At 47.4% G+C, this 144,179-nt stretch overlaps 1 protein-coding gene across 2 annotated transcripts; it reads left to right on the forward strand.

Annotated features, from left to right (window-relative positions):
- The first annotated feature begins 415 nt into the window (after nucleotides 1-415).
- TSSC4 (tumor suppressing subtransferable candidate 4) lies at nucleotides 416-95,331 on the forward strand. Of its 2 annotated transcripts, XM_085644946.1 has the most exons (5): nucleotides 516-552; nucleotides 12,779-13,012; nucleotides 34,260-34,365; nucleotides 75,388-75,460; nucleotides 93,928-95,331. In XM_085644946.1, exon 5 carries the CDS (start codon nucleotides 93,996-93,998, stop codon nucleotides 94,989-94,991), a length of 996 nt encoding a protein of 331 aa, XP_085501072.1. In that variant the 5' UTR covers nucleotides 516-552; nucleotides 12,779-13,012; nucleotides 34,260-34,365; nucleotides 75,388-75,460; nucleotides 93,928-93,995; the 3' UTR covers nucleotides 94,992-95,331. The 2 variants fall into 2 exon arrangements, with proteins under 2 accessions (XP_085501071.1, XP_085501072.1); XM_085644945.1 differs by lacking the exon at nucleotides 12,779-13,012 and having other exon boundaries at nucleotides 416-552.
- Nucleotides 95,332-144,179: the final 48,848 nt, after the last annotated feature.

Raw genomic sequence — 144,179 nt, forward strand, 5'->3', positions numbered from 1 at the left:
CGGTGGGTGATAATGTGCTGCATAGCTAAACACTTGTAAGGTCCCAAAGGCGAGACCTATTGGCTACGCCAATGCTTGTTTATAATCGCTACTGTATATGTAACTTGTTAGTGTGTAAATGTCATCATGTGTACCTTGTGTGACTTACTTGGTATATTGTAAAGAGCTCTGATACCTTTGGGTTAAGTTCGCGCTTTAAAAAACTGCATTAAATAAAAAGTGGCAGCTCCGGCCGTTAGACCAAACCGCTGGACATACAAATATGTGAAACGTAAATCCATACAACGCATGTTGATCTCCTCGACCCTGGGTGTTGCGTTGGATGATAGACGTCACGAACCTCCGCCTTCTACGGCAAGGGAGTAGCGGAAAGCGGTTATACAGTCCGCTTTCTGTATCTTACACTCCAGAGTCAGGAAATGGCCGGCTATCCCGGAAGCGTTTCTGAACCCTGCAGAGACTACACCTCCCATGATTCCGTTTTTTTTGTGTGACGTCAACGATGCCCGGGAAATGAAACTGGGTTCAAGATGGAGGCGTTTTGATGATAAGGTGAGGTGTGCTGGAGATAGAGTTCGTAGAGTTGTAGCATGCACTTTCTTTTCGCGGAACTAAGAACTGCGTCTGTATCTTAACACTTCGTTCAGGTCGCGGGAAGAGAGCATTTTGTGAATCTAGAAGATTGACATTCCGTTTGTGTCGTTAGTGTAATCTACTGAGAAGCACCTTTGGTTAGAAGAAGCTGTGTCCATCTTATTCAACTGCCGGTGTTGGTGGCTTAAAGCACAATTTATTTATTTTTATGTATTTTTATAAAGCGCGGACTGTCAGAGGCTGTACAATAGAACCAGTTAATTTACATGAGAGAAATGTTACAAAATAGAACGTTACAAAAATAGAAGGACACAGTATCAAACACAGCAGGCAAGGGGTGGTAGGGAAAACATAGAAGGCAAGAACGCCATATCAAGCACGGCGATTTACAATGACTAACCCCCCCCCCCCCACACACACACACACACACCTCTCCTACGCTGCTGGGGGGGGGGGAATGTTTGCGGCACGCATGGCCCTTTGAACCTGTCGGTGCTCCAGTAGGACGGGGTAAAGACAAAGGGATTGCTCAGTCACCACCCTCTGCTGTCTTTTAAAGATTGAGTCAGGTTTGTGTCAAAATGCACATGGTGGCCTTTGGAGGAAGTCGAGGAAAAATGTTACCCCCTGCAGAGGATGGCCCTCTTCCAATGGGGCACTCCTCGATTAAGGGGAGGATTCGAAGAACCAAGATGCGGCGATAAACCTGGTCCTAGTAGCCCGTAGAGATCGGAAGGATGTCCCAAACAGCCCCGTATGCACGGCGGTCCCTTAGGGAATGCTTCAGGGGTCAGAGAACCGGCGGGTATGTGGACTCGGGTAATCAGTATCTGCGGGCCTGACATAGAATTCCCTTGTAGACTCATCTAAAGCTATTTCGTTTCCATCTAAATATCAAATTGCATCATTATGAAGCATGAGCTATTGATATGCTATCAACATATAACAAAAACATTGTTATACTGAGCATACATGTAACGAAATTGCAAACATTATGCATTGTAAAATATGTCTAAATGATAATGAGCGCACAAAGAAATGTAAATTGTGAGTGGCCTCAAAAGCAGATATAAGTCAAGGCATATAAAACACTGGATTGATGATGCAGGAATTCTAGTCAATATATGTATATATAATTACAGCTTATTATATTTGAATAGATCTTAATGCGGGTTGATAAATGATCAAGGCAATAAATAGCCTTGATCCTAACTCAACTAAGCACTTTGGTAAAATAATAAGACTGCTACATGGGGCCCCGCAGCCTCAACTGATCATTATTCTCATGTTTAACTGAGTTTTTTTTCACACTTATGACATCATGCATGCATGACATTTGCTCGATCCTGAGGGCCGATGGGATGTCACCTATGTGGCCTTTAAGTGGTACATTACACTTCAGGCCCTCAAGTGACCTTTACACCCCTCTCCTCGCGGACATAGTATACAACTTTTCTTTGCCAAAAGTAGAATAAAGGTAGGCTGCAGTGGATTCACTGAGCTCTCAAGTGTTGAGCAGTAGATCCCTTGGACTTTCTGATAACGGGGAGAGAAAATATTTAATTTGTGTCAGTGATAACGAGTAATGGGCACCTGCTCTACATGTTTGGGTACCAGGACTTATTTTTCATCTCAGGCTTTGACTTGGAGCCGGAGATAGAAAGATAGAAAAGTAGGAAAGAAAAGGAATATAGGAAAACTTTGACAACTGGGGAAAGCTTAAAAGTCTAAAGTAAAATCAAAACTAGGCAGCTTTGGTTTTCTGTTGTCACCATTCGTCAGAACAGGCAGCCTCCTAAGAAAAAAACATTCAGCCCATGCACTTATTGTTTGTACAAATTTAGCCCTGGCCAAGAACTGGTGGCTCATATGGGGAGAATGATGTGTCATTACATGAAATATGTATAAATGATTTCCTCAGTGGTTCCACTAGGAAACACAGCTGTGTAGCGAGTATGTACAGGTAAGTTATGAAGGATAGACCTGTGTCTAGCCTAGAGATTATATAGAAATTCAATTTATATATAACACTCCTGGGCTGTATTATGGCTGCCTTCGTACATCACAGAGTTCTAATAAAAGACTAGGGGGTAAATGTACTACCCTTTAATTCGCATAAAAGCTGTTGCACCAACTTTTTGCAAATTAAATCAGACCTTTGTACCAATATGTTGGTTCGCAAAATCAGCATTTGAAGTGGGTCGCAAATTGATTTGCCTTATCAATATTTATTTATTAAGCTTTATATAGCTTTATATAGCGCGAGCATGATCTTTGCGGGTATTGGAGTGCTTTACAAAAATCAAGGTGACACGCATACAAATAACAACCTAATCAAGGTGGGATAGGGCATGGGAGAATCCCCTAGAGAGAAAACAGGTTCCAGGTAGACAACAACCCATTGAACAGCATAAGATCAGCATATTCAGGACGTAGGTCGCAAATTGTAGCTCATTCCGTTTGGATGCCGATACAGGTATAGTGGCTTGCTGGGGACAGCAGACCACTAGGACTGAGATCACATTTAAATAAAGTACCTTTTTTAGGTCTCGCCTGGAGTTAGCAGCGCGCATGCGAGGTCCTTTTGGAATCATTACAGATTCCAAAGCGTACACGCGGACGGACAGAAGATGTGCACACGCGGCGTGGGATTACACGTCACATCTCTGCACAATGCGCGCATGGCGCACTTTCACTTGTTTTGCTAATTGCAATTATATTTGCTATCTCCTTGTCACCGGCTCTCTTGCGGTGTCATTGCCCGATACTGACCTAACAAGCTTTGAAAATGCAATAGGTCTCGCCTTTAATTAAGTCAAAGCCATTTGCTTTGCTAATTGCTATACAATACCATTAGCAAAGCAAATGGCTTTAACTTAATCAAAGGCGAGACCTATTGCATTTTTAATGCTTGTTTTTTCAATGCAGCCCGTTTTCCTTAAAGGAAATGCATTTGCATTTAAAAATTCAAAAAAATAGTTATTAAAAAAAAAAGTTTGTTTAGGAGTTGCCAGTGGTCCCCGGGACTACTGCCCACCCTCCAGGCAAACTTTAATTTGCATTCACAAAGGGGTTGGGGTTCACCTGGGGACCCCTTCCCTTTGCAAGCGGGTTACCACTTCTTTTGAGGAGTGAGTGACCTATCAGAAATTTGCATCTGAAATTGCATTCACAACCCATTCTTACGCAGCATTAAGAATCAAAATTTGGAAAGTATGCCCCAAACACGCCCATTCCAAATTTCTAAACCCATTTTGAAAATCTGTAATCAGGTCCCACTCGCAAAAGGGGTTAAGTACATTTGGAAAAGCCATTTGTCAGTCATAACCCCTGTGATTTAGCAAATAATTTAGTGAGTGCTAAAACACTTTGTACATCTGACCTGAGAATGTTCACCTTGCTCACAGTATATGCTTGCAGTGGAAAAAATGCTGTTGGAGAGGACTGCTTTTTGGTCCTATGAAATTGTTTCTTATCTCTGTTACTGCAAGTTTCTGGAATACTGGAATCGCTGGAAACATTCCTTTCCATTTGTTTGTATTACGCTTTTAAATTGTTCCCAGTCTATGAAATGTGAGTAGTGCACAACAGTTTTCAGTATGTTTTAAAACAACTCTCATTTTTCTGTTTGAATTACAATTAACTTTGAATGAGGTTGTTGACCCCTTCGCTGCTAGGCCTTTTCCCCATGTGCTAAGCCTTTTTCTGGCTATTTGGGGCAGTTTGCGCTAAGGCCCTAGTAGCTTTTGACTATATAAGGTATCCGTGCCAAATTTGCGTCCATTTCTTCCAACATCATGGGGATTTTAAAGGTACCCAGGATTTGTTGATTCCCCTGAGGGGACCCAAAAATTAGCCAAAATATAGCCACATTTTTTTGTTGTTGAAAAATGGGAAAAAAGGGCTACAGATGAAAGCATCTGTTTTGTTACCTGCAATTGGTATCAACAAAGGGGTTGTGGTGCTGAAATCACCATCTTCCCCACTTTTAGAGATAAGCAGACTTTTGCCAGAAAACCAAACATTTTTACAGTTTTGGCATTTTACTGGGACAAAGCCTATTTTTGCTATTTTTTGTGCTTTTAACCTCCTTCCAGGTAGGGGTAAAAATGGGTATGAAAGCAATGATGGATCCTGGAAAGCTATACATTTCTGAAAAGTAGACAACATTTTGAATTCAGCAAGGGGTCATTTGTGTAGCTCCTTCAAGGTTTTCTTTATAGAAACTTACAGTTGAAAATAGAAAAAATTGAATATGAGTAAAATAAAAAACCCAGCCATTTGTGCCGTTTTCACCTATAACTTCTATTAAGTATAACAGATGTTTGAAAGCAATATACCGTTACATCCACTGGACTCTTATAGTTGTGGGGATATATAGGACTTGTATGTTTACCAAGAACCCGAGGAACCCAGAGCCAATAACTGAGCAGCCTCTTGCAATGTTTTTTTATTGTGTACCGGGTATATAGCAATTAATTTGGGAAAATATAAACAGGGAAAAATCGGTATGACGCCTACGTATTTCTGAAATGGGAACCAAATATAGTGTTTAGAAACAGTAGCTATTTGCAGATCTCCGAAATTGTGAGTACCCATACTAGCATGTGAATTATAAGACATTTTTCAAAGTGACTTATTTTTTACACATCGTCTTACGTTTGGAAGGCAGGAATGCATTGAATGTCAATAGGTAATAACAGTTGCTCTACAATTCTGAGTTACCCAAAGTAACTCACTTGTGTGGGTAGATGTAGTGCCCGCGACAGGAAACGTCCCAAAACGCAACATGGACACACCAAATTTTTACAGTGAAAACTGACCCTTAGTGCCTAGCTGTAGATTTTGAACCCTAGCTCTACCGGCACCTAGGGAAACCTAGCAAACCTATACATTATTGAAAACTAGGCACCCAGGGGAATCCAGGAAGGGGTGACTTGTCTGGCTGTCACCAGGTCCTGTTACCCAGAGTCCCTTCAACCTCAAACTTTATAAAAAAAAACATATTTTCCTCACATTTCTGTGGTGGAAAATTCTGGAATCTACTTGAATCCACAAAATTCCACCCACCCCGCATTCCCCAAAGTCTTCAGAGAAAAATGATTCCTGACTTATGTGGGTAGGCCTAGTGCCCGCGACAGGAAACGGCCCAAAACTCAACGTGGGGAAACCACATTTTCACAGTGAAAACTGACCCTTTTTTTGCAAAGTGCCTAGCTGTAGATTTTGAACCCTAGCTCTGCCGACACCTAGGAAAGCTAGCAAACCTCTACATTTTTGAAAACTAGACACCCAGGGGAATACAGGATGGGATGACCTGTCTGGCTCGCACCAGGTTCTGTTACCCAGAATCCATTGCAAAGCTGAAACTTTGTAAAAAAAAAAAAAACCACACAAAAAAACAAGCATTGGCATAGCTAACAGGTCTCGCCTTTGGGATCTTATAAGTGTTTAGCCATGCAACAGTTGATGTTGTTGCATCAAGGATATTGTGCTGGATACCTAAACACTTATAAGGTCCCAAAGGCGAAACCTATTGGCTATGCCAATGCTTGTATTTCTTGTAGGGGTGGAGAGGGTGTAGAAGGGGAAGGCGCAGTCGCTGTTTCACAAATTAAACAACAAGACGCTTAGAAGAGCACCCCACCCCCCCTTGCAGAGGTCTTCTCCGGTGGGGACAGACATTTGCCCGAACTCTTACATTGGATCTAGGGCTGGTATTGACAGCTGCCGATTAGAGGGGGACGCGGGGGTACGCAAGCGTAATTTTCCTACTTCCACCCCGAAGCCAGGAGCGGAGATGAGGCATGCGGATAAATGAAATTCATATCGGTGGTTGTTGTTTTGTTGATGCAGACTAAGAAGTGCCTTGAGGTGGAGGGGGGGGTTCGTGGGTGCGGGTTCAGGCGGGGTGCTCAACGGAAGCATACCTCTCCGTATACTGATCTGCATATTCCACGGGCTTCCCTTCGCCAGGGGTCCCATGATTTGACATAAAATATCATGGCAGAGTAAAATCAATGGGTGTTTGCACCTCAAGGCGAGCGTGTCTTGGCCCCCCGACCAGGGGTGAAGGGGTGTGCCATTTCCGGGGCTCCCGTTGCCTCAGTCCTTGCTCAGGAGAGAGGGGTTCTATACCTCGGGAGATCACTCAAAGCGCTGTATGTCGCAAGTTCAGGGGTGTGGGGGGGTGTGTGCATGTGAGTGTGTTGGATCTGTGTGCAGGCAGTGAGTGTGTTGGGTCTGTGTGCGGGCAGTGAGTGAGTTGGGTCTGTGTGCTGGCAGTTAGTGTGTTGGGTCAGTGTGAGGGCAGTGAGTGTGTTGGATCTGTGTACGCCCAGTGAGTGTGTTGGTCCTGAATACGTCAGAATTATCAGGTATGTGTAAGCAATGTTAGAAAGCACAATCTGCCGCCCATGCCGCTTCAGGGTGCCTTATAGCGCCATCTCCAGATGTTATTGATTTGACTCAATATATTTCCGCAACTGATGGAAAGATGAAGGGGGCCTAAGCTTAGCATGTGACTGTTGGCATGCTGGGAGGGACTGTACTATCAGACAATTCGAGTCAAGTTTTACCAACCAACTATGTATTGTTATCCTTTATTTCTAGAGCCTTTCACAATAGAGAGGGCCTCTTGGCGCACTCGCACAGAAACTTCAAAATATGACCCCGTACGAAAGAAGGTTTATAGTGTTTCAACATAAGATTCGAGGGATCACAGTCCGATCCGATGTGTTTTTACTTTAATACCCCCCCATACCCGAAGAATCGGAGCAGAATGTGTTTTATTCCGACAGGCCTCACTCACCTTAAATCCATCGGAAATCGATATATGTAGTGATATTGTGTCCTGTGATATTAATGCCAGTCAGTCAACAGCTTTATTTCGATTGTTACATCATAAAAGCGACAGATAAAAAAAGCACAATCGTTTAAAATTATGTATCTAAAAACAAGGAAAACAAATACAGGTTTTTATGCAAAAAAGGAAAAGCGAGTTATCAAACAAATAAACAATTAAAAGTCATCAATTAAACAGTGATTAACAGCCGTTTTGCCCTGATTGACCAAACCCATGACAGAAATCTCGAGAGGCTAAAAACTTACAAGGGCCGGGTATCTGATGTTAAAATTCAAAGTGCCACAGATGAATGCCTAGTGCCCAAGGCCCTACACACGGGCTTAAGACACGTTTGCCTTGGGCTAACATAGGCCGGGCACGCAAAAAGAAAATGTTCAATTGTCTCTTTGGGTGTGATACAGGAGGGACAAGATGCAACTGTCTGGTAGGGTGGTTTCCAGCAAGATGTTAGGGCACGCACAGGGAGGGACCCCACTCTAAATCTAAAATAAAGGGCCCGATCATATGGCTTCCAGACCAAATCCAGGTAGAGCTCCAAACAGGGTGAGTCCTTATGCACTAAAAATTCTTCTGTGAGCCTACCATGAGAAGGATCCGTGGAAATTCTGCTTCTAACCCAATTCCAATATAAGGTTTTCAAGGCTGCTTTCGGAGGGGAAGACCTGTTTATCCAAGCTTCACTAAGGCCTAGTTTGCCAAGCATAGACTTGACATCAGTAAGCCATCTGATCTTACACCAGCCTACCATCGACATCACCTCTGCTAGGCCTTTAGCATACTTGGCGAGTTCGGGGACGCGCCATAGCCTAGCCCATAAAAGCAGTGGACGCAGTTTTGCTACGTCACTAATTTGCTGGCAACCAAGGTCCAAAAAGAGGGGTAGCGTGGGTGTACTCTGCGGGAGAGACATAATACATTTTAAAAACTTATTCTCAGACCTAGTTAGGACGCTGATGTTAGAGGTACCCCAAAGTTCAGCGCCATACAAAGCGGAACTAGCTCCCTTTGCCCTGTAGATATCCAGAACAGGGGCAATGGGCTTGGTTGAAGAGGATCTCTGCTCTCTAGCAAGTGCCCCTATAACCCTTTTATGGTTAAGAGACATTTTTAATGAATGAGGGGTCCACTGCATAGAATCTGTAATACGGATCCCTAGATAGTCAAAAACAGTGACCCTTTCCAGAGGGATTTTACTAAGAACAGGGGGTCGGCCTAATTTTTTTGGGGGGTTTAATACCAGGTACTTAGTTTTATTTGTATTTATTACTAGGCCCCGTTGGTCACAGAAGGTCTGAAAGTTGTTTAAAAGTCTCTGTAGACCCGCCGAGCTTTTTGAGATTAGAAGCGTATCATCGGCAAAGAGAAGGGTGGGAATTCTCTCCCCTGCCAATGATGGTGCGTCCGAAGGTTGTTTGTGTAGATGGTCCACAACCCCATTCACATAAAGTGAAAAAAGGGTTGGAGCCAGGACACAGCCCTGACGCACCCCTTTTGCCACTGGGATCCTGCTAGTTTTCTGGCCATCGGTACGCCAACGTACCTGCGCATAATTGCCATCATGCAGGCGCACTAAGATGGAAAGGATGTTTAGTGGAATCCCCATTTCAGCTAACACGCCCCATAACTGTTCTCTGGGCACAAGGTCGAAGGCAGTCTTCAGGTCGATGAATGCCAAATAAAGACTGCCTCCGTCTATCACTACCACCTTCCAATATAGTAGTAGGAGCCTGAAGGCCTGCTCTATCGTGCCCGTTCCAGCCCTGAAACCAGCCTGATAGTCCGACAGAATCTCTCCGTCCTTGATCCATTGGAGGATTCTTTCTAGGAGCACCTTTCCCACAACCTTCTGGGTTGAATCCAATAAACTTATTGGTCGGTAGTTGGCAGGGTCGTCCCTCCGGCCTTTCTTAAAGATAGGGACAACCTCTGCCCCCTTCCAAGAGTCGGGAATGGCTGCTCCTTTGTCGATTGCACTAATCAGAAGGTGAATAAGCTTCCCCCACCTCTGCAGGTTTGAACACAGCAGATCCCCGGAACTCCGTCGGGTCCTGCTGCTTTCTGTGGCACAATACACCTCATTGCGTGTTCTACTTCTTTAATTGTAAATGGGGAAACCATTTCATTTCTCGTGGGTACTAAGGGTCCGTAGGATGCGGGGGGGGCAAATGCCTCTTGAAGATTCGAATACAAGTTAGTGAAATGTTCGAACCAGGCCTGACCAGTTATGTTGCACGTTATAAGGTTACTATCGGGTCTGTTCCTTTCCCTAATAGTATTCCAAAAACGGGCTGCATCCCGCCCAGTGCTTGCTTCTCTTTTTTTTTAAATTCCTCATACAGCAATGTAGTGTATCTGGAGTTATCGGGAACCCAATTCTCTATTTTCTAGACCATCCCATTTCTCCATTCGTTGGAGAAGTACCTTCTGTAGAGTTTTTAGAGTAGGGTCCCCTTTCTTCCGTAACACTTCCAAAACTTTTCCATGTGCGATGGGGGAGCTGACCACTCTGATCACTCACACAAGCATTATGCTTGTGGTTTTATTGCCATTGCCATTGCATAATCATTGGAATTAAATGGGTCAAAGCTTAATTGTAACATAAAATTACTGAATTAGATTGCGAATTGAGAGGCTTCCCATATTTCCCAGTACTTATACCTTTTACTGGGCCTCCCTCTCCTATCCCATTTATTTATTTTGTTAATTGAGGCCACCCATTCCAGATGTGTGGGCGGGACTGGTCTTATCCACTTTAAACAGAGCTCCCTTCGTGCAAGTAAAATCATTATAAACAGAAGATTCTCTTCCTTCTTAGTTAACATTATTAGCAAATCCTGTCTTCTGACCCCAAAAATAACAAGATCTATACTTACTTTCACTGGTCTTCTTAATACCAAATCTATGGTTTTACTCACTTCCTGCCAGAAGCCTTCAATATGAGGACATTGCCAAAACATGTGCACATCATCTGCTCTCGGAAGAGCACATTTAGGGCATGCCTTCGCAACGGATCCACCAAAGTTAGAAAGTCGCTTCGGCGTCCAGTATGCTCTATGGGAAGTAAAGAGATGATTTCTCTTTAAGGCGGCAGATTTCACAATTGACCAGCATTTGTTCATTGATACTTGCCACAAGTCTTGGAGATCCAGCGCCGGCAGGTCTTTCCCCCAGATCTCATCGGGAATCAGAAACTCGTCCTCTCCTGCTTTTACCAGTGCCCAGTACCATGTTGCTATTTCTTTTTTTTTTGGGCGGATTTCTTATCATGATTGTTTCCATGGTCCTATTTCCGGAAAATTTCTCCTTCACTGTTTTCGCCCAGCTGGTGAGCTGATAATATTTGAATTTTGATGGGGCTGTACTTGAGTTCAGGAGCAGAGTTTCCCAGTCTATTATACTGTTACCGACCAATAACTGGCCCCATACTTGGAAACCTGAAGATTTAAGAGGTATAGCCAAACTGTCTCTGAGGCATTCCGGTGTTCCTGGTGAATCCCAAATGGGCGCAAACTCACTATAGTATGGAATATTTAGAGTGCACCTGATTTGATACCAAAGCTTAGCTGCTGCTCTCAAAGTCTTCAACTTCACTTTTTTGAAGTATTTTGGGTGTCCAAATTTGAATAAAAAATGGCCAGTATTTTTAGTCATTACTTTAAGATGTTCCGGGTACAAATCATAATTGTTTAGAAGAACCCTCATGCTCTTGAATTGAAAGGCTCTGTAATATTCCACTAGGTCTGGGCTGGCAATTCCTCCTTCTGCTTTTCTTCTCCGTAATTTTCTCCAGGCAATGCGTGTACTTTTTGCCATCCAAATAAAACTCGCTAATTCCCCTTGTATTTTTTTTTTAACGTTTCTCTCTTAAATTCCAATGGGATTGCGCTAAATAGAAATGTGTATTTTGGGAGGATGGACATCTTAATTATATTAGATCTGCCTAGGAAGGTTAGAGGGAGACCCCCCCATGCTTTCAATAACTTTTTAACGTCAGCTGTAACTCTATCCAAATTTATCTCAGGTATCTTGTTTAGGATTTTAATCGGATCTATTCCCAAATATTTAATCTTCTCCCTGGTGTATGTGTTGTCTACCTGGGAGTTCCAACTCATTAACTCAGGTTTGGATTGGTTAGTTTGGTAACCTGAAACCCTCCCAAAGTTTATTAAGGTGTCATATATTGCCTGAACCGAACCTATATAGTTACTCGTGAAAATCATCACATCGTCTGCATATAAGGCTATTTTTTTTCCCAAGTCTGAAATTTGAAAGGTGTTATTTCAGGGTGGACTCTGAGCCTATTTGCCAGAGGCTCGATATATAAATTAAAAAGAAGGGGAGACAAGGGACATCCCTGACGGGTCCCTCTAAATATGGGGATGTTTTCTGTTAAATTCCCATTAATTAGGACCTTAGCTTTTGGTGCACGATACATTTCTTTGATTGCTCCCTGGAAATTTTCTCCCAGGTTATATTTTGCTAAAGTAGCATTCAAGAAAGCCCAATTAACTCTATCGAATGCTTTTGGCCGCATCCAATGTTATTATTGTCAGGGGGATCTTTTCGCTTATAGCTATATCTATTGATCCGATAAGCTCCTGTGTAAGATCTTGTAAATGTCTACCCCTTATAAACCCTTTCTGATCTTCTTTTATCAGTTTTCCTGCAAACCTGCCGAGCCTCTTTGCTAATATTTGTGTATAGATCTTATAGTCACAATTGAGTAAACTTATAGGGCGGTAGGATTCACATTTAACTGGATTTTTACCGGGTTTCAACAGGATGCATATCGTAGCTTCATTCCAAGAGTCAGGGAGTCTCCCCTTCTCCAAGTAAATTGTGTTTAACAAAATTGTGAGCGGGGGAGCTATAACCTCCCTAAGTTTACTATATAGTTCATTAGGGAGGGCATCTGGACCTGCTGATTTACCTCTCTTCAGACCCTTTATTACTTCTTCTACTTCCTCTTTAGTGAATGGGGCATTCAGATCTTCTGGGGGAAGATGGCGGCCGGCTAGGATGCCAGGTCGGGAGCTCCGAGAGAACTGCCCTATGTGAGATCAACGAACAGGCTATATTTTCCCGTCTCTTTGCTGCGGAAGAAGATGTCTTGACACCGGGTGAAGTACACGAAAATCCAAAATATACTAACAGTTACGAGACCCCCCGCGTGCAGTAGACGCACGATATGAAATATGTAAAGGCTCCGGATACAACATGCCACCGGAGGGATTAAATATACCCGCAGAAACCTACAGAGTCAGAAGATCGCAAAACAGGTGCCTGATTTTTCTTACACTGAACACTTTGTCTCGGCAGGTGAGGCAGGAGAAACGGGAGGAGAAGAAGTTTCCCCCTTCTACGAGTGTGTGGAGCGCTGCACAAAAAGCTCGCAAAGCCGTTCGGCGAGCTGCGTGCAGAGTGTCCTTTCCGTTCCGAGGCAGCGGGGGCAGTGACAGAACATTCCCAACAGCGGAAGGCAAGGCAGTGGACGGCAAGGCAGGGTGTGAGTCATACTCAACCGGGAGGCGGCTGTGGCGCTCTACTAACAAGGTCAGACAATATCTGTGCAAAGGAGGATTTTCAAAACCAAACCCAGTACTAGTGGACCTGTGGGACTTGTGCCCTAAGCAGAATACGGACCAGGAGAGTTGGGTTACTGTGCAAAATATCCCAGAAATAAAAGTGTTTTGCTCGCTCACTAGTGTAATAAGGGAGATTTTCTGGACCCCAAGTGAGGGCGAAGAGATAAGCACAACCAATTCTCTTAAATCGGTCAGAGCATCGCTCTGGATGTTAAACCCAGGTGCTACTGAAAGCAAAAGAAGTGAGGGAGAGGGGCTAAATTGCCTGTGATTTGCAAATACTGGAGGGCCAAGTGTACCTACTCAATTACAAGAGACACAATCTAAGACACAAGCCAAGGGAGTAATAACAAACATTGAGCATGAGAAAAGCAGGTCTACCTATTGTTTAAGAAATAGAGACTTTTTCCAAAACGCAACTCCAGTGGACCCTAAACAACACATTGCCCCTCGCAGCACGAAGAGAAACTCAAAAAAACAGGTTAAGCTGGACTCTAGTAGTTTCTACACGAAAGGGAGGATTCGAAAAGAATCAGGGAGTAGTTGAAATGCGGCACTCCCACCCCCCCCCCCCCCCCCACCCCCCGTGTGACCCCCTCCCTTAGATCCTTCTTTAACATCCAAGAACAAAGCCGAAAGAGCGTGGTAAAAGGGACCAACTCCACGAAAATTGTGACAACTTCCCTGGCTTGCGTCCCTGCACTAACCGAGTCCCATACCAAATCTGTCATATCATCAGCCCCTTTAATGATGTCTGAGGTAATCTCTGACCCTATCACCTCGGCTATGCCAGCTCAGCCTAAATTAACAGTGGACTCTCAGCTGACTCCGGCAGACGATCAATTGAATCCACATCAGAGTGAGATTAGAATCCCGGGGAACCAAACACAAATCTTGACCTTAGGGTTAAGTCCAACAGACCAGTCCCTTGAGAAGATGCTGGAGGAAATGAGGGCAAAATTTGCAATATCAGAGATAAATCAGGGAAAAATTCGTGAGGTATGTGAGGCCCTAGACACTAAGATGATTGCATTGAATGATCGGGTTACTGAAGTTGAAGCAGCAGTTGAGGGACTATCCAAAAAAGTAGAACAAAATGAAAAAGACATCAGGGTTCTAAAAGAGAGGGAAAAAAGTACGAGTGAAAAACTGGAATCTTTGGAAAATCAGGCGAGAAAAAACAACATACGAATATTAAATGTCCCTGAAGGAAAAGAAGGGGTAGATGTCAAGAAATTTATAGTTCAACTATTTGAGGAGCAATTCCCTTGGACCAAAGAAATAGGACTAGATGACGATATTCAAAGAGTCCACCGCGACCCCTTTGGCAGAAATAAAGAGAGGAAGAACCCAAGAAAAATCTTAGTAAATTTTAAAACCTATAACATCAAGGAAAGAATCCTGAGTGAAGCTTTAAAGAAAGGCCCTCATAAAAAAGACGATTGGACCTTCAGAATCAGATCAGATATCTCAAAATCTACCCAAAATAGACAATGGGAACTCGGTCAATACATGCAGGAACTAAAAGGTCTAGGAGCCTCAGTACAGATGAAGTTCCCGGCCAGCCTCAGAATTATGTGGCGAAATAAAATGCACAACATAAGGGACCCAGCCGAAGTCGCTCTTTTCGTCGAACAAATGAAAGACCAGGCAAAGAGTCAATCAGGTCCGTCTACAGGAGTTTGAAATATACTTATTACAGGAGTGTAGGGTTGCGGACTTAGTACTTGGTGAATTAGCCTAGTGATTGGGCATCTAAACATTTATTTTTAACAAAATTTGGAATATATACAATCCGTATAAATCCAAAATATATGTATTTACAAGGATGAGGAGATCCCACATATACCAAAATGAAGAGAAGGGAAAAAAAAAAAAAGCGGCCAGCCTTGGAGCTCAGAAGGGGCATTAATATACCCCAATACGATAGAGAGGGAGGCTTCCCCAGGGTGGGTTATGTATCATTCCAAAATATAAAAACTAAAAAAAAAATGCACAGTGGTGGGGAGCAATTTAGGGAAAAAATCAAAAAATATCCTCAGAATGCAGCAAAAATAGACGAAAAAGCAACAATGGGAGTTATTGTGGACCACCTAGGAGAAGTAAGAGAAAAGGGGGTAAAGCGGATTGTAAGATCAGGAGAGAGAAGAAATGTCAGGAAGAAACGTTAACATATTATCTTGGAATGTAAATAGTTTAAGGCTACCAAGTAGAAGGCGTCGAATTTTGGAATACTTAAGGGTAATAGATTGTGAGATCATAATCCTGCAAGAGACACATCTATTAAAAAAGGAATGGGACGACATTATAAAAAAAATGAGTTGGGTAGATTGCTATGTTTGTACAGATCAGGAGTGTGTCGTAAAAGGGGTAGCTATACTCTTTAAAAAATCAGTAAAAGCCCGAATCGAGAGAACTGAAGTTGATAAAAAAGGTAGATGGGCGATTGCTAGGGTCAGAATTCACAACACTCCATATACGATAGCTGGGTATTACGGGCCGAATCTAGATGACCCTACCTCGCTACAAAATGTATACACTCTTTTATTATCGTCAGTAACTCCAGTGGTCTTAGGAGGAGATTTTAACTTGATTCCAGACCCCAAGACAGATCGCCTGCCCCCAACGAAATACATAAATCTCCCAAAAATGAGGGAATGGTTACGAATCTACAGAAAAGATTTGGGGTTGGTGGACATCTGGAAGGAGAAAGGTGATAAAACTTACCCGTTTACGTTCAAAAATAAAAGACTGGGCCATCAATCCAGAATTGATTTTTTTCTTGTAGAAAAAACGATAGTATGTAAAATCATTAGGGTTGAGCATTTACCAGCCTTACTTTCAGATCATGCCGCTGTCCTACTCAAAACTCAATTGGGCATGGCACAGTCTAACATAAGATGGACGGTGGATCGAACCATATTCAATGACATACAAATCATTGAGAATCTAATTAAAGAGTCGGAGAACTTCTTTGAAAATAATAAAGAGGACGGTGGATCGAACCATATTCAATGACATACAAATCATTGAGAATCTAATTAAAGAGTCGGAGAACTTCTTTGAAAATAATAAAGAGGGAGTATCTCCTCAAACCACATGGGATGCATATAAGGCTGTTATTAGGGGGAAAATACTCAGTCTGGCCGCATATAAAACAAAAATATCAAAACAAGACATTAGTAGGTTGGAATCCGATATTAAAAATTTTGAGTTATTAATAGAAGCGGAGGTGGATCTGGAAAAAAAAAAGAAGTTGGAAGTAGACAAGTTGGCATACGAGGAAAGATTAACAGGAATTCTAGAAAGTAAGGTTAGAGAGAGATGGGAGGTAAGCAAGCTCGCTCATTATGAATATGGGGAGGGCTGCAGTAAGTTGTTAGCATGGAAAACGAAGACCGATACCAATAGAAATAAAATACTTAATATCTTACAAGACGGTACTGTCCCGTGTTCAGAAGAAGAGGTAATAATGAGAGAATTTGTAGACTTCTTTTCTTCCTTGTACACTGAAGATACTGCTCCACCAATTGAGGACTTAGAAGAATACTTATCCAATCTGGAACTCTCTAAGCTAACTAATATGGTGCTTGCTTCTCTTAGAGTTTGCCAGTATTCATCTTCCCATTCCTTTTTTGCAATCCCAATCACTCGTTTGTATTCTGCTCTAGCCTGCAGCACAAGGGGCTGCGATTTTGTCCTAACAGCTTGAATAAGGCACGCCTTCAATTCTCTGCATTTTGACGTATACCACCCCTGCTTATCTTTTGACCTGGGGTGGCCATCCGGCCTACCTACACGTACTTGCGCCTTGAAAAGATTACCAATCGAATTGATGGTCTCCTGGAACATCAGCGTAATCCTGGGTATAGCAGAATGATCTAAGGAGATTGTTGCCATCTCACTTAGTGTAGCTTCCAAAAATTGATCTATGGCCTGTAATTTTGGTGCGTCAGAGGCTACTTTCCGCCATTTGAGACGCCTACCGCAATTAGACAGAGTGACATCCGATGTTGACCTTTTGGCTGGTGATAAGGTTGGGGTACTATGATTTAACCATAGGTGCCTTAGGGAAAGCGAAAGGAAATTATGATCGCTATCTATGGTAGGTACTACAGCCATATCCACAACAGACTGCCAAAGGTCAAAATCAAGCAAGATGTAGTCGATCCGGGAAGAATGGTTAGCCCTGTTGTATGTATGACTGCCCAATGGGTCAGAGGTGGTTCTTCCATTAACGGCTCGCAGGCCGTGCTCCAGGGTCATAGAATTTAACTGGATCGCCCTCTCTGTCCATCTCTTTATCGGCTCAACAGATAATGCTGGGATACCCCATCTCACATCATCCTCTACCACACCCAGAATATCTTCTGCGGCAAGTGGTTCGAACGTGAAATTCAAGTCTCCTGCAATCATAACTTGGGCATCCTCACCACACTCATCTAAGACTTTCTCCAGTAATACTATAGTGGGGGAAAAAGAGCTACCTCTAGTACCTCTGGCATACACATTCAGAATCTCTAGGTGCCCCCTAAATCCTGGGCCTTTCAGTGAGATTCTAAGGATGTCCATTGAGCCACTATACTTCTGAGTAATGCTACACCCCAAAGAGATATCCACCCAGATGAGGAGTCCCCCCGAAGGCCGGCCCCTCCCAGATGGTGACTGAAGGGCAGGCAGATAATATGTGGAATATCCAACTTTGTAAACAGGTTCAAGGCTCCAAGTTTCCTGGAAGATGCAGATACAGTGCTGTTCTACCTGTGAGTGCCATTCGGGGAGGTCCAGATTCCTACAAATGCCCGCTATATTCCAACACATAACACCCATCATCGGTCCATTGCCATCGGACCCTCCCTGTACACGTGCAGAATTCTTTATACAAAAAGCACTAGTGTCGTCTGAATTCACAACCTCCGCTACCACTATTGGATTGCTTAGTGTGGATCGATTAGGAGAATGGATGGCCACTGGAGAGTACAATCCCTGATCGGGTATCAGCGTCTTAGGGGTGTTACCACAGTCAGCCAATCCCTCCACTTCCATGGAGGCAGGTATAGAATACCCTAAGGGCCCTGACTGTCAATCACAATCGCTCATACCCGAGAGGGCATTAAATCTATTTGACACATCCAAGGGGGTCAGTGGGGTCAGTGGGGCTGTTATACCTCTCCATCTAGGACCACAATGACTCTGTGGAATATTATGCCACCCAACAGATCTGTTAGGAGCCAAGGGGTACAATACATGGGGCACAGGCCAGTTGCTTCGGGGTGCGGGATGATGACTAGGTCTATCACAAGCTAAGATCCCAGGATTTGCTGGGGGACCTACCAGGGGTCTTGGATAGAAATACGTTAGGTCGTAGGGAGTGATAAGATTACTTCCACTCCCCGGGAACCAGTTTAATATATGCCTAACAACTCCCTGCTCTCTGAAGTTAACAATAATAATATCCCCCTGTAGGTCCTTAACCCTGCGACCTAGCCACGGGAGGCGCCGACCATGCAAGATCTCGCCATCGAAATTACAGGGGAGAGGTCTATTCAGGGCCAACCAATGCATAACTTTGTGCTTTAGCTGGAAGAAACCCTCTCTTGTACCTTCTGCTAGCGTGGGAACTCCGGTTAGGACTACCACATATGGTACTGATTCAGGGGGTAGCTCAACTGTACGCCCATTATACTCTGTGGTCACTGCTTGCGCATTACATACCCCTCTATTGCTATCAGGTTTTGGGTGGAGAATACTGTGCCCCCCCACAGCTACTCTATCGTCATTCTGTGCAGGCTGCTCAATAGTTTTAGGCGGAGCCTTCTGCTTAACACTAATGGTGGATTTAGTGGTTTTATTTGCCTCTTTGCTGCGAGTAGTACTAATAGCAGCAAGTACTGCGGGAGCTTGAGAGGGCAGTACCGATTTCTCAAAAGTTTTTAACAACCCAGTATTAGCAGCAATGGTTTGCTCTAGGGTCCCTAACCTTTGTTCCAACCTGTCTAGTGTTTGTTTGATAGGGAACATGAGGGATTTGATTAGCTGTTCTATGCCACCTAAGAGAGCAGGAGATACTACCTCATTCCCCGTAGGTTGTGCCTGTAGGGATGTGGTTGCTGGCTTATCTAAGGACAATACAAGAGATTTAGACGGTTTACCAAAGTCTGAGTGACTAATTTTGGCTTTAGGTTGCTCACCCCCCCTCTTTCTCCTTTTACTAAGAGGGGGCCCCAGCACCTTAGAAGTCGCTTTTTTCCTAGCTCTATTCACATGTGCGGTCCCTACAACTATAGGACGTGGCTCATGATGAATCTCCACCACTGTAGTTGGGCCTCTAACAGGGAGTACAGGAATAAGAGACAAAGGAGCAGTTATGTCAGGTACAGGAGATTTTTCGCAAAAGAGTACGGGAGTGCTGTCTAATTGAGACGCATCAGGGCCTTCGGATAAGCTAAGGATACTCAGAGGAGGTGAAACAATAAATTGCAAGGGGTCTAAAGATGGGCGTCTACCCTTCATGGATTCAATCAAGCGACGAAGCTCGATTCGTCGCTCAACCAGTGCTTGCTCCCTATCAGCTTCTAGTAAAGTCCTAGTAAAATAACCATCTAGGGTCCCTTGGTTCAGTCCCCCTGCTAACAGTGATATACCAACAGTGGGACTTGAAGCCATGATACTCCCTGACAGCTGTAATGACCACCAACAAACAATCCTGCTCGGGCGAAAGAGACACGGCCCAGCCCAGACTCCCTCAGCCTCTGACGGCCTCAGACGGCCCGCCCTTTGCCCGGGCTTCGCCCCGGGCGCTCCCGCGCAGCGGGAACAGAGACCAGTAATAAGGTAAGTGGTGAGGAAGGGGCGGGGCAGGCAGGGAGAGCGACCCAGGTGTTGCGGGTCTCGACCTCACGCAGGGACTCCTGGTACTTTGAGTCCCTGCAGGTCAGCTCGCAGCCCTGGTGTTCCCCACACACACACCAACAACATCAATGATGCCCCAGAGTCCTCACAGCACGCAGAGTCACCGCAAGAGGGAAGAACGAAGCGGGACCCGCGCAGCGGGTCCGGCGAAGAGCAGCGTTGGAAGCAGGTAAAATCCCAGTTCTGGTGGTCCAAGACAGCAGCGAGGACAGTTCTCTGGTCCCAAGCGAAACAAACAGTCCCAATGGTGCTACACAGCTGCAGGAACTTATTTGCTGAGGAAAGGGTGGGGCAGGCAGGGAGAGCGACCCAGGTGTTGCGGGTCTCGACCTCACGCAGGGACTCCTGGTACTTTGAGTCCCTGCAGGTCAGCTCGCAGCCCTGGTGTTCCCCACACACACACCAACAACAGCAATGATGCCCCAGAGGTCCTCACAGCACGCAGAGTCACCGCAAGAGGGAAGAACAAAGCGGGACCCGCGCAGCGGGTCCGGCGTGGAGCAGCGTTGGAAGCAGGTAAAATCCCAGTTCTGGTGGTCCAAGACAGCAGCGAGGACAGTTCTCTGGTCCCAAGCGAAACAAACAGTCCCAATGGTGCTACACAGCTGCAGGAACTTATTTGCTGAGGAAGGGGTGGGGCAGGCAGGGAGAGCGACCCAGGTGTTGCGGGTCTCGACCTCACGCAGGGACTCCTGGTACTTTGAGTCCCTGCAGGTCAGCTCGCAGCCCTGGTTTTCCCCACACACACACCAACAACAGCAATGATGCCCTAGAGGTCATCACAGCACGCAGAGTCACCGCAAGAGTGAAGAACGAAGCGGGACCCGCGCAGCGGGTCCGGCGAGGAGCAGCGTTGGAAGCAGGTAAAATCCCAGTTCTGGGGGTCCAAGACAGCAGCGAGGACAGTTCTCTGGTCCCAAGCGAAACAAACAGTCCCCCATGCATGATGTTTGCGTGCTATGAAAAGAAAAAACTGTAGCAAGCACTATATAAAAAGGAAGTTATTGTAATAAGGCAGAGTGACGTCTGTAGCACATACATAATCTTTAGCAACTATTCCGTCAGCATGGGGAATGGATGGTGAGGCAGACGTACCGTAGTTACTTGTGCACATTCTTACTGGTAAAACCGGTAATTTTCTATATATGCGAATGGTATTCTGCAAAATAGATTTATTAAGCTTCTCATACCGTACTAATTTATTTATTCTATTTACAATATAAATAGACACGCACAAATAAGCAACGGATAACAAACATGGATCCCTCTCTCGATAGTCATATGTACACACACTGTAGTTTCTTTTACCCCCTCTTTACCCCCTCTTGTTTTGTCTAAAGCGACCTGAAGTGGCCGAGGACTCGGCGTGGCGCAGTCCGAGGAAACGCAATCCCATCACATTCCGCGGCAGAACGACCAGCAAGATGTATTCCCAAAATGTGGAAAGGGGTCGAGGGAACCGAGGAGACCTGGAAGGAGAGAAAGAGGGGGCAGGGTGGAGGGAAGGGAGGTGGAGACAGGCGGGGCTATGCAGAGTGGGTGGGGTTGTTGTAAAGTTGGTGGAGGAGCATAGAAGGTAAGGAGGGAAGAGAAGTAAAGGGAGAAGTAGTGAATGTCAGTAGGATAAAGCGAGGAGTGGAAGATAGAGAGAAAAGACCCAGGGAGATAGAAAGTGAGTGAGTGAGTGATGGGAGACAAACATAAGCACCTCTTTGCTTCCGCCTAGCCTTACGAATCCGCTCGCCTCGAGCAGTAAGGTGTATGCGCCTCCGCAGAGCTTCTCTTCTCAGACAGAAAAAACGCGTTTCTTTATTGTCCCTGGAGTCACTGAGTGTTTTTAATTCTCTTCACATGTCCTAGTCGTTAGATAGGGAAATACGCGGTTAAAAGACAGGAAATCTCTTGACTTGTTTTATTTTGTTTCGTGTTTTTGGAAATCGCTACTACCCACCCAATGTCTTCAGGGCACCACAGGATGCATGGTACGTGAATAAACCGATAAGTACGGACACACCGGTGGACTCACACGGTCAAACCTCTACTAATAACTAGAGAAACTTGGTTTGGAAGTGCGGAGAGAGGCATGCAAAGCGCGCGCCCACACACTCAAGCTCTAGGCAGGCCCTGGCAGCATCTGGTAGCACTTTTTTTTACACCTTTACTAAAAGTCGAGCAGGCAGCGCATGCGCTGCTCTAGGCTAGACCTAAAAACATTCTGGGCAGCCCCCACCCCTGAATTTTGAATTTTCTTTTATCTCTGGTGCTTAGTGGGCTTTCTGCCCCCTGAGCGGGCAAATAAGGGGCTATTGCCCCCATCTGCGTCTGGCGGAGGGGAGTGCAGATAAGGGGCTATTGCCCTCATCTGCCTCTGGCGGAGGGGAGGGCATATATGCTGTGGTAATTTTTTGGGGGGTGGGGGCATTGGCATACCCATTCTGGGCAGCCTCCCCCTATGTATAAAAAAAAAACAAATCCCTGGTGCCTAGTGGGCTTTCTGCCCCCACCCCCCGGGGACAGATCAGGGACTACTGCCCCCATCTGCCTCCTGGCGGAGGGGACAGAAAGAATGTGGCATTCCCAAGGGGGGGTGGTTTGGGCATTGGCATGCCCATTCTGGGCAGGCCCCACCCGAACTTTGTGGGGGGAAAGTCCCTGGTGCCTAGGGGGTTATTGCCCCAGCTGCCTCCCAGGGGGGCATAAAGACTGTAGCCTTTTTCGGGGGGGGGGGGGCATTGGCATGCCAATTCTGGGCAGCCCCCACCGCTGTGTATATATATATAAAAAAAAAAACCCTGGTGCCTTGTGGGCTTTCTGCCCCCTCCCCCTCCCCCCCCGGGCAGACCATGGGCTACTGCCCCATCTGCCTCCTGTGGGGGAAAGAGTGTGGCATTTTTTTGGGTGGGGGGTTGGGGGCATAGGCATGCCAATTCTGGGCAGCCCCCACCCTTACGTGTGTGTATATATATATATATATATATATCTCCCTGGTGCCTTTGTGGGCTTTCTGCCCCCCACCCCCGGGGGCAGACCAGGGGCTACTGCCTCCTGGTGGGGGCAGATAGTGTGGCATTTGTTTGGGGGTTTGGGGGCATTGGCATGCCCATTCTGGGCAGCCCCCGTCCCAAACTTTGGCAAAATAGAAATCCCTGGTGCCTAGTGGGCTTTCTGCCCTCCGGGGTGCAGCTAAAGGGCTATTGCCCCATCTGCCTCCGGGGAGGGTGGGGGGACAGAAAGACTGTAGCATTTATTTTGGGGTGGGGCATTGGCTTGCCCATCCCTGGGGCCTAGTGGGCTTTCTGCCCTCCGGGGGGAAGATCAGGGGCTATTGCCCCCATCTGCCTCCGAGGGTGGGGGGAGGCAGAAAGTATTATGCCTTCCTTGGGGGAGGGGGGGGGGGTAGGGTGGGGGCGTAGGGTGGGGGCTTTGGCATGCGCATTCTGGACATTCCCCACCCCTGACCTATAAAAAAAATCCCTGGTGTCCAGGGTGCTTTCTGCCCCTCCGGGGGACAGATTGGGGGCTAATGCCCCCAACTTCTCCCGGGGGGGGGGGGGGTAGAAAGGCTGTCTGGGAAACGTTAGTGGGGGGGGGAGTAAAGATCCTTGCCCAAGGGGCCGCTCTCCCCTCCCTGGTGGCTAGTGGGTAGATCCCTGCTTGGTGATCGCCCTCCTGTGGTGATCCCCAAGCAGGGATCCACTAGCAAAGTGTACCATTCGAAATTGGAAAGGGGAGATTCTCCCCTTTCCAACGATACCTCTCCCAAGTGTTTTGGTGCTCAGGGGGGCTGAGATAGCCCCATGAGCACCGAAACATTGAAACTGAAACTAAGTTTCAGTTTAGTTTCCAATGTAATGACGATCGCGCGCAATCATCATTACATTGAAAATTAGCAAAGGGCCTCCAGAGGCCCCTCCCCCAAAAAATGTAAATCCCTGCGCTGTTTGTAGCAGAGGGATTTAGTGCCCCTGTCGTCATGACGGAATGGTTGCCTCATGAGCACTGAAGGGGATAATAAATTACACAGAGCAGTGTTTTTTACAGGCAACAAAGTTATATTTTTTAACGTGCTTTGCCAATTTAGGATAAAAAGTATTTCAGAGGAGTGCACACCGTGCAGTTGCTTGCGGCTAACGGCAAGAGGATGTGCGAAAACCTAATAAAAAGTGCAAACAGCAGCTCACTGAGAAAGCCTCAAAACTAAACTCATAACTTTAAATATCTTTCTGTCCCTCTAACAAAAATCTACTTCCATACATTTAAATGGAAGGGTTATAAAAACGTTTGTCTGCCTGTTACTGTTTGAAAATTAAGGCAGTATTAAGCGACAGAGAGGATAGGCAGTCCGAGTAAACAGATGTGGGAATGGAAAAGAGATACTCGACTTGAGTAGGGCTTTCTTTCTTTAACTATTTGTAGCCCATTTAAAATATATTATGCCATACAAGGTGAGACACCCATACTTCCCCTTACAGTTTAGTAAACTTGCTGGTTTCATATCTGCATGAAACCCTCAATGTTTGTGTACCTTTGCTCGCTCTATAGGAAAGACTTCAATTTACCAGCTCTTTTCCAGCAAAAAGGCATTCTGGAGTGGCTCATTTTGTCTCAGATATAGCAAGTCAGTAGTCTAGTTGTTCATTTGAACTTTGTGGTGGAGCTTCAGTAGAACTTTATCAACTGACAGACTGCTGCTTGTTGGAAGTCTGTTTTGTTCGGCTTGCCTGACTATATGAGAACGAGAAAGATATTTGACAATATAGAGAACATGTGTTCACATTGTTGCTTTTCAGAGCGTGACCCATAAATTATATGGCACAATAAAAACCCTCTTTTTGTCATTTACTGCAGTCTTCTATATGAATATAGAATGTTAGCTGTCTAAATGATCATTAGAACTGTGCTGAAGCAGCAAGAGAACACTGGGGAATCAGCTAACAAACTGATGCTGATTTTGGAAGTACGTTTTACTCCGCATGTCAGATAGTTCTCACGTGGGTGAGGAAGATATTTGTGAATATAAACCATTTCCTCAGGAAAAAATGATTTCCTCTAGTACATGGTTCCTCCAGTCCAAGCAGAGATTCAGTATTTTTGCTGGTTAAAATCACATTAGAATTCACCACAATTCCTAAAATGATGCATCTTGGCATTTAAGCTTCGTGTCTGGAGCTGTTGATAATTATGCTTGGGTCCATTGAGACCTGGCCCCCACAAGCAGGAGTGATTTACTATGCAGTACCTGGACATAGAACCCAGGAATGGATTTTATTTGGAGGCCCAAATGGAACAATGTGATGGACACATTAGGTGTCTTACACAAAGCACTGACATTTATACATATTGATGAACAGATGGAAATAAAATTTAATATTAAACACAAGGACAACTTGGGGTTTGAATGTGCTTATCTGCCAAGGTGTAAAAGTGATTGTGTCCTGGGGGTAGAAAGAGTGTAGATTATAAAGGATGATGTCCAGTGACAGGCCAGTGATCTTTGTGAAAAGAGAAACTTTGAAACTGTGTTCCAATAGCCAGCTCTGATGATTTTGTCTGTTACTAATAGCTGTAGTTTTTTTAAATGTTTTTATATTTATGTATATTCAAGAGAAAAAAATACAGGTACATGCAATGTATCGTATCAAGTGTACAGGCTTAGGCAAAATAATAAAAACAATGAGGCAGGTGTTAAGACCAGATTAAAACCAAGTGATTCAAAGAGCAATACATGTCATCAGAGGCAATGCAATGATTGTAACAATAAATCACATACACTGGAAGTCTCTATCACGCCAGGTGGTTCGGTGAATTGCAAACAGTCAAATGAAGAAGGGGGTCTGTAAGAGTAGATGGGCATGTATAATTTAGGCGGTCACCTCATTGTCGGTCTGTGTATTGTCGACATCGTCGAGTGGATGAGAGAGTAAGTATGTCGTAAGGGGTCCCCAGTTGTCACAGGGACGGGAGGTCGGAGGAAGCAGTTCGGCAAACACATACATTTGTTCCTTCCAGAATACTATGTCTTGGATCCAATCCTTAAATTTAGGTGCCCTGCCCCGCCCTCACGAGCACGCTATAGGCCCTTTAGCTAAAAAGAGGCTGAAGGAGATGAATTTCCGATGTGTCACCGCTAGTTTCTCAGTGTACCCTAGTAAGGCGAGAAGCGGAGAACGCTGGAGGCGTAATTATGTCATTTGTTCTAGGGCCGTAAGTACCTCTTGCCAGTACTCCTGCACAGCACCGCAGTCCCAGGCCAAGTGTAGGAAGTCAGCCCCTATGGCCCCACAACGATCGCATCTGTCATTGTCATGCAATTTAAAGCGGTGGAGTTTGACTGGTGTATAATACGTGCGATGAAGGAACTTGTAATGTAGGATGCAGAGTCGGCTACTGGACGTGCTTTGTTCCGTCTGCTTGCAGCAGTAAATCCACTTCTCGTCAGTGAGGACAAATCTCAGTTCCACTGACAATTTGTCGCGGGCTGCACTCTGTGTTGGGCCTTGAGCGGTGTAAAGAGCAGGGATGTGGGAATTCCTATAGCCCGACGCCCAGGACATATTGTTTGGGGTCAAGGGCAAAAAGTTTTCATGTGTATTTTGACTTGGGACAAGTAGATCTAACCCCCAGCAGCACAAACCCTTAGCTGCCAGTTTGCAGTACCACATTATAGATCAGGGAAGGGCACTGTCTGCAGTTAAGGTATTATTTTTGTCCATATGTTTATGCTGTTCAATCTTGTATTTATGGTTCATTAATTGAAAGCCTTTAATATTAGGGTGAGCGCTCTAAGTAAATGTTGTAAGCTCTGACTGCACTATTGACAGTGGTTCCAGTATAAAAATGTGTACACACGTTTTTTAAGTTTAGCAATATGAGGCTATGTATAATGCTCCCAAAATGCTCTCTGATTTGATGCAAATATTTGAAGAAGCTTGAAAGCAAGATTGATGATTCTTTGCTTTTCAAAATAAAATATTCATTAAAAAAATGAAAGCAGGAAAAAAACATTTTGCTAAACTACTGTAAACTTTCAGGGAACATTTCTTTGCAGCATCATTTAGTAACATGTGTTGATGCATGCTAGTATTTCCCAAAAATATTCATAATGGAAAATCAGTGTACCCAGTTTCAATAAGATTATGGGAAACAAAAATAAACATGCATTGGCAAAGCCAGTAGGTCTGAAATTGGTGGTTAGCTTTTTAGTTTTGTCAATGTGTGAATTGTTTTGGCATGGATTTTGTAAAACCTTATTGGTGTGGGATATGCCGGGCCCTCACCATTATAACAAACATTGGCAAAAGCAAAAAATGTTTTTGGTCTCAAAAAGTACACACTGCCACAGTAGTTACTGGCACTGAACAAAACTACTTTTGAAAGAGCAGAATGCTGTCGCTCACAGTGATGCCAGCCGATACACACAGAGAGAGAGAGAGAGAGACGGAATTTTAATAAATGCAAACGGTCATGGACAATGTCAGACCAAATTAGGGGTTGCATTCTTTTTAAAAGTCTCAAAAGTGCACCCATGTTGTTTGTCCTTGCATTAGGTGCAGCTATACGGCTTTCGTGAATTTCCAATAATTTACAAAAGTAGGACAAGAAATAGTACTCCTGGAAAATAATTGTGAACTGCATTTTAGCAGGAGCAATTTGCATGTGTAGATTTGCTCATGCGAAAGTCTGAGTGTTTGCAAGTTCACTTTCCCTCCAACCACTTTTTTCCCAACTCTGGAAGAAGGTTTACGTCTGCCATTGTCAGGGGTAAATTTCCAGCATTTCTCAGTATGGGAAAAGATGAGAGAAGAGTTGTTGAAAACCCTTAAAAACATGCAAGTTAGTCGTTTTGCACAGACTCAAAAGAGCATTCTAATCCTGGAACAGTTGCTTACCACTACCATCAGCCCCAGTATGTAGATCTGCAGAAATGTGGCAACATAAGGGGGTTTGCAAGTATTCAAACACTACTATGGTATGCGTGCTGGAATAATCAGAGAGGCTATATCAGAACTCTTATATAATGAGATTGCTGCCATAATTTGTCGCCGCACTACATGGCACCAAAGGGACAAGTGGATTTTGTTACAGGACAAGTAGATTTAGGAAACACCCTGCCCTGTGGACAAGTAGATATTTTATTAAATTCCACACCCCTGAAAGAGTGTGATAGAGTGAAGAAACCAAGTGTGATGCTGCTTCACTACGCAGTATTAGGCGTAATGAGGCAATCTCCGGAGGTTCCTGAGGATAGGTAGGTGTATGGTCCTTGAAGCCCTGACTCAAGCGGACATAGAAAAAGATGTCCATCGGAAAGGGCAGTAGAGAAGAGTTGCTGCGATGTGCGGAATTTACCATGAAGGTAGAGATCCCCCCCAAGTCTTAATACCATACTTAGTTTGAATTTTCCTAATTACTCCTTCCTGAAGGACAGGCATTTTCAGATGGTAAACTAGGGGAAGCAGGGGTGAATACAACATAGGTGCCTGGGATCGCGTGACAATGGTTTGCCATGCGTTCCCAGTGCTGGTAATTGGGGATGGGTCCTCGGTGCGTGGTGCAGTGGCGGTGAATATTTCACCCTCTAGTGGTATGGGATCAGATAACCAATGTTCGGTAGCTACTTGTGGCATGTACTTGGGAGGATGGAACCAGAAGTGGGCGTAGTGAGCCTGTGCACATGTATACTAGAGTTCAAAATTTGGTATATCGAACCCCCCTTGCGAATATGGGCTAGTGAGAACGTCCCATTGTATTCTAGGTTGTTTGCCACCCCAGGTAAGGCGTGTCAGCTCTGTACGAAGCAAAGAGAAAAAAATTCTGCCCAGATCATAGGGTATGTTCATAAATAAGTAAAGGAGTTTAGGGAGGATGACCCTTTTTACCAGGGAGATGCGTCCTGCAGAGGAGAGCGGCGATCCATCGTTGTCTCTTATCCCATCTAGATCGCGACCATAATTAAGCCACATCAGTTCATGGCGGTTCGCAGTGACATATATACCAAGATACTTTACCTCATCAGTGCATCACTGGATGGGGAAGTCAGGGACGAATTCCGTGACTGGTGAGGTAAGAGGGCAAATCTGGGATTTGGTCCAGTTTATATGAATACCGGAAAGCCCTCCAAATCGCACAAATTCTCGGAGCAACGGATTGAGATTAAGTTGTGGCTCCCTAACGTAGAGAGTGATGTCGTCCGCGTATAGGGAGATCAGAATATGTCGGAGTGGGCACGAAGGGCTTTATCCTGATGGTATTGCCGTATCTTAGCAGCAAGTAGTTCAACCGCGAGGGCAAACAGAAGAGGAGAGAGCGGGCACCCTTGGTGGGTGCCCCGGGTGATGGGGAAGGAGGGAGATGAATGACCATTGATGAGGACCTTGGCTTCGGGGATAGTGTACAATAGGCAGACCCATGAGAGGAAGCCCCTAGGAATGCCCATGTTTTGAAGGATTACGAATAGGTAGTCCCATTCGACGGAGTCTAATGCCTTCGTGGCATTAAAGAATACGGCTGCTAAAGGCAGTTTCGGGTCCACTGACCGTAGGATGGAGAAGAGTGTGCGGAGATTGTGCGATGTCGCCCGGCCAGGAATAAAGCCATCCTGGTCCGGGAGAACTAACTTCTCCATGAGTAGGCTGAGGCAATTGGCTAGAATCTTTGCAAGGATTCTAGCATCCTTATTGATTAAGGAGAGGGGTCGGTATGAATCGCAGCAATCTGCTGGTTTACCGGTTTTCAGGAGAGAGGAGGTCAGAGCCAGTCTCATGGACGAGGGAAGACAGCCCAGCTCCTGCGCCTCGTTGAAGACGTGCTTGAGAATTGGGAGCAGTTGATCAATGTAAGTTTTATAAAAGTCGATGGGGAGGCCATCCGAACCAGGGGCCTTCCCGGATTTCATTTGAATTATTGCCTCATGTATTTCATTGTTTTCAAAGGGCACCGCGAGAAACTCCCTTTGCGGATCACCGTGCCAGCCGAGGGTGATATCTCGCAAATACGAGACAAAGTCCGGGGGATCTTCCCTGCAGGTGCTATATAAATCAGTATAGAATTCGGTAAAAGTGCAGCGGATGTCCAGATTGTCTCTATGACGCACCCCAGAAGAGTCCCTAATCTCGAGAACATAGAGAATCGAGGTAGACGGGTGACTTGCAGCAGCATCTTGCCTCGGCGGCCCGCCCTCGCCGTATCTGCGCGCCGTGTGATATTTCCCTCGAAATCGTGCCTCCGAATCAGCCGTTTCTTTGTATTCAGTGAGTTTTTCTCTGAATGCCGCCAGGCGTGGTCCAGAGTCATCACCCCAGAGGTCGCTCTCCAGCTGTTTAAGCTCATGTTCCAGCGAGTGCAGAGTGCGACGAAGGTCCCGTAGTACCCCAAAGCTTTTGGCCATGGAGGAGCCCTAGGTGGTGACCTTAAAGGCCTTCCAGACCGTGCCTATCGATGAGACCGAGCCAATGTTGGTCTGAAAAAAGCGAGTGATTTCCGTACCGATTTCAGCCCTGAAGACGGTATCGAGTGGTGCCTCCGGAATGAGCCGCCAGAGTCTAGGAGAGGAAATCAAGTTGGGTGGGACTATTGTTATAAGCACCGGGGAGTGGTCTGGGTAAGTTCTTGCGAGGTGAGTTGCCTGTGTGATCCATGAGGCCGCCCTTCGGGAGACCACCCAATAGTCCAGGCGAGCCCAGGAAGCGTGTAGTGCAGTGCAATGAGTTCCTTCCCTTCCATCCGGGTGGTCATGTCTCCATGCGTCTGTGAGTCCGTGAGCTGTGATTATGCCCGTCAGAGCTTCTTGTGTCTTGGTATAATGCAGGTGTGATGTATTATATCTGTCTGCAACTGGATTGAAGGCGGTGTTAAAATCTCCCCCCCAAATAATGTGAGTGGAGCCTATTTGGAGTATTCGCCCCCAAAGTGTGGTGTAAAAATCGGGATCATCAATATTAGGCCCGTAGCAGCATACTATTGTGACTGACTGGGTATATAGTGTGCCCCATATCATACAGCTTCTCCCAAGAGAATCCTTCTGTGTGCCTCCCAAAATAAAGGGAATATTCTGTTTTATTAGGATCACAACACCTCTGGAGTAGGTAGAATAAGAGGAGGATACTCAAACTGTAGCCCATTTGCTGGCAAACGAGGGAGTACGAGATGGGTCTAGGTGAGTCTCCTGCAACACCGCAATGTGAACATGATGTCTATTTAGATATGTAAGGACTTGTCTGCATTTCCCGGGATCTCGAAGACCCCTGACATTCCATGAGATTAGATTCAGTTGTAGGGCCTCAGTGTGGGCTGACATGACATTTTAACCTAATAATATCACGGTATGCTCTGCGGAGGTAATGAGAAAGTGCGCCTTGGAATATGGAGCCTGTGTCTGCCTGTTGGGAAGAAAAGCAATAAACAGCAGTGGAATTAAGTCCCTCCACCACACCCACCGACAACAGCACCCCAATCGTGCCGGTATTGTTATCCCTACTCAAACCCAAAAAAATTATTGCAACAGTGCAATAAAAAGTGAGTCATATATCGAAAATTAGGGGGAATACCCGTGTGGGGAACGCTAGTGTGCAATGATAACCTCCCTCCTTTGTGGTGTATAGTCCACCCCCCGATGGTAAGTCGAGACGGAGTGAAAGAGAGGGGGGGGGGGGGGGGGGAGTTGCTTCGCATAGTTTGATTCATGAGTTAAAAACACGCAGAAGAAAAAAAAAAGGGAAAAATTGTACCATAAAAGGATAAAAAAGTAAAGGGCAGTGTCCGCCAGCAATAATGAAGAATGGGAAACATGAGTTCGTGAAACTTGTCTGTAGATGGGAAGCAGTTCGTCAGGAGCTAATCTTCGATAGCTGTAGTTTAACGTTGTTAAGCCTGATGCAACAGCGCTTAACTGGTTTGAAATGTCAAGCCTAAAGGAGCACAGAGATCGCTTTGGCATAGACTGGGTTGGTGGTCCATCACTCGCCCAGGTTGATAGAAGGTCATGTTGTGGGGTAGAGTCTCTTTCTTTAGCAGGCAGCAGGATGAGCAAGAAATCTAAGCCAAAAGGTGACTGTTTATTTATGCTCAAAGACTTCCCTTTAATAATATGCCTGATTCGGTTTGTGAATGCCACATATAGAAGCATGAGCAGAACATGGTCAGTGCTAGTTAAGTGGGTGAGATTGAACAACCCTTTAATACCAGCCTGACAGGCTTGCAACTGAAATTAATTACAGAAGGAAAGCATTTGAATTTTGTTCACAAAAGCCCTGTCTTCTTGTGGGATAGCAGCGAGGAGCATGAAAAACTGATAGGGGTGACACATTGGCTCTCCTGAATTCTCTTCAAAATAAGTACTCCTTACCTCCTCCATGGACCTAGGCATTGATCGAGACAAAGTAAAGGGTAGGTCTTATGTCTTTAAAGAAGAAAAAAAGTACTGGGTAGCTCTTTGTTATATGGTAGCCATGTCCAGCTCTACAATGATTGTGGCCTAAAGATGTTATTGTGCTGAAGCAGTCATTCACAAGGCAAATAATTCAAAGTACTTTACCAATTAGATAATCCTCTTCTTTGTATGAGATTCAAGTACTTTCCCAATTAGATAATCCTCTTCTTTGTATGAGATTCTAGTTACAGCTGGTTACTACTAAGAAATGTGACTGATACCCAGCTTCTTGCTCCTTTTAAGCATTTCTGTTGTGAATTAGATCCAGGTTGTTCCTTGAAGGTGTACTTCCCCTTTGGGTACGGACAGGTTGAAGTTGCATTTGCACTCTGATAGGTTGTTTGTAGTTTCCAGTTGGAAGAGACGCAATATAATAGGTTAACTGTTATTGTGGGATGACTAGATGCACATGCTACCCTCTTGAATTTTGTAAACAAGAAAGAGGAGTCTTCCTAGTCTTGAAAATTAGATTTTGGGTAATGTCCAATGGGATCTACTTGAGCCTGCATGATGTCAAGTTGTCAAAGTTTGTATCTTGTACATTCTGTGTGGATTTACATGCTTTTTGCATTAATGTCCAGGCAGCCCGGCTTGTTCCTTTAGTAGCAGTTGGTCTTCTGCTGGCGCATACTGTAACTTTTTCGATAGCGGGTTGGTGGTTGTCCAGGTCCCTTAAAGACCATTTCTGGCATATCAAGTCGTCACTACAGATGTTAGCAATTGCCAGGGATGAAAATACAGGTGATAATGTCAGGGACAATGGAGCGTTTAACCAGCTAAACTGGCTTTTACAGACAGTAAGTAGTAATGAAAGTTCTGTTTTCAGAACGTCACCATATGCTGTTTGTGTCTGACATAGGTGTTTTGGTCCAAGTTGTCATTGTGTTCTTCATTGATCAGCAGGCCTAGAAGGGTAAGACTGGAACAAAAAACTGATGGTAGTGAGTCTTCCTCTTATACCTCATAGCTCTTTCTCATCCCGGATTTGTTGTGTTGCAATGTTTTTCTCCTTCTATTTTCTCCACTCAGAATGTGGGTAGGTGTACACTGGTTTGGACTGTTGGAGCTAGGAGGTTTTATTTCACTTGTGCTTGTTGTGGAAGACTAGGGTGCACTTTGAAGATATTTCTGATACAACCTATTGACATTACCAAAGGTCCTCTGACCTGGTACATTCATGTCCCAGGCCGGAGCTGTACTTTAATTTCTGCCCAGTTATGTAGAATTCTGCACATTGGGCCTCAAGAACATGCCCTCTAAACCATTCTCTCCGTACCTTAACCAGGCCTTGTCTATCTTCTCCAGACAATGAACTCTTTCAAGCACACTGGCACCACCTAAGGCTCCCTATTGTATACAATCTTAGCATTATTGTGCTGCACTTGAACGGGCCTAGCTTTGCCGAGTGTGGCATACTGGTAGCAACTCTTCGTAAGCTGAGGCCTGGCAATCTAAGCACTGAGTATGAAAGATTTGTGTGTGCCTAATTTAATGAATAATGAGAGATAGTGGTGGGCTGTATCAAAACACGCTAGTTTGTTACTCATGACTTATTGAAGGCAACGTCTCTGTGACACCAAATGAACAGACTGTGGGTGCTTACTTCTTTGACTGTCCAATCTATGCACTTTCTCAAGTATCAGGGAATATGCACAGATTATTTTATAGTGACTGTGCTTAAAGTTCTTGAAAAAAGGGAGGTCAGTTGTGGTCACTGATTCCATAAAGCTATGTCCTATTTTACGAGGGCCCTGGACATACAACAGGGTCCAAAGTAATAAAAGTACTGTGGCAGCTCCCAAAGAATTCTGATAGATCCCCAGATGACATGACATTAATACAGGTCTGAGATGTCTCTGCTTTGCTTTTTTTACAGGTACTGGGCAATGTATCCACATGGAAGATCCTAAGAGTGACCTGTCTCTGCAGAGAGGCACCATTCTGTCTGAGCTGCATGACATTCAGGATACAGCAAAAAGCCTGTGAGTGTTGCACATCATGTTTTTATAGAGGTCATGTTACCAATAGCTGCAGGTGACCTTTTAAAGTGGGGCGATGTAGAAGTAGGGGCTGAGTTGTATGTTGCGAGCGCCCAGACTGACAGGCCCAGAATGAGAAAACTTTGAGAAGACGAAAGGCAAATGAAACATTTTAAAGTAAATTTTAATAAAGAAATATGTGAGCAAGCAAGAAGGTTTATAAAGCCGTTTTGAACATGTAGTCTTGAAATAATTAAACACATTAAAGACTGCCCCATATCTTACTGCATGACATATGTTCAACAGTTACTGTAGTGTGCAAATTGTATAGTACAACAAGGAAAGGTTTTCATTATTTTACCTGCACACAGTTGTCTCGGCACTACATCTGGTTGGTAAAACTGAAAGATCGTCCTGTAGTGACTGTTTTGCACAACATGAAACCAGAAAACTGGGAGTAAATCTTTGGTTATGTGGGTAACCAAAATTGTGTGATGGTAGTCAAATATATTTTATTTCACTGACCTCAATTCTTTTTTCATTATTACTTATGAAAGCACCTTCAAATATGTAAGTTCAGAATGTGTACTATAAAAAAAATCTCATTTTGACTTATTAGACTACAGTGTTAATAGGTCATATAAAAATAAGATACACATAACAACTGACTTGCCTCTTAGTTCAGAAATGGTTTTGTTTTTGTAAGATGGGAGCCTAAATGTTTTTAGTAAGTTCAAGTAAGCATGATCAGTTTTGGAGATCCAGTGATCTGTCTCTCAACTAAGAGGCTCAAAAACCCAAAGATTTTTTTTTTTGATAAACAAGTTTTTATTGTTTTCTTGTGCAACAAAAAACAGTGAGCCTTTCAGACCAGCCTTATACATTAGTCCCATCTGGGAATCAATCCCCTTTACCGCCCCCCACCCCCGAACCACCTCCCCCTTCCGCCCCACCCCACCCCACCAATCACAATACATTCCCTAACCATTTCCCCCAAACCCTGCGATACTTTTTGTGGCAGCCCCGAGCTTGGTAAAGAATCCGCTCCTGCGCCGCACACCAGTCCACCCCCGCGCTCCACCTGGTCAGACTAGGCGGCTGTTTCCAGGCTGCCGCAATGTCCCTTTTTGCCACCATTAACGCTGTCATGAGAAACACTTTTTCAGCGCGCGTGCCGTCCAGGCCGCCAGTGATACCCAGTAGGATGTGTTTGGGGTCGTGCGGCACCTCCCACCCCAGGACCTCCGTCAAGTCAGTCTCTATACCACGCCAATACCTCTCCAGTTCCGGGCAGGACCATACCATGTGGAGGAAGTCAGCCGGGTCAAAGCTACAACGAGGGCAAGCTGCGTCGGTGGAGAGGCCCGCGCGGCGCAGGCGCGCTGGTGTAAGGTAGGCCGTGCGCAGATAGTAGATTTGAATGAGTCTCAGTTTGGCGGATGCCGTCACTAGCCTGGGAGCCATAAGGGCTTCCCGCCAATCGATCTCGTCCAGGGGACCCACCCATTCCTCCCATCGCTCCTTCAGACCCTCCTGGGGCACAGGGGTATTGTTAACAAGGGAACGATATATTCTGGATATGCCTCCCCTTCCTAGGTTACCCATCAGGACCTGAGCCTCCGGGGGGTTATGATCCGGCAGCCGGATGTCAAGCGGGGTGTGGGCCCGTATGGCGTGTCTCAATTGAAGGTACCTATAGAATTGGGACGGGTGGAGAGAAAAGCGCGCCTGCAGTTCCGAATATGAGCACATGCGTCCCCCCCGCCATACATCTCCCAACTGGGAGATGCCGAGCAAGTCCCACGGCTCAAAACCCTCCAACCCCGCAACCTCCCGTAACCATGTCCCATGCCAGAGAGGGGTGGCGCGCGCCAGCTTCCCGGTCCATCCGGTGTGGCGGAGCGCTGCCCGCCAAGCCAGGAAGACCGCCCTGGTGATGTCGGGGCAGGAGGTGGGAATCGGGGCTCCGTACATGCGGTCCTGAACACTGGAGAGACCCAAGGCCTCCAGTTCCACCCTATAGGCCGGATCGGACCATCCCCCCCCAAACCAGTCATGAATGACCAGAAGCCGGGTGGCCAGGTAGTAAAGGTAGAGGTTGGTCATGCCCAGCCCCCCGTCAAAGGTGGGGAGGCGGCAGATCGGCAAGGCCAACCGTGGCCTCTTCCCACCCCAGAGGAACCTGGTGGCCATCCCGTCCAACTCGCGAAACCACGACCTCGGAAAGGACACTGGAGTGTTCTGCAAAACCTACAGAAACCGGGGGAGGATCATCATTTTGTAGAGCGCCACTCTCCCCTGCGGGTTCAGCGGGAGAGAATGCCACCGAGTAAGGTCTGCCTTGGCTTTCTTGACCAAAGGGGCCACGTTGAGCGCCCAGCTCAATTCCGGGAGGAGGGAGACCCAGATGCCCAGATACTTGAAAGACAGCCGGCGGAGGGGAATCGTGGTCTGCCAATCGAAGCATTCCCGGGAGGGGTGAAGGGGTACGAGGACCGACTTGTGCGAATTGAGGCAGAGGCCAGAGGCGCGGGCAAAGCGGCCCAAGATATGGAGAGCTCGAGGGCCCGAACGCGCTGGGTCACCAAGGTACAGCAGAACGTCGTCCGCATAAAGGGCGATCTTGTCCGCCTCAAGGCCCGGCCATTCCCACCCCCGAATGAGAGAGTCCGCTCTGATTAGGGCAGCAAGGGGCTCCATTGCGAGCGCAAAAAGAGGGGGTGAGAGTGGGCACCCCTGCCGCGTGCCCCGACCGATCGGGAACGCTCTCGACAGCGCCCCGTTAACCAACACTCTAGCGCGAGGGCGCGCGTACAGAACCCGCACCATCCCAACAAACTTGGGACCGAAGCCCATATGGGCTAATACGTCGAACAGGTAGGGCCATCCCACCGAATCGAAGGCTTTCTCGAAGTCGGCGAGCAGGAGAGTGAGGTAGGGAGATATGCGATGGCGGTGTGCCAGAGCCACGTGGAGGCGGCGGAGGCCGTGGCGGGTGCCCCGATCCGGCATAAAGCCGCATTGATCCGGGTGCACCAGGCACGACAGGAGGGGCCGGAGCCGCTGGGCCAGAACCGCCGCATACAGTTTGATATCGGTATTGATCAGAGAGATCGGCCGGTAGGCCGACCTGTCCCTGGGCGGCGGAGTGGATTTAGGCAGGACCACAATCGTGGCAATGTCAGCCTCCGGGGGGAAGGAACCTCTTTCAACCGCCTCCGCATATAGGGCACCCAGCCGCGGAACCAAGTGTTCCTTGTAGGTGGCATAAAATTCCTGTAGGAACCCGTCCGGACCAGGAGTTTTCCCGGCGGACGTGCGCCCTATCGCGTCTCCGATCTCGTCAGGAGAGATGGGAACCTCCAGACTCTCCCAATCACTGGGCCGCAGCCGGGGAAGGTGTAAATTACCAGCGGTGAGCAATGACGCCAAAGGCAGATCCGATGCTCGTGCCCGGTAGAGTTGTGAATAGTACTGAGCGAAAGCGTCTGCTATAGCCACGGACGAGGACTGAAGCGTGCCCCCCGAGTCGGTCACCGCCGGGATGATGCGCGATGCCCTGGGATAAGTGGCCAGCCGGTGCAGGAGCGCCCCATTTTTGTCGCCCCAGCCATATACCCGCGCCACCGAGGATTGCCAGAGAAGTTTAGCCGCGTCAAGCGACCGCTGACGAATCTCCTCGCGTAGGAGCCGCAGCTGCCGGGTCTCGGCCGGATCCCCGGAGTCAGAAACCGATTGTTCCAGACGCAGCGCCTGAGCCTCGCAGGCCGTGAGCCACTGCAGCCGTGCCTGGCGATGTTTCACCACCTGCGCCTTGGCAACCCCCCTAACCGTGGCCTTACATGCCTCCCAGAGGGTGCCCGCCGAGGAGACCGATCCGTCATTGTCGCCAAAATAGAGGGCCAGCGCGGATCCCACTTCCTTACGGAGCGTTTTGTCCTGCAGGAACCATGCATTGAAGCGCCACATTTGGCGAGCCCCGTGAGGCGGGGGGCCCAAGCCCAACAAAAGCGGAGAATGATCGGATATCCCCCGGGGAAGGATACGGACGTCTTGGATACCCGGGCAGTCGGCCGGGGGGACAAAGATCGCGTCGATGCGTGCCTGAGAGTGGTGGGCGGCTGAGGTGTGTGTATATTGTCGCGTGTGTGGGTGCCAGAGCCGCCACGCGTCGCAGAGTCCCTGAGCTTCCGCCCACCCGGCCAGCTGCCTCGCCCGCGCCGCGCGGGAGTCCGAGACCGGGCCCGAAGAGTCGAGGTGCGGGGCCGAAACGGCGTTGAAGTCCCCTCCAATGACAACAGTGCCGGGCGGAAAAGTCGCTAGCCAGGACGCAGCCAGAGCTAAGGCCGAGGACAGCCCCGTGGGCGGCACATAGAGTGACAAGAGGCTGAGTGGTCGGCCTTCAAGCGTGCCGGTAACCGCAACCCCCCTCCCCTGGGAGTCGTGGACCACCCGGGCCAACACAAAGGGAAAGGAACGGCGCAGGAGGACCGCAACCCCACGCGACCCGCGCGAGAACCCGGAGTGCCACACCCGGTCGTATCCGAAGCGCGCCAGAAAGGGACAGTTCTCACCAAGGAGGTGGGTTTCCTGAAGCAGGATCACGTCAGCACCCACGCGCTGGGCGTATTTGAGAGCGACAGTGCGCTTAAGCCGGTCCAGCAGGCCATTCACATTCCAGGACAGGATGCGCACCTGGGCTTTGGGAGCTAAATCAGCCATGGCAGCAGTGAGAAAGAAGCGCGCCGGGAAGGGGGCAGGCAGGGAGCGCCGGGGGGACACCCGTGGACCCGGGCGCCAGCGGGATGGGGCACGGAGCGCGCATGCCCCGGAGGGACCATTGGGCTCCACCAGGGGAAGTGGTCGGACGGTGGCTAAAGGTGAGCGGCAGCAGAGTGCACAGGAAGAGCGGAATGAAGGGACACGACGCCGGGCGCCGCGCAGCGCTGTGTGAGAGGCTCAGCAAATAACAATTCAAACCCAAACAGAACAGTCTCATAAAGAGAGACCCCAAGCAGACACCAAACCCCAACCCCCCACCCTACACTTCGAAACCAGATGCATCTGTCGCCCGAACCAAACTAACAGTCACAAGACCCCAAGCTCAGGTGCTCGAGTATAAAGAGCGTAGTGGACCCCTCCTGAAGTACGGATGACATTGTTCTGACCTGGGCTGGCACTGGGAGGCACAATATGGTGGAGCCCCCCACCCCCGCCCTCGGGCAAGGCAGTCACCTTCCCCGCAACTGCAAGAAACAAGGAGAAAGTCATATAGCGGGACTGCGGGAAAGGTCCGATGAGTCAATGCGCGTGATGAGGGGGGTCGGAGACCCGTCCGGCCCAGGCGATGCTCGGCGTCGGGATCCCCCGGCCGCCCGGGAGGAGGCTTCGGAAGAGGCGGAAGAGTCTCTCATTGGTCTGCCAGAAGCGCTCGCACCTCGCCGCTGCCGGGAGTGTGTGCGCTTCCCGCGCCGCGGCCGCTGGGACCCAGCCCCCACAGGGCACCTGGGGCCCGCAACGGACTGCCCCCCGTCCAGCTGTCGCAGGGGCCTCTCCTCGTTAAGCCATGTCCAGGCCGCCCTGGGGGTGTCGAAGAACAGCGTCTTACCCTGAAAGACAAGTCGGAGGCGGGCCGGGAACTGGAGCTGGTACTGAAGGCCCAGGGAGCGCAGCTTTTGCTTCACCTCCGTATATGAGCGGCGTTGCTCCTGGACCTCCCGGGTGTAATCTGGGAAAATCATAATGGTGTGGTTGTTATATGCCAGTTTGCCACTCACCCGGGCCTCCAGCAGAATGGCATCTCTGTCCCGGAAGTTATGGATCCGAAGAATAAAGGGGCGTGGAGGGGCCCCCACCGGAGGCCTGGACGCCAGCGACCGATGTGCCCTCTCCACTACGAACCAGGTAGACAAGCTGCCCGCCGGCATCCAGGATTTAAACCAGGCCTCTAGGAAGTCGTCGGCCCGGCCCGACTCGACCCCCTCCGGAAAGCCCACCAGGCGAAGGTTGTTGCGGCGGGCGCGATTTTCGGCATCCTCCGCCCGCCTGTGCAGTTCCTTGGAGTGGGTCGTGAGCTCCCGGACCTGGTCCTGCAATTGATGGATGTCGTCCTCTGTCGCGGAGATCCGCGATTCTGCCTCTGTGATGCGGGCCGTGGCGTTGCGGAGATCCTGCCGCAGAAGCGCGACATCAACCTTCACCTCCCCAACCATCCCTTCCAGAGAGGTACGAGATGCATCGATTGCGTGGAGGATGGTGGCCAAGTCGTTGTTGGGGGCGGGCGCCTCCCCCCCGCCGGCCCCCGGGGGGTCGGGGGTCACGTAGCGGTCAATCTTCGTTTGGTGGGATACCGCCGGCTGCCTAGGGCCTTTTTCCTTGCCCATGGTGGGTCCACACGTCTCACCCCCCGAACCAGAGTCCGGACCAGCACCGCCCCGCCACTAGCCCCGCGCTGCGGGCAATTCCGGGAGACGGCCCCCAGGCTAGCTGCGACACTCGGGCCACACCAACGCCGTCCACGGCCTCAGTCCGTCGGGGCAGTCCTGCAGCTCGGAGCGCCGCTACTCCCCAGCTCGGGGCCCACAGCTCGATCCTTCCCGGGACGCAGATGTCGCAGGGCGCCCCTTTCCAGCCCTGACACAGCTCCGTGGGCAGCCTCGCCGGGCGAGGAGGACGAGGGGGAAGGGACAGGGGGGGGGGTCCCCTCAGCAACAGTCACCGAACAGATGGCACCAGGCAGAACAGTCCAGCGCAGCTCCCCCGTCAGGAGATCCAGGAAGGGCCAAGCTTCCACCCCGCCAGCAGCAAATCCCCACCTGGCGTGCAGAGCGGGAGGGCAGGAGGGCAGAGGAGGGCAGTCCCCCGGGGGACACACCGGCCCGCAGGCCAAGGCGCTACGACGCGCAAGGTGGCGGCAATCACCAAGCCGGGCCCGGTCACACAGGCTCTCAGCACCCGGGCCGGCCTGCCCGCCGATCGGGGCCCCGCGGCCGGGGTGGTCCGGGGAGGCGCTTAGGAGCCGTCGCCCCCCCCTCGACTCACCCGCAGCGCGCCACAAGCCGGAGTTCGTCTCCGCGGGCGTCTCCCGCCTCAGTCCAGTCGCCAGCAGACAGCGGCCCACGTCCCTCGTGTGACGCCGCGGGCGCTCGTAGCAGGCGCCGCCGGCCGAGGAACCGGCCGAAAGCGCGCCTCAGCAACGGTGCCGCTCTCAGGCGGCAGAACTCAGTCCCCGAGGCTCGGAAACGGCCCAAAGTTGCGGCGAGGGTAGGGTTACGGCTCCGCAGCAGATATCGGGAAGCGGAGTGCGCCCACGACAGCAGCAACAGGATCAGGACGGATGCGAGGGGTCAGGCATCGCAGAGCTCTACCTCGGCGCGGCCATCTTGGCTAGCGCCACCTAGCGCCCTGCAACAAAAACCCAAAGATTTGAGCCCAGTAACACTGCAATCTTGAGCAGCCTGAAAATGTATGTACAATGTCTGTTCATGAACATAGACCCTGTGGACATTGATTGTTGTACTGATGTCCCCAGCAATAAAGTTTAGCTGGTTTCTAGTATAATTGAATAATGTCTTAGTTTGGCAGATAACAACAAAACACTTTACTTTTGGATGTTTCCCAAATAACTGATACATCAGCCTCTGGAAAATAGCAGCCGCAGATGCCAGTCCAAAAGGCATTCTTCTGTATTAGAACCATCCCATTGGCGTAATAAAATCGTTATGGATTTACTTTCTTCAGCCAAAGGAATCTGATGATATGCGGCTGATAAATAGATAGTGGAAAACAACTTTGCACCCTTGACAAGAGCAAGCATTTCAGTAATCTTAGGAAGGGGACATTTCTCAATGACAATATTATTATTTACATGGCGTAAATCAATGCAAAGTCTAATCTTGCCATTGCTGCGTCTTGCGTCTACAACTGGAGAAATCCATTCGGATGACTCTCTAGGTTCTATAATGTTAACCTTAACTAATTTGTCTAATATCTTCTCCACCTCTTCCCTCACAGTAATAGGAATATTCCTTGCCTTATGTACTTTAGTGCATGCATCCACTTTTAGCATAATCTGATGTTCGAACCCTTTGAATTTGCCAATATTACCACTGAAAACCTGAGGATATTTTTTAAGGATATTGTCACTCAAAATGGCACTGTCATCCACAATCATCACATGACCTGGACCATTAGGATTTAAAATGATATGCAGATCTCCTTGATCCCTCCAACCTAACACAGAGGGTCCTTTTTTTGCAACATAGAGTTTTACAGACGATTCTCTGTTTTTGAACTTAATAATCAATTTTCTATAACCTAATAAATCTATTCTCTCCCCTGAGTACCCCTCCGGATTAATATCTGCTTCACAAAGGAACTTGCCGACTTTAGGTACAAATTTAGAATTCCACACAACTTCATCAATAATTGTAAAAGGACATCCTGAATCTGCATACATGTCCACTTCAACACCCCCAATAGACATGGAACAAATTGGTTTCTTTTTGACCTCCATAACAGTATACTTGATGTTCAACACAAACATATCTTTAAAATCCGGATTTTGGATATTGCAATGCATAACTTTATCAACATAATCCTAATTCTCACTAAATGCAGCTCCCTTGCATATTTTTGTAAGCTAAACTGCTGTGCCTGAAGTTCTGGAGTTCACAGAACAAACAGAGCAGTTGGAGAAACAAGATGTGCCCAGGGAACTGTGCTGTTGGTGTTCCTGTGATTGAATAAACCTCAATTTTAATCTTCTATCGTGTGGAGGTTACTTAACAGTTACATTGACCCTATACCATACACTTCATGGGTAGCCGAGTTCATGTTGACTATGAACCACAGATAAAAGTGTAACCTATCCTGCACATGGTGTTCAGTCTGTATACAGCTGTTCAGAGAAAACTAAGTTCCTCCGGATACTGAAGCCTTGTTACATAACTAATGCCCTACTACCTGTACCAAACTCCTGACATTCATTGAACCTAAATTGAGAAATTAAGTGGATATAATTAGAAAAGTGGGTACTGTTAACACCGTTTACTCTATGGAGAGAGTTTACTCTGTACCACACTGTTTGCAGACAGTAAAGCTATCATGATAAATAGACCCTAGAGTATTAAAAATTGTGCACTAAGAACAGTCTACACTCTATACAAAACGTGTCTAAAGAGCGACTATTCATTTAATGTAGCCAATGTCTGAAGGTGCCAAAGATCATAGTACCTGCATCCTTCATACTCTGTTGAAAAGTTTACAGATAGTCCGTCTTCTGATCAAAACAAGCGCTTGTCTATAGGTTAGCACCTGGTGCACACAGTCTTCTATGTTAAGTAGAAACTATCATGCTGAGACGAATCTGTCAACTCTAGTATGCTTACAATACTTAGCACGTAGTACACAGAATGTTTGCCTTGCTGGAAACCTTTTCTGCCGCACCAAAAAACTTGTGTGGAACTTAATCAAACCAAGTAATCATCTGTTACCTGCACACAGAGTTACTCTTCAGTACAAAGGATTATAACTGGTTCAGATCCTCTACACACCTATGGTGCAATAGGAACACATGCATTTTGTAAACACTTAACACTGATTAGGTGGACACGTGCTGTACAAAAGCCTTGTTTGTGAAATAATGCTAAATAAACAACAATGTTCCATTTTTAAAACTCTCAGTTCCAATGCAAACAAATGGAAATGTATGCTCAGCTGCAATCTTGCTCTTTATAAATACGTTAAGGGTGCAGTACCTTATGTGGCTAATAGAGTGAAATGAAGGCGAAAGAGCAGTAATAAATCCAAGTATTTATTCAAATAGAAGAACAGGCGAGCGCCAGGCTACACAGTCTCCTCTCCAGGACATCAGCCAGCATCTGACGTTCTGGATTGGAAACTGTCCAGAACCCACAGGGATTCCATGCCACGCTCCCCACACACAAACATTAAAAGGAAACAACCCCACCTTAAAGGCATACACTACATAGAGGTTCCTTTACAACTCCATAGGGACACCTAGTACCAGTTTGTGGTACTGCACCCTTTACCTGCCTGGTGGGTTTGCTGCTGCCATTGAGGAAGATGAAGCGCGGCGTGCAGCACTGCTAAATGTTTTTTTTCAATCAATCAGGGGCTGACAAAGCGCACTACTCACCCGTGAGGGTCTCAAGGCGCTGAGGGGTGAGGGTGGGTGGGGTTAGGGCAGCTCAGGTCAGTTGAAAAGCCAAGTCTTGAGTGCACTCCTGAAAGCCAGCAGGGTTGTTGTATGTCGTATTTCCAACGGGAGAGAGTTCCAGGTCGTGGCTGCGGTGTAGGAGAAGGCCCTGACCTCCGGATCTGCTACGGCGGATGCGGGGGACTTCTGCCAGGGCGAGGTCGGCCGAGCGAAGGTTCCACACTGGTGAGTGGAAACTCAATCTGTCGTTGAGGTACTTGGGCCCGATGTTGTTGAGTGATTTGTAGGCGTGTGTGAGTAGTTTGTAAGTGACTCTCTTCTCGACGGGGAGCCAGTGGAGTCTGCGCAGGTGCGGGGTCATGTGCTCGTGGCGTGGTGTTCCTAAGAGGAGTCTTGCGGCAGCGTTCTGGATGGTTTGGAGTTTGCATAGCAGGGATTTGTTGATTCCTGCGTAGAGGGCGTTTCCGTAGTCGAGCCTGCTAGTGGTGAGGGCGTGGGTGACCGTCTTTCTGCAGTTGGGGGGGATCCATTTGAAAGTCTTACGAAGCATCTGGAGGCAATTGAAACTGGTGGAGGCGACGGCGTTGATTTGGTGATTCATGGAGAGGGAGGAGTCCAGGATTATGCCAAGGTTTCTTGCATGGTCCGTAGGGGTGGGGGACAGACCGAGGGCTGAAGGCCACCATGCATTGCTCCAGACGGAGGGGCGGGTGCCGAAGATGAGGACTTCGGTTTTGTCAGAGTTGAGTTTGAGGCAGCTGTCCTTCATCCACGATGCAACGTCCTTCATTCCCCCCTGGAAACTGAGTCTAGTGTCTTCTGAGTTGCTGGTGAGGGAAGAGGATGAGTTGAGTGTCGTCGGTGTAGGATATGATGTTAAGTCCGTGTTTCCTGACAATGTTGCCGAGGGGTGCCATGTAGATGTTGAAGAGGGTGGGGCTCAGCGAGGAACCCTGGGGAACTCCGCAGATGATGTCTGTTGGGTCGGAGAGATAGGGGGGGGGGGGGGAGTCTGATTTTCTGAGTTCTTCCGGAGAGGAAGGAGCGGATCCATTTGAGGGCGTTTCGCTGGATCCCGGCGGTGTGGAGTCTGGTGGTTAGTGTGCGGTGTGAAACGGTGTCGAAAGCTGCTGAAAGGTCCAGGAGGATGAGGACTGCGGTGTGGCCCTGGTCTAGTAGCATGCAGATGTCGTCAGTGGCGGCGATCAGGGCCATCTCGATGCTGTGGTTGCTCTGGAAACCGATTGGGATGGGTCTAGGATGCAGTTTTCTTCGATGAACGTGGTCAGCTGGGTGTTGATGATTCTTTCCGAGACTTTGGCGGCGAAGGGCAGGAGGGAGATGGGTCGGAAGTTCTTTAGATCCGTTGGATCGGCCGAAGGCTTTTTGAGGAGGGGTTTTACTTCTGCGCGTTTCCATTCCAGGGGGCAGGTGCCCGAGGCCAGGGAGGAGTTGATGGTGTGGGTTAGTTCTGGAGCGATGGCATCGGCGGCTCTGTGGGGGCCCCGGAGTGTGTCTTCTTCATGGTGGCGGTGATGAGGTCGACGGACCAAGTGGTGATGGTCGGGATGGTGGAGGTAGTGGCGGTGAGGGAGAGGGCGTTCGTTGGTTCGTTGAAATTGTGGTAGAGGGTCATGATCTTCTGGTGGAAGAATGTGCTCAGCTTGTTGCAGAGGTCTAGGGAGGGTGTGATGTCCGTTTCTTCGCAGGGGGGTTTGGTGAGACGTTTGATGATGTTGAAAAGCTCGCTGCTGTTGGCGGCGTTGGCGTTTATCTTTTCGTTGATGAAAGTTCTTTTGGTGTCCTTTATCAGTTGGTGGTAGACTCTCATGGCGCTTCTGTGGTGGTAGAGTGATGATGGGGTCTTCTGGTTTCTCCAGACCTTCTCGAGTCGTCTGCAGGTGCTTCTGGCCTCAAGGAGCTCGGTAGTAAACCAGGCTGCTTTAGGGGGGCGTCTGGTGGTGGTGTGCCCTAGAGGGACAAGTTTGTCTGCGCATCTGGAAATCCAGCTGTAGAGTTCCATGGCAGCGTGTTATGTGTCGGTGGTGGCTGCGGGGGGGGTCTTGAAGGAGGGTGAAGTTGGGAAGGTCAGCGGTGATCTTGTTCCAGTTGCGTCGTGGGGGGTGAGGGGGTTGTTTGGGAGCGGCGCTGGACGTAAAAGTGAAATGGACGCAGCGGTGGTCCGTCCAGAGAAGCCCCGGGGTGTGGGTGACCCAGATGTTGGACCCGGCGGCGAAGATGGGGTGCAGAGTGTGCCCTGCCTTGTGGGTGGGTGCGTCTACCAGTTGCTTGAGTCCCAGGATGGAGAGCTTCTCTAGAAGCGTGATGGAGTCGGGGTCCTGGGTGTTCTCGAGGTGAAAATTTAGATCTCCTAGCAGAAAATATAGTCCGTTGAGGCGATGGCGTGGGTGGAGGCTAGTTCCGTGATGGCGGCAGTGGGCAGCGTGCGTGGCCCCGGAGGTCTGTAGATGAGTGTGCCTCGGAGCGTGGTCCTGGGGTTCGTGTGGATTTGGAAATGAAGGTGTTCCACGTTGGGAATAGAGATGTTGGTGTTAGGTGTGGAGAGTTTGAGGGAGGTTTTGTGAGTGATGGCAATGCCACCTCCAGGGCGGTCCGGGCGGTCCAGTCTCTTGAGTTTGCAGCTGTCCGGTATTGCCGTTGCGATGTCTGGGCCGGAGCTTGCGTTAGTCCAGGTTTCGGTGAGAAAGACTACATCGGGTGTGAGCGTGTTGAGTAGGTCCCATATCTCAATGGCGTGCCGGTGCAGGGATCTGACTTTGAGGAGGATACAGTGGATGGTGTTTTCCGGGGGGGGGGGCAGCCTGAGGAGTGGAGTTCGTGGCTGTGGTAGCGGTGGTAACGGAGAAGGTGGAGTGACAGTGAGTGCATGAGAAAGCTCCTTTGGTGTAGTGAGGTGCCGCTTGTACGTAGCGTTCTTTGCGGCTGGGTTTGAGAGCGAGGAGGGCGGCGGCTGTATAGTGGCGGGGGTCTGGAGGACCAGGGGTCCGTCCGCTGGGCGCGGTCCAGGCGCGGACGGGTGCAGACGGGCTTGGCTTAGGCGCGCCCGCGCAGCGGTCGCCGTGGTAAAGGGGAGGTGGGCGGGCTCAGGGAAGACGCGGGCGGGAGTATGGAGGGGGCGGGGCTTCCTGTCCGGCAAGGCTACGGCGCTTTAAAGAAAAGCGGGCCAACCTGTGAGGAAAAAGGCAAGGTACACAAAAACACAAGAACACAACCAGTATACACTAACTCACAGCGCAGATGCCAGGAGCGCGAGAGTGTGAGATTACGACCTGAATCTGTCTGCAGAGTTGAGCACGAGGCTCGAACTCTGCTGCTGCGGCTTGGAGGAGGTGAGTCAGATCAGGCGGAGCTGCCGGGGAACGTGCTGCCTGGCCGAGGTCAGGTCAGCACATGCGCTCCCCAGCAGCGGTCGCCGTGATAAAGGAAAGGTGGGCGGCGGCTGTATAGTGGCGGGGGTCTGGAGGACCAGGGGTCCGTCCGCTGGGCGCGGTCCAGGTGCGGACGGGTGCAGAGGGGCTTGGCTTAGGCGCGCCCGCGCAGCGGTCGCCGTGGTAAAGGGGAGGTGGGCGGGCTCAGGGAAGACGAGGGCGGGAGTATGGAGGGGGGCGGGGCTTGCTGTCCGGCAAGACGCTACGGCGCTTTAAAGAAAAGCGGGCCAACCTGTGAGGAAAAAGGCAAGGTAAACAAAAACACAAGAACACAACCAGTATACACTAACTTGCAGCGCAGATGCCAGGAGCGCGAGGGTGTGATATTACGACCTGAATCTGTCTGCAGAGTTGATTTGTTTAATATTGATAAAAATATAGTTGGGGGAGCAGCGCAAAAAAAAGGCGTGCAGCTGTCATTATTAAGGCTGAAGCGTACGACACAATTTGCTACTTAAACTATAGAGATACAATGTATGCGCCTGGCATGGAGTTGTCTGCAACAGTATTAAGAAAATGGTGCTCACCAATTGTAAATAAAACCAATTGAGTAACACATGTAAGAGGGGCTGTCCTTTTGGTAGGTTACAAGAGATGCGAAGGAGGTACTAAAAGAGGGACAAGGAGGGACTACTAAACAAATAAACAATTAAATATAAACAATTCCAAAAGACACTCAAAGAAGCCAGTAAAATACTTAGACGGAACATTGGTGGAGCTTAAAGCCCATATCCTGAATACAGCATGTCTCGAAGACGAGACCTAAAAAGAGATCTCAAACGCAAGAAGCTCTGACCTCCTATTACCTTTTTTTAAATGGAATCTTTTGGCTATGCCGTACTGCTGTACAACATGGCTAAAATATGTAGCCCATACCGTGTGCAGGTGAGACCTTTTGGGTTTGCCGATGCTTGTTGTTGAAGAGGCATTTCCTAGGAGGTGAGTCAATGAGAAGAGATGAGCTGTCAAGATTATTTAAGTGCAACCATGGGGTTCCGGAGTAATGTCAAACACGTTAAAGGATTCTTTTTGGACGTGATAGCCCACACGAATTGTGGTATTTCAAAGAAAATATTCGCACAAGGAAGGGTAGGATGTTGTGCAACTTTCATCTCAACGCGGACCCAACGGCAGCTCCGGGTAAGATTAGGGGAGACCTAGAGCACTTTTATTAGATTGCACTTCTACTGCAATTTCCTGAGCTGGAATCATGCTGACACTCCGGAGGCCGGTACCTTGATCCAGTTTTATGTAATACAATTAATTTTATTTAAACTAGAGTTTCCTATGGATAAAATATGCCCACAGGAATAGCCTTGAGATGTAATTCATGGACATTGTGTGGGCCGCTTCATCTACCTGTCTCGCAGTTTGTCGGAAGGGGTTTGAAAATAGAGTAAATAGCTGTTATTATGTGCAGTAGGATTTGTTAGCTAGCTATAGGTTTAGGTTAATTTTCTGAAAGAAAGCGAGCATTCCTTCGGGCATTTCTTTATGGATGTGGAGCTATATTGCTTATCCAAGCAATGAATCTTTGAGGACGAGTACTGGAGATCGGCACTCTGGATCTCTTTCAACGTATAAGAATGGGAGAAACTAGGAAGAGCAAATGTCAATAGGACTCTGTGCCTCACAAGGGGTAATAAAGCGCTATATAAATACCAATACAACGCTGGGGCGGTGGGGCAACTGTCCCATTTTAAGGCGGGTTGTACCGTATTTGGGTAGTTGGTGTCATTGCCAACAGTGAGCAGGTGAAGGACGCCAAATATCCCGCCTTCTTTTCACTCCCAGGACAAGCAAAACAAAAGCTTATCAAAAGGAAAAGCACTATGACCTAAAAGGGCACCACAAATTACCTATTCAGCCCTATGTGAGCTGTTAAGCGGCTCCTGTCTGCAATAAGAATGTGTTTACCACGTGACCGGAAAGGCGAAGCTGCAGCACCGGCGGGGTCCTGCACAATTCATTTCAGTAGTACATCCAGTTTCAGAGGTGCTAATTCTGAAAGTGGATATCTACAGTTAAACCACTCTTAATCTGTGCATGAAAATCATGCTTGGGCCTGTTCTTGGAGTATGCCCTTTGTGTATAATTTGTTTAATTTAGCCTTATCCAATTGCTCACAAGTCAATTTAGAGCAAAGAGTATGATTTGCCCAAGATCGCACATGTTGGTAAAGTTGGAGACCCGAGCCTACAACACAGTACTACCTGCTAGAAACAATATGACTTTACCTCCGTAAATAGAACTTGGAACTAAGTGATGTTTGGTCCCCAACATCCTGGTAATATCCAGTCCAGTGTCTGTTTTGTAAGCACACCCTTAGAAGGCGCTTTTAGATTAATTGTAGACTCTCAAGTTTAGTAAAATATGAGAGCAGGAGAATAAGTTGAAAACATGATGGCCCAAGAGCACAGAATTCGGCCAAAAAGAGAGGCTGGAATTAAAAATTATGTCTCCACAGTTTCCAACTATCCCACAAGAACACTACTCGGGTGGTACTGATTCAGAGGCCAAGGCCATGGGACCATACTTCGTTATGGGCCACAATTTAATTTATAGTATAGCGTTTATATCCAGCATATTATGGTAAAATGATAAAGCTCGGATTAAAAGTTAAGTCTTACTTCTCTGGCTAAAACGTACCCGCTGGACCATCCGTAGGTCTGGGTTCTGTTGCCTCTAAACAAATTGCTCACCTTCAATCGATCGATCAATCAATCAGGGGGTTTATTCAGCGCGCTACTAACCCGTGAGGGTCTCAAGGCGCTGCGGGGGCTGGTTGGGAGTGGCTCCGGATCAGTCGAAGAGCCAGGTCTTGAGGTCCTTCCTGAACGTGTGCAGGGTCGGGGAGCGTCTGATGTTCACCGGGAGCTCATTCCAAGTCTTGGCTGCGATGTAGGAGAAAGCTCTCCCGCCAGCTCTGTTTCTGTGGATGCGGGGGACCGCTGCCAGGGCGAGGTCGGCGTAGCGGAGGTTCCTCTTGGGTACGTAGAAGGTTACTCTCTTGTTGAGGTATTTGGGTCCGATGTTGTTGAGGGATTTGTAGGCGTGGGTGAGACGTCTGAAGTTGACCCTCTTCTCAATGGGGAGCCAGTGGAGGGCTTGTAGGTGTTGGGTCATGTGTTTGTGACGTGGTGTCCCGAGGACAAGTCTGGCTGTGGCGTTCTGGATGGTTTGGAGTTTGTGTAAAAGAGTTCTGTTGATTCCGGCGTAAAGGGCGTTGCCGTAGTCCAGTCTGCTGGTTATGAGTGCGCGTGGGTGACGGTCTTTCTGCAGTCGGGGGGGGGGCGGATCCATTTGAAGGTCTTACGGAGGATCTGCAGGCAGTTGAAACTGGTGGAAGCAACGGCGTTGATCTATCGGTTCATGGAGAGGGAGGAGTCATGGACGATGCCGAGGTTTCAAGCATGGTCTATAGGGGTTGGGGGGGGGCCCGAGGGCGGAGGGCCACCAGGTGTTGTCCTAGCTGGAGGTGCAGGGTCCGAGGATGAGGACCTTGGTCTTCTCTGAGTTGAGCTTCAAACAGCTGTTTTTCATCCACCTTGCCACGTTCCTCATTCCTTCCTGGAAGCAGAGTCTGGTGTCTTAGGGATTCTTCGTGAGTGAGAGGATGAGCTGGGTGTCATCGGTGTAGGATACGATTCTGAGCCCATGCTGTCCGACGATGGCGGCGAGGGGGGCCATGTAGATGTTGAAGAGCGTGGGGCTGAGTGATGATCCCTGGGGTACTAACCTTGTGTTAGTGGTCCGGTCAGTGTGTTTTTATAGCACGACCAACATGTATGGAGCCTGGTTCTAAGCTCCCTCAATATTTTCATATAGATGGGAAAAAGGCTGAAGTAGATTGTGGAACCTTTTCTTAGAGCCCCAGGGAAGTTGGTGGTTTCTAGGCAGTATCCATAGCGGATCTTTGTGTTTACTATTGGTGTTTCAGTGAAGACGGTCTCATTCTATTTGCATAACCGAACTATTCATGTTATAAACTGGTCTCAACATTGAAGGTAGAAGTGGGTAGCTAAGAATTAGTCGAAGGAGATCTTTAAGGGATCTGAAATGCTTTACTGTACATTAATTACACTTAATACGTTTAAGATCCAGGTTTTATTTATATATTTTAAAATGGCCTGCTTTAGAGGATATGAAGTTATGGAAAGACACTCCAAAATGTACCCTGCTATTCCCTAGCCCCCCCCCCCCCCCCCCCCCACAGTCGTTTGATGTATTCGCACATGCAAAGTATCTGCACATGCAAAGTGATGATGGAATGTTGGCCACCCTAATAGGACATATTTTAATGCAGCTTGTCACTGCATAAGAGTACATTGAGTATAGTTGCATCTTCATGCTCTCGTGTCCTGCATTTTAGACACTGCTGACATGAAAAAGCAGATTCACATTGACTGTTCTACATTCCCTACATACTACAGCGCTGGCAGAACGAATGGGTCTGAAGTAACAATCCAGGGCTGTCTGGTACTAGTAACATACATTTTCGCTTAGACTTAGCATAGACTCAACACCCCATTGTCACTTTCACTCTAATTTTCTTTGTTTTGATAAGTGGAGGTAAACTAAATATCAAATTTCAACTTCCACATCTCAGTTTATGAAACTGCTGCGTTTTGGGGATGTAGGTATTTGTAAACCCATGTATCAGTCTGCTTAATTTGTCTATAGTTTTTACTCTGTGATTAAAGAAACTCCACAGCTGTAAACGAGATCTGTTGATTGAAAGTACATATGTATTTTATTGGCTTTTTTTATCTGTATTTTCAAAGCTTTCACAAATTGTTTTTTCTCATGCTATTTTAATTGCATTCATCACCCAGCTGCCAAGTACACATGCAGTGTACTTAAAATTCTCCTGCATTGGATCTTTCATAGATTCTCAGGCTTGAATTATCCCCATCGTCAAGCTGGGGGAGTCCCATTGTATCATTACAATACCAGGTTTATGTTAAAAATAGCGTAATGGATTGTGAACACTGTCACATAAGTAATTGCCTACTTGCTTCTTTAAAAAATAACCAAACTTCTAGTGAAGTGCAAGCACACTTAAGGCCAAACTTTCTAGAAGCCACTATCCCTCATATGTCTAAGGCACGTCATGTGTGAATGGTATCTATTTGAACTCTGCTTACTTTTCTTCAGATAACTCTCTTGTGTATTGAAAACATTATTTCCAGCACTTACTCAAGCTTTTAAGCAAATTTCTTCGTAGAGAATTGCTTCTGGTTGCGTTAAAGCAATGTCTGAATCTTCTAAAGATTAAAAATAACAAAAACAAAAGGGTCTTTTCAGGCCTTTTGGTTCGTGTTGGAAAACTAGACTTTTCTCTCATGGCCATCACAAAGAATACATGTGTTGCCTATACCTGACTCCTATGAATAAATACTGCAAGATCTGCACAAAATGATCTGCTAAAACCCTCGAAAGCCATTCCGCGAAAAGGTGAAAAAACCTCGATGCCATAGTTGATTCTAGACATTGTATTCAACTAGGAGTCATTCTTTAGCAATAATGTTGATGATGCAATCCAATATATATATATATATATATTTCCAGAAGGTTTCCCAGCTTTAAGAACGCACTCCACAGCAGGTAAGTTTCACACCCTTTATTAGCAGATGAAAGTGAAATGCCATTCCGACCTTTTTCAATCCTCCTGCCTTACGCGTTTCAAAGCACTCTTGCTTCTTTTTCAAAGGCATCCGTGATTGCACAGCAATGTTCCATGATCACCGTATTCTGCGTGCTCCTTCATTTATAGGCCTCCGGTGTGCCTTCCTTGATAGGTTCAAAAATCCACTGTTGCACGCTGGTACTTGTGGTCATATTTGGCGATTAATTATGCCTTCCAGTAGGCTCTGTGCACTTCACGCTACTCAAAAGGACAAATTAAGCCCTCCAGTGGGCCTCGGGATGGAATTTCACCTTCTCAATTCATTGCACTGCTGAGTCTGATCCGGAAAGGAATTTTCCCTCCAGCAGCCCCTCGTTAGTTTTAAGGGCGGTGCAGTCCTCCACGGCAGGAAGGGCCGTGTGTCTCTGTTTCCAGAAGGTTTCCCAGCTTTAAGAACGCACTCCACAGCAGGTAAGTTTCACACCCTTTATTAGCAGATGAAAGTGAAATGCCATTCCGACCTTTTTCAATCCTCCTGCCTTACGCGTTTCAAAGCACTCTTGCTTCTTTTTCAAAGGCATCCGTGATTGCACAGCAATGTTCCATGATCCATGAAGGAAAAGCAAGCTTGGGATGCAACTCCGGTTTCAGTCAAATAAATGATTTGGAAAATCTTCTGCCTTGGAGTGCGTTCTTAGCTGCGGGGAAACTTTTGGAAACATAACACACGGCAGCTCCGGCCGTGGAGAGCTGCACCCCCCAAAGAATATTAACGGGGCCGTCAGGAAGTGAAAAATGCTTGAATCCTGGTACGGCTTGGCAGAATAAACATTGTGAAACCTGCGCTGCATCGTGAGGCCCACTGGAGGGCTTTATTAATATCCTTAGAAGTTCTGGATTGCGCAAACCCACCGGAGGGTACAAATTGGCCATAATAAACCACATTTCCCAGCAAGCATCAAAAGAGTAAGTTTACTAAAAACGGCACACCTGAGGCCAATAAAAGAACTTTAGCATGCAGAGGATTGTGGGAGGCAAACTTTCTGTGCAAATCTGGATTGCCCATGAGGAAGAGGCGAGAGGCCTTGAAACGCGTTGGCAAAAGGAAAAGCAAGCTTGGGATGCAACTCCGGTTTCAGTCAAATAAATGATTTGGAAAATCTTCTGCCTTGGAGTGCGTTCTTAGCTGCGGGGAAACTTTTGGAAACATAACACACGGCAGCTCCGGCCGTGGAGAGCTGCACCCCCCAAAGAATATTAACGGGGCCGTCAGGAAGTGAAAAATGCTTGAATCCTGGTACGGCTTGGCAGAATAAACATTGTGAAACCTGCGCTGCATCGTGAGGCCCACTGGAGGGCTTTATTAATATCCTTAGAAGTTCTGGATTGCGCAAACCCACCGGAGGGTACAAATTGGCCATAATAAACCACATTTCCCAGCAAGCATCAAAAGAGTAAGTTTACTAAAAACGGCACACCTGAGGCCAATAAAAGAACTTTAGCATGCAGAGGATTGTGGGAGGCAAACTTTCTGTGCAAATCTGGATTGCCCATGAGGAAGAGGCGAGAGGCCTTGAAACGCGTTGGCAGAAGGAAAAGCAAGCTTGGGATGCAACTCCGGTTTCAGTCAAATAAATGATTTGGAAAATCTTCTGCCTTGGAGTGCGTTCTTAGCTGCGGGGAAACTTTTGGAAACATAACACACGGCAGCTCCGGCCGTGGAGAGCTGCACCCCCCAAAGAATATTAACGGGGCCGTCAGGAAGTGAAAAATGCTTGAATCCTGGTACGGCTTGGCAGAATAAACATTGTGAAACCTGCGCTGCATCGTGAGGCCCACTGGAGGGCTTTATTAATATCCTTAGAAGTTCTGGATTGCGCAAACCTACCGGAGGGTACAAATTGGCCATAATAAACCACATTTCCCAGCAAGCATCAAAAGAGTAAGTTTACTAAAAACGGCACACCTGAGGCCAATAAAAGAACTTTAGCATGCAGAGGATTGTGGGAGGCAAACTTTCTGTGCAAATCTGGATTGCCCATGAGGAAGAGGCGAGAGGCCTTGAAACGCGTTGGCAGAAGGAAAAGCAAGCTTGGGATGCAACTCCGGTTTCAGTCAAATAAATGATTTGGAAAATCTTCTGCCTTGGAGTGCGTTCTTAGCTGCGGGGAAACTTTTGGAAACATAACACACGGCAGCTCCGGCCGTGGAGAGCTGCACCCCCCAAAGAATATTAACGGGGCCGTCAAGAAGTGAAAAATGCTTGAATCCTGGTACGGCTTGGCAGAATAAACATTGTGAAACCTGCGCTGCATCGTGAGGCCCACTGGAGGGCTTTATTAATATCCTTAGAAGTTCTGGATTGCGCAAACCCACCGGAGGGTACAAATTGGCCATAATAAACCACATTTCCCAGCAAGCATCAAAAGAGTAAGTTTACTAAAAACGGCACACCTGAGGCCAATAAAAGAACTTTAGCATGCAGAGGATTGTGGGAGGCAAACTTTCTGTGCAAATCTGGATTGCCCATGAGGAAGAGGCGAGAGGCCTTGAAACGCGTTGGCAGAAGGAAAAGCAAGCTTGGGATGCAACTCCGGTTTCAGTCAAATAAATGATTTGGAAAATCTTCTGCCTTGGAGTGCGTTCTTAGCTGCGGGGAAACTTTTGGAAACATAACACACGGCAGCTCCGGCCGTGGAGAGCTGCACCCCCCAAAGAATATTAACGGGGCCGTCAGGAAGTGAAAAATGCTTGAATCCTGGTACGGCTTGGCAGAATAAACATTGTGAAACCTGCGCTGCATCGTGAGGCCCACTGGAGGGCTTTATTAATATCCTTAGAAGTTCTGGATTGCGCAAACCCACCGGAGGGTACAAATTGGCCATAATAAACCACATTTCCCAGCAAGCATCAAAAGAGTAAGTTTACTAAAAACGGCACACCTGAGGCCAATAAAAGAACTTTAGCATGCAGAGGATTGTGGGAGGCAAACTTTCTGTGCAAATCTGGATTGCCCATGAGGAAGAGGCGAGAGGCCTTGAAACGCGTTGGCAGAAGGAAAAGCAAGCTTGGGATGCAACTCCGGTTTCAGTCAAATAAATGATTTGGAAAATCTTCTGCCTTGGAGTGCGTTCTTAGCTGCGGGGAAACTTTTGGAAACATAACACACGGCAGCTCCGGCCGTGGAGAGCTGCACCCCCCAAAGAATATTAACGGGGCCGTCAGGAAGTGAAAAATGCTTGAATCCTGGTACGGCTTGGCAGAATAAACATTGTGAAACCTGCGCTGCATCGTGAGGCCCACTGGAGGGCTTTATTAATATCCTTAGAAGTTCTGGATTGCGCAAACCCACCGGAGGGTACAAATTGGCCATAATAAACCACATTTCCCAGCAAGCATCAAAAGAGTAAGTTTACTAAAAACGGCACACCTGAGGCCAATAAAAGAACTTTAGCATGCAGAGGATTGTGGGAGGCAAACTTTCTGTGCAAATCTGGATTGCCCATGAGGAAGAGGCGAGAGGCCTTGAAACGCGTTGGCAGAAGGAAAAGCAAGCTTGGGATGCAACTCCGGTTTCAGTCAAATAAATGATTTGGAAAATCTTCTGCCTTGGAGTGCGTTCTTAGCTGCGGGGAAACTTTTGGAAACATAACACACGGCAGCTCCGGCCGTGGAGAGCTGCACCCCCCAAAGAATATTAACGGGGCCGTCAGGAAGTGAAAAATGCTTGAATCCTGGTACGGCTTGGCAGAATAAACATTGTGAAACCTGCGCTGCATCGTGAGGCCCACTGGAGGGCTTTATTAATATCCTTAGAAGTTCTGGATTGCGCAAACCCACCGGAGGGTACAAATTGGCCATAATAAACCACATTTCCCAGCAAGCATCAAAAGAGTAAGTTTACTAAAAACGGCACACCTGAGGCCAATAAAAGAACTTTAGCATGCAGAGGATTGTGGGAGGCAAACTTTCTGTGCAAATCTGGATTGCCCATGAGGAAGAGGCGAGAGGCCTTGAAACGCGTTGGCAGAAGGAAAAGCAAGCTTGGGATGCAACTCCGGTTTCAGTCAAATAAATGATTTGGAAAATCTTCTGCCTTGGAGTGCGTTCTTAGCTGCGGGGAAACTTTTGGAAACATAACACACGGCAGCTCCGGCCGTGGAGAGCTGCACCCCCCAAAGAATATTAACGGGGCCGTCAGGAAGTGAAAAATGCTTGAATCCTGGTACGGCTTGGCAGAATAAACATTGTGAAACCTGCGCTGCATCGTGAGGCCCACTGGAGGGCTTTATTAATATCCTTAGAAGTTCTGGATTGCGCAAACCCACCGGAGGGTACAAATTGGCCATAATAAACCACATTTCCCAGCAAGCATCAAAAGAGTAAGTTTACTAAAAACGGCACACCTGAGGCCAATAAAAGAACTTTAGCATGCAGAGGATTGTGGGAGGCAAACTTTCTGTGCAAATCTGGATTGCCCATGAGGAAGAGGCGAGAGGCCTTGAAACGCGTTGGCAGATGGAAAAGCAAGCTTGGGATGCAACTCCGGTTTCAGTCAAATAAATGATTTGGAAAATCTTCTGCCTTGGAGTGCGTTCTTAGCTGCGGGGAAACTTTTGGAAACATAACACACGGCAGCTCCGGCCGTGGAGAGCTGCACCCCCCAAAGAATATTAACGGGGCCGTCAGGAAGTGAAAAATGCTTGAATCCTGGTACGGCTTGGCAGAATAAACATTGTGAAACCTGCGCTGCATCGTGAGGCCCACTGGAGGGCTTTATTAATATCCTTAGAAGTTCTGGATTGCGCAAACCCACCGGAGGGTACAAATTGGCCATAATAAACCACATTTCCCAGCAAGCATCAAAAGAGTAAGTTTACTAAAAACGGCACACCTGAGGCCAATAAAAGAACTTTAGCATGCAGAGGATTGTGGGAGGCAAACTTTCTGTGCAAATCTGGATTGCCCATGAGGAAGAGGCGAGAGGCCTTGAAACGCGTTGGCAGAAGGAAAAGCAAGCTTGGGATGCAACTCCGGTTTCAGTCAAATAAATGATTTGGAAAATCTTCTGCCTTGGAGTGCGTTCTTAGCTGCGGGGAAACTTTTGGAAACATAACACACGGCAGCTCCGGCCGTGGAGAGCTGCACCCCCCAAAGAATATTAACGGGGCCGTCAGGAAGTGAAAAATGCTTGAATCCTGGTACGGCTTGGCAGAATAAACATTGTGAAACATGCGCTGCATCGTGAGGCCCACTGGAGGGCTTTATTAATATCCTTAGAAGTTCTGGATTGCGCAAACCCACCGGAGGGTACAAATTGGCCATAATAAACCACATTTCCCAGCAAGCATCAAAAGAGTAAGTTTACTAAAAACGGCACACCTGAGGCCAATAAAAGAACTTTAGCATGCAGAGGATTGTGGGAGGCAAACTTTCTGTGCAAATCTGGATTGCCCATGAGGAAGAGGCGAGAGGCCTTGAAACGCGTTGGCAGAAGGAAAAGCAAGCTTGGGATGCAACTCTGGTTTCAGTCAAATAAATGATTTGGAAAATCTTCTGCCTTGGAGTGCGTTCTTAGCTGCGGGGAAACTTTTGGAAACATAACACACGGCAGCTCCGGCCGTGGAGAGCTGCACCCCCCAAAGAATATTAACGGGGCCGTCAGGAAGTGAAAAATGCTTGAATCCTGGTACGGCTTGGCAGAATAAACATTGTGAAACCTGCGCTGCATCGTGAGGCCCACTGGAGGGCTTTATTAATATCCTTAGAAGTTCTGGATTGCGCAAACCCACCGGAGGGTACAAATTGGCCATAATAAACCACATTTCCCAGCAAGCATCAAAAGAGTAAGTTTACTAAAAACGGCACACCTGAGGCCAATAAAAGAACTTTAGCATGCAGAGGATTGTGGGAGGCAAACTTTCTGTGCAAATCTGGATTGCCCATGAGGAAGAGGCGAGAGGCCTTGAAACGCGTTGGCAGAAGGAAAAGCAAGCTTGGGATGCAACTCCGGTTTCAGTCAAATAAATGATTTGGAAAATCTTCTGCCTTGGAGTGCGTTCTTAGCTGCGGGGAAACTTTTGGAAATATATATATATATATATATATATAAAGTAGACACTGAGATTGCTAGGTTGCTGAGTGTACTGCAAAAAGGAAGACAACATTTCTTTTGAGGCTACAGAGGTCAATGACAAACAACATACAGGGGAGGTTATCAACAGTACCATTATCACACATACCAGATGCTCTGACTACTATACAGGCAATCATATCTGTCTCTGCAGTACAGGACGCCGCTATCAACATATCAAAAGGACCTTCAAAGCCCTCAAGACATATGGGCGACAATCACTCGAGAAGAACACATGGCACAGGCAAAAGACAATCGCTTAATTCAGACACCAGCCACAATATGCCCCCTAAACAATTAAGCTGGACAATTTGGGAGGAGGAGAATTTAATCTTGCCTGAAAGAGTGAGAAGCAGTACCCACTGTTGGGTCTTCGACTCAGTAAAATATGGTAATACATTAGAGTTCATTCAAAGACCTCCTCCAGCTGCATGCCAGGGCCTGTACCTGGACTTGGGTTCTAATTCCAGGTTTTGCTCTATCTGAAGTAAGGACGATAACTTCTAGAAACCACTGTGCCTTCCCACAGCATTAATGTATGGAAGTCAGGTGTCCAAATGAAGGATTCCAAACTGGAGAAAAAGCCTGTGGTGCAAAAACCTCCAGAAAGTTGGAAGCTGGAGACTGGTGATCTGAGAGCCAACGAAGAAGAAAGTTGTCAATGGAACCTGAATGAAGATTGATCCAGTTCTCCAAGGGAAAAATGAGGGAAAAAATACAACACTGAAGGAACCTAGAGCTCAGAAAGAAGAAATGACACAACAAATCACAGGGCCTGGGCATAATAGATTGGGAAAAATGGATTCTGAAAACTGCGATGCTCCATTTTGGATTTATGGGGCAGAACTTTGAAAGCATGGACTGGATTCTAAGTCTTTAAAAGGCTTATATTGCTTCTGCAGGCTTTCAGGCAAGTGATAGCCCTCCTTGCCCAGGAAGGCGATGTGACTGCTGACTGCCCTCCATCTCCCAGAGAAGCTGAACTTCAAGAACGAGCAGGCAGGTAGCTGACTTAAGGGGTTCCTGCCACGACCCCAGAAGCAGAAGAGGACTTTCCACGTCGGGGCTGCAGGTAAGTGTCGACTCCCAATGCCACCAAACCAAATCTTTTGGTAGCCCACCAGTACTGCGAGTCTCCTGAAGGGAGCTGCTGAAACTGCAAACTTCCTGCGGGAACCATCCACCTGCGCAAATGCCTACTGTGAGCAATTGCAACACTCCACGGTGCAAAGCAACACACCAACATTTGCATCTTCTGCAAGCCGAAATTCTCACCATAATGCAAAAAGGAGCTACCAAACAGTTTACAAATCCCAGCGCATTCAATATTCTATTCTTATTTTTCCTTATTTAAAAGAAGTTGGTGAATGGAGACCAATTTTGGATCTTTGTCAGTTAAATGTGTGCCTCAAAAAGCAAAAGTTCTGTATGGTGTATCTGTAGAACATCCTAGAAGAATTTACGGCAACTGTGAATCAGCAAGACTTTTCTTCAGCCTTCACCTCAAACATTGAAAATACCTCTATTTTGAAGGGGTTAGTTGTTACTACCAGTTAAATGGGTTACGTCTCAGACCGAAATCTGTTCAAATAATCTTCGCAAAGTGAATGTGCGAGTGGCAGCTTAGGCAACACAGTTAACAAATATTCCAATGCTTGAATGACTGTTTGGTAACTTCCTGCTTCCCATCCCTTTACCACTACATCTACTAAGGCCTGATTGCAGCTCTTCAGAAAGCCAGGTCTTTCTATCATCCGAGAAAAGCCATCACCGTGTCCCCTCTAGCTAATAACAGTTTATTAGAGCAGTATTGCACGAGGGAAAGTGTACCCATTAAAACCAAGTTTGAATTGCCCACACCATCTAGCCAGTCAAATTCAGTTAACCAGTTCAAATGGGATGATGTAATTGTGCATTCCTCTGGTACCCTTTTGTCTCTTACATTTGACACCACTGTGTAAAGAGTTAAACAATCAATGGACAAAGGCTACAGGATCATTCTCCAACAGAAACACCATTACGCAGAAAATAAAGACAGTCTCTTACCAAATTTAGATCGCAGGTTTGGTTTAATCCTAGAAGCACATGAGGGCCTAGCATCTGCACATGCAATGGTGGCGACTACTATTTCACTATTGCAGCAACACTATTTGTGGCCAGGTCTATATAAACAGACTAAAGACTTTGTCCTTAAATGCGACATCTGTCAGCAGATGAAAGGTTCCACCTTTGCATGCCCACCACAGACACCTCTATTGATGTCAAACAAGCCACTCACTTCTGTCTATCTGAGTTACTGCAGCCTGTACAATCAGATGGGGCTTAGAAATACACCTTGGTTGCAGTGGATTTCTGCTCTACATTCTTATGGGTTTGGCCACAGCGATCTGCTGATGCCCAAACTGTTATTAAAGATCTGCAAGTCTTCATTGGTACATACTCAGTTGGCACATTCCATTCAGACCAGGGGCTGGCCTTTACCTCTTAGGCTGACAAAGACACCATGGGAAAATTGCGTGTAACCGTGCTGCACTCCTCCACCTACCACCCTGAGGAGAATTTGGTAGGGGACAGGAAGAACCTAGACTTAAGGCGGTCTTTAACAGCTAGGTACTAGGCTCAAGTGGCAGTTTAGTCCATCAGCTATATGGGGTCCAGAGAGCTCTAAAAAATCTGCCTAGAAAATCCCTGGGTGGTCGGACTCCCTATGAGATCCTGTTTGGGGTTAAGATGTGGGTACCTGACCTCTACAGTCCCAGCACAGTGGCGGCAAAAACACTTTTTGACATCAATGAATATTCAACTGTTTTACAGGAACTGAACAGCTTCCGGGACACACAGAGCAATGTACAAGTAAAATGCCCTGAAACTTGAGAAGTGAGGGCACCAGCAACTCCTGGTTGGATCCCCGAAATTGGTGAACTGGTCCAAAATAGTGGACAAGAAAGAATTTGGGCCATCCTACAGAGCGCCTGTCCCCACTCTTGAAGATAAAAGAACTGTACTTTTACTGCCTTTCGCTGGTTGCAAAAACAAGAGATTTGTGTCAATAGATCTCATCAAATCGCATCATGTAGTCTGTTCTACCCAGTAGGCCATTTGGGATCCTGAGTAGTCTCCTGTCACCTCTCACTACTATACAGGAGGTCCCATTGGAAACTTTGATCAGCGAAGAAGCTTCCACTGCCCGGCTGGGGATACTCAGTAATGAAGCTTTTGCAGCGTGAATCTTTCTGGATTCACTATGCTGTGCATTATTCCGCGATCTTGTGGTTGGGTCCGGATTCGTAGTCTTTTCTTTTCTTTGTTTTTTTTTTTTTTTTTGTAGCCCAGGTGGGCGTCGACGTCCACCATTTGGTGCACCTCCCGTGACGTCGTCGTGCTTCCTGCGGAAGTCCCACCTTTGGGGCGCCATCTTCAGATTCTTTTTTCCACCGTTGGGTCTGGATCGACATCGGGAAGCTCCAGAAATTCACTCGGAGGAAGAAGGAGGAAAAGCGAGTTTCATCGATAGAATCAAGAGAAGACATCAGGAATAGAACAGATTTCATCAGGAGCGCGAAGAAAGAGGACCAGCGAGCTTTTTTCTTCGACAGCCTTGGAGAATGCACGCTCAGAGACCCTGAGCGAAATGGACAAGACGCCATTCAAGTTCTGCCCAAACTGCCACCACAAGTTTGCGCAGAAAGACCAGCATCCGGTCTGCAACCTCTGCCTACCGGTGGATCACCAGAGTATCGACTGCAACGCCTGCTCAGCCTTCGCGCCGAAGACACTCAGGGTGAGAGAGAGGCAGAGAAGAGCCAACGCCAACATGGATGGCAAAGGGAAACCCCCGACACTCTACGAGCTGGGCCTCGACACGGACGACGAGGACAACGTCGCCGAGACAGCCGAAAACTTCACGGTCGTAGAGACCGACAAGAAAAAAGAAGACGAGGTAAGAGAATCGTCGAGCGCAAATCAAAAAACACCTCGAAAACACGAGGGGGACTTGAGGAAAACCGAGTCAAGGTCCACGAAGGGAGCCCCGGCGCCGAAAACTTCGACGTCCAAAGGGGGAACTTCGGACAAAAGGCCCAGCGGATCCTTACAAAAGGACTCCCTGGTGCAGAAAGACGCCGAAAGGCAAGGGTCGTCGAAATCATCCCATGAAACGGGCCGATCGACGCAGAAAGAACGTTCGACGTCGACGCAAGTTTCATCGAAAAGACACGCGGTCGACGCCGAAAGCATCTCCGGAATGGAGAAAAAGAAGAGGCGGCTCGAAGCCGAAATGGAGAACATCCTTCAAAGGAAGAAGGAGTTCGACGCCAGGATGAAGGAATTCAAGATTCCAACGGTTTCATCGGCGGACGTCGTCGAGGTCGAAGAGGAGTTCGACGCCGAAGGGCTGACAAGGGATCTCGAAGAAGAAGAGGAGCCCTATTATGAGGAAGAAGCCGAGGAAGAAGACCAACAGTCGTTCTTCGAATCGGCGGCATCTACCAGCAACGACGTCGAATGGCACGATCTCGACACCGAAAACCCGGAGGAGCCCGTGGACACGTACCCCTCGAGGCCTTCGCCACCCGACGACATCGGGGTATACAATATGGTGGTGAAGAGCGCAGCACTGGCCTTCGGCGTCAAACTCGACGAGGAGAGGCCGAAAGCCGATTTTCTCGTCGAAACACTGCTCCCCATCCAGACTAGGAGTCAGTTCCTCCCCATGCTACAAAGCGTGATGAACCAGGGGAGAGAAGCCTTCAAGGAGCCTGCCACCTGCCGGTCGATCACGCCCAGGACAGAGAAGAAATATAAGCACTCCTCCCTGGACCCACCTTACATCAAGGGTAGCGTCACCGCAGACTCCATCATAGCCTCCACGGCCAGGAGAAGGGCCAACGTTCCAGCAACTTCGGGCCCGCCTCCGGATAAAGAGAGCAGGAGGATCGACCTCACAGGCAGAAAGGTCGAGAGGAACGCCGCAATGCACTGGCGCATGGCGAATTCGAATGCACTCCTCAATAGACACCAATACCAACACTGGGATGAGATGGGGGAGCTAGTAAAGCACCTCCCCGAAGAATACCGCCAGAGAGCCTCTCACCTGGTAGATGAAGGAAAGAACATCGCCAACTCCTGTATAAAGACGGCGTTGGATGGGGCAGAGACTTCAGCAAGACTCATGGCCATAGGGGTCACAGAGAGGAGGCATGCATGGCTAAGAATCTCGGGATTCAAACCGGAAGTGCAGAACAACATCCTTGGCACCCCCTTCAACGGAGAGACACTGTTCGGAGCAACGGTGGACGAAAAGCTCACCCAGCTCAAGAAGGAAAACGAGACAGCGAGGTCCATGGGGGCCCTACAGCTGAGGGGAATGAGACGAGGTAATCCCTCGAGGAGACCCTACGGTAGGGGTGCAAGCCAACAAGGGACATCGCACCAGGCGTTCCAACAAGGTCAGCAGGGCGAAGGTCACGGTCAAAGTCAGCAGAAGCAAAGCTGGCAATATCAACCTCGGGGCCAGTCCTTTCGCGGGAGAGGGAACGGACGTGGCCAAAGGAGGAGAGGGGGCGATCAGCCCTCCTCGAAGTGACTCAGCACGCAAGAAGACGCCTACCCTCGTCAGGTCCCCAAGGGTGAGGCGCAAAAAAGTGTCATCAGGGGGAAGAGAAGATTCAAGAGCCTACGAGCATACGTCACCAGTAGGCGGAAGGCTGAGGTTCCACCTTCAGGAGTGGCGGCGTATAACCACAGACAAGTGGATACGGAACATCGTGCAGTACGGATACTGCGTAGACTTGGAGAAAAGACCTCCAAACAGGAAACCGAAGGGAAGACAGAGATCTGCCCAAGAACTGGCAATACTCAGAGAAGAAACGCGGAAACTCCTACAGAAGGGAGCCATAGAGGCAGTGCCGTTCGGGGAACGCAACAAAGGGGTCTACTCAAACTACTTCGTGGTTCCGAAGGTAGACGGAGACCTCAGGCCCATACTGGACCTCCGTTACCTAAACAAGTTCATAAGAACGCAAAGGTTCAAAATGACTTCACTGCAGGAGGTACTGCCACAGATAAGAGAAGGGGACTTCATGGTCACCGTGGACCTCAAGGATGCCTACCTTCACATCCCAATAAACAGAAGGCACAAGGGCCTTCTAAGATTCAACATCGAGCAGGAACACTACCAGTTCACAACCCTGGCCTTCGGATTAAAATCAGCGCCAAGGGTCTTTACAAAATGCCTGTCGGCGGTAGCGGCACACCTACGAAAGCAGGGCATACACGTATACCCATACTTGGACGACTGGCTGGTCAAGGCAAACTCACGCGAGAAGTGCGAGAGGCACGCAAAACGCGTAACAGACACCCTCACAAATCTGGGATTTTCCATCCACTGGGGAAAATCATCGCTGGAACCGGAATAGGTAAAGATTTTCCTGGGGGCAAAGATCAACTCCCTCAACAGTACAGTAGTGCCCAGCGACAGGAGGACAGATGCCCTACTGAAGGAGACGCAGCTCTACCAGAAGGGGCGAGCTCTGACAGTGAGGGCGGTGAGCAAGATGATGGGGATGATGGCGTCCTGTATCCAGCTGGTGCCGAATGTACGCCTGCACATGAGACCATTCCAGGAATGGCTGCAACAGCAATGGTCACAAGCAAACGGAAGTTGGGAGGATCTAGTGGTTGTTACGCACGCAGTGCAGGAGGAGATAACTTGGTGGAACAGAGACAACATAACAACGGGGAGAAGCCTGACACCACCAAGCCCAACAGTGACCATTACCACGGACGCATCGCAGAAGGGATGGGGAGCGCACATGGACAACCTCAGAGTGAGGGGTCTATGGGCTCCGGCAGACGCGGTCCGCCACATCAACTACCTCGAGTTGAAAACGATACTGCTAGCCCTGAAGGCATTCCAGAGACACCTGTGCGGCCAGAGGGTGTTGGTACAGACAGACAACACCACGGCGATGTTCTACATCAACAAACAAGGGGGGACACAGTCGTTTCCCCTCTCATCCCTAGCTCAGGAGATTTGGAGATGGGCCATACCTCTCAAGATAGATCTACTGGCAATTCACCTACCAGGGAAGGACAATGTGGAGGCAGACTGGCTGAGCAGGCAGACGTCAGCATCGCACGAGTGGGAGCTCAATGGCCAGGAAACGGAGAAAATCTTCCGGAGATGGGGGACTCCCACAATAGACCTATTTGCAACACGCCACAATGCAAAATGCCAAAGCTTCGCGTCCAGGCAACCAGATCAGCAATCCAAGGGAAATGCCCTATGGATAAGCTGGTGGAGGACATTTGCCTACGCCTTTCCACCGATACCCCTGTTGCACAGAGTGCTCGACAAGTGCAGAACCAGCAACATGACTCTGATCCTGGTGGCCCCACAGTGGGCGAGGCAGACATGGTTCTCACAGATTCAAGAAATGGCGCAAGGCAATCCGTACAGGTTCGAGAGGAGAAAAGACCTGCTCTCAATGCAAAACGGGGAGGTCCTGCACCCAGAGCCAGAGACCCTCAACCTAGCAGCATGGCTCCTGAAGACCTAGAGTTCGCACACCTAAGGTTACCTCAGAGCACTATGCGAGTGCTACGGGAGGCAAGGAAACCTACTACAAGAAAGTGCTACAGCGCAAAGTGGAAGAGATTCACGGTGTGGTGCAGGAAGAAGGGCCTGCACAACAGAATGACAAGAGACTCAACTGTGCTGAGGTACCTCACACACCTTCTAAAGAGTAACCTCTGCTCGAGCTCCCTAAGGGTGCACCTAGCAGCGATCGTTGCCTACACCAGAGGTGAGAAGGGTGGAAGTTTCTTCAGCTCGCAGGTGGTGAAGAGATTCATGGAGGGAGCCAAAAGAATGGCACCCCCGAAAAGGTTGCCGCCGCCGGCATGGAATTTAAACGTGGTTCTGACGGAGCTCATGAAGGCGCCGTTTGAACCCATTCACAAGGCCAATCTACAAATGTTGACGATGAAAACTGCCTTCCTAGTGGCCATAACCTCACTACGCAGGGTGAGCGAGCTTCAAGCACTAACGCTACAGGAGCCCTACATTCAAATTCACAAGGACAGGGTAGTCCTGAGGACGGACCCACACTTCATGCCCAAGGTAGTGTCGGCGTTCCACATGAATCAGAGTATCCAGATACCGAGTTTCTTCCAAAACCCGACTACAAACGCAGAAAAGGCCCTGCACACCCTCGATGCCAGAAGAGCGGTGATGCACTACATTGAAAGAACCAAGGAACTCAGGAAGTCGAAGCAGCTGTTTGTGTCCTTTGCTACTAGCTTCATGGGTAGACCAGTGACCAAGGGCACCATCGCTAGGTGGATTGCCCTCACTATTCAATTCTGTCACAAACAGGCTGGACAGGAGCTAACGGAGGGGCCACAAGCTCACTCCACAAGGAAGAAGGGGGCCACAGTTGCCTTCCTGGCAAACACGCCCATCCAAGACATTTGTCTCGCAGCAACTTGGGCATCTGTGCACACGTTCACAAAGCACTACTGCGTGGACATTCAAATGAATAAGGAAGCACAGGTCGGACAGAAGGTGCTACAACACATTTTCAACGACCAGCGATCATCTTCCACCCAGCCACCACAAAAATAGGAAAACCGCTACAAAGTCTATGCACAGCATAGTGAATCCAGAAAGATTCACGCTGCAAAACGAAAAGTTTCTTACCTGTCGGTGTAGTTTTGCAGCTTGAAGATCTTTCTGGATTCACTAGCGAACCCACCCACCTCCGCCAGGAAGATGAGGCTGGAGGAAGAGGGGGTGAAATGGATAGGATCAAATAAGTGGATACGTACAGAAATATGGACAAAAGGATTAATCAATCGCCTAGGGTTAAAAAAAAAAAAAAAAAAAAAAAAAACAGGGAAAAAAGAACCCGAAGATGGCGCCCCAAAGGTGGGACTTCCGCAGGAAGCACGACGACGTCACGGGAGGTGCACCAAATGGTGGACGTCGACGCCCACCTGGGCTACAAAAAAAAAAAAAAAAACAAAGAAAAGACTACGAATCCGGACCCAACCACAAGATCGCGGAATAATGCACAGCATAGTGAATCCAGAAAGATCTTCAAGCTGCAAAACTACACCGACAGGTAAGAAACTTTTCGATCTCTTCTTCCTGCTACATCAACAACTACTATACAAACAACTTGTACGAAAACCCATATTTCTATATGGAAACCTTACACGGATGGTGTCTGTCAGTGTGCCACAATTCGAGTCAACTCCAAGTTTACATAGCATCCAGAGATGCCAAACATAGGTCAAAAAACCTCCAGCTACTTTGTCGACTTTGATGACTTTTCTTCAGATTCGTTTGACCCACCTTCACTGCCACCTCTGCGAGGTAGATTGCGACGTACTTTGTTCCTCTATGGCTATACCTGTGGATTACAATTTAGTTACTTTTCCTCATTCTTTGAAATGGTTTTGTGACCATAAAGCAAGTTCTTCACCTGCAGTATTTAATTACACACAGTGGGAACACTGCCCTACACCACCATGGCAAAAAGAACAATTGATGGATGGAATGCGGGACACTATGAAATACTTACCCCCAGTACAAAGATCTGGGCCTAAATCCATAGTTTTTTGCTCACCACGCAACCCTTAGTTTGGACCCGTCCATATGCAAATCATTCTTGACCCTGCTCCCCATGGAAACAGTCCAGCCAGGCCAGGTCCTTCCTGGACAGGAAACAAGCATTCTAGGACCAGTTTCACCACTGGGTAGCTCACAAACGTTTGCACAGAAGTTTGCATATTTCTCTGGTCACAATACAGCTGATTCAGTGTCCTATTATTAAAGGCTGATAACCATCACCAGCAAAGAAAAATATGCTCACGGATACAAAGCTTATATACTCTGAATGTTATCTTTTCCAGTTATCCACACAAGGATTGACTTCTGCAGAGACACTTTTGATTTTAAACCTATCTGGGGAACTAAAGATTGGCAGGTTCAGGGGAACAAGACATTATTTAGAGTATGCCAGGTCCCACATCATGTGGTTTTCCTGAAAAAAACTGTGCAGCAGACGTCCTGTCTTGGCCTGACTAAGATAAAATATTTAAATATAACTGACGTTCCATCATTTGTATGTTTTGTGAACTGGCACAGATCACAAATTACACAGATGAATCATTGGACACCATGCTTCACAATAGTTCATACAATTGTTCAGGGACCAATCGGAGGGATAGTTAGCGTGGCTGTTAAATCCGAACGGGTGTCATGCACGTTTCCTGGGTGATACCAAAGGGTTTTGTTTCAGCAGGCACAACCCACTTTACACACAAACACAGCACTCTGGGGTGGTAACAACTTAGTGTTGGGAAGTACTACCTTGATTTGCCAAAAACCTCAACATTGTCCCAGGTGAAACAACACTTGTCCCTTTTTTCTGATGACATGGGACTCCAGGACTTTTTGTTAGGTCCTTGAAAACCACGGCAAAAGCGCTTTTTGTATGCAATATATAACGAAGAGGCTGCTGAGAGACTGCGTGAAATTGACAAGGCAGATTTAGAAAGGACTCTTATCAGTAGTTGATAAAGGCATGACCACATTGTCCACTAGGACATACTCTCTGGGTAACAATGTAATCTGCAAAAGGCATCATACAAAATTACATGTTTCCTTTACAGCATGGGCAGTCACAGCTTAGATCAATTATGTTACTGAGCTGGACTCTACAGACACTTCGTGCCGGTCGCGTACCATGGCGACACCTTAATGCCACTATCTTGATTTTACCTTCCAATCTTACAAAGCAACAAACCATCATGGTAAGCATAAAGTTACACATAGAGAAGTTGGAGAAATTACCATTCGCTGTTGCATAAATACTTTTTGTGGATTGGATAATACACAGGTTTATTTCTCTGCCAATTTCGACATTTCACTTGCAATACTGTTTACAGCACCATCAAGTAGCTAAATGAACGATATGAAGCGCAAGGAGAAGGATATGTGCACGTGTCATGGATTTTACCTTTTAGATATCGCTGTGGGAATGATGAGACTGAAGTCTTTCTTAGCAGGTTTGACTGCGCAGACACAAATTGCAGCTTTGTACTTTTTGCAGCAATTTAATGATTTTGATGTCTGTTTTGCTGTTGGCAGCTTTTTGAAGTGCATTTTTGCAAAGAGGAGGAGTGTGTTGTTTTAATTTTAATGTATTTTATCACTTTCTGTATGGAATGCACTGGTATTGCTGATAAAATGTTTACCTGATTTGCTAACTCCTTTATAGGCCCGACTTTATTATTCGTGTATGTTTTGATAATAATTGCTGCTATTGATGGCTGTAGTTGTTTCTCTTTGTTGCACTATTAGATAATATTTGCTGCTATTTACGAACCCAAGCGTTTTGCACCGTCACTTTAGTTCACATCTGATAAATCTGCTGCTACTTAAGAACCCAATTGTTTTGCACTGCCACTTTAGTTTCGAGAAAAAGTTCTCTATTTGTGAGCTGTGGTATGCTTTTTAAACAGAAAATCAGTTTATTTGCTGTGACAAGATTTATTTTATATGGTGTTTATATCTGTGTATCTTTTATGTCCTGTCTTTGGAAGGACGAATAAAGAAAGAATGGAATTGACTGCGAGAATACTGTAGGACATTCCTTGGTGTGTAGGGTGGTTTCGCTTCATGGTTGCATGTAATACGTCCTGTTAACTGAAGTGTTCTCCAGCTCAGGTGATCTGTCCGGCTTTCATAGTACTCTTGAATGGAAATTATTTGATGTTGAACGATCATAGCTGTTGCGGCACGAAAACGGGCATTGCCTATCTGTTGACGGTTTCTACAGTTGTGACCTGTTGCACACAAGTACGCTTTCCACCTGTCCTCACAGTTAGGGAGGCACTTCTTTGCCCTTCAATAAAGCTTTTGAATGTGCACTTTGATGCTTTGAACTGACTGAAAGCTGGATTGTTCCAGAAGGACGTGGCCTTAACATCTGCAAACAAGAAGTTTAATCTTCAAGTTGCAAGGTCTACTTCTGAGATACAGGCTCTACTTCGTGCTAATTTCCCATTACATTTTGGGGGACTTGATCACCACATTTGTAACATGTCTAGTATGGTAGGAGTGGCACACATTAAGGAAATAGGCTCTGGCTTGGTTAGTACCTTCTAGAGACTCTTCAAAGTTATTCCATCATTCATACAGTTCTTGCTGGGAAGCATTTTGGAGGTCTTCCACTGGTCCTGTTTGTTGGGACTTTGTTTTTACTTTTTCTGCTCCGCAGTGGATGTGCCATCGAGAGGCCAAATGGAACTGGCACTTCCACATGTGCTCCTGTGTTGTGAGTGCATGATAGTGTTTTTGCGCACCCTTGCTTCAGGAACTAAATGAACACTATTTCTTGTCCTTTCGGCCTGTTTGGCTACTCCGCATGCAGCCCATATTCTGCTGTCTTCGGTGCACTTTCGAGTGTGCCCTAAACATATTCCTAGAAGCGCAACTAGTTCGGTCTCTGGACATTGACCCACTGGTGAGCCCATTAACTGTCTACTTGTACTGTTGTCCTTTGCTCTTGCCGTTGCTTCTGAATGGATTCTACGAGCCCTCCTGGGATGCTTCTGATGCTGGTGGCCTGGATCTTAGCTCGGCTCTTCGGATCCCGTACTGGCTGTACCTCCTTCGGCGGCTGCTGAGGGGAATGGATGGGAACATATTTGCTCTAAGGATCTGATCGGATGGATGCTTCGTCTACATCTCGGACCACATAAAGAATGTAGCAGTTTCGAGCTGTGGGATTTTTAAAAATTCGGCTTTCTTTTAATTGCAAAATTAAATACAGCTTTTATTTTTTTACTGATTTTTCAACTGCCTTCCACCATGCTATGTGCTATTAAGAAGCATGATGCGGTTTTAGATTTTAGGAGGGTTTTTTATATACTTATTGACCCTTATATTTTTACATTTGTCTAGGGATAGCTTTCATCGACTCGCGTCTAGGAGTGGGTGTCACATGGTCAGGAAAGGACCAGTTAGCAACACAACCAATAACATGCTTACGTTTCTTAAGTTGCCTTCTCTTTTACACACAGTGACTTTTGACAAACATTTGTGTGCGTGACACTGCAGGATAACATTCCCTGAATCAGCATTGATTACATTTCTTCTTCGTAGGTGCAATATCACGACACCTGCACATTCAGTACAAGGGACAAAGTTCACTGCACAAATGCTATTATTGTTATTGTCTGGTAGGCGACACTGCTATCAAACTAGAATAAACAATTGCTGCCTGACAGGTTGCGACATGGCCACATGGGTGCTGTTTATTATATATACAGAATTGCTACCTTGTTTAAGGGGAAAGGAGCACTCAGCTGACATTGTGAGGTCACTGCATGCCGAAATTCCAGCTCAGCTGATTCCTGTGTACCAACACAAGGCATATCATGCTCTACACCAAGACCGACAGCGATTTGGTGGATCACCTACCCTAGGTAAGATAACGTTAGGGAGCGCTAGATAGGAGTACAATATACATAGTAATTATATGCCAGCATAGATTTACTGTTATAGCACAGTGATGGAATCGTTTATCCTTTTCACTGTTCTCATTATGCTTATATTGGTTCTTCTGTTTCATTCTACTGATTATTGCAGCAGACATCTTTCATAGAAGAATCACAATGCTTCAATAAATCTTTAAACGCCTTGCTGAGTATTTCTTTGGGTATGCATGAGGTGTCCGAACGAAAGGGTTCTAGATATGTTTAAACGATTTCCTTGGAGGGATCAGGGTTGTCCTGCTCTAAGCTTGTATATACATTTGTTGCCCCTTAAGGTTAGGGTTGCAGATGGTGCACCGTGGGCCAGCAGAGATACAGGCCAACATATCCTGAGGGTGTGCATGGAATCAGTCTGGCACAATCCTGACGTTTATGTTGTCCAGCAAACGCACAGTAATACTGGAGAGGTACAAGCCGTATGACACCCTGCGTCTGCATGCACCATCACACAACAGTGGCCCTTTTGGAATTTAAGGTCAATGCAGACAAGCATCGGCGAAGCCAATGGCTAATCTTTTAAAGGCAAGTTTCTGTAGAGTGCTGCTTCTTGGAGCTACTCTCCTGGGTTGGGACAGGATCAATTTATGAGGTATTTATTCTGGACTTCATCAAGATCCCATCTTTTGTGTAAAATCGTTCATCACTCCTACCCGAACTGCAGAGGTTAAATTACAAACTGAATCTGCAGTTGACATGAAGATTATGCAAAGCTTTCTCTGTAATGGAATCAGTCACTTGAGCTTACAAGCAAATTGTAAAATGTGTGGATTTGACGCCAATTTGTCATTTAACTCCAATTGCAAAACATTATTAACGCTTGTTATTTCAAAGTTTCCTTTATTAAATACCTAGTCTATTGTCCCCTATCCCTACTGTCCTCAATCTGAAGTCAATTCTGAACAATAACTACATGTTTCCTTCTTATTTATAAAAAAGAAACAAATGAACGCAGAGTTACTCTGCATTTAACCTGGTGGTTAGACCAATGGGGATTATAGAACAGTTAGTAGTGAACTCTCTCATAGGAGGGGGGTGGGCTCACACTCCAGCACTCAGTTTGCCCCGATGTAGTGAATTCTCTCAGCCTTGGGTGCACATATTCAGTTTAACATGGCTTCCTGTAGTTGCTAATGGCATTTAGTCGTCCATGCTTGTTTTTCCCCCAAAAAATTGTTCCATGTATTCATATGATCTTGTTTATTTTGTCCTTTTCTTATACCATTGCGCCTTCGCACTGAATATGCTGTTATGTTAATCCTTTAAAACATGATCCTGTTCTGTTGGTAATCATTACATACTTGAAGGCAAATTGTTTATAGGTATATTTAGTAGGAATGTGTATTTTTTATTCGTTCTGTTGTTTTTTGTTTTTTTTTCTTTTTCTTGGAAGCAACCCATAGTTTTGAATGCTAGATTGACTATTGCATCTTGTTACAGTATAATGAATGTTATAGAGTCTTGATAAAGGACTGAGTTTGGGTCCCCCGCCTCATCGCCTGAAGCATATACGGAACATGTTCCAACTGTAAGCCGTAGCTGAATAGATTTCCACCATCTAACTGCTAGATTAAGTGTGGTGCGCTCTGTATTGTATAGGCTAATGTTTACTTTTGCAGCATTCTTCCCACAAAATTGGGGTGCTAGAAGCGTTTGTGCTTCCTGTGTTTTTCCTTGTATGATATGGTTATGTATACTTTTTGTGTTACCTGTTGTACGACTGTCACTAAAGCCTCTTTTTCCCTATTGATCTGATAGTTTATTAAATGTACCAATACTCGTGTCCAAACAGCAAATCCAATTTTTTTCTTATTACAAGTTACTGCCTTTTGTAACTAATCTGGTTTAGCTTAATTTAACGCAGTATATTCATCTCTTGCCTTCTGTTGAACCTATTTAGTCCCTGTTGAGAATTGTCTTAGCAGACAGTTTTTTGGTTTATGGCTTTATTGCCCTTCTTTATGATAGTAGTTTTGGACTTCTTCTCTATGTAGTATTGGTTTGGAAATGACTGATGTGTTGCGACCTTTAGTCTTTTTTGCTAAGTGCTTTTTCCTTTTTTTCTCAGGGTGAAGGAGCTGCGGATGTTAGTACATTTAACAGACCCCGAAAAGGGAGCACTGAATCAGGCCCAGGAGAAAGTAAGTGATGTCTACTTTTCTTGCACCTCACCATTTCATTCTCTCACCCATCCCATTCCCTTGCTGAAAATACCTCCTCCCGTTATTCAGTTTTACTTTATACTCTCTCTCCCTTTACTTCTGTAGTCCTGCGTGTTCTGGACCCGAGAGAGTGGATGGTAGTGTTGAAAGTGCAGGACACATATTTCCCCGTCCTACCTGCCCACAGACATTACCTGCGGTTCATAGTGGGCCACAAGCACTTTCAGCTTGCTGTACTCCACTTTGGCCTTTCCAGCTCCCCTCGGGTGTTCACCAAGATGATGGCGGTGGTTGCATCTCATCTGCGGAGATCGGGGGTGGTGGTCTTCCTCTATCTTGGCGTCTGGTTGTTGAAGGCGGGCTCATTCCAGGCAGTCGTCTCCAGACTTCGGCCGACCTCATGCACTCACTGGGATTCACTATTAACGTGCTGAAGTCACACCTGACCCGTTCTAAAACTTTCCCTATCATCTGAGTTGCTCTGGACACAGTGCTGTTTATGGGTTATCCTTCTGAGCGGGGAGTCTGTGATATACAGGCAATGGCACCGACGTTTCAGCCTCTATCCTAGATTTCGGTGAGACTGACTGAGGCTGCAGGACCTCATGGTCTCCTGCATCCTGCAAGTGACACATGCTTGTTGGCATATGCTCTAAAGTGGGACCTGAAGTTTCAGTGGGCACAGCATCAGAGGAATCTCTGAGATTATCTAGATTTCAGAGAGCACTGCTAAAAATCTGCAGTGGAGGCTGATGTTCTGCGATTGGGTCAGTGGCATTCCCCTCTCCCTTCCCCAACCGGATCGAACTGTGAGAGGTAGCGATCAGAGGCCTCTGGCCTCCGGTGGTATGCTGGTTCCACATCAACCTGTTGGAGCTTCGAGCGATGTGATTAGCATTGAAAGCCTCTCTACCCTCCATCAAGGGGAGGCTAGTGCAGGTGTTCATGCACAACACTACCGCCATGTGGTACTGCAACAAACAGGGTGGTTGAGGCCCTTTGTCTATGGACATGACTAACATCGGTGCATTTCCCTGGTGGTCAAACCTGGCGGACTCTCTCAACACCAGGACAGACAAACCTAGCTGTCGATACCTAGTGGATCAAAAGTGGGGTCTCTTTCCAGAGGTAGCGCGAGGTCTCTTTCAAGAGTGGGGAGAGTCTTGGTTAGATCTGTTCGCCACCACCGAGAACGTGCAGTGTCAGCAGTTCTGTACGCTAGAGTTTCCAAGGCAGTTCTCGCTCGGAAACTCTTTTCGTATAGAGGGGAGGTCACACCACCTGTATGGCTTTCTGCCAATACCATTCCTGCCCAGAGTTCTCAAAAATATCAGGAGCAACCGGGTTCAAATCTTTTTTGTTGCTCTAGATAGGGCACGTAGAGTCTAGTATCTCGAGCTGTATAGCATGTCCATAGGTCCTGTGATCAGGTTACCTCTTCAGGAGGATCTTTTGTCGTAGCAGCGGGGAAGGGTCCTCCACTCGAACCTGTCAACGATATTCCTTCATGCATGGAGATTGAGCTGTGACAGTGGACAGCCTTTGGCCTTCTGCCCGAAGTCTGTAATGTCATTGCGGCAGCCAGACATCCCTCCACCAAGATGCTGTACGCCTGTCGTTGGGGCAAGTTTGTGGCATGGTGTACAGAAAAACAGGCTGACCACCTATCTGCTCCCTTTCCAAAGGTTATCTTGTTTATTCTCATCCTGGCCCAGCTTGGCTCTGCATTGGGCACATTGAAGGGTTGTTTGACTGCCATATAAAAATTCCTGCAGTTGCCAGATCAGCCGTCTATTTCAAGTCCCCTATTGTAAATAGGTTTCTGAAGGGGCTTCAGCAAGTTTCCCCAAGTCCCCTTCATTATGCCTTAGTGGGACTTCAACCTGGTTGTTGCCTATTTGATATGCAATCCCTTTGAGCTGTTCCATAGCTGCCCAATCAGACTACTTACCATGAAGACAGCCTTTCTTCTGGCAATTACATCTACCAGAAGGGTTAGTGAGTTACAGGCATTATTGGCGCACCCTCCTTATGTTGCATTTTACCTAGTACTTAATCTGTGAAAGAAAGAGTGCCGGTGCTTGAAGCTCTGCTCAAAAACCAGCGGCCAGTGCAATTAAACCTTTGCGCGCCGCATACTCTTGGTGAGCATATTTTTACCGAGGATCTGAGATCCCCCAGCTCTAGTTCAGAGGTCTCAGGGAGTTGCCTGAAGGCTTTTTTTACTGAATGTTCGTTCCTTAAAGAAACATGAGTTTGAAAATAATGAATTGTTAGCTGATTCTTCTCCAGACTTGGTGTTCCTTACTGAGACTTGGCTAATGGACGCCTCTAATCCCGCTATAGCTAATGCAGTTCCCCAAGGTTACCAGATGATGAGGAAAGATCGCGCTGTGGGGAGAGGTGGTGGGTTAGCCGTAATATATAGGAGTTCCATATCCTGTATTCCTTTAGCTAACTTGGAAATAGAGGGAGCTGAGAGCCTGGGTTTTCTCCTAACGATCTCTGCACATCAATCCATGGCAGGAATAGTTATTTATCGGCCCCCTGGACCGGCAATGATTTTCCTAGACTCCATCAGCCCCATTATCTATCCTATCGTGGCTAAATAAGGCCACTGCGTGGTTCTCGGGGACTTTAATATTCACATGGATAAGCCACTTGATCCTGATTCCATGAGACTACATGAATCATTCGACACTGAATTTGACTCCCTATGTCCATCTCCCTACTCATGATAGGGGGCACCTTCTGGACCACGTCTTTTCTTCCAACCCGATTTATGCTGACGCCCCTTGTGCCTTAACTTAGTCCGACCATCATTTGGTTGCATTCAAAATTTGGCGCAACAATTCTAGATCACAATTTTAAGACAAAGATAGGACGAGCCACAGCTCTAGGCCATTTCATCTTATGACCCCTGAGGTGATTCAGTGTGCCTTGAGTCACCATCCGATTCCTTTAAGTGGCAACTTGGAACACGATGTTCAGTCCTTAGAAGGCTGGCTTCATTGCCAGGCATCGAAACTGCCCCCCCTCCCCCTCTCCCCCCATTAGGGCTGCTAAGGTTACTCATGGTTCTGCCCCGTGGCACACTGAAGCCTTAAAGGTCAGTAAGAGGACCTGTAAACATCTTGAAAGAGAATAACGCAAGAACTATAGCTCCTCTGATAAATCACTCTATAAAATTTCTTTGAAAAAAACTATAAAAAAGTTTGTGAGGAAAAGAAACTTTTTCTAGTAACAAAAATTGACTCTGCAGCCAACAAAAGTAAATCCCTATTTAACATCGTAAAAAGTTTCTCTTCCCCACGTCTACATGTCGCCCATTTGCTCCTACAAGCGACTGGACTGAGCGTATGGTCTGTTTCTTTTATGAAAAAATTTAAATCATCCAGGATACCTTCTCTGTCCCGCTGCCTAATCAGGAGGATGTCAGAGAATCTTTCTTAGATGTATATCCCGCCCTATCATTTCACTTACTGAGTTCCCTGTGATTTCCCAGGAGCAATCCTTGGTGCTTTTGAAATCTTTGAAATCTGGTTCCCCCTCCTACCCTTGCCCAGCCAAAGTCCTGTCTGCTTTAGCGGAAGTGATTAATCCCATAGTGAACCCTATTTTGAACACTGCCTTGTGGGAAGGGTCCATGCCACAAGCGTGGAAACACGCCAATATCCTCCCGCTGCTGAAGAAACCTACAGCTGACCCTGAGGTAGCCAGTAGTTTCTGGTCTATCTCACTCCTGCCTTTTTTCTCTAAGGCAGTAGAGAAATATGCTAATGGAGTTTTAACTAACTTTTTGGAAACCAATCATTTGTTGCACCCTAGCCAGTCAGGTTTCAGAGCTAATTTTAGCACTGAAACAGATTAGCTAGAGGTGGCTGAAACTACCCCTGGACAGAGGTGGTAATGCAGTCTTGGTTTTATAGGATCTCTCAGCAGCCTTCGATACTGTACCCCACAATAGATTACTGCAAAGACTTAGGGAGAGCGATATTGGTGGCACGGTATTGAGATGGTTTACATCTTTTTTGGCTAACCGCTCCCAAACTATCTGGGCTCCTCCTTTTGCTGCAGAGATCCCCCCCCCCCTTTGAACGTGGGTGTCCCTCTGGGCTCTATATTGAGTCCTACACTATTTAATTTGTATATGGCCCCTCTTGCCGAGGAATCTGGGGCTAAAATAGTGTCTTACGCTGATGACACCCAGCTGCTGTTCACTTGCGAGAAGGGCGCGGATTTCAATGGCACTCTCATTAATTCCTGTCTTTCTAAAGATTTCTCCTGGTTTAGTCACAATCATTTAAAATGCAACTCAGAGATTGAAATTAATTTTTTCGGGCAACGGCCCTCTGAAACTTGGCATACATGGTGGCCAAAGGACATGTCCCCCCCCCCCCCCCTGTGTCTTCTGTCTCCACCATGAAAAACCTAGGAGTCAAGTTAGATGCATCCCTCTCCATGAAAGCTCAAGTTCAGCTTGTAGCTGGGACATGTTTTGGACTATTGAGAATGCTGCGGAATTTCCTTCCCTTGCTTTCCATCACTTATAGGAAAACTTCTGTCCAGGCATTGGTAGTCTCCAGGCTGGATTATGTGAATTCCTTGTATCTCGGCCTTCCGGATTATCTCCTGAGCCAACTACAAGTGATTCAGAATGCAGCGACAAGGGCCATTTTCTTGATTGGGCCCAGAACCCATACCTCTCAGCTTTTGTCCTCACTGCACTGGCTTCCTGTGCAAAAAAGAATACACTTCAAGGCCCTGGTCCTGGTTTTTAAAGCTTTCCACAAGTTTGGAGCACCTTACCTGGGGGACAGATTTCAACCTTATCTTCCCCAACGCACTCTGAGATCTTCTTCTCAACTGCTGATTACCGTCCCTAAGGTTCAATTGTCACGGCTAGGGGGTAGACCTTTTCATGTTGTGGCCTCTAGGTTGTGGAATAGCCTACCTTTTGCTATCAGACAGAGCCCTGACCTTCTCATTTTCAGAAAAAGTCTGAAAACGTGGCTCTTCCAGCAGTGAAGTTTTGAGTCGCGGCTGTGCATGGTTTGATGTTATGTGGTCTACGCATTTTGCCCTAGCGCCGGGACACTCCTGGGAGTAGCCGTGTACTATACAAATACAGATTAACATAACATAACATACTGAGGCTGGTAGTCTTCAATCCATTACCAGACACTCCCTGCCCCTTTCTCTTGCAGGCTAATCCTTTCTCCCTTTGTGATGGTATTGCTGTCTTTCTCTTCCTTTATCTTCCTGATCTATGCTTTACCATCTCTTGCACCCAGGAAACATAATGTGGAAAAATAGGCGCAGGTGCCCCTCCAACTACAACCACTTGTTCAAATTAAGCACTGATTTTACCCAGACATGCTGGTCCTTTGCACTCAAGTGTCCTTCTTACCAAAGGTGGTGATCCCGTTCCATGTAGGCCTACCTTTTAAGCTCCGCCTTATCCCTCTAAAGAAGAGGAGAGATTCCAACAGCGGACCCAAAAAGAGCGTTGTCATTCTACCTTGACTGCACAAAAGAGTTCAGGTGGATGACCAACGCTTTGTAGGGTATGTCTGAACCCAGAAAAGGAAGGCGGTACAGAAGGGGACAGTCTCACGATGGATCATGCTCAGAATCAAAATCTGCTAGGCATTGGCCAAGCAGCAACTTCCTGAGAGCTTGCGTGCTCATTCCATCAGAGCAAAGGCTGCAACCACTGCATTAGCATTCCGGTTCAGGACATCTGCCAGGCAGCAATATGGGATTCTCTGCACATGTTTACCAAGTACTACTGCTTGGACAGTCAGGTCCGTAGGGATGGGCACTTTGCCCGTTAGTCCTGCAGTACTTTGTAGAGTGAATTTGTTTTGTCGACCCACATCCGGGGAATGTATTACTTGGGCATCTATTCTAAGGTAAGGATCTGCGGCTAGAGGTTTCTTTCAGATGAACAAATTACCTAACTTCAGTAACGCCTTATCTCGTAGAGACGCTATCTAGCCACAGATTCCTTACTGAACCCACTCATTCTCACCGCTTTTCGAACAGATTTTTAGATTCAAGGGTGGTCCCCTTTCAGGGAACTAGGTTCACACACCATTGGTCAGTACTCGTCATGGCTCTGCGCTTTAGGCGTGGAAAGTTGCCAAGAGAAACGGACGTCACCGCGCTGGGGTGGCGCCTATATAGGCACAGTACACGTCACTTCCGGTGCTGATGACACACAGAACCAAATGACCGACAGACATGGAGGGGTACTGCTCACAAAAAAGTCTGGATCCAATCTGATGCCTGGGAATAATTCTAAGGTATTACATCTGTGGCTATATATAGCCTCTAACAGATAAGGCGTTACAGAAGTTAAGTAGCTTGTTCATTAAGTGCCACCAGAGCAATGATATTGAATTTAAGTATTACTTGAAAGTAAATCTTACAGAGCATCATTTAGCATCCAGTCATGGATATTATTTGTAAATCTATAATTTCACTGCATTAGTACGTAAAATACATTAAAAAGTCAATACTGACGTACAATAGGCACAGCTGCTGCCAACTTAAAATAGTGAATGATTGCAAACAAAGTAAACCAAAACTTTGCAATATGGAAAAAAAAGACAGATCTTAGAATTAACTCACAGTAGCAAAATATTTACTAATAATACGTAAAGCAATACGAGCAATTACAATTACTGCATTTGAATTATAGAAAGATGCACCAAAGATATGAAGTGGAACACAGGGGATATTTACAAAGCAAGCAAAATTGTGAAAAAAGTTCATTATAATCTATGAGGGATGTACAATTTGTATTGGCCAGGGCATCCTGGGTACAAGTGGATGAACTGACAGAGGCTTGTGTGCTGGCTATATTAAACATTGTCAGGCATGTCATTGATGTACATGTAGAATTTTACTCCCAGAAGAAGAATTGGAGAAAGTGAGAGCACTCCAATTCTCTCGACCGGATACCAACTTTAATGACTTTAATGAAGCGAGAAAAGTGGTCTGAGAACAACTAGGCAGAAACAAATTGATCCATTTCAGAGCAAGTTCACCAGGGCCAGTGTTCCTCAATCAGTCCATCAACAGTGCTCGGTCGATGGTGTCAATGGCCTCCAAAAGGATGAGAGCTTCCTGTGCCACTAACAGCAGTGTCTTGAAAAGTCTTCAAGGAAAGATCTAATCAACTCCGTGTTGCGACATAATCTAAAACAGTCTTCAAAGGGGTGAAAGGTGTTATTGGCCTCGAAGAAAGAATGTAGTTTTGTGAAAACTAACTGTGCTAAGATCTTTCCACAAAAGAATCGAAAAATGGGACAGTAGCTCTGAAACCGAGGGCTTCTTCCACTGAAGAGGTATGGTGCCCTAGTTTAGAGAGAGATTGAATAGAGTGACAACACATGCTTACACTAAGCATACTACAGTACATTGCCGAAATGTAGAGTAGAAGCGCTTTGTTGTGAAGCAATGAAACAGCCACATAAGTTGGAGCTGAAGACAATTGGTATCACAAGGGTTACATCAAGCAAGGAGGGATGTTGATTATGCGAGGGAATCACAACTAAGAAGCAGGTGCAGCTCCTCCACTTGAGCGGATGAGCGTCACCCCAGAAGCCCCTGAGCTGAAAAATAAAATGGTGATAAAGTTAATTTATTACCGTTTTATTTTTCTCCCACCCGTCCTGAACTAAGTATCAGGGCGGGGCCAGCACTGCCAAGTGGCAGCAGCAGAGAGCTATGCGCTATAAAATGGGCATGTCTTTTTTGCCGGCCTTCTTGCACCAGCCAGCCAGACATGCGCATTTTAAAGTTCTCTAACTTAGCTGTCTTAGAAGGGTGGGTTAGGGAACGTGCACGCCTATGGATGCTCTTAGGAGCACTGGGAGAACCCGTTCTATCTATCCTGGTGCTGCTTTCATGCTGTGAAAGCAGTGCCAGGATTGAGTGAATCAGTTTCCTGCTTCCGGGGTCTCCAGAAGACGCCAGCGGGAGGACGTCGTCGCGCTGGGAAGAAAGGAACAAGCTAAGTTTCTTTTATTATGTTTTTTTGTTATCCTCCCCACCATTGGTCCATGCCAGCTGCTGCTGCTAAGAAGGAAGAAAAACATTTTCATTTTACAGAAATATATACATAGAATTCAGATGCTACAATAAATTATTTTTGTTATCAGCAGCACTCTTCTTATTTTCATACGAGTCACGCAGTGTGATGATGATGATGTATGCCTGATTTCTTCTTTCATTGACTAGTTTTCTTAGTTAGAGTCTGATAAATTATGGAGGCTCAAGAAGTACATACCTTCAAAAGCGTTTTTCAGTTGTTATCTGCAATCTGTCAGCCATACCATTTGTCTTCAAGGACTGGGTTTCTACATCTATGATGATGGCACACAACCATGAATGAATCTCAAGAATGTTGGGTCTGATCAACTTTCTCCATCATAGAAGACTTCAAACTCTGTTAAGGGTTGGGTAAATGACACCATGCATTTAATGCCTGGAATACAGAACCTCCCACTACCTGATCTGACCATGTTATGGTTTATTCCAAGCATACATTATATGTTTGAATCGTTGCCCATTTATAAATAGTTTTAGATTTGAGATTTGGTGGTATCTAAATAGATTAGGACCTCTTTTAACACTAAAAAAAATCTTGACATCCCTTATCACATTCTTATTTTCAGAAGTAAGCATTGTAGATGTGGTCAGTGTATGCTTACCATAGGCCTCACCGGTGGTTATTGTAAAACCTGTGTGTCCTTTATTAACTAGTGAGGGCTTCAGTTGACTTATTTTGTAGCCTAAGAGGTAAGATCAGATGCTTTACGTTCTGAGATTTCATAAGCCTTTTCCAGGTTTATTTTTGCTTTTACCTGGATAGGCACTCCTGTATTTACCCTGAAGTCATGAGTGGGAATGATCAAGATCTTGCATGTGAAAGTTTCGTGGTCAAATACAATAGTATTTTCCATGGGATGTAAATGAATCTTGAAAATTACTCTCCTGCTGTCCCTGATGGGTAGAGCGGCCCAATATAAAGTGATAAGGCTGCTCAAATTCTTGTACATGCTCTGGAACTCACTATACCGAGCCTCAGAAGGGTTCTTCGGGGAGGTTGACGTGGTCATACGTACATTGCTGTGCAACAGGGGGACCCTGCATCACCCTTCAAACACTGACCAGAAATCCATATGAGGAAGGGCTGGCTCGCCTCGGCGTCCGACTTTATTACTGGGTGGCACAGCTTCATGTGATGAACGACTGGGTCTTTTCACTGCTACCAGCCCTCATTGATTGCAGGCAGATGGGCGAAGGAGCAGGGGAATATCTCTGCAGGCTATATGGCAGGGCTTGGGCGCTGGTGCCAAACGAGTTGGGGATATACCACTGGAAGCAGGCTACAAGGCAACTGGGTTGGGGCGGTGGGGGCGGGGGTGCAGCTGATACTGGAGGCCACCTTCTGGAAATAAGAAGCCTTGGCAAAACTAAACAATCTGCACAGTATGAGGCAGTGGGATCTACTAGGGATCACCAAACTGGGGGACGAATGAGGCACGGAAGGCCTCTGCTTATTTGAGGAGCTGCAGGTAGAATACGACTTAGCAGACAGTCAACGCTTTAAATATGTGCAGATGAAACATGCCTTAGCCCGCTATGGGGAGGATTTGTTGGAAGTGGCAGAGGAAACTAAACTGGCGTATCGGTTGATCTTGGCCCCCCTTCATAAACATGCATTCTCCTAGATTTACAAAACATTACAGAACCACAGCCAGACACTACTTGTTAAATTATACACCAAATGGGAATGCGTCTTGGGAAGAATGGAATATGAGGACTAGGGGAGTCCTGTGGTTATTCGAGAGGTTGCCATCAAGGAATCCTTTCGACAAGTGTATAAATATTACAATAAGTGCACTACACAAGGGCTGGATTGTATAGCATGGGGAAGATCTACATTGATAAATTTCTAATGGGCTGTAGGCAGCGAGGGGCACTATTTCATACTCTCTGGGAGTGCCCTAGGATACGCGAATACTGGCACAGTGTGGGCAGATGAATTTCTGAAGTTCTGGAAGAAAGAATTGAGATTGGAGCGAGGGTGGTTTCAATGGGAATCTAGCGGAAGCAAGTGGGGTCTATGTGCCAAATTGTTTTGTAATGTAGCGCTTGCAGTGCCAAGAAAAGATATTGGCCGTTTGTGGGTCAGCAAAGAACCTCCAACACTAGCGCTGTGGAGGACTGTCCGGGATTGGTGCATGTGGCCGAAGCCATGGTATATGAAGCATGGGGTTGCTCATGGAAGTTTGACGAGGTATGGGGCCCGTGGAAAGAGTTTAGAGACATGGGGTGAAACTAGTAAATAAACTGTTGTGGGGGACCTGTGACTGGCTGTGTGGAACCCATACATTTACATGTTGGGTGTCAGGGCTGCTATTATGCTGTAATATTGTAATTGAGTTTGTGCTTGGGCAAAGTAATAAAATGTTCTTTAAAAACATCTTGAATAGTATCTGCAATTCGTGTAGCCTGAGTAGTATGGCTCGGCTGGTTTGCAACCCAGGTTGATGTGATTTCCGAAAGATTGTCTTTGCAACGTTACAGGAGAGATTGATTTTGAAGTAAAGCTGTAGGACCCCTGCTTTGGCACCTATTCTAGAATTTTTCTGGCTAAAAGCAACATTTCAGTTTTCTTCAGAGGTTAATTCATGTTCCCTGGGTGCACAACATGTATCTATGTGTGAAAAGGAGTCTCAAGTTTATGCCGTTGTATGAAAATGAACCTTGTGGCTTAAGTAAGTTTTACCTAGGAATAACCAGAAAAACAACGGGGAGTGGAGAGGGTCATCTAAACGTCCTTGGATTTCTGTCACAGCTGCACCAGGTCTAAGAAAATCTATACAAATGTGTCAATCACTCAGTCATTGCACCTCTCCACTATGTAGGGGTATGCCATAAAATTGCTATCCATAAATTCTGAATAGGGTCCATCAAACTATCCATCTAGCATCATATGAGCTCTGCAGAGTTGGCTGTCTCTCCACCAAAAAACTAAAGGCCGTCCTGACCTGCCTCCCCTTCTCTTTGACTCTTCCTAAGAAGGACAGAACTCTTGAAACCCATAAGGCTTGCCACACTTCTTGCTGTCTGTATAAACGTGGGTATTTTTACACCCATTCCTAGCACAACCAGATCAGTCCTAGGACGCATGTGCAGATGGTGAATAAGAGGCAAGAGGTCAGTGCAAGATTATCTTTACTAACGTTTAGTAGGCGTTGTGTGGGGGATCCTTGGATTTGTTCCTAATAACTATGGTTCAGGGAAGGCAACCATAGAATGTAGTTCCAAGAAAAAAAGTCCCCCCTTTTATTATGAAATAGAACATAGAAGCCCAGAAACAACATATTGTCCTTGCATACAAGTGAATCCCTCCACATGTTTCTTATTCTGTGGACCCTTAATGGCCAAAAATGTTTTCATTGGCATAGCTGAATTCTTCTTCAAAGCTCTCTGTGCCTTATATGGTTTTTTCCTGGTTTTGTGAGACAGTCAAACATCATATAGTGTGTATCTACTTCAAGCTAAATGTCCACTGGCCAGTAGAATACATTGCAACAATTTAAGCATTGCAATAATACATTACATGTCATTTGGATACAGTATGTGGTGAAAATACCACCCTGAGCTACAGACTTTCTCCTGGATCTTGAAACATCCCCTTGCCTTGTAGCCCGGTATTTTCTCAGGGGGTATGGTATGTAGGGACTCAAATCTCGTCCTCCATCAAAGGTTAATATAGTCAATGGTGGTCACCGTTTGAAAGCCTTGGCATTATTAGGTCACCTGTGATAGGATTATTTCGCTCAGGAGGTGTGGACCTCTGTGCTGCATATAGTGATCAATAATAGAAGATTAATTCCTCTGTGGGGGGAGGGGTGTCATCATTTATTACCTGTCCCACAGTATTATGAAAGTATGTCACCAGTCTCAAGCCCATTTATCTATTGGCTCGCTACTAGAGTAGTGTCTCTGATTTGTCACCCAGTTCTTAGATTTTATATTCGATTGCCGCCCAGGCAAGGGTGGCCAAGTCCGGTAACTTCTGTCTTAGTCATTGTATCACCTCAAGTTGGCCTCTTTATTGAAGACCTCATTGGTCTTGTTTTTTTCAAGAGTCTGTATGCTACTTTCCATTTTCTGTTTTCCTGTCTTTTTCTCTCTAACTCTGTCAGTTATCACAGCTTTAAAGGCCTCCCTAATCGTGGTTGATGAGGAGACTGAGCCCCACGTTTCAAACTAAACCAGGAACTCTAGGCAGAGGTGCTCTGGAAAATCTATATCACAGAGCTGCTAAGCACTCAATGGCCAAGTCCCCCTCTGTTTCACACCCAGGGCTTTGATGTGGATTTCTGTCGACTATGATCAGAGAGGGTGTGGGGTAGGATACAGACACCAGCCACACACATTATGTTTGCAGCAGGACCAAAGTAAAGGATTACCACACATCGAGAGCCCCTAGTGTATCTGGAATGGTATGCCCTCGAATAGACCTGATGGGTCTGGAACCTACAGTTGGTACCCAACAGATGAACTTCTTGTAGGAGTATTGCCTGCAGGGAATATCTTTTAATGTAGTGAAAGATTTCCCCCACGTCCTTAATCTTCTTTTTGAGGCCGTTGATGTTCCAAGTGATCAGTGTGTATGTATCTTGTCTAAGTGTTTTGTGGGGGATCATATTGTGCCTTTGGGCTGGTAGGTATGTGAACGTCTGCTAATTTAGTGTTAACCCCTGTCGCAACTACCTCCTCCCCTGTCCCCCTATTCTTCCGGAAGTGAAACCGCTTACCCCAACACAACTTCATAACTATCAAAAGAGGGAGATGCATGAAACGAGCATTGAAAAGAGCCTGTGTAAACAGAAAAATGATATTGCCAACCCAGCGGATAACTTAAACACACAAAGGCAGATCCCAAAACCAATTCAAAACTCAGGAAAGGTTCCATGAATATCATATAAGTTTTTCTCCACCACCAGAATCTGTACTGCCATTAAAGGATCAAGATTTGCTGGGAGTTTCATGTTAAGGAGGAGTTTTGCCTATGGAACGTGGACGCGCTACTTTCCTCGCTGTCGGATGTGGGGGTAATTCCTCTCTTAGGCAGGCTTCCTCTTCAGTGGCGGATCGGAGTATGCGCTGCCAGTTCCCTTAGTACCTCTGTTCACAGGGTTGGGACAGGGTCCATTGCATGCTCTAGGTGGCCTTGGGTTTGAAGGATCAGTGGTGCCTCCTCTTTCCATTCTCCAGATCTCTAAACAGTCCTTGACCTGCAACATAAAAAAAAGAGCTTTGCCATTATGAATTACTTTCAATTTCACTGTATATGAAAGCATATAAGTGAGTTGCATCAGTTTCAGTGATTTTTTTTATACCGCTGCAAGGGTTTTGTGGTGGTGTTGCTTATGTGTTGTGTAGGTCAGGAAAATGCTGATTCTTTTATTTTTTATTTTTTTATTCTTTTTATTAAACAAGCTCATAAGATGGTACATTATGAAGCATATAGGCATGTACACCATTTGATTGATTGATAGTAAGGATAATACATAGATGGGGGAGTGGGACAAACTCTGTCTGTACGAGTAAACATGGCATTGAAGTAACAGTTCTTACCAGGACCAGGAGATGATTTACAGCGGGTACATTGTCGTACATTACAAAGTGAATGGAACAATATCACAGGTAAGAGGCCTCACTATGTATTTCTATACCTGTGCCTTGGAGACCATATTTTTCCCATTTTTTCACACACACCCTACTTTTGTATATCACTTCTTCTGCTCTCTGACACCAGTCTAGGTCCTTTTCCCATTCTATTGCTTATGGGGGGAAGCACCCCCCAGCGCCTGGCAATATTCCATTTTGCTACACCCGCTGCCAGTGCCAGCCAGAGCCTAGTGAGTTTCGGCCAGTCTTCCTCCCTGAATCGTTAGGAGGAGCCAGCTGCCATCCATCAAGACCTCCATCGCAGTTACCCTCGTCTTTATTGTCGTAACTGTTTACCAGAATGGACTGATCTTGGGGCATTCCCATAGGCTATGAAAAAAGGAGCCCTCCTGCTGACAGCCTCTGACACATAGCGCTGTTTGTGCCCTTCCCCATTTATGGAGGAGTGTGCGTGGGTAGTAGGAGCGATGGAGTACCTTAAGTTGTATCAGTCTGAATCATGTACGAATTGTGATTTCTCGGGGACTTTGGAGGGCCTCCGTCCAATCGTCATCCTCATATTACCCAAGTCATACACCCAGGTGTTACAAAGGGAAACTTGGGGATCTGGTGCATTGTTTGAGTTTACTGTCTATTGTAGACAATCCTTTTTCAAGGATGGGGTCGACAAGCAGCCTGTCCTCTAAGGGAGAGTACTCTGGGATGGCCGTACCTCATTGTGTGTGTTGCTGCAAGGCGTGTGTGTCTCAGGAACAGGAATCTCTGGGGCGATGCCGGGCTATATTCTTGCTGTATGTCGCCAAAGGGGAGAGGTACACCATTTCTCCACACGTCTCTGAAATGTCCAACACCTATCGTCTACCAACCCCTGAATCACTCCAGTGTGGCCACTTCCCGCAGCCGGTCTCCCAGAGACAAGGGTGTCATGCCAGTCAACCTTTCCGGCCATCTTAAAAACCGTTTAGCCTCAATCCATTATGTGACCACGGCTGTCCTGTGTGCTGGCCATTCTAGGCGTGGCTTGCGAGCATAGAGGAGTGGCTCGTAACTTCCGCCCGACATTGCATCTCTATCTACTCTGTAGGCTAGCTGCCCCTTGCCTGCATATGCCCATTCGTTTATAAGCAGAAGTTGTTATGCCCAGTAATATAGCTTGATGTCTGGGACGGCTAGGCCGCCCTTATAGACCCTTCTCTGCATCCTGTGTAATGCTATCCTAGGCGCGCGTCTGTGCCATAGCAGTGTACGGAGCTCTTGTGGACCCTTGGCAGTTAATAAAAATGAGTCTCGGATTTTTAAGGTAACTCCAATATCCTAGTCGGTCCGACTAGGATATTGGAGTTACCTTAAGGTCTTCTCAAATATCCGACTCATTTTTATTAACTGCCAAGGGCCCACTCATTAAAATAGTCATTTTTTATCCCAGGGACCCTGAGGACAGCTTTTTTAACATTCACTCACTTCCTTTCACTGCACTCTCACGTTACAATACCAGCTCCGCTGTATCCAGGTGTCGTAGCACACCCAAGGTGCACTCGGTGCCTTGGGTGGGGCCCGATGATGAAGCATGTCACCAACTAGGTTGGTGAGTGAGGGCCTTACTATAAACATAATGTGTTTCCTTTCCAAAACAAACATACGCTAGGAGCACCCACTCCAAAGCTAGTTCTCTTTGATAAAACATATATACCGGGGGAAGTGAACTGGCTCCAGTACCTTTCCTCCCTCTCATTTTGATTCTTATTATAGAGTGCTTCTATGTGGCATGAAGCCCAATTGATCTACGTGGATGATGGTGGAAATGACTGCCACTAATCTATTGACTAGGGTTTTCGCCAACACCTCTGCCTCCATGTTTAATAACGAGATTGGACTATAGGAACTGCATCGATCTGGGGGTTTACCTGACTCATGTATGACTACGATTGTGGCTGTACGCTGGTCAGTTGGTAGTTGACCCTCCTCCCTGGATTCCACTAGCATACTTTTAAATGGTGGTATTATTTTAGAGGCTAGGCTTTTGTAGAGTTCAACTGGTAGTCCTTTCGGACCGGTTGCTTTTCTGATTTTAGGGACCCAAGGGCCGTGGATAATTATTTTTCTGTTAGCTCCGCATCTAGGGCATCCCGTGCTTCAGCTGACACTGTTGGCAACGAGAAATCGCTGAGCAATTCCACGCTATTGCTCTCGGAACATTCGCTTTCCGGCGAGTATAGGTTTTCATAATAGGTAGCGAAGTTCTCCACTATTTCTGAAGTGTCCCCGTTGTGTCTCTTATATTGGCCACCCAGGATCACTCCCTATCCCTTTTTTCAAACCAGGCTAGTAGCTTAGAGGCTTTGTCGCCCATGTTGTATAATCTTTGTTGCGTATGCCCGCGCCTCATTTTCAGCTAAGGCACGTAGTTCCTGTTGGTGTAGGGCTAATTTATGACGCTGGTTTGCGCTCCCTCCGGCTGTTGCCCCTTTCTCTATTTCATAGAGCTCCTGTTCTAATGTCTTCATTTTTAAAACTTCCTCTGTCTTCTTCTCCCCTATCAGCGCCTGGGCTTGGCCTCTCAGCACAGTTTTGAAGGCCTCCCATAAAATCTGGTGGGATTTGACTGATCCTATGTTTTCTTACAGGTACAGTTCGGTCCCTTCCAAAAGTATATTTCGTAAAGCTGGATCTTTTAATTGCATGGGGTAAATTCTCAGGTATGCTACTCTGCAAAAGGTCGGTCGAAAATGCTGATTCTTGATGGATCAATAGTATGATCTGGCTTACGGCGTGATGCTCTGAAAATTGCATTTCGGTGTGCGTAATTCGGAGAGCACCTGGGGCAGAGTAGTTATAAGGGAGTGATGCACCTTTTTGATCATGAAACAGGGGGACAAGGTATTGGATGACATCCAGGATTTCAACCATTCAGGTAGAGTTTTCCCAGGTGCATCCCCTTCAGACCCTCCGCTACCCCCACAAATTGGAAGTTGGGCATGGGGGACCTACCCTCTGCTCTCTTCAAGCCAGTTTGTTAGTTTTTTCAGACATGCCATCTCGGTCTAAAAGGTCTGGATTTGATCTTCAGTTGTAGGGATTCTAGCCTCTGCATCTGTGATCCGCCCAGCCCCCTTTTTTAGCTCCTGTCTTAGGTGGCCTACCTCAATCCTGACCCTCCGATTTCTATTTTCAAGGGCTGTTAGTGTTCACAAAAGGCATAGAAAAATTATTCTGGGTTAAGAAATACACCTATATGATCTGTGGTGCTAGTCTAGTTCTTGCAACTCGATGTCCCTACCACAAGCTTGGCGTATTTGTCAGTTTTGCTCTGCTGCACTGGTGCTGCTTGTTGATTTTCCCCATGGTGGCCAGAAGAAACTTTTTGTCTGGGAATAAGGAAGGGGGATATCTGGGCCACTACTGATCTGACAGACTCTTTCAGAAAAGCTGTGAGTTCATGTTAGTCACCATTCAACAGGTTTGACAGGCGAATGCCGGGGATACAACTGATCAGCACCATCAGTAATTCAGTAAGCACTAGGGGATGAGGATGTCTCACCTTACAGTAAAAAGTGGAGCCTAATCCAAACCCTCCAAGGTGAGGGAAAGGAGGCCTCCTCTCCGTCGTAGAGTAGTCAGGCAAACATACATTTTCTAAATCCTTGTATTTATTCTCACAACGGGAAGCACTGCTAAATGACTGCAATCGCCTCAGCACCAGCTGCTGGGTCCTTCGGTGCCTCCTTTGGATCTTGCTTCTTGTCTCAGGCCTTCGATGGTGCTAGGAGGCAGTCAAGTGGGCTCCACCTAAAACTACTTCATTAATTGCACTGCCAACTGTTTCTCTAGTTCTCTTGCAGTGTGAACACATGTCCTGCACCACAGGGACAACGCTCACTTCTAGAAGCCAGGCCAGCTCAGTGGCGCCCCTGTGTACAGCCCTCTGCCGGAGGCCAGTCGGCCATGATGCAGTGCTCGGTGGCTCCTGCTGAGCCACTTCCTTGGAGATAGGTTATTCTCCTCCCATCCAAAGGCACCACTAAACCTCCTCAAGGACCATCCCGCAAGCAGAGCCTTTCAGGCTCCAAGGCTTGAGTCTTCTCAGGCCCGCTCCGTCTAGGCTATTATCGCCTTCTCGCAAACCCCAGAGGCCCACAACCCAGCGCTGCGGGCCCCAGACACCTGATAGGGAGTGCTAGCACCATCTCCTTTGCTGAGTTAGCAAGGGTGGTGGAGGATTAGATCAGCTTTGCAGATCTTTCTCAAAATGTGTCTGCCATCTTGCGCCTCATATCTTACAATTTTAAACAGAGATTCAGTGCATTGTTAAGTTAATGGATTTTATAATAGCATGCAAGTTTAGGCATCACAACAGACTCTCTATATTTTAATTATGAATCGTTATAAGGGTATCAGTTTAAAGGGCGTTGTCAAACGATGGCACTGTGACAAGTAAGTTGCCACCTGCGAAAGTGCTACAGTTTGTTTTTGTTACAGAGAGCAATGTGGTATGTTGATCTCAACCATTACATGGGATTTAACATGTGCAGCAGTTCAAGCCCTAAAGCTACAAGTTAACTTGTTGAAGTTGGTAGAATTTTAGAAGGAGGTGGTTGTGAATGCCCTGGTTTGGTCTTGCTGTTCATCTCTGTATTTAAAGAGTGTTTTGCATTCCTGGTTGCTTTTGCTTGTGTGTTTTTGGTTCACTGTCAAATGACCTTCTTTCCTTTCTCTGTCTTCAGGCCTTGAACTCCTTGGACATCTGGAAGTCTCTATTCAGTGCCGTTGCGGACACCACTGACAAGTGAAGATGGATGAAAAGGGTGATGGGGATTCCATGCAAGACATTGTGGCAGGGAGGGCCACTGATTACGTAACCACACTTTCTACAGATGCAGATTCTCTCAGTGACTCTGACCCTGACCCAGATACAGGATTAGCTGAATATCCTGAAGTGAACACACTGTCCACAGAGGAGGAAGGGGCTGAGCCCCATTTGCTAGGTGGTTTACAGCCTCACAGTGTTTTAAGTAGCAGGCAGAAGACTCCTGTCCAACCCTTTCACCTGAAGGGTATGAGTTCAACATTCAACATGCGCAGCCAGAGCATATTTGATAGCTTGGAAGGAACAGCAAAAACAGCAAATAAGACTGTATCATTTAAGGAGACAGTTCCTGAATGGAATTTCAAGCTTCCGCTGTCTCCTGGTCTTTCTGCCCGGAGCCCAGGTAGTGTCACTGCCCAGCAGGTCAGGCGTAAGAGCTCTGTCCCAGATTACGTGGCTCACCCTGAGCGTTGGACCAAATACAGCCTTGAGGAGGTAGCAGAATGCAGCGACAGGACTAACTCCTTGGTAGCCGAGAACTTCATTGAGGACATGCGAAAAAGAAAGGTAGCAGAGAAGGGTCCAATTGCACCAGTCGGCTTCACCCCAGCTTTCAACCAGGACACTTCCAGCAGTGGGGCTGGAAGAATCTTATTTGCCAAGCCGATTAAGAGTGAGAGCCATAAGAAAAGCAATGATGAGGGGCAAAAAGACCAGAAAAAGTCCAAACCAGTCTTGGAGCTTGAGGTGACCAAAATAGCCACTGAATGGGGGGAGGATGAAGAAGAGGAGTTGGAAAAGGAGGGCCCTGGTAACCTCAAAGTGAAGCTGGAAGATTGGAAGGAGCTAGATGTGTCTGGTGCTGACAGTGCCCCGGACAAAGAGTCCAGCCTAGACCTGGGTTTCCATGGCAACAAAAAGAGGATAAAAAAGAACATCCGATCCAGGTTATCTGCCACAGAGGGTGAGGACTCACCCTAAACGAGTTTGGAGTAATGGGTAGTAGTGTGTTCTCTGTTTGTGCAGGTGTGCCTAGCTAAGTGTTTTCATGCACTTGTGGGTGGTCTTTGCTGTTTTTTCATTGATATACTCTGTCTATAGCACATTGTCTTCCATTTAAAGGGTAAAGTTCACATGACTGCGACAACTGTTTAAAGTTCTGTTATTTGAAAGGAATCCAGTGATTCGCATATGTAGATCAGTCAAGGCAATAACCTAGCTGGAGTCACTGTTTTTATGTACTCCCTGGTTATGTTTTCATTTGGTTTTAGGGAAGAGAATGGTATTAAACAAAAATAAATTGACTGTGTTAATTAATCTACTAATTTGAATCATCTTTCATTTTTGCACAGAGGAGAGACTGTGAATGAATGAATTGCTGACAGCTGCTCCATTATGACCAGTAAGGTGGACTGCTTGTGGCAGTTGCTTTTATACCCTCTGATCTTTTCTAGTTTCAGACATGCTAGAAATTCCCTTTGTTGCAAGGTAAATGTCCCTAATGAATATATTATTTCAATGACAGACTAAACATGCATGCAGAAAACCCTCAGTCTTAGGATTGCAGCTTTTTTGGGTTTCATTCTTTATCAGACAAGCCCTCGACAAAACATGTGGAAATTACTATAGCGCCTACAAAAGTGCACTACAAAAGTGCACTCGCTCACTTAAAAGCCTCACCCTGGCAGTTGTTAACCCGCTTTTCTTTTCCCCCCTCAAAAGGGTCTCTGGGAACTGCTTTTTTAGTTGATGTGTTTACTCTATTTCTGTTCCTTTTGACTTTTTTTATTTTATTGTATTGTAGATATTTCTAGAGCTTTATTTTTCCTTTTACCGAGGCTCCAAAGCGCAGAATGGTCCCACTAGTTTGTTCATAGGAGAAGGGTGTTGGTTAAAATTTAATTCATTGGTGTTGTTTTGTTGTCTTGTTTCTGGTCAGTAGAATGTGTTCCAGACATGGCATGTACGTTCCTTTGTAAGCAAAAGAATTTAAGGATAAGATCCATAACATGTTGTGGCCTCAGTCAGGTGGGGTCCTGCTTTCACTAAAAGCCAGGAATTTCTTTTGTTTTTTAGTTCTCCATGATTGTTGAGACTTCTTATCCTCTTCTTTCAAACCTTTCATGTCGCTACTGTGAATACGTTTCCAACTCGGTGTTTTCATTCATCTATTTATGAAAATGTTATAATGTAGGATTCCTAGTGATTGGGGGGCATCCTTGATCTGAGGTTTCACCTTTGATTTTATATCCTCAGTTTGTGTAGTAGAGTGGTTGGTCTCATTCCATGACTCACACAATCTGCAATGCAAAGAGCTTTTAAAGATATTCATTTTGCCACGGATAATCAGTGGGGTTGATGTTGGCCTATCTGTTCAGATTAAGGACCTTTTTGGCTTTTATGTTCTGTTGCAGCTTGCTGGTGGATTGAATAGAGATTCCAATATAGAGCCCATTTACATATTGTAGACGGGATATCAACAGGTTTGGGAAGCCGGAATCCTATATTTGAAGCCTAGGTATGAGAAGGTACCGGACATATTCTCATTTTAACAGACTGAGTCTCTTGTTGCTTTGTTGATGTGGGATTGGAATGAGAGGTTGAAGTCCATGATCACACCTCTGTTTTTCACTTCACTAAATATCGCTAAAGGCTATCACATGGTGTGGTTTTTCCAGGACTCACATGAGTATTTCAGTTATTGAGAATTTGACTTTGAGAAGAGTTTCTAGCATCCAAGGTTCAATCTATTATACATTCACCAAGGCTTATCAGTGTAATTGCAACATATGTAGTTGAAAGAATCCATGCATTAAAGAAGAGGGGCTAGATAGACATTAAAAAGTAACGGTGCAGTTGTAGAGCCTTGTGGGATGCCTATTTGGTGTGTGTAGTTTGAGTAGTTAAAAGGCTGGAGTGAGGCAGTTTAGGATCTACTCCTAAGGTATGAGGTTATCCCTGGATATCATGTCATAGAATCATTGGACTAATAGTTTTTGACTGACCATGTCCAATGCTGAGAACAAGTCAAATAGAAGTATATCAGCAACATAATTCTTGCTGTTTTCCCAGGTGGAAATTTGTGTTGAAGACGTTCATTCTTCTTTCGAGTCTGAAATAATTCTTTTTATCAGATAGTCTCCCATGTTGTTTGGTTATGGTTGAGATCTGGAAGAAAGCAGCCTTTTAAATGAGTTTACCTAGAAAAGGTGTTGTTTGATATTGGTATGCGATTTGCTTTGTCCTGGTTTATTTAATATTAATATAGTACAGAATATTTTCGAGTGGAATCGCAATTCATTAGTTGATAGGGAGAAGTTGGTGATCTCTCTTGGCGGTATGCGAGCAGGGGGCTGTAGGAGAATGGATAGTTCGACAATTGAGGAACTCAATAAGTCTTGACCAATAAGATCACAGTAGTCCTTAGATCTTTCACACCCATTGTTTAATAATTTGGTTCTTATAATTATTTAAAAACAGCCAAAGCATTTCGTTGTCAATGTTTTTCTTCAGGGCGAATAGTCCTCTTTAACCTCTTCAGCGCTGCGCGGATTCCCGCGCGGTGCTGAAGGTTCTGAGCGCGGGCGGGGCCATGACGGAACGGTTCCGTCATAAGCACAGCCCAACCGACGTGCATGACAGAACCGTTCCGTCATCGGCGTCGAAGAGGTTAAGAGTATTATCATATAAAATAGTCCATTCATGTATATATAGAATTTTCATCAGTTAAATTCAGTAAATTAGACGCATGTGTATTCTGCCTGATTAGTTTCTCATTCACTCTCTCATGACCGCCAATCCAAGGTTCCCTTTTTTGAGGAGTGGCAGAAGAGGATGAGGTAGGAGAAGGAGACAGAACCAGGTTCACTGGGAGGAAGACCAGAACCAAAGAACGGACACACAAGGCAAAACAAAAAAACAATAAGCGGGTCCCAGCTCATACAAAACCTTGTAACTAACCTCTCCTTTCATGTATTGACACAGACAAAGGAAAATCTCCTCAACAAAGGTGTAGGCTTTGTCCCCACTGCCAGACTTGACAAATTTAAACTACATTGCGAATTGACAGAATATTTTCACAAACCAAAGCTAAAAGCTTTTTTTCAACACAAGCCAACCGAAGGTGTAAGCGAGGGCCAGGGAGATGCTAGGCTCAAGCCCAAATCCACATTCATTCCTCCTCCTAACACCATACTGGTAGAAATTACCGCATTTGAATGAGCTGTCTTCTTTGAAATTGAAGCAACCAATAAAGAACCACAATTCAAGAACAGTAGCGGCAGAGAATTTGATGCACTACAAACCCTAAAATCCAATGAGAAGATCATCATAAAACCAGCAGACAAAGGCGGAGGAATAGTACTACAAAATAAAGTCTACCAAGCAAAATGCAGACGATTAAGTGACACTAAGTATTACAAGCGGTTGGAGCAAGATCCCAGTGAAAGTCTCAAAGCCAGAATAAAGGATCTAGTAGAAGATGCTGAATCCACGGGCAAAATCAGTTAACAGGAAGCCCAATTTTGGACCACCAGTACAGGCAAGATCCTGTATTTTTACACAATCCCCAAAATACATAAAAACTGAAATCCGCCACCAGGCCGCCCAATAGGTTCCGGCATTGGGTCATTGCCCGAACCCCTTTCATGTTTGTGATTTCTTCCTTAAACCGATTGTGCAGACAACTTCTACCTATCTCAAAGATACAAAGGACCTACTAGGACAAATGCAAACACTTACCTTCAACCCGATATGTAATTTCTGGTTAGCTTGGATATAGAGAGTCTGTATACCAGCCCCCCCCAAGATGACACTCTTAAAGTACTAAAACTATCATTGGATTCAACAACATGGGTTTATAACACCCCCAAATCTTTTGTGCTACAATGCGCGGAACAAGTGCTTAAGGACAACTGTTTCAAGTTCGAAGGTGACCTCTTTCTGCAAACATACGGCACATCAATGGGGAGCACCTTCGCCCCTAGTGTGGCAGGGCTCTATGTCTTTAACTTCGAAAAAACACATCGCCTCAATTTCCAGTATGCCTTTTTCAGCTAACATCAAATTCTCCAAAAGGTACATTGAGGATGTCTTCCTTATATGGGAAGGTCCGGAAGAGACTCTACACGCATTTCATGTGTGGATCAGTGGATGTGACCCCAACTTAAAATTCACCCACAATGTAGATAAAGAAAACATCACCTTCCTTAACTTGGATATCAGGGCAAAAGGTGGCCGGCTCGAGACAAAAACACATTTAAAGCCTACAGCAAGGAACTCCCTTCTCCATTTCGAAAGCTTCCACCCCATACCCTTACGGGAACAGTTACCATTTGGGCAATGCCTAAGACTGCGCAGAAACTGTAGTGAAATTAAAGATTTCAAAGTTCAAGCACAGTCCCTGACCACTAAACTCAAGGAGCGGGTTTACCCTGACAAAGTCATTAATTACAGCAAGAAAACGAGCACACAACCAAAATTGAGATGGCTTATTGTAACAGACACAACACACACCATCTACAATACCGTTAACATGCGTGACAACCTATAATTCAATCTCCAACAAAGTATCACGCATCATACAAAAAATTGGAGGATACTGAACACGGGCAAACTTAATTGGGAAAAACCTTTGTTTTCCTATAAAAGAGCAAGAAGTCTAAAAGACAATCTGGTGTTGACACGTCCACAGCATCCTATCAAGCCAACCAACACAGTACTTAATGCCTGGGGTCTCCCGAACGTGACCGGCCATTTCCCATGTGGAAATTGCAGCGTATGCCACCTCACCAAACCCACAAAGACCCTAAATTTGGAACTCGGGGAAAATTTGGCAGGTTAGAATAGAAAACACACAAACTGCAACTCCATGAACGCCATCTATCTGATCGCCTGCTCATGTGGCTTACAATACATCGGCATGACCAGCCGATAACTCAAAGTCCGGATTTGTGAACACCGGAGCAATATCCGTTGTAAACGCAACACCACACGGATGACAGACCACTTCCTTGAAGTAGGGCACACCACCAATGACATGAGTTGGGTGGTGATAGAACAGCTGGAGTCAAACACCGCCAACCTTCAAAGCCGCCTTCGAGAGAAGGAACAACGGTGGATCTACCGTTTGTCCATGCATATAAATGGACTGAGTGACAATATTTCATGGAACTCCCTGAGAAAAAACACCCATAAGAGAGTCTAACCACACACTTCGTGTACAAAACCTATACTGTATGATAAGCATTAACACAATTGGAAACACCCCTGTGGCACCAGCTGCCATTTAGATCTGACACTTTGTACTATACTTTTCCCTTTAAAATCGGAAATTGGCCACAAATATCTCTATTGCGACATTTCTGTTGGCACGCCATCTATGATGCACACACTGCTACGAATCTCCATATAATACTTTTGTATAAATACCTTTGTCCAACAATTGGTGGTTATAATCCGCACAACTATCTCCATATTACCGTTATGTGAGGCATATTAAACCTGGTGTATACATCATGACCACCCAATGTTCTGGAATTAATTTCTCAAAATATCGTAGTCTGTAATGATATAATTAACATAACTGGTTAAAATCCGCTAACACCTATTATGTGAGATATGCTAACACCTAAAAACCTGGCGGTTATATCATGATCCCCCCCCCCCCATGATTTTTTAGTAAATTCTCTCGGGAGGAATAACAGCTGAGTCAGTAATGATTAAGTAAATAATAACCCCCATTTCACAACCCGCATTTACTAGACAGATGCTATGTGACAAAATAGGTTGCATATTCTGAATTTTTCATAATATGGTAGTTATTTTCACAATCACACCATAATCCATTCTAAACCGCCATAGCATTAGGGGAGAAGTCCACGATAGAGGTATCCGAAACCCCACTTCCAGGTGATTGCACAACTGAGTTGAGTTAAACAGTATTGTGCGCTCCAGTGCTCGAGTACATGAAACCTTGCGTCATACGCGATGATGCGGTTACGCCTACGAACGCGACTACGCCCCCAGCTACTTCTGGTAAACCAGCTTTAAAAATAGAGGTCTCGGGTATCGTTGAGATCCTGAGAAGACCGGAGTAGGTGAGAAGGGCGGGCGACCAGCCTTGGTGAAGTAAGTTTTCTCCACAAACCATTGCAAAAACAACAGTTGATGGACAGAATGCAGAACAATGTCATACATTCACTCCAGTACAGAGATCTGGGCCTAAATCCTTCGTTTGAACCCAGCCATATGCAAATCAGTCTTGACCCTGTGCCTCATGGGAACAGTCCAGCCCGAACTGCCAAGCCAGGTCCTCCCTGGACTGGAACCAAGCATCCTAGGACCGGTTTCGGGGTTTCACCCCTCTTCAGCCAGGATAGCTTGATTCCAGTGGCATGGAGAGCACGGGACTCACGTCTGAGCATACCCGTCCCGCTTGGTCACCCTAAGTTGGCAAAGCATCCCCTTTGGTATCGCTTTGTTCGCCCTAAGTTGGCAGGGTATGCCCAGATGTGGGTCCCTTACTCACTTTGCCACTGGATTCAAGATAGCCTGGCTGATGAGGGTTATGAACCCGAAACCGGTCCCAGGATGCTTGTTTGCGGTCCAGGGAAGATATGGCTTGGCAGATCGAGCTGGACTGTTCCCATGAGGCACAGGGTCAGGCTGATTTGCATATGGCCATGTCTGAACTGGGGTGGTGGAGTGAGCTAAAGAATGATGATGGATTAAACCCAGATCAGTTGACTGGGGGCGAGTGTTTGATTTGCTCAAACGCTCCATCCATCATCCCCTTTGATATCGCTTTGTTCGCCCTAAGTTGGCAGGGTATGCCCAGACGTGGGTCCCTTGCTCACTTTGCCACTGGATTCAAGATAGCCTGGCTGATGAGGATTATGAACCCGAAACCGGTCCCAGGATGCTTGTTTCCGGGGAACAGGGAAGGCATGGCTTGGCAGTTCGGGTTGGACTGTTCCCATGAGGTTCAGGGTCAGACTGATTTGCATATGGCCTGAACTGGGGTGGTGGAGTGAGCTAAAGAACGATGATGGATTAAACCCAGATCAGTTGACTGGGGTTGAGTGTTTGATTTGCTCAAACGCTCGTCCATCATCCCCTTGGGTATCGCTTCTCCACAAACCATGCCTGATTTAAGTGCTACTTGTTTACGAGTGCCTTGCCTAACCTAAAATGCCATTCTGTTCAAGCACTACCTGGCAGTAACTTTACTCAATACTGAGTGCCTTGACCAACTTTCTAATGCTACCATTGTCTCCCTCATAGTGTTTGACTACAGGCCCCGCCCCTTCCGGGATCTATGAAAGTTACTACAAACACGTAGCTTGTGTAATTATGGTTTCTCATTATGAAAGTTTTTAATTCTGCGTAAGACAGGATATATACGCACCTTTCCCAAGATCATTCTTACACCAATATTGCACTTTGGCCGCTATTTAGATAATATAATATTAGTACACAATGGCCAGGCCACTCAATTCAAGTACAAATGATTACGCCACGCTCACATAGTTATGACTTTTCATGCTAAAATAGCACCAACAATACAAGATATGCATGCTTGCACCGAACCACCATGCATGAGTTTGCATACACTAGGTGTATGTTGCATGTCTCCTGTATGACTGATGGTACATATGATTGAACGACTCAAGGAGTGCTAATGATAAGACACGCACCACGAGCAAAAGGATGATGAACCAAACTGGAGCAGTTTTAACTATATATATGTTGTGTGTGTCCTTTATGTTGTGTTTTTGTCTTACAGGTTTTAACCCCTTCCATGCTCATGACGGAACGGTTCCGTCATGAGCCACGGTTGAGCTGTGCTCATGACGGAACCGTTCCGTCATGGTCCCGCCCGCGCTCGAACCCTTCAGCACCGCGGCGGAATTCGCCCAGCGCTGAAGGGGTTAAACCAGACGGGTTCGTAAGTACGGTTATACCACTGCATGCACAGCACACCTTAGCGTGTGTGCTGAAAAAATACACATGGCTTATTTTTGCCACAGCACCATTTTTTCATGTTGTATGGTCCCGAAGAAAGCCTCTAAATTGTTTCATGAGGCTGAAACATGTCGACCAGTACCTAATGGACAATGAAGACCAATTGCCAGTCTTCACTTTATTCCCCTGTTTTCTTTTAAACATGTCCTGGGCTGCTGGGAATAAAACATTCTTCAGCAAGGCGTCCCAGAGGCATTTTTAAACTCACTACTTTTTTTTTTTTACCACCATTCACACAAAAAACAAAACCCACTCCGCTGTAATTTAGGCGTTGAAGCACAGCTGGGCTGATGATGAAGCATGCCACCAACTAGGTTGGTGGGTGAGGTTTCTTCTTAATAACCCTATTGGTTCCTGGCACTCCAATATCTATAGAAGAGTTATCCTTGTTTAAGGATTTACCAGTGGGTCCGTCCACATTGTTTTTGAGTATTACTCAGGGGAAAGGGACGTACCCCGTTTATAGTCCTCGCTCTCTCTTTTGTTTCTTGCTGATTAGTTTCTCATTCTGCACGAAGAATACATAGTTCTTGTACTCTGTCACATTTGCTCATGTTAAAGACGACATTTAACTTGACTGTAGGAGAATTGTTTAGAAGATGTTTGCAGGCAGGGCATGGATCTGCTAAGAGCCTGTTATGTCTATGCCTAGTTTTCAGTCAAAAGATTTAGAGGGCATAGTACCCTGATATATATATATATATATATATTAGTACCCTGTTATTTTTATATATATATATGTATATAATTTTATGGCTTTTTAGAATTATTTTATTGTACATTTTTATAGCTCAGTTGCACAAAACAGTATTAGTGTGCTTTACGTTTAAGTAGGTAAAACCGCAGAGTAAACATGAAGAAATTCAAAACAGAGCAGTGCATCAATGGAGAACTGAATAGGAATTTCATGTATGTAGGATCTATCGAACCACCATTTCAGGTGTGACTATCCAATGAACAGGTCTTTAACTTTGTTAGGTTAAGACAAACAATTGTGAATTGAGCAGGCTAAATACCAAAATGGAACAGATGCTTCAGATGTTTCCTTTATGTAAATCTCTTCTCACTGAAAGAATAAGAACCATTTTTTCTCAGTTGATGTGGAGGATGTGAAAGTTGAAAAAATCTCTTTTCACACTGTCTGCAGAGAAAGGGTTTTACTGTGTGGATTCTGAGGTTATCCTGAAGATTTGAGTTTTGTAGTAGGACTATTCTCACACTTGATTAAAGAAAATGGTTTTACCCGGTGTGAGATCTCAAGTACCATCGAAGGCCACCATACTGAGTGTAGCTCTTCTCACACTCACTGCAAGGAAAATGCCTCACCCTTTTTGGAATTTGCTAATGGCACTGAAGAGTTGACCTGAGAGTAAAACTCTTCTGACACTTTGTGCAGTGAAAGGGCTCACTCCTGTGTGGATTCCAGTGGAGGAAAGGGTTTCAGCCCTATGCGGATTCTTATGTGACATTGTAGATCACAATAATGAACTAGTCCCTTTTCACGCACAGTGCAAGAAAACGCTATCAATCCCGTGGAAGATTATTTTGTTGAGTAAAGCTTTTGTCACACTTAGTTAATTGAGTGGGCCTCACTGCCTGTGTGGATTCTTAGGTGACACCATAGTTGTCAAATCTGTTGGAAAAAAAGCTCTTCTCAGAGTCAGTGTAAAAGTATTCAACTTTGTCCAGGTTCTTAGATGATGCTGAAGAAGTGCATTTGTACTGAATCTCCTGCCGCATTCAGTGGAAGAAAAGGACTCCACTCCAGTGTGGATTCTAAGGTGCTGCTGTAGATTATTATGTTGAGTAAAGCTCAGGGAAAAGGCCTCAGATTGTAGCTTTTTTTCCTCCATAATTCCTCTGCACCACAGTGTTAGTGTATTTTACATGTAAGTGGGCAGCATGGAAATTCTATATGCATACCAACATGAAGAATAGGGCAGCAATGTAGAACCATGTAGGTAGGGCCTCTTACCTTTATGACTAGTCTGAAAATACACAATTAACTGGTCTTTTGCTGTGTTGCGATAGGACAAACACCTCGGGATGAAACATGCAGAGTAACAGAACAGATGCTTTTGATGTTTCCTTCAAGTAAATATATTCTCCCTCGCAGGATCGTTTTTTTTCTCAGTTGACGTTGACAATGTGAACTTGACATTCAAGTAAAAGTCTTTCCACACTTAGTGCAGCATCTAAGATGTACTTTTCAATTAAAGCTCTCTGAATGTATTTGCAGGAAAATGGCTTCACCGTTGTATGGACGTGGGTTAGGTGACTCTGAATGTTACAGTGTTGAGTAAGGCTCTTTTCACACTGCAGTGCAAGGGCTCCATCCCAGCGTGGATTCTAAGGTGCCGTTGAAGATTATTTGTTGATTATCGATTTTTCTACACTCAGTGCGTTGAAAGGGGTTCTTTCCTGTGTGAATATAAGGTGGCATGCTAGCTATACCTTTAGAATAAAGCTTGTCTCACACTCACAGTGCAGGAAAAGAGATTATCTCCTGTGTGGATTTTCAAAATCATGTTGAAGATCACAATGTTGAGTAAAGCTCCTCTCACACTCAGTGCATTGAACAGGCTTATCTCTGGTGTGGATTCTAAGATTATGTTGAAGATCACAATGTTGAGTAAAGCTCTTCTCACATAGTGCAGGCAAAGGGCTTATATCCTGTGTGGATTCTAAGATGACTTTGAAGATCACAATGTTGAGTAAAGCTCTTCTCACACTCAGTACAGTGATAGGGCTTCTCTCCTGTGTGGGTTCTAAGGTGGTACTCAAGATAAATCTTTTGAGAAAAGCTCTTCTCACACTCGGTGGAATGAAAGGGCCTCACCCCGGTGCAAATGTGCAAGTGACACTGAGGAGTTGTTTTAGAGTAAAACTGTTACAACACTCAGTGCAGTGAAAGGGTTTTACTCCTGTGTGGATTCTCAGGTGCCGCTGCAGATCCGTATGTTGAATAAAGCTCTTGTCACACTCACTGCAAAGTAAAGGTTTAACTCCTGTGTGGATTCTATGGTGACACTCAAGATGTGATTGGTTATTAAAGCTTTTTTCACACTCACTGCACCATAAGGGCTTCAGTCCTGTGTGTAGCCTTAGGTGTGATCATATATGTGCCTTTGTAGAAAAGCCTTTGTCACACGCAGTGCAGAGAAGGAGCCTCCTGCCTGGTTGCATTTTTTATGTGGTTTAAGGGTTGACCTTCATTACATTTCTTCTTCCATCCAGTATACTCGTGTGATGCTTTCTCATTTGTGATTGTTTTTTTAATGTTATTCCAACATTTTGCTCAGTTACGGTGCATGGTTTTATCATTCATACATTGAATGCATTGTTTGTTTGACACGCCAACAGTCATTGGATCTTGAGCACCAAAATACCCATAGGCAGGGATCTTTAAAGGAGCTCCAGATCAACTATTTCCCGTATAGGCTCCGCGCATTCAGACTGGCGGGGACTCGAATTCTTCCGAACTTGCCGTGGCGAGCCGTATCGAGCTGTGTAGCCGAGCTGTGGTTTGCCATGGTAAGGGAAGGTATATATATACCTGGTAGGTACTTAGGAATGCCAGCATTGACATAAAGTCGTGCAGAGGAGGATGTCATGAATGAACCCCTAAGGAATAGTAGTTCATGCATAATAGATGAGTTCTTGGAGAAATCAATAATCCTAGCTAGGGAAAGTCCCAATGCCTTAAGGGTCTGGTTTCTGAGAACTCGTTGTGATATAGGGATGAACAAATGTAGGTGACCATGCCTGTATTTGGATTGCATGGCTAATGCCTAAATAAGGACTGGGATTCTATGCCTAAATAAGGGCAATGCGAATTGTGCCTATATAAGGACATGATTCAGGGAAACCTATGTACGGGCATCTAAATCGAAACACAACACCCACTCCATCGACGAATGATCGATATTATTAAATGCTAAACATGCCTAACACAAAATCCAATATCACATGTTTGCTAAAACTTTGTAAAAGCATACTAAAAAATAAGTTCATGTTAAAAACTCTCAGGTAAACATGGAATGCCAAAGGTGCTGCACATATTTAAAGTAACGTTTCCATCTGAAGCATATGTTTATAATGGATGCTGAATGCTAAATGTATGCACAGAAATATACACATATACAATGAACTGGTCCTTTTTAACAGAAAGGAAAAATAGTTCAGAGCCATTTCATGTCATGATTACATAAATGCGAAGAAAAGGTGACAATGTGTCCCTGGAAGTTTTCAAATAAGTCTGTTCTCTATGAATAGTTTTACTGTAAGCAGTTGTTTTAGCCATAAAAAAAAAACATTTTTCCCAAACTTGTCTTCTGTTTTGAAAAATGAAGGCCAATTTCATAGATTATCCGGTACACTGTGAGCCAAATCAAAAGTCAGTGTAAGATGCCGGTGAAAACACAAAATCCTCTATTCCTGTAGACAAAAAATTGTCTACCGTTGTCGGTGATAGGTCGATTACCTCGTTTAGAAGACTAACTGCACATACATGTAACGCAATTGTCTGTAGCAGTGTTCGTTACTGATGTTACCTGTGTGCCTGTTGATCTATCTCGTACCTCAGCAGTAGCATGTTGCATCTGTGAGATCTCAATGAATGCCGTCATCAGGATTGGTAGCCCCTGGGGACTACACAGAGCATGGGCCGTTATCGTGTCCAGCAGAGTATCGATATCCGTTGGCACGACTGATGGTAGTGTTAGACAGATGTATTCTTCACCGCAAAGCAGGCAGGGTAGAACAGGTAAGATGCAGTCTTGCCAGATTGGTCTGAATGACAGAAACCATGTGGTATTTAGTTCTCGTAGACGGGGTACACCCAATAGCTGTACTATGCGCTCACAACACTTCCTCTCCAGGGGAGCTTTCTCCAAATCGCCGGGAGTGACGCTGGTGGATTGGCTTGCCAGATCATAGTAGTAGGAACAAAAACAGGATTCCTGCAATGAGTGCTAGAATTAGCGGCAGACCACCAAACACCGAGTGCACGAAGTTTGGAATGATTTCGAGGACTACTTGAAAAGGTGTTAACAGTCCTGAACATATGGTCTTAAATACATGCACAATACCGCTCGTATCAGACCTGTTTAAGATACGTTCTAACATTTCTGTGAAATGTGTAGGGCAGTTTGTCCTTAACAGAGCCTGTATCTCAGCCGAAGTCCTAGCAACTTGTAGATCATAGGTTTCTTTGGCCGAGGTCAAAGGCACGGTTTGTTGTAAAAGAATGGCTTTGATTCTGCTTAAAATATCAATTCGTATAGAAGAGATGTTCAGTGAAGGCCATAAAGGCGACTCCCTGACTGTCTATTTGGGGGAACAATACTTGCATACAGCAAGTGACCCTGGAAGTAACCGTTACTAGATATGGGATACCTGGCAACATGCCACGACAGCTCTGATCATTCAACATGAGGTAACTCCCATTTGAAAGTTGGCCAAACGTTGGATCAATCACAGCGGCCGGTGACCCTTGCAGGTGGCAGGACAAATTTGCAGTAGAACCGCTACAGGCCCCGTGTAAACTAATATCCCGACATATGAGTGAACTGCTCAGTGCAATTTTCACAGTGTGTACCGCTAAGAAACACTTCACGCCTCCCACTTCGACATTTGTGTGTGTGTAAGGTAAATCCCAGGATGTCCTGATGTATTCTTTACCCAACCTTTCATATTTGCCTGCTGGCATGTGTTTGAGGCAATACTGAAAATGGAAAGTTGTAACAGGCATAGTTATTTTGCCATGAATGATCCATTCTGTAGCTGGTTTTTCTGCTACCGTAAATGGCAATTTTTCCAGTTTTTCAATGCTCAGCACTGTATACTTTGCTCCCCTTTGTGCCAGTTCGATCTGTTTATCAGTGAGATTGTATTCTAAAAGCAGAGACGACGTGTTGATGAGACGCCAAGGCACATAGCCTGCACGCAAGTTTTGCTCGTCCAGCCTAATAACAGAATAGAACGTAATTGAGACTGGCCTTGTCGCCGCAGGGCCAAATCTTGTTCCACAATGTCTATAGCAGAGGATACAATGTTGCCCAGTGAATAAATCCTGGATGACAGTCGTTAACCCATTGTCGACCACAGCGAGAGATTTCTCTAAATTAATACGATCAATTTCTCGTATTCTTTCTGCGGCGTCTGCTTGGGTAACCTTCCATATTTCATTATATCTGAAAGAAACACGTTAGTTAGATTCCTCACCTTAGAATATCCCCAGGCGTCAGACTTGATCCGGAAGATTTTTCGTCAGCAATACCCCTTGCGCGTCGCTAGGCGTCGTCTGCGGCTCCGCGTCCGTCGTCGGCGTCGTGCACCGGAATGACGTCGTCGCAGTACTTAGACGCCGCCCTCGCGCGCTGACGTCAGTTCTTCTTTTTTCCACGCCAGTAAGCGCCGATCCGGGAGAGCTACCCCTTTAGTCAATTTTTGACTAACTTTTTCGACTCTTTTTGGTCACTTCTCGACTCTGGTGCCGGTAGGATGCCTGGTTTCAAGGCCTGCGACGACTGTCACCGACTGATGTCGGTGACCGATCATCACCGCCGGTGTCTGTACTGCTTGGGCCTCGACCACGACGCGGAGTCGTGCTCCGATTGTATGGCCCTGACCTCGAAAGCTAGGCGGGAGCGGTCCCGCAAGCTTCTCCGCGCCCCTCTCGATCCCGGTCCAGGAGGAGGTCCAAGCACTTGACATCGTCACTCGTCTGGCTCGAAGTCTTCGGGTAAGTCGAAGCACTCCAAGAAGTCCAAGAGGCGACACCGCTCTTCGGACTCCCCTCGCCGGTCGCGCGACTCGGCCGAGGGTCCGGGTGGTTCCACCCCCGCGGCTCTGCGGGAGCCGCAAGCGCCGCGCAAGTCCCCATACCCGCCGGTCCCTGGGACTGACGCGACGCCGACGGAGGTCAGTGCCTTCCTCTCGGCCATGAGGAGCCTGGCCCCGCCGTTGACGCCCGCTGGCGCGCCTTCGGGCCCCGCGGACTCGACTGGGCGACCTCGCGTGCCGGCGGCTCCGGCCCCGGCGCCGTTGGAGGCTCCGGCCCCGACGCCGCAGGTCCCCGAGGGGCCCGAGCCTGGGCCCCCGTCGACGCCGGTCGACCTCGTTACGCCTCCTCCGCTGGCGCCGACACCGATACCACCCCCGGCGCCGGCTCCGGTCGACGTCAATCCCCGGTTCAGCCCCTGTCCGGTCCCGACGCCGATGCGGCGCCATCCGACGCCGCTAGAGACACATATTGTCTATCGACCGGCTCCGATCATTCCTCCTGTTTACCAGGAATCGGATGACGGGGGCGAATGGGAGGGGTCTGACGACCTTATGGCCCTTCAGGGGCACCTTTCTCAGGACTGGGCAGATGAAGTGGGGGAGGCCAGTGGATTGGATACCTCACCGGACACTGGATTCATCTCTCCTCCGACTGTGGCTTCGGAGGAGGGTACAGCTTTTTCTGTGGTGCTGCGCAAGGCGGCCGAAGCCCTTGGGCTTGAGCTGCCTGCCGTGGCTGTGAGGACTAACATCCTCACTGAGGTGCTTCAGTCTGCCGCATGCTCCACTGAGCCTCTGCTGCAATTCAATGAGGCCCTCACTGACGTTCTGCAGGGCACCTGGTCCAAGCCCTCCACAGACCCTCCTGTGGAAAGGAACGTTGCCAGGCGCCACCGCCCTGCTCCGGGCGACCCCAGTTTTCTGTCCCTACACCCCACCCCCGAGAGTCTGGTTATCCAGGCCTCTACCTCCCAATCCTCCTTCCCGTCCGCTCCTCCGGACCGGGATTCCAAGAGACTGGAACAGTTCAGTAAGAAGCTGTTCTCCTCGCTCAGTTTGGGCCTGCGGTCTTTGAACACCGCCTGTCTCTTGGACCGTTATTCCCACTCTCTGTGGGATACGGTGGAGGACGTGCTGCCACTGTGCCCGGAGGAGGCCCGGGCGCGGCTTTCCTCGGCTCTGGCCGATGGGAGAGATGCAGCGCGCCATGCAATCCGATGTGGACTCGACACTACGGACTCGCTGGGTAGGGCGATTTCTAGCACGGTGGCGCTTCGACGTCACGCCTGGCTGCGGTCCACGTCCTTTTCAGGGGATGTCCAGAGCACACTCATGGACATGCCTTTTGATGGCGCTCTCCTTTTTGGTGAGAAAGCGGACAGTGCGCTGGCTCGCTTCAAGGACTCCCGGGCTACGGCCATGTCCTTGGGCCTCTTGGCCCCACGGCCACAAACTTCTGCTTTTCGCTCCTTTCGTGGCCAAGGAAGGGGCACCTCCTCACGTCCGCCTAGCCACCGGCCGCAGAACCAGCCTGCACGCGGTCACGGACGTGGTTTCCGCCGAGGCGGTACTGGAGGACGACGCGGTCAGTCCACATCCACCCCGGCAGCATCCGCCTCAAAGCCTTCCTAGTCCGAGCTTTCAGGGACCTGAAGTTTCAGTGGGCCCAGCATCACGGCAACCTGTCCGACCATGTCTTGATCTTGGAGGGCACTGCACAGCAGTTGCAGTGGTGGCTCACGGACCGCGATTGGGTCACGGGCAAGAGCCTCTCCCTACCCCTACCGGAGCATGTCGTAGTGACGGATGCGTCCCTCCTGGGATGGGGTGGCCATATGGGAGAGGCGGAGATCAGAGGCCTCTGGTCTCCGGCGGAGTCTCGCCCCACATCAACTTGTTGGAGCTGAGAGCGATCCGACTTGCACTGAAAGCCTTCCTTCCCTCTGTCCGGGGAAGTGTCGTGCAGGTGTTCACGGACAACACCACCGCCATGTGGTATTGCAACAAACAGGGCGGGGTGGGGTCGTGGACCCTTTGTCAGGAGGCTCTGCGCCTCTGGACATGGCTGGAACACCAGGGCATCACCCTGGTGGTTCAACATCTGGCGGGCTCTCTGAACGCCAGAGCAGACGAACTCAGCCGCCGGTGCATGATGGATCACGAATGGCGTCTGAACTCCGAGGTGGCACAAGGTCTCTTTCAGCAGTGAGGAGAGCCTTGGTTAGATCTATTCGCCACCGACGAGAACGCGCAATGTCAGCAGTTCTGCGCGTTGGAATTTCCAAGGCGGCACTCGCTCGGCGACGCTTTTCGTCGCGAGTGGAGTTGCGGTATGTTGTACGCCTTTCCGCCTATACCACTTCTGCCCAGAGTGCTGAAGAAGATCAGGCGCGACCGGGCCCAAGTCATCTTGTTGGCTCCGGATTGGGCACGAAGGTACTGGTATCCCGAGCTACTCAGTATGTTGACCGATCCTCCGATACGTCTGCCCCTTCGGGAGGATCTAATGTCGCAGCAGCAGGGGACGGTCCTCCACCCGAATCTGTCCAGCCTCCACCTCCATGTGTGGAGATTGAGCGGCGGCAGTTGATGCCATTTGACTTGCCTCCTGAAGTCTGTGATGTCATTCTGGCAGCCAGGCGTCCCTCCACAAAGACGGTATACGCCTGCCGGTGGAACAAATTTGTGGCATGGTGCACAGCAAAGGCTGTGGATCCCCTTTCCGCCCCTCTTTCTGAGGTTCTCCTCTTTCTTTGGCCCGGCAGGGCTCTGCCCTGGGCACCTTGAAAGGTTATCTTGCTGCCCTCTCTGCCTTCTTACGGCTTCCTGATCAGCCCTCTCTTTTCAAGTCCCCTGTAGTGTCACGCTTTCTTAAAGGCATTACTCACACGTTCCCTTCTGTCCCTTTCGTAATGCCTCAGTGGGACTTGAATCTTGTCTTAACATTCCTGATGTGCGCTCCCTTTGAGCCTCTTCACAATTGTCCTCTTCGTCTTCTAACTCTTAAGACTGCTTTCCTGGTAGCCATCACCTCGGCTAGACGGGTGAGTGAGCTCCAATCTCTATCGTCCAAGCCTTCTTTTCTGTCTGTTCATCCGGACAAGGTTGTACTTCGGCCTCGTCCTTCCTTTCTACCGAAAGTGGTGACCCCCTTTCATCTTGGCCAATCTGTCACCTTGCCCACCTTCTTTCCGCCTCCGCATCCTTCCAAAGAGGAAGAGCGGCTCCACCGTCTGGACCCAAAACGTGCGCTCTCCTTTTATTTGGACCGCACGAAACAGTTCCGAGTGGACGACCAGCTTTTCGTTGGCTACGTGGGTGCAAAGAAGGGAAAAGCTGTGCACAAACGGACCATCTCCCGGTGGGTCATTTTGTGTATAAAAATCTGTTATTCCTTGGCAAAAAAGAACCCTCCTGTTGGGCTGCGAGCCCATTCTACTCGGGCCACGGCGGCTACTGCTGCTTTGGGACGGGGAGTCCCTTTGCAGGACATTTGTCAGGCGGCGACGTGGGCTTCGCTGCACACGTTTGCCAGGCACTATTGCCTAGACAGCCAAGTCCGGAGGGATGGCTTCTTTGGCCGTTCTGTCCTCCAGGACTTTCTGGTGTGATCTTGGTTCGCAGACCCACCACCGGGGTTGGTATTGCTTGGGTATCTATTCTAAGGTGAGGAATCTAACTAACGTGTTTCTTTCAGATGAACAAGTTACTTACCTTCGGTAACGATGTATCTGTAAGAAACATTAGTTAGTTAGATTCCTCACCGACCCACCCATCCTCCCCGTTCTGTGAACTAACATCTAAGGTTAAGGCTATTCCTTTTAGGGCCCTAGAATTTTTTGGCACCAGTGTTGGTCTCTTGCATGGCTCTGCGTTCCTGGCGCGGAAAGCTATGTACAAGAACTGACGTCAGCGCGCGAGGGCGGCGTCTAAGTACTCCGACGTCATTCCGGCGCACGACGCCGACGACGGACGCGGAGCCGCAGACGACGCCTAGCGACGCGCAAGGATTATTGCTGACGAAAAATCTTCCGGATCCAGTCTGACGCCTGGGGATATTCTAAGGTGAGGAATCTAACTAACTAATGTTTCTTACAGATACATCGTTACCGAAGGTAAGTAACTTGTTCAAGCAGCATAAATGCTGGCATATATGAAACGTTTTTGACGCGGTTTTCTTGGACCTAGCAAGAAATCCCTAAGGTTTGCGTCTTCTTTAAGTAAAGAGAAGTGTTGTTTCACATTCTCTAGTGTAGATGTCTGTAGCCAATCAAGGCATTATTTTCCTACACTGTATGTTGTTACTACCCCTGGATGCTGTCTTTGAACATAGCGTGGGTCTGAACTATTGATAGTAAAACCCTGTATTTTGTTCAGGAATCTTTCTTGACAGATGTTTGTGTCTGTGGGCCAGAGCAACCATTTTTTCCATTCGGAATCTGATCAGTTGTCACCGCTCCCTCTTCAGTGCTATTACTAACTGGAGTTGGTACAGAAGGTGTGTTCATGTCTTTGATGTTGGCTAACCTAAGGCAAGACGTTTGTTGGACAGTGTCATTCGAAAACAATATTTGCTGTGGGATGATGCAGGCTCTAAACAAAGCTTCATTTCCCTGCACTTGCCAATCTTTTGTACCCCAGACAGATTGTGTCAATTGTATTTTTCCAAACATCAAAATCTTGTCTTGACAGTTGGGCAATAAAGGCTGATGAATAAATCGGTTTACTATTGGTTAACATATTTTTCTTTCCTGTTTTGTTCACATTTTTAAAGTAAAACTTTTCTGGATTGGATGTATTGTACCCTGACAAATATGGAAACTTCATTGCAAACGTTTTTGAGCTACCCCTTGGTGGTGTAGGACAATGTTCCCATTGGTTATTCATAAATACATTTCTAGGTGTTTCAGATTTGTGCAAGAAATGATGACCATAGTGGTTATAACAAAAAAGCTGTTCATAATCTGTTGAACCCTCTAAGCATCCGTGGTTAGAGAATGCAGCAGACCTTTCTAGATCAAACATCATGTTATTAACAGTCTCAAAGTCCCAATCATCAGAATAGGTACTGGAGGTAATAAAGTCACTTAAAGAAATTTTAAATATGTGTGGAATCTTCAAGAGCTCCGACGGACCGAATATATCATAATCCGTTTTGTCCCAAACTATACCATCTTGTATAGGAACTGCTGTGATGAGCACTGCGGACAAGTCTCTTGCTTCACGATGAGATGATTTGTGTGGTTTCAAAAGTAAGTTCACATTTTTAATTTCCGTGTCCAAGTGAATACATCTTCCATTTATCAGCATGCCCAGAGTCACTACTAAAGCTAGCCAAAGCAGAAAGAAAAATATTCCAGATGTAATCCATAGTGAAACCAGATAAGTCTTTTTTACAGTGTGAAAGAAATCTTGTGCTTGTTCTTTGAAAGTTCTTTTGACTGGCGTCGTTTCAAGTTCGCTTGGATCCTCAGAAAACGTATCAAAGTTAATGAAGTAGCCAGAGGCAGTTCTGTCAATGTTTGAAATTGCATCAGGATTTGTTGAAACCGCTGGAACCAGTTGATCATGTGTTACGTTGGTGTAGACAGGTGTATCAGGACGAACTGTTATTTGGGCTGCAAGAGGAATGAGTTCCATAGCATTGTTGCTTAGTCCTTCATTTCTTACTGTTGAACTCTCAATGGTGATGAGTCTTTCAGTTTGAACCTCTTGTATTGTAGCTAGAGGAGTGCGTCTGCTACTTGGTCGGAGTCCACATGGCCTACTGCTTAGTATTGGCCACACAGTGTGGTTTGATGAGGTCGATGGACACAAATCTTTTCTCCTTTTTACCAGCAAGGGGCGGCAGAAGTACTGTTCTTGTCCCGTGGATGGCTAGGACAGGTACTGGTTGTCTGTAAGAAGGCCCAAATTCCTTCCCGTCTGCGATCTTCTCTCTGACTAGATCCCCAAGCTTTGGGATCCAGACAGGCCTTGCTGGGACGGCTTTTTTTCCCCCAGTGGTGGTTGGCTTCAGGAACACGTTGCTTTGTTTCGATCTTAGTTCATTTAAGTCCTGTAAGACAGCCAAACGATCTTTGATATCAAATGGTTTATTTTCCACCACTGTGCCTTTACATTCGAGATCAGGAACCCACATTCTTGTCCCAAATAGGACCTCATATGGAGTGACCCCCTCCCCTAAAGAACTTCTTGGCAAATTGTTTAATGAGCGTTGGACCCCATAAGGATGTTTGACCCACCCATCACCCGAACCTAATACTCTAGCTGTTATAGACCGCTTTATGTCCCGGTTTTTCCTTTCCACAACAGAATTTCCCTCAGGATGGAATGGAGAGGAGTACCGCAAAGCAACTCCCAAACTGGCCATGCTTTCTTTGTAAGCCCGAGAGCTAAACACAGGGCCCTGGTCAGAGTGTAGCGTGCCGATTGCGTATGTGCCGATAAAGACTCGCAAATCTTTTATAACAGTTCGAGCATCAGCCGAGCGCTGAGGCCACATCCATAGGAACCTTGACTTAGTGTTTGTGGGATTGAATTTGTCCTAAAGGACGTCTGCACGTAGATAGTCTAATGCTGTCTAACAATGGTGTCTGTACTGGGCAGGCTACTTCGTAGTCTGGTGTCTGGTGGCGTTCTGCACTGTGATCTCTATTGCAGGCCATGCAGTTATTGATGAATATGTGAATCAGTGTATTCATTCCAGGCCACCAGTACATCTCTTTTAATGTTCATATTGTTTTAGAGATCCCCTGATGTGACAGACCCTCTCCCAAATGTGCTTCATAAATCAAAGCTGCTCTACGTTCCATGTTTGGAATTACCCTATCCCCCACTCCAGGGATTCAAGCAAACGGAACGTTGTTCGCATCAATTATATACGAGTATTTGAGTGGAAATTTTTTCGGTAACGCTGCACCACTTCCTTTGCTTGAAGCATTGACAGCCAATAATATCTCACTGTCTATTTTCGTTTTGAACGAGTGATCGCAGCTACGAAAGCCGTTTGCACAGCCCCCTTCGCGGCTTTGTCAGCCAATGAATTCCCTGCAACGTGAACGCCGTCACGTTGATGACTCAGCGTGTGTATCACGTGAGTGTTTTGTAGTCCGTTTCGCAACTGAACTACTTGTTCCCAAAGCGTTTTATGCTTTATTGTGCCACCTTTTGCGTCTTTGAAACCATTTTGAAGCCAATTCTGTAAATATTCATTGTAGGATTGAACACAGTAAAAAGAATCGCACACTATAAGTGTGGGGAATTTGCGATCCTTATTTTCAAGTGCCAATTTAAATGCTTGTAGTTCAGCTCGCTGAGCTGTACAATCTCCTAGAGATTGTGTTTTAGTGACCATTGGTCCCGATTTCCCATTGCGCATATGACCTTTAACGATCGCGCATGCTGCACTGTAAGCTTGCTTATTTTCTGTAGCGGGTTGTGCTGATCTGTCAGTATAAATTATAAATTCATACTGGTCAAGAGGGAGAATCTCAATAGGCAGAGTACATTCATGTTCATATTGCAGGAATGCTTGTGTTTTTAAATTAGGATCAAAAACGTATTCAACATCTGTTGCAGCAAGAGAATTAACCCATTGTATCCATCTTGGATGTAATGTTTTTGCATTTGGAATGCTCGCTTTTGTTACTGCCTCTAAGGCTGGTACCAGAGTCACGACAATAATGCGTTTCCCCTGCGCTAGAGCTCTTTCTTTTGCTACAGCGGTTTGAACTGCTGTCAGGATTTTTTCTGTCTAAGTGAATCGCATTTCCGCTTGTGTATACAAATGTGATTTGTAGGCCATTGGTATTTTTTCACCTTCATTAAAGGTTAAGTATGTAAATTCGCATTGACCCGAAATTATTCGGATCACTAAATTGCATGTATTTACGCGTGTTTGTAAGTGATTTGTTGCTAACATGTCAATTTGAAGTGAACGCAGGATATCTGTGTGTTCCTGTGTCCAATTTTTAATTTTAAAATCAGGTTTTAGTAGTTCGTAGGGAGGTTTAACCCTTTCTGCGTAATTTAGAATGTAAGTTCTTCCAAAATTCAGGAAACCTAGAATCAACTGTATGTTTTTCAGTGTTTTTGGAGGTTGGAGCAGCGCACACCTTTCTAAAAAGTTAGCTGCCAGGCTTTTGCCTTCACTTGCAAGCTCATATCCTAGGAAAAGGACATCGAGATGGGCAATTCTTGATTTTTTAAAATTGAATTTGTAGTCCTCAGAGGCACATCCAAGTATAATGGTATTTACCCTGTTCAAGTGCCTATCCAGGTCATTGTCTGTCAGATAGATATCATCGACATATGACAATGCCTCGTCGTCATAAATTTGTAGTAACTCTGTTACTCTTGCTGAGAATAACCCTTGTGGGAGTCGACAAAAGTGACTCTGAGTCCCCATTATTGAGAAAGCTGTCAAGTACCTACTTTCAGGTGCTATGTTTTGACAAAAGAAACCATTTGAAATATCTAATGTGGTTTTATATTTCTTATGCACAATGTTATTCATTAATGCTGTAATGTCTTGAAACAAGCGTTCATGTGTCTGTAATCCAAAACTAGACGATATGTATTGTCTGGTTTGGAGACAGGAAACAAAGTGTTGTTCATTGATGAGGTGCATGTTTCAATCACCCCTTGGTATTCAAGTTGATCCAAGATCTTCCTGACCAGTTTTTTAGCTTCTTGCTTAATTGGGTACTGCCTTTGCGCAGTAGGTTGATTTTTTTAACTGGATTTTATGGTGAGGTGAGTCCTCATCCCATCCTACATGATTTTTAGATCTCGGCGGTCGAAAGCAGCGTATGCGCTACTCTCGGCATTCAAGAGCTTCTTGGAATCAATACAGATTCCGAAGCTCTAGGAGGCGGAGTTGAAGCCCCACCCATCTTTTTAATTGGCCAGCGTCATCTTAAATGCAAAACGCTGGCTTCTGATTGTAAAGGAGGCTTCTTAGTCCCTCCTTGTTGCCGCCTTGTCTCCTTTTGGCCACGCCCACCGGGATTTGATCTTTTACTGTGTGACACTTTCTCCCTCATTAGGTGGGACGCACTTTTTTTTCCACATTCGGCTTTGGCAAAGGCAGCCGCGTCTTTATTTTCCCATCGCGCTTTCACTTAAAGTGAAAGCGCGATGGGAAAATAAACATGCGGCTGCCTTTGCGGTACCGGGCTTGTTTGTCTTTGTTCCTGCCCACTACGAACTCAGCCTTCTCTGGGAACAGCCTCTACATCCTTTCCTAATCCTGTCTAAAGCTGCCCGCATGCCAGGGTGGAAGCTGCCACTGCCAACAGTGCTTTAATCTGCATTTATCCTCCCTATTTAGAGCCTCTTGGCGCTACCACTGCCCGGGCCCACTTCTAGGGGGACGGAGTGGCCTCATGTGGGCTAGCGCGGCGTCCTGAAGTGTGGAGTGGGGAGAGTGGCGCACTCCCATCTTTTTAGGCCAGAGAGTGAGTGAGGGTGTGCGGGAACTCTGCCAGTTTGGCTCCTTGCTTTGAAAATGTAGACTGTTGTTTATCCAGCAGCGGATACATAGCTTTGAATTAATTTCTGTGTCTGACAATGGGACGGCTCGACAATGGAGCTGTCAAACTCGCTTTATTCCAGTCCGTATGTGCTCTTTTCCCATCCTCAGTCCCACTGCACGCCACCCGCCACCTTTCCGCCTCCAGCCCCATTTTGCCATCTTTTATCTCTCGCGATCTGGTTGTGTGATGCGGGCTCGGTGTTAGGGCGGGTTCCCAGCCCCTTGCTCAGGTATTTCCACCGGCCTGACCACCGTTTGCCTCACCTCTAGCTCATCCCACGGTGTCTGCGCAGAGAAAGTTGAGAATTGATCACCTGCCTTGCCGTTAAGCAGAGAGAAAAACGTATCTATTGGAAATGCCTGTAACGCGTATATCAAGCTGACGAACGCCTTTTGTCCAGAGCGCGCCTGGTGTGTTTTATGCCCCATCATTTGGACTGTGACTGCCTTTTGGAAGCATCTCCTGGTTGTCATAGGTGCGCACTAAAACACCGGCTGCAGAAAGGTAAATCCAGTGAGCTTGGATCCCACACTCCGCACTGTCTTTCCCCTTATCAGAGCAAGCAGTCTCTTTGCGAAATGCGAAGCAAGCGCCAGACCCCCCGTTCAGTTTGCACCAGAAGGCCAAAAAACATCAGACTGTACATGGTTCTCACCATAAAAGAAAACATTAATAATATTTAATATCTGTAATGAAGGTCTTTTGGGCGAATACAGAGATGCCCTTAAATGACGTCAAATGCAGATGCGAGGAATCATTTCGCGATCTCCGAAATGTTTGTTGTAATGTTAGGGAAATCAGCAGTAAAACTGGCCCACTAGGCCATAAAAAGACCCACAAACAGCCACAAAACTCTGCCATACATTGACGTGTCAGACCAGAGCTTCTGGCACAAACATTGCCTGTAGCAAGCACAAATACACACAGTCTCCTAAAGCTTGCAAATCACTTATATACAGCATATCTTTACCCGCTCAAAACTGCCCCGATTTGTAACTATGGGAACTTTTTTTAGGTATCTTAATTCTCTAACGGGGGACACTTTTATTTCAATGCCACGGACAATTTTCTGCCTCAGTCTAACCCTGTAGGTATTGAAACAGAGTTATAAGTGGATGAATATATTTACCCAAGATCAAGCTGGTGGTCATAAGGAAGCTGGGATTGGAGCGCGTAACTCCTAGTTAAACATCTCCGATTGCTGGCACAACACACAGTATAATAACAACACACAGTATAATGCTTCCTTAGCCCTCCTCCTTTAGTTCATCAGTTGCCCAAAAAATATATATCTGACTGTAAACGAAAGAGAATGTTGTGCATCCTCCAACCCACCGCACACCCCACCCCGTGTCTCTCCAACTCTGCTCTATGGCCCACTGCGTTTTCTAGGAGGTCTCAGAACCTGTGAGATCTCACCCCATCTCCGGCCCTGATGGCTCATTATGCAATGTGCACCATTCAGAAATTACCCCTCCTTGACGTCTGCCATCTTGTGAGGGGGGTCATTGTACCCCGGTTCATGGCATGGACGTGAGTGAGGCCTGCTGCACCTCCAGTCTTCTCACGGATCCTTTCTATGGGCTGCACTTCTGCTGTTACCACTAGGAGTACTCTGGTCACAAGGGAAAGAATGTGAATGTCCCCATTATATCATTACTCAACTGTATGCTTTTACGTTGATGTACGTATTAATGTATTTGGCGTTTTTGATTCATGAGCAGCACTTGTAGAGTGCAACAACTCCATATAAGTGGCATTATGGCACTTTATTCATTTTTGTTATTTAAAAAATAAATGAATTTCCCGTAAAAGGATGTAAGGCTCAGCCCCTGCAGGTGTGATACCATACCTGAGCGCTCTGCATCAAGTTTCTGAGCGCTCTCCGGTTACTATAGCAACCAGCCACCACCTGTCTGACTACAGCCATTTGCTAAACCGAAGAGCAATCTGGTGTCAAAAGGCTGCGAATTTGCGCACCCTTGTCTGTGCGCGTGATTTAAATTATCGTTATGTTGATTTTTTGCGGGCTGACCCACAAAGTCCCCGCAGGGGACCCTCATAAGAGGGCGGCCCCTTTAGTGCCACAAGATGGCACACTGGGCAGCCTAGTGTCTTGTCCAGAGACCCCTTTTGGGGTCCCGCGGGTCACTTCTGGCCGGGTTGGGGTTCAGGGAGAGGTATGTATTCCTCCCTGCCCCCCCTGGCGGCCTCTTTGTCCCCTCGCCCTGACGCCGACGGTACTGCTTCCTTGGAGCTGCTGCCATTGCGCCGGTGAGTGTAATTAATGGGCCTCCTCCCCTCCCCCCCCCCCCCGTTTTCACCATCTGGGGCAGGGCGGCCCGGCCATAGCTGTAGGCCGCCTGGGGTGGGGGGGGCAGCAGCAGCATCCCCATACCACTAGTGCTTCGCTAGATGGCCCCCCGGCTTGCAGGGCTCGGATACCCTTGTTTAGTTTTCTCCCCCCCTTCAACCATGGACTCGACGAGAGCAGTTAGGGGCTTTTTTTTTTTTCTTTTTTCTTTTGTCCTCATTTTGCCCTTGGAAAGTCGCATAGAAGCTCTAGGAGAGAAGAGAAAAATGAAATACACTGTCACATTTAAACTGGTAGTGCTATCACTAGCAAGGATAGCACTCAGTGTTATTCAAAAAACTCTCCAGAGGATACGCCGTGAGATATTAATCCATATAGGGGCAATGTTGCTGCTATTGAATACCCATGATCGATTATGGAAACCATGCTCTGGGCATATCTATATCTAGGAGGGAGAGCAGACCAAGCAGCGTTAATCATTGGACGGTGGGGGAAAAAAAAAAAAAACAAACATACACTTAGGACCAATTCAAAAGGTGCCAAAAATCTCGTTTTTCGGGATTACCAGATCTTACTAGGTCCATTTTTGACGTTCGCAGTACTGATGAACGCCAGTCTAGCAAGGTGGGTGGCAGTGGATCCTTCCATTTCCTGCAGATCTCTCTTCTTGCAAGTAGGATACAATAAAACAAGAGTTTTTTAACAGGACCTTGAACTTCCAATGATGTTCCAAAAATTACAAGCAGCGCGTTAATTGAAATTTGATGCCCCACAGATGTTGTCAACAAAGTGCTAATAGCGTCCCAATAAAGTAACACCAATGGGCATTCATAGAACATATGTAGATCCGAGGCTTCTAACAATCCGCATTTAGGGCATGCCACAGTGGATTCAGTAGAGAATTTGGATAACCGCTGTGGGGAATAATAAGCCCTATGTAGCGTAAAGAGGTGATTCCTACACAACCACGATGGCTTCACTGTATCCCACAAGATTTTAAAGGAGGAATACCAGATGTTCTCAAGGTCTTTCCCGGGGAAAGAGGAACTCCACAATGTCTCAGGTAAGGCAAACTCCCTGTCAACCTCATCTAGTAACAAGTTATACCAGAACGAAATCTCTTTAGGTGCAGGAGGTCTGTCCATCATCAGGATCACTATACTGCTCTCACCATCTATTTGGAATCTACCCTTGGCAGAGCTCTGAGTACGGGCCCAACTTGCCATCTGTAAATATTTGAATTTATAGAGACCCGACCCCACTCTAGCTAGTATGTGGTCCCATGATAGCAAAACACCATCAAAAAAAAAATCTCCCCAAATTTCCAGACCAGCCTCTCTCAAAGGTGCTGCCAAACTATCAAGAAGCCATGCCGGGGAACCGGGAGAGTTCCATAATGGTGACCTACCTGAAAAATAGCCCACCTTTATTGCACCTCTTAGTTTGACTCATGTTTTTATAAAACCCAACAGAATCTTCAACTTAATCTTTTTAAAAAACTTAGGATCCCTAAATTTAAACAAAAAACCCTGCTGGTCTACTCCCCCTCCTCTCAATAATGCAGCAAACATGCTTCCTATACCCACATTAATCGGCATCTTAAGCAGCATCCTAGCGTGGGAATGTTGGAAAGCCCAAGCATATAGTTGTAAGTCAGGTGCTGCTAGTCCCCCCTTTTCTCTACGGCGCCTAATCTTTTTCCATGCTATCCGAGGTATATGCTCGTTCCAAATAAAAGAACTGATAAGGCCTTGCAACTTTTGTAGAGTAGAAGGTTCAAAATACAACAGGATATTGTTAAACAAAAAAGAAATTTTCGGTAAAATAAACATTTTTACCAAATTAGCTCTACCCAAGATGGAAAGGGAGAGCGAAGACCACGACCTCATAAGCTTTCTACAATCTCTCATAACTATATCTAGGTTCAGCGGTACGATTTTATCTATGTCCCTAACGATGGTAAGTCCGAGATACCGTATGGAACGGCTTGGCTGGACCCCTGCCACTGGCTCAGCCTCATTCCATATCATCATCTCTGTTTTAGATGCATTAATCTGGTATCCTGACATCCCACCATAGTCATTGGCCTGTGTAATGACCGCAGGTAGTGCTGTACTCAGGTCGGAGGAAAAGATGAGAATGTCGTCGGCATACAGGGCTACCTTCCTCTCTCATCCCCTGTAGGTAAAAGGCTTGATATCAACATCATCCCTCAATCGTTGGGCAAAGGGCTCGATGTATAAATCAAATAGGAGAGGGGAGAGTGGGCAGCCCTGCCTGGTACCCCGGGTTATATTAAAGGGGTCTGACAATTCACCATTGACCAACAAGGAAGCTGTAGGATTCCGATACAGCAAACCGACCGCTCCACGGAAAGCCTCCCCAATGTTAAATTTCACCAAGACCCCCGACAGGAATGTCCAATTTACCCTGTCGAAGGCCTTGGTGGCATCCAACGTGATAACAGCTAAAGGCAAGGAATCCGCGGTCCCCATGTCGATAGCACCCATCAGATCATAAGTCAGCTCAAAGAGCTGGCGGCCCTTCACAAAACCTCGCTGGTCCTGATGTAAAATACAGGGTGCCACCTCCCCCAGTCTTTTGGCTAGGACAGATGTAAAAAGCTTATAATCTGAGTTTAGGATGGAAATTGGTCTGTATGACCCACAACTATCAGCCTGTTTACCAGGCTTTAATATCAACGTAATAGAGGCATCGTTCCAAGATTCAGGAGGATACACCCCCTCCAAGAAAATCTGATTGAACAACTGGGTTAAGAAGGGAACTATTGTTGGTAATAAAACCTGATAAACCTCCGAAGGGAGGCCATCAGGACCTGAAGCTTTACCCTTCTTACTACCTAAGATAACTTCAGTTACCTCTTCTTTTGTGATAGGTCTATCCAAGGCAATTTTCTGAACAGGAGAAAGGGAGGGAAGAGATACTCCATTCAGCCAGTCCTCAACTTGTCGTGCATCAATGCTCTTATCCTCGTGATATATGTTCTCAAAATAATCACGAAAGGCATATCTGTAATCCTTATCCGCTAAATGGACCGTACCTTCTACTGAAATTTGATCTATATTATTTCTCATACGATCCGTTTTCGCTTTCCAAGCCAAAAGCTTTCCTGCGCTTTCTCCATATTCAAAATGGGCCATCTTTCTGGCCTCCCATCTCTGAACAACTCGTAAATTCAAGATGGAACCCAGTTCCCCCTTTAATGTGGATAATTTATTTTGCCAGTCTTCCAATATCTCTGGTGGAGCGACAGGATGTAGCAGGATATTCTCCTGCACCTTAGCCATATCGGCTTCCAACGAAGTGACCGTGTCTCTATAAATTTTTCTTTTATACGAGACCTTGTTAGTAGTTAGCCCCCGCAAAAAGGCCTTAAACGCGTCCCATACAATACCGGAGGAAGCAGAGCCAGTATTGTTATAAAAAAAATACTGTGTTTCGGTTCTTAAAAAAGAGATATCGTCTGGAACATTAAGGAATGAGCGGTCGAATGACCATGTTCTGACTGTGGTTTCTGACAGCCCAACCAATTCAAGGCATAGAGCAGCATGGTCAGAGAGATGAAAGGGGAGATAATAAACCTTTTGCACCAGTTTAACTAGTTCCTGACTGACCAATTCTAAATCTATCCTCGACTGGTGTTGATATTTATAGTTTCGAAATGAGACGCCCTGTCTTAGACCAAACTTAAGTCTCCATATGTCCACATATCCAAACTCCTTCATTTTATCAAGTAAAAAAGACCTAGTTTTAGATGGAGATATAGGTCTGTTAGATTAAGATTTATCGAGAAGAGGGTCCAAGACCACATTAAAATCTCCAGCCAAGATAATCGGTTCTGGATAAAGAAGCAGATGGGAGAACACAGTACCTAGAACTGATGGGTCATCCTGGTTAGGCCCATAGTAACCTACTATGGTAACTTGAACCCCAGCTATAATTACCGAAACAATAAGCCACCTCCCACTTGAATCAGCAAGTTTGTCAACTAACCTTGCTTTTAATGATTTTAAAAAAATAATTACAACCCCTCTAGTATTAGAGTTTTGTGTGGTAGATAAGCAGAAATCGACCCATCTATTTTTTTTAACTAAAGAAAGAATCTCTTTTTCTGTAAGATGGGTTTCTTGTAATATAAGTACTTGAGCATCAAAATCTCGAAGATTCTGCATAATCTTCCATTTTCTTGGACTGGAGCGCAAGCCATTAATGTTCCATGAAAGAACTCTAAACTTATCCATAGAGGCAAATTCCACTCCCCAACCAAGTGTTCGCCCCATGGCCACAAAAAGAAAAACCTCTACTGGCAATACTACCTCTCCCCTGCAAAACTATGATTCTCTAATACCCAAAAAAGATAACAGTGGACAGAAAAAGAGGACTTTAAAACATTTTTTTACTTGCACCCGCCCCTCGTGCCCCCCCAAACTTCCCCCCGCCCCATGGGAAACCCTTGCTTTATCCATCTGGATGAACCAGTAGATAGCACTCTTACTGAGCTCCTGTCCTATCCTAACCTATCTTTGCTGAAACATTTACACCCTCAAGGTGTGAGAAAAAAGAAGAAGAGTAGAAAATAGGAAAAGCAATTGTATTATAAATCCTGCAGTGTACAAAAGAGATAAGAGATTTTCTTTCTTTTTTTTTTTCTTTCTTCCCTTCCCCTTTTCTTTTTTCTTTTTTTTTAGCTTTCCCTATAACAATAAATGGACCCACTTTTACAAAAACAATACTCTGCTCTGCACTTAACTTGCCCCCCCCCCCCCTATCTTTATTCTTATCTCTACTCTTCCCCAGAGAGATTAGGAGTTCATCAGCCGCCTGCACAGATCGAATATTGTGCATAGTATTATTATGCATGACCTTCAGGGCGGCTGGGAATACTAGCTGAGCCACCGCACCAAGACTCCTGAATGCCTCCAACCTCCTCCCCATCTCCCACTGCTTATCCAGCGTGGCCCTTGAGAGGTCTGATCTAACCTGGAAGTTGAAACCCTTCCCACTCAATGACTTCTGCTTTAGGGCCAAGCTCAGGATAGATTCCTTCAGAGTATAAGTGCGGACGTTCACCAGTATTTTTCTTGGTTTTTCCCTTTGAGGGTTCCTCCTAAAGGGGTCTCTGTGGATACGCTGAATGTCAATAGATAGATCCTCGACCGACTGATCCAATCTCAGAGATTCTTTTAGCAATTGGGTGATATATTGCTTAATATCTGACCCCTCGCTACCTTCCGGAATATTGAGAATACGGAGGTTATTGCGGCGTGCATTATTCTCCAAAGACTCCATCCTCTCAGCCAATATCAAATCCTCCCTTTTTAGCTTACCAATATAAAATTTGGCGTCATCCAAATGCAAAGACATGACTGTCATATTATCCTCCAATCTTTCCGTTCTTGTAGCGAGGCTGACTAGTTTACTATCTAGAGACTCGCAGAAATTCAGAATTTCAGATTGGATAGTTGTCGAGGCCTCAAAGCCTTTTTTGATGTCTGCTGATAAAGATGAAAACATTGACTGGAGGTATGAGGCTAGAGATGAATCGACCCCGCCAGCCGAGTACGTATCTGAGGCAGAAGCTGTACCCCCTCGACCATCTTCCTGTGGTAAATCAATACTATGTGATAACCCTAATAACGAAGACACAGGATTATTCATCGTTGGTAAAAGCTTCATAGCCAAATGCTTTGGGGACGACAAGGGGGTCAAAGGCTCTGTAGAGCATGGGAGATCTAATTGATTTTGTAGTAAGGTAGCCAACGGGATGACACTCGGTGAATCCATCGAATTTAACCCATCATTAGTATTTTGGAGCAAGATACTGGACGAGATATTGAACGAGAGGGCTGACGGTTGTCCCGAAGCACTGAGATTCACAGCAGGGGGAGTGGAACTTTGGGTGGGAAGGACTAAAAGACTACCGATATTATCCACAACCTCAGCATCCTCCTCTATATTTGTATCTGTCTTTTCAACCAGGAACAGCGAGGCGCTTGTTTTAGCCGGAACAGGCCCTGAAGGAATAGTCGGGTCTATACCTGCAGTTAATACAGAAGACTCAAGATAGTTCTGTGACGCCATTGTGAAAGAAGTACTTTCAAGTAGTTGCTGGTCAGGAAGGCACAAGACTTGTGGAATAGCCTTAAAGTAGGACCGCAAGGACGGCGTTATCCTAGACTCTATACTCTTAGCTGTATTCTTAGCTGCCTTGATATTTTTAACGGTCTTAGGGTTTTTTGCTGCTTTACTAGTAAAAGCGTGTTTCGCCTTAACCTCACCCGAAAGATATGAGGAGACTCTTGTCTTTAAGAGGGTCCCTTGAGCTGTCTGAGAGGTCTGATTCAAATTCGATGGCCCCTCTGAACCCAATTGCATCAGACCGATTCAACGGTCACTCCAACAGTTTTAACCTTTCTATTTAAAGCACCTTTACCCCCTCCCCTGACTCCCCACTTCAGGTTTACAGGGGAAATATTAGCTTTAACGATGTCTTGCGGGGGAGGCGGCAACCCGAAAACAGGGCTAATGTCAGGAACATCCAAACAAACAGGCACAAATCCCACTGATTCCTCTGGGCCCCTTGACCTGCCCAGACCCCCTTGCAATGACTCTGCTACCTCAGAAATCTCCCCCCGAGTCTTTACACACCTCCATACATCTCTTGTAATTTCAGCCCTCTCTTTCTCCTCCTCCACACCCCCCCTACCCCTCCTACCAAGCTCAGAGGCGATATCGGTGTGGAATTCCTCCCTGCAAGGCCCCTGGAGAAGGCCACGGGCCCTCCTTCCTCGGCGGAGCTCCAGCGCAGCCAGACCCCACAGCTGCAAGCCGAGAGCGGCCTGCCCCGGGACTCGACAGTCAACCAGCAGCCCTGGCCTCTCCCCCGCAGCATCCGACCAGAGACCGGAGGGAGGAGCAAATGCAGCGGCAGCAACTCCGCGGGGATCAGCCCGCGGATCAACAGCTCCGGCGGCGACGATGATGGCAATGGGTCCTGGGCCAAGAAGGCGCTCCTTGTCCACACACACCGAACACCAAGATATTATCGGGAAGGCGGCGTCATCTACAGACCTGCAATACAGATACGCGTCCTCGCGTTAGTCTTGCTGCCAACGCTCATCCGCACGAACAGGAACTCAGGCTAGAGTGCTGCGACAGCTCACCTAGCTGCCGCCATGTTTCCCTCCTTCTCCATTGTAGAATACCATATGTCCGGTTAGGGGCTTTTAATGTAAGGCTGCATGGAAGGCCAAGTTTCCCAATCGCCGCGTCAGCCGACTCAGCTCCGGTCTGCGTGGGTGCAATTAGGGGGAGGTTGTTTTATGGTGGTGGGGCTACAGGCGAGAGGGTAAAGAACCTCCGCAATCATTAATTTTGCATACAAGCTGTTAGACCTGGCACCTTGGCGTGAGTCTCCCTTCCTCTCTTTTTGTCGCTGTGCCTCATGTGTTTTTATGGTGTTGGCCGCTCAGCGCGCTGTGCCACTGCCAACCAGTGTCACGGTGCGAGTGCTCCCTATGTAAATTGTATATGTTGGTTGGATTCCATGATTGGATTGTTTGGTTTACTATCAGACCCCAGTACAGTGCGCCAGGGGCGCCAGGGCATGTAAATACGAACACCGCTGGTGGGCTTGCAGCACGGGTTGTGCCACCCACAGAAGCGGCCTGTAAAATATATCTGAGGTCTGCCATCGCAGAACCTGCGTGCAGTCTGGTACTGACATGCTGACCGGCAAGTGCCCAAACTTGCCAGTCCCTAAACCCTTCCCTTAGCTGCATGTTAGTCACCCCTCTGGTAGGCCCACGGGCAGGGTGCATTGTACGCCTAAGGTAGGACAAGCCTGGATGCGTGGCATGTCCTAGTAGTGAATTACCGCCATCTTGTTCACTACTGCAAGGCTACCCTGTTCTCATAGGCCAGTATGGGCGGCCTGGATTATTACACCCGATGATCCTAACCGACCCAGGGAACATGGTAGAAGATCGAGTTTAGTATGCCTGAACTCGGAATAATAGGGTACATCTTTTCGCAAGGTTTATTTTAATATTCCGGGTTTGCAAATGCCGCTTTTAGAAAGTTGGCTTTTGCTTGCCTAAACCTTTCAGCCGCCTCTGCGTGTTGTGTATCTGATGTCTGGCTGGTGTGAGTGACAGGGCTGGGGGAACCCAGATGGGCAGGGCTAGGTAGCCTGGTATGAATGGGACGATCGACAGGTAGATGGGTGGGAGGAGTGCTCCTAGGTTCTGAATAGGACAGTGCTCCGCTACCTCGATGCCGGCTCCACCCCCTGTGGAGCGTCGGATGACTCTGCCCTGCACTCTGAAAGGAGAAGCCTGCATCACGTAAACAAAGTGCTCAGAAACCGGACTGAACTAGGCAAGGGCCCCCCTGGCCTGGTAGAACAAAAGATTTGTGGTATAAATAGAGGAGCCCTGCTCCTAAGAAACTAGATCCGCTTTTGACCAAGAAGAATCTCTGCCTGAGGAGGAGGCACCGGGAAAGCTGTAGGAGGAAGACTGTCCCTATCCTGGGGGATTGGCCTGCAGTGGTGACCTTGCTGCCAAAGGAGAGAAGAGAAACTGTTGCTGAAGACTTTTACTTTACTTTTACTTTCAAGACTTGTGCTTTTCCAAAAACGATCTCCAAGGGCTTGGAACTGAGCTTGCCCCCTGAACTGAGCCCCAGGACCATTGGGCTTTACCTGATCTTCACTCGCCTGCTGCTGGACTGTGGTGTCCTTTCCCTCGCCGGAGCTGTGACCCTCGTGCCCAGTCCCTCCTTGAGCCGTGACCAGGACTGCTTAGCCGCCCCCGCCTTGGGAAGAGCCTCGCTCGATCGGAGCCGCTCCCCCTACGCTGTGCTGGGCTGCCCCGTCACCTCGCTCGTGGAGGCTCGCTGTGCACCTTCACCCTCCCGCCGGAATCGGCGTGGTGAGCATCTCCAAGCCTCGGACAGCCCGGACGCATCGGCGTGCCCGGCTGCCCCGCTTTGTTCACCCGCCACCTGCAACACCCCGCTCTTGTCGTGAGCCTGAAGATCAGACACCCTCGTGAAGTGTGGGAGCCCCGGACGCCGCCTCGCTCTTCTGTCGAAGAGCCGCTGAAATCCCGCACCCGCCTTTGCGTCAAGAAACAAGGTACTGTACTTACGAACTCGACCGCGAGCTCGCATCGGATCCAGGGTCCGCAACGTTCTTATTTCCCTGTCATCTGCTGTGTGCTCCCTGGGCGCTGCCTCAGCACGAAGTGCGCTGAGGCCTACAGTTACCTTGTGCCCGCCTAAAGAACTTTCCATAAAACAAAGAGAACTTGACCGTATTTTCAAGGATTGTGGCCCCATCAGTTCAACGTTACTGGGCCTTGTATTTGAATCTGCTGAATCTACATAAAAGCTTATTTTTATATACTTCCTGATTGGTGTCCGTTTGTGGTGCATGCAAGGGGTTTACTGTATGTGTAATTGCATTTGCTTAACCGTGTACGCCTGAGACTTAGCCTAGACTGCTCGCGCCACGCACCTAGAGGGTGAGCAGGGGTTATTCTGGGGAGTCATCCTTCGCCCTGACAAGAAGTAAAGGGTCCCTGCTTGTTGTGGGTTCACACCTGCGTCAACCAGAGCCCCCTCATTTCTAACATTGGTGGCAGCGGTGAGGATTTACGGATTTGCATTTGTGGTTTGCGTATAGTGAATCACTGATCACCACGTAGTGAGAGCAGACCAGTAACACAGCCACAAGGCTAGCATTTGTTTTTGTTTTGCCAAGAATCTCCGTTGTTAGAGCCATGCCTGGTTCACTCTCAGCCGGAAGGGCGGCTTCCATAATCTCTGGATTTGAAGACGTAGATTGGGAGGAAGACGCACTTCAGAATCGTACCAATGAAGACTTGAAAGGTCTTTGCTCCAAGTTCAGGATTGCCCAAACTGGATTGAAAAAGAAGGAACAATTTGTGAAGGCGCTGAGGGCCTGGTATGAGTCAAAGGCACCAGAGAATCAGGTGGAAGTGGTTCCACCAGAAAGTGTCCATGAGTTTGGCAGGTGCCTGTCGCCAGAAGAGTTGGCAGACAGGGCCGCAACCCGGGCACACGAGGTGGAAATGGCAAAACTCCATGGGCAGATGGATATGGAAAAACAAAGATTAGCCATGGAAGAAAAGAAACTACAATTAGAGCATGACATGAAGCTGAGGGAGCTGGAGCTGAAAGCAAAAAGTTTGGAGCTTAATCCCTCTGGTGGCAGCACACCGCCAGTACCGGCGGAACCAAGAGTTTATATTCCCAAGGATGTAGTGAAGGAGTTCTTCAGGAATGACGACATCGGGCAGTGGTTCATAGCCTACGAGGTAGCCATGTCTTCCCACCGGGTCCCTGAGAAAGATTGGGGAGCGGGGTTGTGGGGAAGGTTCCTGAGTGAAGGGCGGGACACACTGTTAGATTTACCTGTTGATGTTCGTAATTCTTATGCCCATATGAAGGAAGCATTGATGGCTAGGTATGGGTTGACCCCTGAGTTATATAGACAGAGGTTCAGGGGTTGCACTAAGATTCCCAATAGTACGTATGTGGAGTATGTGACTTTCTTTTGCAGAGCGCTGGATGGTTGGGTAAAGGGTAGTAAGGTAAATGATTATCAAGGGCTTCTTGATTTAATGGCATGGGAGCACTTGTCCAGTAATTGTTTTCCTGAGCTACGCCAGCACCTGATCGATAGTAAGCTGACTAACCCGAGGAAGCTTGCTGAGGAGGCGGACCGCTGGGTCAGTACCAGGGTCCACAAGGGTACCGTGGGAGATTCCGCCAAGGGTGGGCAGGGTCCCCAGCAGAAGAGTGGGGGGGACAGGGGTAAACAGAAGCAGTTCCAAAAAGGGCCCCAAAATAGTCCCCAAGGGAACCAAGGGAAGGGTTCTCAGCCTCCCCCACCCCAGAAACCGACCGGGGCCCCGACAGGTCCTCCTGTTCCAAAGGGGCCCGTAAGATGTTACAGGTGTAACAATTTGGGGCATTTTGCCTCTGATGTAAAGTGTCCATTGTTTGGTAAACCAGCACCCACTGGTGCTCCACCCCGGCAGGTGACTAGTGTAGCCTTGGGGGAGGAGAGGGATGTCCAAGGTGGGTGGGGTCCCGCAGAGAAGTCCCTGGTCTCGCTAGGAGACCGTGAAGTGGTCCCTCCAACCCAGCTGCCTGAGAACACTAAGAAGTACAGGCAGTGGGTGACCATAAATGGCCATAGAGTGGAAGCTCTTAGAGATACAGGAGCCAGTGTGACGGCTGTCAGGTGTCACCTGGTGTCTCAGGAGCAGGTGGTCCCCAATGCATTCTATCCCGTTGTTGCCGCTGACAACACAGAGAGACACTGCAAGGTGGCTCAGGTTCCCTTTGAGTGGGGGGGGGGGTCTCTGGTACTCTTCAGGTAGCTGTGAGGCCCGCCATGCCTGTAGACTGTTTGTTAGGGAACGATTTGGAGAGCTCACCTTGGGCTAAGGTGGAGCGGAGTGCTCACCTGGAGATGTTGGGTATGCCGGATTGGGCGTGTGTCACCACACGGTCCATGGCAGCCAGTAGAGGTACTCAAGAGGTCCTGGAGCCTGAGAGGGAGGCCCAGGAACCGGCCTCAGAGAGAAGGAGCAAGGGGCGCGGGAAGCCGGCCCCTGAAGTTCCCACGGTCCAGGAGGAAGCAGACCTTGAGGGGGATGCCCTGGAGCCTACAGGGGAGCAGATAGCTGAACTGGGAGACCTGCCGGAGCTGACCCATTGGCAGCAGGAAGGGGGTCCCACCAGGGAGGACTTTTGCAAGGCACAGAAGGAGTGCCCTTCTCTCGTAGGTATGCGGCAGCAGGCTGCAGACCAGGCCGCAGGTGATCAGTCAGGATCACATTTCGTTTACTGGGAGAACGACCTCCTATATACAGAGCCTAAGGTTGCTGAGCCTGGGTCAGCCCGTGCGCTGGTGGTACCCCAGGACTTCAGAGCCTTCCTACTGGGGCTGGCTCACGATGTGCCATTGGCAGGGCATTTGGGGCAGGACAAGACCTTTGAAAGGCTTGTCACCCACTTTTATTGGCCTCAAATGCGCAGGAGTTTAGATACTCACTGCAGGACATGCCAGACTTGCCAGGCAAGTGGAAAGAGTGGGAGGAAGCAGAAGGCTCCACTCCAGCCATTCCCTGTGGTCGGTACCCCATTCCAGCGAGTGGGGATTGACTTTGTAGGGCCACTGGACCCCAGGACAGCGATGGGCAATAGGTTCATCCTGGTCCTGGTGGACCATGCCACCCGGTACCCGGAAGCCATTCCTCTAAGGACAGTGACGGCCCCCGTGGTGGGACGGGCACTGATGGGAATTTTCTCCCGAGTGGGATTCCCTCTAGAGGTGGTGTCTGACCGAGGTACCAATTTCATGTCCAAGTACATGAAATCCCTTTGGCAAGAGTGTGGTGTAACCTACAAGTTCACCACCCCTTACCACCCCCAAGGAAACGGGTTGGTTGAGAGATTCAACCGAACCCTCAAAGGCATGATAATGGGCCTAGAAGGAGCCATGAGGCGTAAGTGGGACGTCCTCTTACCATGCCTTCTCTTCGCTTACCGTGAGGTGCCACAGAAGTCTCTGGGGTTCAGTCCCTTTGAGCTTCTGTATGGTCACCCAGTCAGAGGACCTCTAAGTCTGGTCAAAGAAGGCTGGGAGCAATCTCCCAGGAAGCCCCCCCAGAATGTATATAGTTACATGCTGGCCTTCAGGAATCAGACTCGGCGATTCAGGCAACTTGCTGAGGCAAATCTGGAAGCCAGCCAGGAGGAGATGAAGCGGTGGTACGACCAGAATGCCACTCTGGTAGAGCTTCAGCCTGGACAGAAAGTATGGGTCTTGGCCCCCGTGGAGCCGTGTGCGCTCCAGGATAAGTGGACCGGTCCCTTTGAGGTGGTGGAGCGCAAGAGTCCTGTTACCTACGTGGTGGACCTGAAGTCTCCTAGGAACCCCTTAAGGGTCCTACATGTCAACCACCTCAAGCCCCACTTGGAGAGGTCCCAAGTGGGCATGCTCTTGGCAACAGATGCTGGAATGGAAGAGGAGACAGAACCTCTCCCTGACCTCCTGTCAGCCAAGGAGCAAGATGGGTCAGTGGATGGTGTCATCCTCTCTTCCACCCTGACCCCTGAGCAACAGAATGATTGTCGCCAGTTGCTGGGACAGTTTTCTGACCTGTTTTCCCTGGTCCCTGGTGTCACTGATTGGTGCGTCCATGATGTGGACACTGGGGATAGTCCACCTGTGCGGCACAAGGCCTACAGGGTGACTGACAGGGTGAGGACATGCATCAAGGAGGAGGTCTCCAAGATGTTTGCCCTCGGGGTAATTGAGTCTTCTAGCAGTCCTTGGGCCAGCCCCGTGGTCTTGGTCCCAAAGGCTGCAGCGCCGGGAGCCACACCCGAACTCCGGTTCTGTGTGGACTACAGAGGACTCAATTCGGTCACTAGGACCGACGCACACCCCATCCCCAGAGCTGATGAGCTCATCGATCGGCTAGGGGCTGCCAACTACCTCAGCACGTTTGATTTAACGTCTGGGTATTGGCAGATCGCCTTGACCGAGGGGGCCAAAGAGAGGTCAGCATTTTCCACCCCAGATGGGCACTACCAGTTCCGGGTCATGCCATTTGGGATGAAGAATGCCCCTGCCACCTTCCAGAGATTGGTCAACCAGGTGTTGGCTGGGCTGGATTCGTTCAGTGCAGCCTACCTGGATGACATCGCCGTGTTCAGCTCCACTTGGGAGGAACACTTGCGTCACCTCTGGGAAGTGTTGATGGCGCTGCGCAAGGCAGGCCTCACGATCAAGGCGAGTAAGTGCCAGATCGGGCAGGGTTCCGTGGTGTACTTGGGACACCAAGTTGGGAGTGGCCAGGTGGCACCCCTTCAGCCCAAGATAGAAACCATCCTGAATTGGGAGGCGCCCAAAACCCAGACGGAGGTGAGAGCCTTCCTAGGTCTCACCGGGTACTACAGGAGGTTTGTCAAGGGGTATGGCAACATGGTTGCCCCCTTGACAGCGCTGACTTCGAAGAAGCAGCCCAGGAAAGTGATCTGGACTGACACCTGTCAGAAAGCTTTTGAGGCCTTGAAAACTGCTATGTGCACGGCGCCCGTGCTCTTGGCTCCCAACTTCTCCAAAGAGTTTATCGTTCAGACAGACGCTTCAGAGCATGGTGTGGGGGCTGTTCTTTCACAGATTAATGAGGAGGGCCTAGATCAACCCGTAGCCTTTCTTAGCAGGAGGTTACTTCCACGGGAACAAAGGTGGAGTGCTATTGAGCGTGAGGCATTTGCTGTGGTCTGGGCGCTGAAGAAGCTAAGACCCTACTTGTTTGGGTCTCACTTCCGGGTTCAGACGGACCACAGGCCCCTCAGATGGTTGATGCATATGAGGGGTGATATCCAAAGCTGTTGAGGTCGTCCATTTCCCTACAGGGTATGGATTTCACGGTGGAACATCGCACTGGTACAGATCACGCCAATGCTGACGGTCTGTCCAGATTTTTCCGCCTTAGTGATGAGGAACTCCCTGGGGTAGGGTAGTTCTCCCCACTTTTCAGCTGGAGGGGACACGTGTTAGACCTGGCTCAGAAACCGGACTGAACTAGGCAAGGGCCCCCCTGGCCTGGGAGAACAAAAGATTTGTGGTATAAATAGAGGAGCCCTGCTCCTAAGAAACTAGATCCGCTTTTGACCAAGAAGAATCTCTGCCTGAGGAGGAGGCACCGGGAAAGCTGTAGGAGGAAGACTGTCCCTATCCTGGGGGATTGGCCTGCAGTGGTGACCTTGCTGCCAAAGGAGAGAAGAGAAACTGTTGCTGAAGACTTTTACTTTACTTTTACTTTCAAGACTTGTGCTTTTCCAAAAACGATCTCCAAGGGCTTGGAACTGAGCTTGCCCCCTGAACTGAGCCCCAGGACCATTGGGCTCTACCTGATCTTCACTCGCCTGCTGCTGGACTGTGGTGTCCTTTCCCTCGCCGGAGCTGTGACCCTCGTGCCCAGTCCCTCCTTGAGCCGTGACCAGGACTGCTTAGCCGCCCCCGCCTTGGGAAGAGCCTCGCTCGATCGGAGCCGCTCCCCCTACGCTGTGCTGGGCTGCCCCGTCACCTCGCTCGTGGAGGCTCGCTGTGCACCTTCACCCTCCCGCCGGAATCGGCGTGGTGAGCATCTCCAAGCCTCGGACAGCCCGGACGCATCGGCGTGCCCGGCTGCCCCGCTTTGTTCACCCGCCACCTGCAACACCCCGCTCTTGTCGTGAGCCTGAAGATCAGACACCCTTGTGAAGTGTGGGAGCCCCGGACGCCGCCTCGCTCTTCTGTCGAAGAGCCGCTGAAATCCCGCACCCGCCTTTGCGTCAAGAAACAAGGTACTGTACTTACGAACTCGACCGCGAGCTCGCATCGGATCCAGGGTCCGCAACGTTCTTATTTCCCTGTCATCTGCTGTGTGCTCCCTGGGCGCTGCCTCAGCACGAAGTGCGCTGAGGCCTACAGTTACCTTGTGCCCGCCTAAAGAACTTTCCATAAAACAAAGAGAACTTGACCGTATTTTCAAGGATTGTGGCCCCATCAGTTCAACGTTACTGGGCCTTGTATTTGAATCTGCTGAATCTACATAAAAGCTTATTTTTATATACTTCCTGATTGGTGTCCGTTTGTGGTGCATGCAAGGGGTTTACTGTATGTGTAATTGCATTTGCTTAACCGTGTACGCCTGAGACTTAGCCTAGACTGCTCGCGCCACGCACCTAGAGGGTGAGCAGGGGTTATTCTGGGGAGTCATCCTTCGCCCTGACAAGAAGTAAAGGGTCCCTGCTTGTTGTGGGTTCACACCTGCGTCAACCAGAGCCCCCTCATTTCTAACACAAGCCTACAATTTTTTCTTGCCCCCTGCGCCCACGGCTAGCACACCGCCGGGGACATGCAGGTGGTGGGAGGGCGGCGGCCGGTCGAAGGACTCCGGTCGATCGTTCCTCATCTGGTGGCCACAATACGTCTCCTCTGGTTTCACTGCAGGAATAACGAGCGACATGGCCAGGTCGCGGACTATAGGCCAGGCTGCGTAGTCGGCAGATTACCCCCCCCCCCCCCGCCCCCCCCCGGGTTAGGTGCGGGGGCCTCGCACTTAACGGACAGAGCTCGGGCACGATGTAATAGACGCCTTTCCATGCGCTTAGAGCCGCACCTTTCCGATTATCAGACGGGGGGGATGGGGGGTGACGCAAGCGCAAATATGTCCGGTCCCCACTTCAGGGGCCGCGGGGTAGGCCCGTTGTTACGGCAGGACAGGCCGCGGGGGCCTTTATCATGGTTGGCTCCCCCGCACCCCCTCGCATCATTTATTAGCAGGTTGGGGGTCCGGGATCCCCCTCCACCTTTAAAACTGCAGCCTTCTCAGTCCGGTTACCGTGCGCCTGCCTAAGACGCCAGCATAGCGATCGGGTGCCCCCCCCCCCTCCCACGCGTGCCATGTGTTCACCCGCTCGAGTGCATTTGTCAGCATTGTAAATTCGAAGGTTTTGATTCACACGCCTACCATTAAGCGTTCTGCATACCGGCAATATTTATTAGATAATTGCACGGGAATGTCAGAGGGGCGGGGCAGATATTTGGCCACGTTTCTTGTTTCGTTTCTGTATGCAGCCTCGCGCTTGCGGCCAGCACCTACCTGATTGCACACGATCTTAGTCCATCCTGGAAGTTAAGCAGGGTCGGGCCTGGTTAGTACTTGGATGGGAGGCCGACTGGGAAAATAAGGATGCTGTAGGCATTTTTCTATCAAGCTTATGGCCCTCCAGGGTGTTTTTAGAGATCCTTTTAAAATCAGGCAGCGCTGAGTCACGGGGGTTTGCCTCTTGTCGTATCTTATTCACGTTAGGGAAATTTGTTGATTAGATGAATACATATTTATGGGCGCATTACCAAGTGCATGGTTTAGGGCAATTATGGAAAGGGGCTAGCGCATGAGGCATGGGCAGGGCGAGTGTACTCGCCTGCTTCCCCCCGCTCCCCCCCCCCCACGGTATTAACAAAGTGGCGGGACGCACTAGCATTATAGAGTACACATTGATGGTCATGACTAACGTGTCTTCTTTGCAGGTGCTGAGTCATTTGTTTGGGTAACTGCTGCGTGGTGGTACGACGTGTCCACGGCCCGCAACAGGTACTGGGACACAAGGGTCTTCAGCGAAGATGTAACAGGGCACGAGGGGTCATGGACGCATGCCTCGTCTCGGGCGCAATAAAAAATGTCCTTCTTTATTCCAGGTCAGAACCGTCATTAGGAGGTGACGTCGCAAGGGGTCTGACGCAAAGAGTTGAACAGCAGGAGAAACAGGTATTGGTCAGGGCTCACACCTTCGGGTGGAAGCAGGAGAGACCGCTTCGGGGCCCATTGGGGGACCACCGGGACCAATGTGGGAGGGCGATTAGGGTCTCTTTCGCGCACCAGGGTTCCAGCTAACGTTTTCTTTTCTCCCCCCCCCCAGCACACCCACTTCATCAGCACACACAGGGCACACTTTGAGCAAGCCTTTTGGGCGTGTCACGCCCCAGGTCCACTCCGGCTACCGCACAATAAGTAAGTATAGGGAATGTGGGGGGCAAGGAGTGTCTGGGGAAGCAGGGGGCTTGCGGTGTCCGCCCAAAACAACCAAGCAATATCATGTTTTGATCCCATAAATTTATCTCCTCAGATCAGGGGCCCGTGTGGAGTCGAAGGTCGGCATGGATAGCCAGGGCTCCCCCCCCCCCCCACCTTTTTCCGGAGGGATCCCAGGTGGAGGACTCGATGCCAGGCACTTCACAGGACGCACAGTGGGCCAATTTCTTTGAGATGGCCAAGATCAAAGGCCTGGCATGGGCCAATGGCATCTTGAACGCCCCCGATCAGGAGGACTCTGGGATCGTCGGCGATTCTCCTCCTACAGAACAGCAACCCGGTGCAGAGGTAGGCCCAAGCAGGTCCGCAAACCCATGTCCAGGGACTTCCCGGCAGATCCGCTGCCACCACCCAGAAGCAGAGCAGTTCAGGCCCCCAAGGGGGTCGTTACAGCGCTGGGTGCTCCCACGCCCCCGGGGCCACTCACCCCGTTGGACAGTACCGCGGCCCAAGGTAACTACACCCATAGGGATGAGCTTGCCAAACTCATGGACACTATGAACAGTTTCATGTCTCAGCTTCAAGCAGGTTCTGTGTCCACCAGCCCTGCGCATTTGTGACCCAGTGGGGGCACTAAGGAAGGAGCCACAGTAGCAGCATCAAGGGTATGGGCAGGAGGTGTGAGTGAGCCAGGGGGGCAGGTTAGAGCAACTCCGGCAGTGGGTATTCCTCCTAGACTTACTTCTGGGGGGCTTACCACAGCGCCAACTCCCGTCTCGCTCCTCCCCCTTGCAGCCAGCCCGAGTACTATGCCAGGCAATACAAGTTCGGGGGCCGCAGCTGTTTTGTCTTCCCTCACGCTCGCTCCCTTGCCCACCTTGGTCCAACAAGTCACGACTGCTGTCTGGGCGTTTTTCACTAGCCTGGCAAGAGCCCCAGGCAGCCAAAGAGGGAATATGGAGGAGGGATTTTGGTGACATTTTTACCCTGATGATGCTGGGCCAAGAGGGGCTTGATGCCAGGAAAATGGGGGCGAAGGAGGATGACAAAAAAGTAAAATACCAGCCTTGGCCGGAGAAGAACATAGCTAACTGGCTAGAGGCTTTCTCCATCCTAGCATCTGTGACTATGGAGAAATTTCCGGAGCAGGGACCAGTGTTGGTGCAATACTCCAGGACCATACTTAACGAGGCCATGAGGTGGGGTGGAAATGGATGGTTGAACTATGACCGGGAGTTCAGGAGGAAGATGTCTCAGTGCCCGGAGATGGGTTGGGACCAAAAAGAGGCCCAGCTTTGGATGGACCATATGGGTTCCCGTTCACAGCAGAGTGTAGGCCCCCAGGGAAATGCACAGGGGGGACAATCGTCTTCCAGGGGGTCATTTCCAACAGGCGCAAGGGGCAAACAGTCCTTTTGCGGGGCACGTAGGGGAGGGAGACAGAGGGGAGGTTTCAAGAGGTCCCCCGGGTACATGCCGCCTTTTTAACAATGGATCTTGCTCCTGGGGTAAGATGTGCAAGTTCCTGCATGCGTGTAACACATGTGGCGGGCCCCACACAGCGGTTTCCTGCCACACCAAGCAGGATAGGCAGCCAGCCGACAAAGGCGGGCAACAAAGTTGAGGCATAAATACAACAGATATCAAGATCTCTCCCTCCCCACCACCCCACCTGCCTTCTCTCCGCAGCTAGTTCAACATCACACGGGCTCTCCACCAAAGGCCCTTCCCCTGTCAGCCTGGCTAACATCACGCCTCTTCTTAGACGGTACCCCAACGCAACAGATAGCCGCACACTGCTTTTGGGGTTTAATGAAGGCTTTAAGATCCCCTATGTGGGCCCCCTGGGCAGGAGAGAGGCCGACAACCTCAGATCTGCGAGAGAGCATCCAGAGGTAGTTAGGGACAAGGTAGAGAAGAAGAGGGTTTTGGGCACGGTGGCGGGTCCATTTCTGCAACCCCCACTGGACAACTTTGTAGTCTCTCCCCTGGAAGTGGTGCCCAAGAAGGACCCAGGGGCTTTTAGACTGATTCACCACCTCTCTTACCCAGAAGGGGCATCAGTTAACCATGTCTTATTGTACTCTGGACGTAGCATTGGACCTAGTCAGGAGGGCAGGCAGAGAGGCCTGGTTAGCAAAGGCGGACATCGAATTGGCGTTTCGCTTGCTACCAGTCCACCCGAGCAGCCATCACCTGCTGGGTTTCAAGCTAGAGGGCAGGTACTTTTTTGACAGATGCATGCCCATGGGTTGCGCTGTGTCATGTGCATATTTTGAGGTGTTCAGTTGCTTCCTGCAATGGACCCTCCAGGATACCTACGAAGTTGTAGGGGTGACCCGTTATCTAGATGACTTCCTGTTTATTGGGAGTGAGGGCACGAGGACTGTAAGCAAGCCCTTCAGGATTTTGAACAGATGGCCAGTCACTTGGGGGTGCCCCTTGCACAAGGTAAAACGGTGGGTCCAGCGCCAGCGCAGGTTTTAACTTTTCTAGGGATAGAGCTTGACACCATCGCAGGGGAATCCAGATTGCCTACAGACAAGGTACGCGACCTCGCACAACACATTCAGTCTGTGGTTGCGCAGGGCAGGGCCACCCTGGAATGCATTCAAGGGCTCTTAGGGAAACTGAACTTTGCAGCGAGGGTCATACCAGCTGGAAGATTGTTCGGCAGAAGGTTGGCCAGGGCCACCGCCAGGGTCTTAAAAGAGCACCACATGGTCAGGCTAAGCAAAGGCATGAAACTGGACCTGGCCATGTGGGCGGATTTCTTGGCCAACTTCAACGGTTCAGTAATTTGGAGGGCTCCCTGGGCAGGCAGCCCGGACCTAGCCCTGCATACAGATGCATCAGGCAGGGAAGGATTCGGGGCCATCCTAGACAGGGAATGGTGTGCAGAGATATGGCCCAGTGCCTGGCACAAGAAAAGGATCACGACCAACATCACAGTGTTAGAGTTATTCCCAATTGTGGTGACTTTCCACTTATGGCCTACAATACTGGCGGCCAAAAGGGTCCTTTTCTGGGCTGACAATTTAGCGGTAGTGCAGGCCATCAATTCCCAGTCAGCGAGTTGTCCCCTGGTTCTGTGCCTCTTGAGGGAGTTGGTACGGGCTTGTCTTTACAACAATGTTGAATGCAGGGCACGACACATTCAGGGTGTGCAGAACACAGCGGCTGATGCTCTGTCTCGTTTTCAGTGGCACCTGTTCCGTGAGGCATGGCCGAGAGCGAGAGAGGAGGGGACCCCTTTCCCAGCGCACCTTTGGTTCCTATTGAAGTGGAAAAGCGAATGAGGGGCCTGGGCGAGTTATCCCTAGCGCCTGGGACAAACAAGAGATATAAGTCCTGTGTGTAAAAATTCTGTTCAGTTAGGGGCCCATGGGATGAAGGCAAACTATCTTTAGCAACCAGAGTGCAGTCCTTCATATTGTGGGCTAAAGACAATGGGGAGAGCCATTCTTGGATGTCGGGCCATCTTGCAGCAATCAGCCACCACGCTAGACTCAAGGGGCAGTCAGATCCAACTAGATCTTTTGTGATCAGAGCGGCATTAAAAGGGTGGGCCAGGAGTGAACCTAAGGCACCGGACGACAGGTCCTCTATAGACTTTGAGACACTCCAGGGGATGCTAGATTGGATGCACACGGCCACTCACTCAGAGTTTGAGGCAGCATTGTTTGCTGCCACGTTCAGCCTGGCTTTCTTTGGGACACTTCGAATTAGTGAGTTGGTGGCCAGAGCGAAGAATGATAAGTCTGGGGTGGCTCTGAAATGGCAGGATGTGGTTCTCTCTGGGGATTCCCTCAAAGTACCACTACGAAGGTCTAAGACTGATCAGAGCGGTAAGGGTAGGGTGTTCTGGCTGCGCAGTCTGGGGGAGGGCAGGTATTGCCCGGTCAGGCTGTTCGCCGCCTATGTGGCCCTGCGCCCGGCAGCAGACGCTTACCTTTTCATACACACCTTACTAAGTACCAGGTGGAACACATTATGCATGCGTGCCTGGCGCTATCTGGCAACAAGGACCCTAGCAAGCGATTCTGCAGCCACTCCTTCCTCATAGGGGCAGCAACTACAGCATTTAAGGAAGGGTTGCCAGCAGAGGGTATCAAACAGTGGGATTGCCAACGCCCACTTGTTTCAAAAGATACATACGTCCATGAGCCTACGAACTTTATGGTCCTTTCTACAGCCAGGTCATGGCGAGTGACGACGGCATGGTGTGGTGTTTAAGTTTCTTTTTGCAGTTGTGTATGGCCATGAGCCACGATATTTGGTTTGCTCGCAGGAACCGGTTTTCCGGGTACTGGCGGCAGTGTGGTGTCAGTGTAATTTTAATGTTTCATTATGGCGTGCTGTGTTGGTAATAAACGTTTTGCAACATCACATTTCTTTATTTACCAGGAACAAAGGTCTGGGTGATTGGCCATTCTGGCGTCGGCAGATTGGCACAGTGGGCTGCGAGCAGGAAGTGGAGGCATGGCTTTTCAAACACCGAGATAACTTGGCTGGGGTACACGGACATGCGATGGAATGGGTTATTGGACAAACTTCAGCGGAGACTGGGGGGAGTGACCAGTCCCCCCAACGTGCTGGTTATTCACCTGGGGGGCAACGACCTGATGGCACTGGGCAAAAGGACATTGCTTCAAAACATGAAAGCCACCATTTGCAAATTAAGCAATCAGTTAGGGACATGTGAACTGTGGTGGTCGGAGATCACCCCACGGCTTCTGTGGCAGGGAGTACGATCTGGGGAGGCAATGGAGGCTGCGCGCAGGAGAGTCAATTGCGCGATGCGTAAATTCACCAAATGGGGTTTGGATTCATAAGACATGGTTTGCTTCAT

Source organism: Triturus cristatus, chromosome 3_1, assembly GCF_964204655.1.
Source record: "Triturus cristatus chromosome 3_1, aTriCri1.1, whole genome shotgun sequence".
NCBI classification, from domain to species: domain Eukaryota; kingdom Metazoa; phylum Chordata; class Amphibia; order Caudata; family Salamandridae; genus Triturus; species Triturus cristatus.

Bases quoted from the DNA above. Each gene is read 5' to 3' on its own strand.
- TSSC4 (XM_085644945.1), top strand. From the start codon at position 93,996: ATGGATGAAAAGGGTGATGGGGATTCCATGCAAGACATTGTGGCAGGG.